Source organism: Peromyscus leucopus, chromosome 3 (assembly GCF_004664715.2).
Source record: "Peromyscus leucopus breed LL Stock chromosome 3, UCI_PerLeu_2.1, whole genome shotgun sequence".
Classification (NCBI taxonomy): Eukaryota; Metazoa; Chordata; class Mammalia; order Rodentia; family Cricetidae; genus Peromyscus; species Peromyscus leucopus.
Window position 1 is genome coordinate 144103595 of NC_051065.1, and position 142609 is coordinate 144246203.

General features: G+C 46.9%; 3 protein-coding genes, 1 long non-coding RNA gene and 1 pseudogene across 5 annotated transcripts; 2 read left to right on the top strand and 3 right to left on the bottom strand.

The window, feature by feature from the left end:
- Nucleotides 1-3261: 3261 nt before the first annotated feature.
- LOC114701471 lies at nucleotides 3262-9479 on the bottom strand (annotated as a pseudogene).
- An 18125-nt stretch (nucleotides 9480-27604) lies between these two features.
- On the top strand, nucleotides 27605-53026 carry Ccnd2 (cyclin D2). The gene is made up of 5 exons (XM_028881541.2): nucleotides 27605-28071; nucleotides 29784-29999; nucleotides 32627-32786; nucleotides 40040-40188; nucleotides 48362-53026. The coding sequence occupies exons 1-5, from the start codon at nucleotides 27880-27882 to the stop codon at nucleotides 48509-48511; spliced, it is 867 nt and encodes a 288-aa protein (XP_028737374.1). The 5' UTR covers nucleotides 27605-27879; the 3' UTR covers nucleotides 48512-53026.
- A 19461-nt stretch (nucleotides 53027-72487) lies between these two features.
- Tigar (TP53 induced glycolysis regulatory phosphatase) lies at nucleotides 72488-89817 on the top strand. 2 transcript variants are annotated; one of them, XM_037204128.1, is made up of 6 exons: nucleotides 72488-72708; nucleotides 79521-79558; nucleotides 84991-85112; nucleotides 86568-86645; nucleotides 88167-88328; nucleotides 88873-89817. In XM_037204128.1, exons 1-6 carry the CDS (start codon nucleotides 72677-72679, stop codon nucleotides 89296-89298), a joined length of 858 nt encoding a protein of 285 aa, XP_037060023.1. In that variant the 5' UTR covers nucleotides 72488-72676; the 3' UTR covers nucleotides 89299-89817. The 2 variants fall into 2 exon arrangements, with proteins under 2 accessions (XP_037060023.1, XP_028737375.1); XM_028881542.2 differs by having other exon boundaries at nucleotides 88218-88328.
- A 6997-nt stretch (nucleotides 89818-96814) lies between these two features.
- On the bottom strand, nucleotides 96815-104740 carry Fgf23 (fibroblast growth factor 23). Its single transcript, XM_028881579.2, has 3 exons — nucleotides 104423-104740; nucleotides 98907-99010; nucleotides 96815-97255 (listed from the first exon to the last, which is right to left on the bottom strand). Exons 1-3 carry the CDS (start codon nucleotides 104631-104633, stop codon nucleotides 96815-96817), a joined length of 756 nt encoding a protein of 251 aa, XP_028737412.1. The 5' UTR covers nucleotides 104634-104740.
- A 24937-nt stretch (nucleotides 104741-129677) lies between these two features.
- LOC119087560 lies at nucleotides 129678-134947 on the bottom strand. Its single transcript, XR_005091023.1, has 3 exons — nucleotides 134839-134947; nucleotides 131635-131749; nucleotides 129678-129947 (listed from the first exon to the last, which is right to left on the bottom strand). It is a non-coding gene; the product is annotated as an uncharacterized LOC119087560 (long non-coding RNA).
- Nucleotides 134948-142609: the final 7662 nt, after the last annotated feature.

Sequence of the window (142609 nt, forward strand, 5' to 3'; positions counted from 1 at the left end):
TGCAAGCCTCTTTGGAAGAGTCGGGTTCACAGACTAAACTCTGACTCTAGCTCTGTGGAAAGACAGAAGGGATTCCGCTGACCAGCTTGGGCCAGTGTGAACTGGCTCCTTCATCTATGGAGCCCTGCTCCCCTGGGCTCTGCACTCCCTCTCTTTTTTATTTGTTTTCTGTTTTGTTTTTCCAGAGTTTCTCTGTGTAGCCCTGGCTGCCCTGGAACTCACAGAGACCCTCCTGCTTCTGCCCCGCAAGTGCTGGGATCAAAAACTTGAGTCACTACCGCCCAACTCATGCTGTGTTTCTTTATATAGATTATCACATTGATCACCAAAAGCCACTGGGTGTCTTTTCTTTATGACTGAGGAAACTCTGACCCAGAGAGGTTAAGCAACTTTACTAAGCATAGCCTTATACCATTTATCCAGAGTCAGCCAAGGCATCGGTCCCAGAGAGGGTCCTGACATGCTGAGCAGACTCTGAGGGGCTTGAGCTGGTCCCTGAGCAAAGGAAGCATGAGACCAATGGGGTTCCGAGGAGGGGATCATGGTGCAGCAGAAATGACAACATTGGGAACAGACTAAGTTTTCTACGGATGGCTGTTACGGAGGTGAGGCGTTGCCCCCAAAGGCTTGATGATGATGCTATTTTGGAAGGTTCTGGAAACTTTAGGAACTGAGGAAGTCACTGGGAGGCATGGTCCCTCTTTGCTTCCTGTGTGCCCTGAGGTAGGTCAATAGCTCCCTGTTCCAAAGGCTCCCATCACCCTGACGTTCTCCTGGCCAACCATGAGCCAAAATGAACCTTCCCCTTTCAAGTTATTCCATCCATTTGTTACCACAGAAACACTAAGTCCAGAGGTGAGTTAAGACATCAGTGGAGTGAATCAGAGGCCCATGGAAGAAACAAAAGAGCAAAATGGGCTGAGGACTGGATCCTGGGGAGCAATAAAAGTTGAGCCAAATCCCAGAGAAGAAGGAAATACAAAAAAAGCAGAGCCATGGATGCTCCAAGATGACACTTTCAGGAAGGGTCCTCTGGCTCCTTTCCCTTCACAGTTCCAGAAATGAGAGAGGACTGCCACAGGCTTCCTAAGAACACAACAATAAAGACGGCTCTTCACTGTCGCCCCCTCCAACTGGATGGAACGGTGGGGCCATAAGGAGCACCTCCAGCATCACTTAGATCCCCTCACACCCTGAGCCTGGGCTCAGTCCCTTTAATGACTCCCATGGCCCTGACAGGTGTGTGCAGGCAAACAGGAGGTGGTGGAGATGCTCAACTGAAGATCTTGCCTTCATTGAAGACTTTGCCACATGCCGGAAGGTGTTTTCCCAAAAGAAGTGCTCTAGAACCAGGGTCTGGGGCTCCTTGCTGCCGGGATTCAGTTTCTGCATGTCTGAGACTCATCAGCCTGCCAGTCTGGACTCAGCTGGCAAGGAGGTGTGTGGTCAGATCCCGGCAATTGCTTCATACCTGTGCCACTTCCAGCTCAGACAAATGGCACCAGGCCCCAGGGCTCACACTGTTGTAATCAGAACTTCCTCTGTACAGTCCAGAGGTGGGCCCCATGTCCACTGATCCACCCTAAGACCCGAACCCCTTCCTTGTCCCACCCTCAAGAGATCAGGTATTTCCCCAGTTATCTTGGATCTTTCTTACTGGAAAGACAAGCCTCCTGCTTCAGAAGACTCCCAAAATGAAGCTGCTGTTATTGGTTCCAAAAGGAACACTGGCAACGGTATTATTCCCCAGTTGCTAGAACATTCTTGGGAAGAGATAAAGAGAGAATATTTAGTTTCTGGATGAGAGTGTAAATGGACATTTCATGTCCTGACTGCCTGGTCCCAAATAACTACTCAGAGGCTTAATATAAATGCACAGCCGATAGCTCAGGCTTGTTACTAGCTAACTCATACATTTAAATTAACCCCTATTTCTGTTTATGCTTTGCCATGTAGCTGTACCCTTGTTAGCATGGTACATTCATCTCCTGTTCTCTCTGCATCTAGCTGACAACTCCTGATCTTCTCCTTCCCATCATCTTTAGTTTGGGCACCCCATCTATACTTCCCACCTAGCCAATCATATTAAACCAATTTGAGTGACAAGTGTTTACAGTGTACAGGAGGATTATTCCACAGCATGGGAGTCACCCACTTGATCTCTTTCCCCCTTCCAGAACCCGTCCCTCTTCTTACCTATGATGAGGGTACCACTCATGAAGGTCTAGATGGGTAAGATTTTCAGAAAAGTGGCACTCTGCACACCCCAGGGACCAGCCATCCTTATCAAAGCGATCTCCAAATATGCAGCATCCACAGAGATGGTGTGGTGGTTTGAATAGAAAAGGCCCCTATAGACTCATGTGTTTAAATGCTTGGCCCATAGGGAGTGGCACTATTAGGAGGTGTGGCCTTGTTGAAGGAATTATGTCACTGTGGGGGTGGGCTTTGAGGTCTCTGATGCTCAAGCTAGGCCTAGTGTGGCATTCACTTCTGCTGCCTGTGGATCAAGTTGTGGAACTATCAGTTCCTTCTCTAGCATCTTGTCTAACTGTGCACTGCCATGCTCCCCACCATGACGATAATGGACTAAATGTGAACTGTAAGCCAGAGCCAATGGAATGTTTTCCTTTATAAGAGTTGCCAAGGTCATGGTGTCTCTTCACAGCAATGAAATCCTAACCAAGACAGATGACATCCCTACTGGAACACTTATGCTTAAATTCATCCAACAAGAAGGTGAAGAAGGGGTCCAGCCCTTAGGCTCAGTAGCCAGTGCCAGCTCACATTCATCCATCTCCTCCTCAGAGACTGGCACATCTGCCCCTTTCTCCTCTTTCTGCTCAGCCTGGGCTCCTGCTCTTCCTTCTAATGGAGTACCGTTTTTAGACAGGCTTGCTGCAAACTTTTTAGCATCAAGCTGCAAACTTCATGGCATTTTCTCACTGTTTTCACTTCCCCCAAGACAGCCTTATACCGGAGCTGGTTCGGATAGATGAGGAACCAGAAGTTGAAATTGGGAAACCCGAGTGAAAAAAAAAAAAGTTGTATAGGGACTGGAGCAATGGCTAAGTGGTTAAGAGTGTTGGCTGCTTTTGTTGAGGATCTGAGTTGATTCCCAGCACCTCCATCAAGGAAATTGGCAACCATTTGTAACTCCAGTTCCAGGGAACTCAGTGTCTTCTTCTGGCCTTCAGTGGCACACACATTTACATGGACACACCCAAGCACATACACATGATTAAAAAACAAAAATAAAATTTAAAAATAAGAAGGTTCCAAGACTTGTTTATAGACCTGTAACAGGGTGGAGATGGCATAGTATCAAACAGAGTCATTGTCTGCCTACCAAATAAGTCCTTGTCATCAAGCAAGCATCCACCCAGTAGCCCAAGGATTCCATTCACTTCCTCTTTTGCATTGCCAGTAGCCTGTTTGTTGTGGTCCATGATGCCCAAGATGAGGAACACCAGAGAACTGTGTCATATCAACAAAGCTTACCCACAGCATCAACTGAGCTGTGCCCATGGCTCCTCACTCCCATTCACACAATAGGCCATGGCACCACTCTCAAAGACACAAAATCCAGCATCATCCTTAAATGCTGGAACTCTGTCAACAGGGAATTTGTGGAAAACTTTAGGGGTGAAGTTGGTTTGGTCAAAGTGTAAGTGGGGTGTTGGGGAAAGCATTTAGACCCGAGCCCCACTAGACTTGAACTCAGCAGCGAGGAGGTCCTTGAAGGCCCTCTAGTTTTCAGAGTATACATCCCAGCTGCCATGGAGACTGTGCAGGGAAAGGCGTGAAGCTCCAGGGGCTCGGGAGTTAGTTTTTAGCTTGTGACCACAGTCTGGCAGAGGGACTGGTTTTGGCTTCTGACTTCAGAGGTGCCTGTTCCTCATGCTAGGCCCGGCAGAGCAGAGCAGGTGACAGGACAGTGACAGGGATGACAGGGAGAGGTCAGGGCAAGATGACCCACTTCCTCAACCAAACCTTGCTTCCTACACTCCACCACTTCCCCATAATGCCATCATTTTAGGAATCTCTGATGAAATCAGTCCATTGCTGAGGTCAGAGCCTCTAGGATCATTATCCAAAAGACCATCAGCAGGCAACCAAATGCCCAATCCATCAAACTGCTGGGAAATTTCATAGTCAAAATACACTTACATAGAGAGGTTCATAGGTAATGTATGTAGTACAATACCTCCTAGACTATAGGTGCTCAGTAGATACTATATGGCGTCATGAGTACTACTTCTCACTGTTATTGTTATTATTTGGTCCTTGGGGTGAATCTTGGACCTTTCACATGCTAGGCAAGTGCTCAATTACTGAGCTACATCCCCAAGGAGTCTTATTTTGAAGTGACTTATCCAAGAAGTTGACTACTGGTTCCAAAAGATGATCCGAACTTTCAATGTTCAACACAACTCTTCTACTACTCTTAGCTTTCCTTATTCTGTGGCAAATTTGAGATAAAGTATGCCAGTGCTAGGGCTGGAGAGATGGCTCAGCAGTTAGAAGCACCTGCTGCTCTTCCAGAAGACCTGAGCTCAGTTCCCAGCACCCATTAGTTTCCAGTATCCACGTAGGGTGGCTCACAGCTGCCTGTAACTCCAGCTCCAGGCGATCTGACATCTTCTCCTAGATCCTTGTGCACATGAACACATGTGGCATGTACTACTTACATGCACATACTCGTAAATAAAAAAAATAAATCCTAAAGAATGTCAGTGTAACTAAAATTAGCCCCCTCCTCCTCCTTTCTCCTCCTCCTAGTAAAATACACAAGAGAAAAAAATCCAGTATCTTTTTCATGGATAAAATCTGGACAAAGATAATGGCCTTCAGCTAAGCAGGAGAGTGACTCAGCTAAGTTCCACCAAGCTAAGTATGGGACCCAGCCTGCTCATCCACAAAAGCAGAGATTTGAAAAAGATCATCTCAGTTTCTATCCAGTCCTGAGATTCTGTGTCTCCTCTTCTAATCAATGCCACAGTAGTTCTCTTCACAGAAAAATGTAATTGTATCTTAGGAAAATGTCCATAGTGCCAGTGTAAAATGAAAATGGAAAGCAAGAAAAGATACAAGAGTTAGCTTCAAGCACATGAAACCGGTCTGGTCATACAGTAGTTGGATTATATAGTATAAGTTCCAGAGAGTAGAATAAAACCAAGGAATAAAAGTAACAGGCAAGATTTTTTTTTTTTTTTGCATTTTTGTGCAATACACAAAAATGTTTTTCCATCTATTTGTAGCTTTTTGTTCCTGTGCATATATGTTTACAATTGCTAGGTCTTCCAAGAGGATTTACCTTTCTATCATTGTAAATTGTTCTTTCTTTTAGGAAAGTCTATTTTGTCTGGCATGAGTATAGTTGCTCCAGCTCTGCTCTGTTTGTATGTGTATGTATTGGTGAAGTTATTAAGGCTACTCCACGTAGTTAAAAGTAAGATTTATTTAGTGGGTGACTTACAAATGAAGGAATAGGTAGATTGCAGGGGTCTGGGGAAGGTGTATCGCAGTCCAGCGGTATTCTCTGGAGCTCTGCTCAGTCAATCTCCACCGTCTAGGGTCCAGGAACAGAGAGTGCGCACCCATTCAGGTCTCGAGTCTCCAGACGCCTCCCTTGGCCCCGCCTCATAGGCGTGACAGTTGCCAGAGTCTCAATGGGGGTTGGAACTTCCAGATCCAAGCTGGAATGGCTACCCACTACATGTATGTTTTTACATCTGTTAACCTTTTTTTAAAAAATGATACTGGGAATTGATCCCACAGTCTCATGAATACATTCTAGCACTGTCAAGCTACATTCCCAGTATCCAATGTTTTATTTTACACTTAATTTTCTTTGTGTCTAAAGCATGTCATATATGGAGCATGTTTTCTTTATTTATCTGTTTTCTTTTGACTTGAGTATTTAGTCCATTTACAGTTAATGTAATTATTACTAAGGCAGGATTTATGCTTGGCTTTTGTCTTATCATTCTTACAAATATTGAGATTTTTTTCTCCCCCACCAGTGTTTTATGTTTAACAGATATTATATGGTATTTGAATTATTTTATTGTTTAATTTTGTAGATATATTTTTAATTGTTTTCTTACTGAATATTCTTGGTATTACAATGAAGATCCTTCTAGAGTATAGTGTGAAGTGATTCCAGCTTAACATCAGCATTTAAGAACTTTACACCAGTGTAACATGGTTCCTGTCTCCTCTGTGCCGTTAGTATACAAATTACATCTTTATACACTATACCATCAATGACATTTAATAAATGTTAATTTTAAATAATAAGAAAAAGTTACATAAAAGAAAAACTACATATATATTTTACTTTTCAATACCTACATAGTTACATCTTGGTACTTTTATTTATTTGTGTGGATTTGAGTGATGGTCTAGTGTCCTTCCCTTAAAGATATAAGAGTTCTCAATATTCCCCCCTTCCCCCTTCTCCCTCTCCTGTGCTAGACATTTAACACAGCACTTCCTTGCATGCCGACTCCATATGCTGTCATTGATCCACATTTCCAGCTTCCAGTCAGGATTTTATGTAGGGAGATCTGCTAGCCACAAAAAATAGAATCTGTCAGTTTTTGTTTATCTGAAAACACCTTACTGTCTCCTTTACTCTTTATTTGTTTATTTGTTTGTGTGTGGTGTGTGAGTTCAGGCACATGAGGGCACAGTTGTGTGAGCAAGTGTCTGTTTGTGTGTACGTGTGTGGAGACCAGAAATTGCTGTCCTGTGTCTTCCTTGATCTCTCCCCACCTTCTGTGCTGAGGTAGGATCTCTGACTCGGTACCCCTGCCCATCCCCTCACCTCACCCCCACACCAGGGTACTGTTGGTACTGTACATTTCCTTAATTGACTTTCCTCTACCGATTGGGTGAAGTCTAGGTTCTTGACCATCTACTCTACTCCGAAGTTTGTCTGCTTTCTTTGTGTGCAGGTAATGCTCAGACGGGCCACTCTTTAAATAGTCTGAGCCAGCGTGTCTCGCAGCTTTTGCTGAGGGACTTTATGTGTCTGTTGCAGCAGGCCTTTAGCAGTCTGGTACGCTGTTTGAGGTCCTGGCTTCACTGTCATTGTGTCCTCCACTGAAAACGTGAGTGCCTTCTCAAGCTTTTCCACGGCATATACGGAACTGGAACCGTGCCTGGTGACCTGAATTTGATCCCAGGACTCACATGACAGGAGGTGAGAACCAACTCCCACAAGTTTGCACACAATAAATGTAAAAAACTGTGTAATGAATAAGTGTAAAAACAAATAAATGTTTAATCTAAACTACAGCAGCTCATCCCACGGGTTTGCTTTTTAATAATAATAATAATAATAATAATAATAATAATAATAAAGTCTCCCTTCGCATCAGTCCTAACTGGTGTCACCTGGGCAGTTGAAATTTTAACATCAGCCAATGACTATTTTGGACAAATGCATTGGTCCAGGGCTGTTTGCAGAGAACACGAGCTGAATGAGACCAAATAACAAAAGGCCCTAGAATGGAGCTCTTCCGGAGAACTGCCAGACAAAGTCAGTGGCTTTTAAAAAAGTTTGGAGAGGGGACAGGACAAAGGCAAAGCCACACAGAGAGGCGACAGTCATGGGCAGTGGGGGAAACACCATGAAAGCAGAAGTGAGCATCGAGAAGCAGGCATGGTCCGCCAGGGAGGGTGACTCATTGGTAGAATAGATGCAGGAAGAAAGGAGAGAGATGAGAAAATTGTGGCAACACTGGTTAAATAAAGACGGCCTCCGTGAAGCCTGAACTTCCGAGTTTTCAGGAGGAGGTGGGCTGCCCTGCCTGCTCTGGTGCTGCTGGAAGGAAAGAGGGGTGAGAGCCAGGGCCAGACATCTGCTGGAGCTGGCCTCCTAAGGGCTAGTGCTTGCCTGGTTTGAATTGTTTGCACACAACCTATGTAATTCTTCTTTAAAAATGTTGCCTCTTTGCCTTACATGCTGCAAAACAGATCCCTCTCTAAAAAACGTCAAAACCATGGAAACATTAGTGAAATGTGATAGTATCATCAAAAACCATGATTTCTATGAATCATGAGTTTAATATGTTACTCCCCCAAAAAATTTCATTAAAATAAATATCATATCATTAAAATACAAAATGTTTCTCCACAAACTACTCACCTTGCTTCTGAGAACACTGGAGTGGATGTATAAGGTTCTCTGTACTTCTAGAATGGCATGGGGGCGGGGCTCCCATCCCTTCTACTGAAGATAGGGGGCATCCCTCGGTCCCTGTCAGTGAAGAGTGTGTGCTCAAGACTCTGTAAAGAACTAGTTTGAAATTAAACCATGTAGACCGTGGTCACTGGAACTCCCTCCATAGACCAGGCTGGCCTTAAACTCAAGAGATCTGCCTGCCTCTGCCTCCTGAGTGCTGGGATTAAAGGCATGCGCCATCACCGCCCAGCAGAAGTATGACCTTTATTTTAAGCTTTAAAACAAATATATATTTGTTTATATATATATATATTTGTTTTATATATATATATATATATATTTACCCAACATAATATTTTTATTAATTATTTGGGAATTTTGTACAATGCACCCCAATCTCACTTGCTTCCCATTCACCCAGGTCCACCCTCCACCCCTCTGCCCACCGCCCCCCAAAAAAACACCAAGTCCAATTTGTGGTACCCATATTCTCAGTGGAGCATGGTCAAAGAACCAGTGGTCAGCTCCTTAAAGAAAACTGAGTCCCTCCCCATCCCACCCCCACCAGAAGCCGTCGACTGTGAAGAGCTACACTTCAGCCTCTTTCTCAATTTCTAAGGACCCTCTTCAATGACTTCTGTTTGGGTTGCTTCTTTGGGGGGAGGGATGTTGTCACAGAAACCTTCAATGTCTCTTATTCTCAGTATTGTATGCAGTCATCAATCCCACTACAAAAGAAGCTTCATCACCCATAGCAGTCAGTACCAGCACTGATCACAGGCTCCCACATCAACAGGGATGGATCACAGACATCAGCATGGCCTCCAGAGGCAGCGTGGGTCACAGACATCAGTATGGACCCCGGACACCAACATGGTCTCCAGCCGCACAGCACAGACCACAGAAGTCTTTCAGGGAGACTTAATCCAGAAAATGAACCATTCCATATCTCAGACATCTTGTTGCTCAGAGTCAGAATAATCGTGCTGTTGGGCATCATGTTTGGGGGCAGGGCCTGCACGAGCTTCAGGGGGCTGCCCTCAGGTCCTGGCGCCCGGCCTGGGTATGATGACCATTTTGCTCTCAGTTCAGGTATCCCTGTGGCCCCTCCTCCCCCAAGCAGGGTGAGCAAAGAGTGGCAGTGGCAGCACTGGCTTAGTGCATGGGGACAGAGGAGGTGGGCCCAGTGGTGGCCCAGGCCTCCTGGCAGGCCAGGGACTGGTCCTACTTACCAATGACATGCTCCTTTGTCGGCCACAGCAGCACTCCCATAGCTGTGGCCCATGCTGCATCCTTCTAGCTCAGCTCTTCTCTGCCAAGCGTGCCGCTCCATCTCTTCCTCCCCCCCTCCCCGCCCAATCCCATGAACCCCCTATTTAAAAGCATCTTCCTGGGGCTGGAGAGATGGTTCAGAGGTTAAGAGCACCGACTATTCTTCCAGAGGTCCTGAGTTCAAATCCCAGCACCCACATGGTGGCTCACAACCATCTGTAATGAGATCTGGCACCCTCTTCTGTATACATAATAAATAATCTTAAAAAAAATAAATAAATAAAAGCATCTTCCTGTAAGACCTGCCTTATTTTAGTTGTTCCCCTCCTCCTCCTCCACGGCGTCTCCCTGCTAAGCCTCCATCAGAAGTATGACTCTTCACAGGACCCCAGTTCTGTTCCCTGGGGCAGCTGAACACAGATGATGGAAGACGACGCGTAGTCGAGTTTAACCCGTTTAAAATGAACAAGTAGGTGCGATCTTAGGTTTCATTTACGAAACCAGCCGGGACAAAATGGCAGAATCATTATTCTCTTCATAGTAGTGTATTCAATGGTACTGGAGGCCGAGTTGCTCAAGGAACCCAGGACCAGGGAGGCAAGGATGGCAGCTCATGTTTTCCTACCATCGTCTTCAGGGTCTGTGGGTTCCAAGCATTGTCCCAGCTTCCTCCTTTTCACCAGCTGCACATGAGGAAGGGTACACACTAAGACGACACCAGGGAAGACACAGAATGAGGAGGAGGGCAGCCTTAGTGCAAGAGGTTGATGTCCACAGAAAGAAAAGAGGAGGGCTTGAAGGGACTGCACCCACAGGGGAATGCCTTGTCCTGCCGTGTTCAGTCTGCAGAGCTCACATGGTGGAAGGAGAGGGATGACTCCCACGAGTTGTCCTTAGATCTCCACTCACGTGCCATGGCAAGTGCATGCAGACATTCACGCTCACACATGTGTAGATGTAACCAACTGTCTTATTAAAATAAGAAACACAGAGCCAATGTAAAAGAGAAAGCCAAGAGGTCAGAGCTTAGAGCTAAAATCTTACCTCCTGCAGTGCTCCTGGCTTCCCTGAGAGAGAGCTTCTTCCTGTTTGTCTGTCTTTAAATAGTCTTTCTGTTCTGCCTTCTCATTGGTTGTAAACCCAACCACATGACTGCCTCGTCACTGCCTGTAAGTACCGCCCTCCAGGTCTTAAAGGCGTATGTCTCCAATACTGGCTGTAATCCCTGAAAACACAGAAATCTACCTAGCTCTTCTAACCACCATGCTCTTGCTATGGCTCTAATAGCTCTGACCACAGGGCAACTTTATTTACTAACATACAATTAAAGTCATATTTCAGTACAAATAAAATATCACCATATTTCCCCTTTTCTATTTTAATAAAAAGAAAAAAGGCAAAAGGTTATAACTAACAAAAGAAAAACTATATACAAAAGTACAATAACTATATACAATATATACAAGTAACAAATACCTAAATGATGTCTAGTCCATTTGTATTTGACAAATCAGAGAAAATAATTCCCTTATCTATGCTATTTTAGTAAGTCCAAAATGTATCTAATTCACTTTCTATCCTAATTAATCTTCAACTATAACTAACTAACCTTCAACTCCCTCAGAGACCCAAGAAGGAAATAATATTAGCTAACAAAAATAAAATCAGGAAGTGCACGCAAGCAATTTCCAAAAATTTTGTGAGTTGACAGAAACAGCCAGCTGCCTGGACAGTCACCTGAGGTTTCTCCGCAGTGTTGGGGCATCATCTTCAGCCTATAGGCTTGTCGTATCTGACAGACTGATTTGTGAAGTAGGTTGTACACAAGGTCAACAGTTCAACCTCACATTGGGTGAGAGCAGTCCACGTACCAGAAACACCTGAATTCCACTAGTGTCATGTCATGATTCAGGATTTTAAATTCTGGAAATTGTTGATGGTTTTTGAATTCAGCTGTCCATTCTTCTTGGCTGTGTATATATGGCTTCATCTCAGCATCCCCTTCTTCTCCACATCCCTCTATTAAATGCCAGTCTACTATTGAGAGGTGTGAGTTTTCAGTTGCTGTTCCATTGCACAACAGAAGACATCAGCCCACTGCCTGTTCAGCTGCCTTTGAAGAAAAGGGCACTGTACCTTTTCTGGATTGTGAAGGCCACTTCAGGGATGGTGCCATATTGTCCTGGCCTCAGAAGATGCCTTTTGATAAAGCCATAACCACACTTGTTTTGGCAGGAATTGGTAGTCCTTTGTTTCGTGTTCTGTCTGTCCATTTTGTCCTGTTGATTCGAGGATACCTTGTTGTCCAGTGGCTAACTTTTGCCACAATGAAAATTAACTCCATATGCAGTTTCTTCAATGCCCATATTTTCTCTGAAGTAGATTGGTACTGCCAGGAGCCGACATGTCTCAAAAAAGAAAAATTTCTAAGTTATTAAAACATTTTAAATGCCATATTCGGTAGATCTCTGAAGGGTTTGAAGATGACCTGTCTAAAATATATCTGCTCAATTTTTAAAACATATCTAATATGACTGCAATTTCTATTGTAATGTCTAACTACTAACTTTCATTTCTTTATATCCTAATAGTTGGTAATAATGTAAAGTATTTAAAACTAGTAATTGTATTTTTCTTTTCTTTTCTTTCTTTCTTTTTTTAAAAACAAGAACCTTAAATCTAATCTCCTTTGCTTAGCCTTTTTCCTAACCCTTGACACCAACTTGTAACCAACCCCCTAAACAATGAAAATTATCCCAGACCCAAAACCCATTAAAAGAACCAAAAAACCACCTGCCCCACACCACCTCTTTGGGAATGTGAGCGTCATATTCTTAAAATTGCTTCCTGCTGGGTATGAGCAAAGTTATCTTTATCCTGAAAGAAAAATTTTAGGTTAATTGTCAAATTCTAGGAAAGGTAACTATATCCTTCATTATTATCCAGTCTATGTATAATGCCAAAGTTCAGGGTTTATCTCAAGTCCTTATTCAAGTAGTCTTTGAGACTGGATCATCTCAGCTAGTCATCTCAAAATTGCTCTGAGCACCTTGTAGTTCAAAGCTGATCTGTAGATGATGTTTGTCAGCTTAGTGATATTATTATTGTCCACATGGAATTGTTGTTGTTGTGGGGCCCCATCTTCTTCCTGGAGACTTCAGTTGATGTTAGGCCTGGCCGTGATTTCCTGCAGAAAACTGATAAGAGACTCGAACACAAAGACATATATATGCAGCTAATTGAAGCCTTTTTTTAAAGAATTAGTTAGTACTCTATATGACCATTCATATCTTAACAGAGTTTAAAATGTGTGTGTATATATATATATATATATATATATATATAAATCTTGTAAATTTTGATATAAAATTTATACTTTAAGAAAAGTTTAAAGAATCAGAATAGAATCAAAGAGTTGAGATTAGTAATAGAATAGTCCCTTAATTAATTTGGCTTTTCTCCTGTCCCATAGCAGAAAATGGCTCTTTATTCTGGCATGATACAGGGAGTTTGCATTTTCCTTTTAACAACATGCTTGAGTTTAAAAAAGGAGAGAGCCATTCTCCAACTCCAAAGTCAGCTTTAAATTTTAATTGAACTGGGACTATTAGAAGACCAATAGTGTTAAATCTTTAGAGAAAAGCAGAAACAAACATTTAGGAAGACATAAAATTTTTTAGATTATATATACCCATACGCCGTTTCACTCTGTTTCTTGGATAGATGATTTGTCCCTTTTCTTCAGTTGTCTCATTTGTCCTGTGTTCTTCAGATTCCTTAACCTTCATTCTCCTAAAAGACAAAAACAAAAACCTTTCCCAAGACTAATTTTGTGATGTTCCTTTTTGGCAAGTTATTATCTGATTAAATGAAAAGACATGTGTTACTGGTACAAGTTAGTTTAAATTGGATGTTCATGCTGGTTGATGAACTATCACCTCCTCTAATTAAGAGGTTTCTCTTGTTCAAATCGAACCTTTATCAATTTTGATGGTACCCACAGCTTATCTTCTCCTGTAGAAACAAAAGCAAAACCTCGTTCCCAATGTAATACATACCCTGGTTTCCATTCTGAGGTCAGCACATCCTTAAAGTATATAGGCTGATTTAATTCTGTAGTTTTTTCTATTATCCAATGTCTCTCTGCAGCTGTTGTTCCTTTCTCATTGGCATTCAGAAAATTCAAAGTTAATAGAGCATTATGCAGTCTATTTCTGGGGGTTTTTGTTACTCCTTTCTGTTTATTTAGCATATCCTTTAGAGTTCTGTTTGATCTTTCTATAACTGCTTGACCTGTAGGATTATGTGGTATGCCTGTAATATGCTTTATATTGTAATAAGCAAAAAACTGTTTCATTTTAACAGAGACATATGATGGAGCATTATCAGTTTTTGATTTGTGCAGGTATACCCATGACGGCCATAACTTCTAGCAAATCAGTGATTACAGAATCAGCTTTTTCAGAACTCAGAGCAGTTGCCCATTGAAATCCTGAATAAGTATCAATGGTGTGGTGTACATATTTCAATTGTCCAAATTCTGCAAAGTGAAACACATCCATCTGCCAGATTTCATTCCTATGAGTACCCTTTGGGTTACATCCTGCTGGTAATGGCATTTGATTATAGAAGGAACAAGTAGGACATTTCTTTACTATTTCTTTGGCTTGTTGCCAGGTTATGGAAAAATCCTTTTTTAAATCTTTACTATTGACATGATTTTTTTAATGAAATTCTGAGACCTCCAGCACATTTCCTATCAATAATTTATCAATCTCATCATTGCCTTGTGCTAAAGGGCCTGACAAACCAGTATGAGATCCTGACAAACTTGTATTCCTTTATCCCTCCGTTGTTTTTCTATGTTTTTAGCTTCATCCTTAAACCACATTAGAAATTGAAGTCTCTGGCTGGGTTCCAGAACAGCTTGTGCCAGCTCCTGCCAGTCCTGTGGTACAATCCTATTATATGTTGACCAAGAGTTTAACATTTGCTTTACATATGGGGAATGCATGCCATAAGATACTATTGCCTCCTTAAACCTTTTTAAAATCCAACAGTTCAATTGGAGCCCAAATATTTTGTGTAATCATTTGATCAGGCAACTGCTGTACGGTTACAGGATAAATTAAGGGTGACTGTGTGAAAACAGGCTTTCTTTCTGTAACCTTATGATCCAAACTTGAAACAACTTCCCTGTTAATTTCTTCTGTCTGAATTTTTACAGGTTTAACAAGTTTTTCTAAAGCTGTCATCCTGGCACTTAAATCGACTATCTTTTTAAATAGTAAAATGAGGATAAGCATGGTGATAAACTGCATAATTCCAATAATACTAATCTTCTCATATAGTTCCATTGTCAGACTGCCTAAAATTTCAAACAAAACCCAATTTTCTTCCAATGTACACATAAAACCCATTTTTTTAAATGTGGAAAAAATTTGTCTTTTAAATAGTTTCCTTTATGACTTACCAAATCTGCGTAGAACAGTAGAAATCCGAGTGAATTTCAAAACAGCCACCTAGTGTCCTGGGTGTGAATCCAGAGAGAGAGAGAGAGAGAGAGAGAGAGAGAGAGAGAGAGAGAGAGAAAGCAAAAGCCAAAGTGAAAGTGAAAGCGAAGGCGTAGCCGGCTAAAGCTTAAATCCAGCCACTTATTCCCTCTTGAGCAGAGTCAAGGCTTGGCTTTACAGGCAGGGGCCCTGTTTGGCAGGGCAGGCCTGAGTTGTTTGTAGCACTGGCTTTAAGCAAGCAGCTCACAGTTAGTCCAGCCTGAGGCCAAGCAGACCTGGGCTAGGGCTAGGGAGCCAGCTGCTCGGGCTAGGGAGCCAAATGCTCCGACTAGGGAGCCGGCCCCAAGCAGTTTTTAATGGATTCTTGTCACGTTGGGCACCAGATGTAGATGTAACCAATAGTCTTATTAAAATAAGAAACACAGAGCCAATGTAAAAGAGAAAGCCAAGAGGTCAGAGCTTAGAGCTAAAATCTTACCTCCTGCAGTGCTCCTGGCTTCCCTGAGAGAGAGCTTCTTCCTGTTTGTCTGTCTTTAAATAGTCTTTCTGTTCTGCCTTCTCATTGGTTGTAAACCCAACCACATGACTGCCTCGTCACTGCCTGTAAGTACCGCCCTCCAGGTCTTAAAGGCATTATGTCTCCAATACTGGCTGTATCCCTGAACACACAGAAATCTACCTAGCTCTTCTAACCACCACGCTCTTGCTATGGCTCTAATAGCTCTGACCACAGGGCAACTTTATTTATTAACATACAATTAAAATCATATTTCAGTTCAAATAAAATATCACCATACATGTGCACACACAAAATATATAAATAAATAAAGCCGGGTGTGGTGGTACGTCTTTAATCCCAGCGCTCGGGAAGCAGAGGCAGGCTGATCTCTGTGAGTTCGAGGCCAGCCTGGTCTACAGAGTGAGTTCCAGGATAGCCAGGGCTACACAGAGAAACCTTGTCTTGAAAAACAAAGCCAAAAATAAATAAGTAAGTGTAATTAAAGCATTTTTCTCGGCCAGGAGGAAGTGGTGCACGCCTTTACTCCCAGCACTTGGAAGGCAGTGGCAGGCAGATCTCTGTGAGATCGAGGCCAGCCTGGTCTACAGAGCGAGATCCAGGAAAGGCTCCAAAGCTACACAGAGAAACCCTGTCTCAAAAACAAAAACAAAAACAAACAAACAAAAACAAAAAAAAAAACCAAAAAAACCATTTTTCTCGATTGTCAGGAAGTTGGAGGTTTCTACCTCTGGATAGCTTGTGTGACCTTTGGTGAGTCACTCCCTCTTGGAATTCGTGGCCATTGGCCACTCCCCCAGCTACATGCGCTGGCAAAAACCATTAGTCATCCCAGGGCCTTACATCCTGCGTAACCAGTGCACTGTGTGATTGAGTATTTGTGCCCAGTGTGATCATGCAATCCATGTGCATGTGTGGCGTAGCTCCGTAAGCCCATGTGCCCATGTGCAGGGGGAATCCATAAAAAGCGGGTCACAGTCTCCTCCCCCCTTCTCCTTCTTCCTCTCTCTCTGCACATGTCTTTCAAACAGGCCTGATCACATCCTTTCCTGTCCCTCCCTCCTCCTAATAACACTCTCATAGTGGGTTCTGTTGTGCCTTGCGACTTTTCCTCTAAGGATAAACAGCGCCGCCACATGAAACCAACATTCCCCTGCCTCAGTGTCTGAATGTTACACTGTTCTTGGGAAGAGGCTACAAAGCAAGGAGCTGGGGGCTCATCATGGGGTAAGCAGATGCACACTCGCATTCTAACTCTGGCTTTGTAGGGAGTGTCACTGGGAGGCTCAGGCCACTTGGCCAGTGCCACCACCAGACCCGCTGTGGAGCCTCGGCTGCTGCTGCCATTTGCCCTGCTCACTCTGCTTAGAGGAGGAGAGCATGGGGCCATGGCACTGCCTGCATGATCGTGCCCAAGGAACTAAGAGCAGGATGGGGTACCGCAGCCTGGAGTTCGAACAGGTACTACCCCTCCCCCTGAACAGGCTTTCCAACCACATGATCAAGTTGGTCCCAAGTTGCACAGAGCTGTAGCTTGGGTGAGATCTAAGGCTCCTGAGGCTGAGGCTCCTTTATGACTGAAGTCTTTGTCCCTACATGGGTGTTACTGAGAGAATTCAGACCAGAAGGATGTTCTTAGATGATTAGGGGCACATCCTCAAGAGAGATTGTGAGGTTCATATTCATATCCTCACATTCTCCCCCTGCCCCCGACTTCCTCTATGGCAGTGTAAGCCCTTCCACACACACTAGGCTCCTGAGGCCATGTTGCCACTAGCAAAGGCAATTCCAATGGGGTTACCTAATCTGGGACTCTGAATGTCCAAAACCATGCACTGAACAGCCCCTTCTCTATGTTCAAAGCAAGCTGCCTCTAGCATTTCGTTACAGTAATGAAGACCGAATTAACTACAGTGGCAGATGGGTAATTAGCTGACCTCTCCTGAACCCCCGGGCCAACACTCTTTCCATGATTCTGTGAACTCAAAGAAATTGTATGGGGAACTGTCTAGAAACTATACCAAATGCAATGATTTATCTATCACATGCCTCTCTTTTTTAATAGCCACACTTGGAATGGGACATGGCAACACATAATTTCGTAATTCTAGGGACGGGTATCTTTTTGGCTTTCACTAGAGTGCAGAAAACCCAAACAAATGGAGTTTCCCTTGCTAATTAGAAGACATTCCTCATTTGGCATCTGGGCTATTTTAATTCATTTTCACCTGTTGTCAGCTGATGATTCAAAGAATTCAAAATGAATAAGGAAAAAATGGGAACCAGCAGTTTCCACGGCATTCTGCTAGGTACTAAGGTTTGTCAGAAAGCAAGAAGGATCTGGTCTAAAAATTGCAACTTGGGGTGGGGTAGGAGCACGAATCTGTCCATTCTTTTGTCACCAATGGACCTGATGCTACGTGAGTTCCATGCAGTTCAAAATGAGCCTCATTTAAAGAGGCTCACAAGGGTTATGAACTGCCCATCACTTCATCACCTGGAAGAGGATCGTTAATTCAGAACCCACTTCAAACCAGTGTGCTCTGACAGGTTCTGTCCGAATTAGCCAGGATTTCCTTAAACATCCTGGAGTATCATATATTCCATATATTCCCATATTCCATGTGTCTTTAAGCTTTGATTTTATTTATTCTGGTGGACAATTTATGCCATTGTCCATCATCCATCAGCTGACAACAGGTGAAAATGAATTAAAACAGCCCAGATGCCAAATGAGGAATGTCTTCTAATTAGCAAGGGAGTGAGAACCTTACTACCATTTAAAATCTTTATATAAAAGAGAGAACATACAAAAGATGTTGTGTGTGTATTAGAATCCTGTTTTGACAATGATGATAAGAAAGCCAAGGGCACTCCCAGAGATGTGGAACTGAAGAGGAACTTAGAGACCACTTATTATGGTCTGCTGACTCTGTGGATGACCGAACTCAGTCTTTTGGGATTACAGACACCAACCCTGGTCACAATTCTAGTCAAGGGCATACTATGGACAAAAATAGGAGACCTCCGGCTTCCAGGCTAGCATGGTTTCATTTGCAATGACAAGGTGCCAATGATAAGGAGTGCATTCTGGTTGCATGCAAGCTACTAAGACTATCTATAGGGCTAGGAAGATGGCTCAGTGGTTAAGAGCACTGGTTGCTCTTCCAGAGGACCCGAGTTCAATTCCCTGCACATGACAGCTTATACAACTGTCTGTAACTTTGGTTTCAGGGACTCTGACATCCTCAGACAGACATACATGCAGGCAAAACACCAAGGCATGCAGGGTGGTGGTGGTGTACGCCTTTAATTCCAGCACTCAGGAGGCAGAGCCAAGTGGATCTCTGTGGGTTTGAGGCCAGCCTGGGCTACAGAGTGAGTTCCAGGAAAGGCGCCAAAGCTACACAGAGAAACCCTGTCTCGAAAAACAAAAACAAAAAACAAAACCACCAATGTACATGAAAAAAAAATAAACTTTTAAAAAAGACTGTCTACTGTATATTTGGCTGTGTCAGGATAAACTACTTTAACTTCAAATCATGCCCCTCCCCCCAAAAAAAGAACTGACACACTGATCCCTGTTCTGTCAGCTGCCAAGAGAAGCAGATCTTCTGAGACACACAGCCACTCACAGAAACAGATGCTCACAGAACGAGGGGCCAAGGACAGAGCTCTATCTTGAACTAGTTTCAAATGATTCAGACAACCAACTAGTTTCCAGTTTCCCACTCTGGTCCTTGCTGTCCCCCTAATAGATTACAAATTAAAAGTATAGCTAAGAACAGGTTTCCAGAGTGGAATCTTTTAAAACTCTGTGTAACCCAGGCAATAGGTACTGGACCCAGTCTGAAGAGAAGACGCTACATCTCCCTGCGAAGAGCTACTCAGGTCAGCACAGTATCTCATTCTAAGCCCTCTGACCTACAGTTTCATTCTTATTTATTTGTATTTGTTTATGGTCTCATGCATCTCACACTGGCCTGAAACTCCCTATGTAGCCAGGAATAACCATGAACTCCTGGTCCTCCTTCCTATACCTCCCAAGTGCTAGGATTACAGGCATGTACCCTTATGCCTAATTCTACTGGGTGTTGGGGATCGAACTCAGGGTTCCTGTATGTCAGAAAAACACTCCAGGAAACAGCTACCTCCCACCCAGATTTTATTATTTTAGAATGCCAATCATTTATCTCACATATTAATTCTTTCCCACACTTAATCACTAGAGAATGTGCTTCTTGGGATCAGGAGCTCATGAATCAGTTCTTTTTCCTTCATATCTCCCAACACGTTTATTGAGTGTCTAGCAGCTATATGCCTGTTCTGTCACCGAGTTCGGCTTTTGGAAAGACGCAATCGTAAGCAAATAAATGAAGTGCAAAAGCCAGATGCATGGAAATCACAGCACAGTCTACTCATCCATTAAGACCACTCAAGTTTTACCTTACAAATCCAAACCATGCCCCTGACATGCCCCACTGTATCTACACATAGATGTCGATGCTATCAGTTCAGCATACACACAATCCCTCAGCATGAATAACCCTGACAGATGCTATATAGAGTTTCAACAGCAAACTCCTGAACACGGAGGCATATTTGATGACTGCCCAAAACCTCAGGAGGTCCAGCCTTAAGAAGACCTCATCTAATCTATGGTTCAGCACACTGGGTTTCTAAAACTGAGTCTTCAGCTGAGTGAAAAACACTGTCCGCAGTCTTTAGTGGCTGGAGGGGAGGTCTGACTCTGGTTTCTCAAGGTAAGTATGGTTTTCATTTCAACTGTAGCAAATTTCATGAGCGTTTCATTCCCGACTCATTCAGAGCATTTGCTAGTTGACAAAATCGCTGGTAATGACACTACAAAGAGTGATTATGTGAATGTCTCCTTACAGAAGCAAGTAAATTGGAGCCTTATTCAGTATTCTGCTAAGGAAATTTTAAATTAAAACACTAGTTTATTCTCCAAAGAAAAGAGAAGATTTTTTTTTTTCCAGAACGGCAGAGAGGATAGGAAAGCCAGTTCTTCATCCGTTTTATCACCAGACAAACAGGATCACATGCCACCCCTGCCAACTAAAGATCCCCAATCAAATGATGTCATCGAAACCCCCCCCACACACACACACACAGTGGCCTGCATATTTGAGTTCTGATGGAAGCCTCTGCCCTCAAAAAACATTGGTTTGGGTTTGTTTGGTTTTTGTTATTATTATTATTTTAAACAATGAGGTTTCACGGTCCTGAAACAATTGGTGACCATGGGATGCTACGTGTAAGACATTTCACATGAAGCCTCCTGTAAATGAACCCAAAACCTTTACTTCATCACAACATCCTTTTTGATACCAGGGTAGGGCTTGGGTCCTGATGCTGGCCTTCCCCACGGTGCTGACAGGCTGCTCTCAAGTAAATGGAAACATATATGGGCATGATGAAGGAAAAGGGGTCTGGAAACAAGGCAAATAAATTTTCTTATTCACTTTAAATTCTGTATGGCTTCTTCCTCCACCCCGCCCCCCTTTCATCTAGGTAGTGGGTGACTTAGTTTCAAAAAAAATGTGAGAACGGAATGGTTTTAATGTTATGTCCCTGAATGAAAACCTAATCATCTGACAATGATTTTGAAAAGAAGAAAGTGAGGACTCTCAATGCAATACTGAGACTCACTACTGTCCCTCATCCCCATGACAGGAGTGCCACACATGGAGGCTTGGAGAACACCTCAGCAAATTACCAAGAGTCATTTGATTGGCAGCTGAGGGGACTACCATGAAGAGTGTGATCTGAGACAGCTGAGAGCAGAAACAACTTTGATTTTTTTTTCCCTTTAATTTCATCCTCCATATAAACTCCTCTGCTCCAGAGTTCTTTGTACAGCACACAGACACTCACTGTGTCAAGGGCATGCAAAAGCAGATTCTCAGACTTTATGCTGAGCAAAGAGGACATACATTCCTCATAGGGGTCCAAGCTAGTGTGGGCTGTTTAGCACCCTGACACAAACTGTAGTCCTCCAGGACTGTTCTAAAGCACAGTGTCTCCTCTAAAGGTGCACATTTTGAAGAATGTAAAACTTGGAAAACAACCAGTTTCACAATGCCAAACTCATTCTTTTTCTTTTCTTTTTTGCCAGCAAAACCTTATCAAGAAAATAATTTTAGAAATAAATTTCATCCTGCTTCTAGAAAAAAGGAGGAAAAAGTTAAGAACTAAAGAAAAAAATCATTTCTCCATTTTAAAAAAATGAATTAATTGTGGAAAAGTTGGAGAGTGAATCTGGTATGCTGTGGGATTGTGCATAAATTGTGCTAACAAATGCTAACAGTCCTTATGTTTAATGACTGAAAAAAAAGATAGAAAATATAGAATATTGATGAGAATGTTTTATAAGGCTGCAACTTGGCTGATGCATGACTCACCAAAGCAATCAAATCAAAAGTTTTCAACCACATTCAGAAAGTGGGTGTTTTTTAGAGGAGAAAAAAAAATGTTTGAATTTGAACAAAAGTAAAATGTTTTGAAAACAAATACAATTGACTTCTGCTTTAAAAAAAAATTCTGGTAGGGGCAGTGTTAAACCTGTACAGAGAATGCCCACAATTTAAAGTGTCAAATGAAGGTGAAGTAAAATGTAAAGGATATTTGTCTTTGAGGTTCTTAAAACACTTCCTTCAGCTCTTTTCTTTAAAAATTGTTTAATAATTTATTGCTTTCCTACCTTGTACATACAAGGCAAATGTTCATCACATCAGTCATCTAAAAGAAGCCATTCTTCAATAAAGGTCCCTCACACTGAGCCTCAAAAGCAATTATTAACATGTTTATTAATTATAATTCCACCCCCTCCCCAGAAGAAACAAAACGAAGCTGTTTGGGTCAGACTAGTAATCATTAAACGAAAAAGAACTAAATAATGAGTTAAAAATAGACAGAATGTGTTCAAACGGAGCAAGAAAGCATTGCTCATAACCACTCTGTCGTCTTCAAAATAGAAACCTTTCCAAGCTTCGCCTCTGATTCAAGCTGAAAACTCCCCTACTTTTGAAACAAATAATTCCACATCAAGTCCATTTCAAAGAGGTCCCTGGCTCCTCCCTCAAGCCCCTTTACCTCAGTAAAGTTGAAAAAAAAAAAGTCAGAGCCAGGTGGTATTTTTCTCCCCAACACCCCCACTATAGCTCCTTGAATGTGAGCATCAATTTATCCTAATTACTGTGGGTTCAAAAGATAATGACACATTTTAGCTCTCGTGTCTCTGAACTGAAAGATTAGAAAGATTTTGCCTAAATTCAGGGGAAATGAAGGCGCGTGGGCTCACCCTGCAGCTTTCAACCCCTGCAGGTCTCTCTAGAAGGTTCTCCACAAGTACGGATGCCATGTGGGTCTCCAGTGAGTGGGCGGGGAGTGGCCCTGCACTTTCGCTCGTCTCTCTGTGCTTCTCACGGGCGTGTTTATAGATAGGTTAGCTGTGGGTGCAGCAAAACCCGTGGGTGAATGTTTCCACGCTTCCGTGTGCCACCGTCCACACTAACCGATTCAAAGGATGTTTAAATGGAATGTGGAGTGAGGCAGAGAGGAATCGGTCGCGCGTGGAAAAATCCCGCGTGTGAAAGCAAACACAGAGCTCTGTTCCCAAAGAGTAGAAAGACACAAGTTCGTCTTCCCGGGTGGAGACAGCCTTAGGAAGCCCCGGGCTGGCAGCTGCCAGCAGCAATCGCGATACTCGGTCGGATCTCAGGGACTAGAAGAACTGGACCGCAAACCAAAGAAACTAGCTTTTTCTGGAGCAAAGATCGGATCTCGATTTCAAAGTAAAAAAATAAAAATAAAAATAAAAATAAGGGTGGAAGGCGGTGGGGAGAGTCTTTGGGAATGGAGGATGGCTGGGAGCAGGGAGCCACCCAAGCTTTGCGGCCAGGGTGCAACTCTGACCGCCGCACCCAGCGAGTGCTTAAGGACCTGGGACCCTGTCCGCGGCTGGGCGGCCACCGGGCTACGGGCCGCGCCGCCCCCCTCCCCCGCCGTTTCCTCTCGCTCTCCCAGCCCCTTCCCCCACATGTGGGTGACGTCAAAATTCCGCGAAAAAGCCGCGTGGTGGCTCCCCAACCAGAGGCGTGGTTCCGTCTCCCCGCTGTCCCCTCCCGGGGGCGCCCGGGGAGGAACCAGGACCCCCGACGCCGCCGACCCGACGCGCTCCCCCCTTCCCCCCTAGATCTTACTAGCAAATTCACTTTTAAAAAGCAAATGCGTTTCCAGGGCTATTTTCGGCCGGGTGAGGCGTGTCCTGAAGCTGAATCAGACAGGAAGACGGGGAAGTTTGGGTATTTAATTTTTTTTTTTTCCTTCCAAAGGAGAGGTGCGAGGTGGGTGAGCCAACTGCAGGCTGGCTTCTGAACCCACTCTCAGCTCGTGTACCGCCACAAGGATCCTACCCAGGTCCACGCAGAAACCCACCCGAGGGTCGCTGGAGTGCGCAGGACTGGTGACAGTGCTCATCAGGTCTGCTGTCGGGGAGGGTCGGGGTCTGCTTTCACACCTCGAGCCTCTTGGTCTCGGTGTGCGAGCCTCCAGTCTTGGGTCCGTGCACCCTCTTTCCCGGGCTCTCCACTTCCCAACTTTTCCTTCTCACATTTTAAACCTGTGTTGTTTTTTAATGTCTCCCCCACTCCTCTTACTGAGCCTTTTCCTCGCCTAGTTCTACATGAAGCAACCATCGAGTGATGGAGTTTTGATTGGCTGACCACCCATTTGTCTGTGGAGTAACCCAAACATAGCTCTCTCTACTCCTTGGGGGAGTCGGGGAGGAGACGATGACCCCTCCATTCCTGGACCAGAATGTCGAGGTAGCAGGATTCGAACCAAGGACTCCCCAGCTTGTGGCCGACCGCAGGATCACCTGGCTGGCTGGCACCCGCCAGGTGAGCTTCATTAGAATGTGTGCCTAGGTGGCAGGTTCCTGCAGAAATATGCCTATAAACACCCAACACCCTGCTGCACCTTACACCTACAGGCTTTGTACACTTTCCAACCGAAACTGCTACATGCAAGAGGGAGGGGTTGGGGGGGCACGTCCTGGAGGGACTAAAAAGTCCAGTAAAACTCGCGTTTGGTTCAAGTTTATCACGGATCCTACCCAGCAAGGGATCTCTCCACCGTCAGGGGTTAAGGAGAGGGAGGAGGAGACCTCTTATTCTTACTGCACCCCCTCCCAGCAGAGCACACTCGTGCTTCTTCTGCACACCCAAGTCCACATTCAAGAAAAATGGGTACATTTGCCCCTTCGGCGGTATACCCTTTCCCGCGTGTTAGCTGGAGCACTTTTTATACAAACAAACAAACAAAGCCCGCAAAAACAAGGAATTAAGATTTTTTTTTTTAGCACGTGGTCAGAGTGGCGACCGAAAGAGAGAAGGCAGTTTCCAGTCCCAACCTCTCAGAGACACGCTGCCAACCTCCGCACCCTCTCACGCCGCACCCCACGTGCTGGGGACGGATTTGGTGCGAGGTTCACCTTCGGGAACCCTCCGTAGTCGGAGGGGGAGGTGGATGGGGCGCTGAAGGAGAGAGCCTCTCAGGCGGGAAGCACTCTAACTTTCCAGTCTCCAGACGTTGGGGCCTCTGTTCCGAGACCCTCTCCTCCCCTCCTCCGCGCCCTCCCCGCCGCAGGCCACCTCTCCCACCCCAGGATCCCCTCCCCGCTGGAATTTCACTGCAAAGCCAAGTGTGGGGGAGGGAAGAGGCGAGGGGCCCTCCGCTGGCTCTGGAGACGGGAGGACCCGCCACCCAGACTTTGTCCTCTGGGTGGGCGAGCCCCCGAAGACGACCACCCGCCTCTTCTCCACCCCCGAGCTCCGGATGCCGTCTTCACTGGAGGGGCAGAGGAGACCCTGCAGGGCTGGCCTTCGAGGGATGTGGAGAGACTGGATGTCCTCCAAGTCCTCCAACCGGGTAGATGGATACCTCAGTACACCTATGTCGCCCCATACTTGGCTCCCCTGCCCAGGAGCTCTGTCAGATCCGTTCCTCCGAGGTGGCCCCGGGGAAGTTTTTAGTCATTGCTTTGTGAGGTCTTAAATCGTAAATTCACGTATCTGTCCGGGGTGTCACCATAAACTTTCTACTCGGGAAGCCTGTGATTTAAATCAACAGGTGATGGACAGTGCACACTAGCCAAGTGTCATCTTGGGCGCGGGACCGTTTCATTTTGAGTTTGGGTTTGTCAATGAGTTTTTTTTTTTTTTTTCTTCCCGACAGCTAATGGCTTCCACTGCAATTAGACATTTTCCTTGCCCGCCCCTTCCCTCCCCTTTCTTTACACACAGTAGATTGGATACTAATTCCCGCTGCCATTGATAAGGTCCGAGGCACCCGGGCCCCTCCGCAGCCCCAGCCCGCCCGGGTCCCGGCTCTCTCCGCCCTCCTCGGGCTTCCTTTTGATGTAGCGGGGAAGGCGTCCTACTTAAAAAAAAAAAAAAAAAAAAAAGTAATCTGCCCGGTAACAATCAGCGCGCAGTAGCAGGAGCCCCAGAGCTATTGGCTATGCAAATAGAGGGAGGGGAGACGGCGCCCCAAACTCTTACTCACCCTTTTAAAGTGATATCCCCCTCCCCCCGCCCACCCCTTCCGCCCCACCCTCGTTTAAAGGGGCTGGCCGGGCCGGAGTTAATCGCTTGCACCTCGGCTTTATTGCCCCCTCCCCTCTTGCGTTCTCCCTTTCACCTCCCTTCCCCGGCCTTTCTGGGAGCCCACGGGTGCAGCTCCCCCAGCGCGCCACCCCCCCAGCCTCCGCTAGCTGTAGGCGCCCCTGCTCGGGCCCCCGTTCTCAGGGTAGGAGGGACTCAGTGGCTCTCGTTGTGCCCAGAGAGCCGCAACCCACGCCATGCTATCTGCACGTGCCAGCGTGGCCGCCCTGCCGGGGGCCCTGAGTCCTTGCCCCTTCCTCCCCTAGAGGAATAAGCTGAAAAGCATGGTGGGAGGAGGAAGGAGGCGAGGAAGCGCCCCCCGTGTCCCCTCTACAAACAGCCTTGACCACAGGATGCGCCAGAGCACATGTCAGAGGCGACCCAAAGGCCGGGCTGACGAGTGAGGCGCGAGCCCCCGCGGGGTCTGAGATTGAGGGGTGCAGGACCCAGGATCCCCCGGGGGAAGGAAGGGTGGCCTCGCTGCGCACGGGGAGCCAAACCTAAACCCTCCCTCTTCCCCTCCCTGGCCCCTCCCGAGCCATTTCCTAGAAAGCTGTATCAGTGTGGCCACGCTAGGCGCAGACACCTAGGGCTGGCTCGTCAGCCCCTGCAGGGGCGAGGAAGCGGGTTTTTCCTGCGTGGCCGAGGGCCGTGGAGAACCAGCTGCTAGCCCTGCCCCCGGCCTGCGGCGGGCCCGAGCGGCTAGCCGCGTCGCCCAATGGCGCCCCCAAGAACACGAGGATTCCGCACGAGGGTCACAGTCTAACCAGGCCTGAGAAGCAGCCCCCTCCTTCCAGCATCCACCCTTTCCTCCTCTTCCTCTCCACAGACGTGGCTCTGGGCCGGGAAACAGCTCGAAAGTTATCAGGAGCCTAAGTTCAGGGGCGTTATAACATTTATCCCTGGGTATGCAAAGTTGCAATTTTCTCAAATCCGCCTTCTCTGATTCTCCAGTTAGGGGATCTACTTCTAAGTTGTCTGAGCTCATCCACATGTTCCCTCGGTCTACCTTCTACCGCTGGGTCGTGAATAGTGGGCAGTATTCCGATCACATTGCAAGCCGCCAAAGTTAGAGGGCAAACCCCCTCCCCATGGTATGGCCACAGAATGTAAGAAAGGATAGAGAATCAATAGGAATCGGTGGGTTTTGTGGGTTCCCCTATCCGGGGCCCCTAGCAGCGGGGCTGGATTGAGGGAGAGGGCCTTGGAGAACTGGGGGGGGGGGGCGCGGGGGCGGGGGAGCGTGTTTGAAGTTTGGTCGGGCCAGCTGCTGTGCGCCTTAATAACAAGAGGGAAGGGGGGGGTAGGAAAGGGAAAGAGGGAGGGAGAGATTGAAAAGAGGGGAGGGACGCCAGGGGAGAGGAGGAAAGGGGAGGAGGAACCGGAGAGGGGGAGGAGATCTAACTGCCCTGCCAGCTTGCGTCACTGCCTCGCCTCAGAGAGAGGGAGGAGAGCGAGCTGGGGAGAGCGAGGCAGTTCCGAAGGAAGGACCGGTGCGAGTCAGACCGCCCTTGAGGCTCTCTGCTCGCCCACCTTCCACTCTGCCTCCCCCCGCCTTCTCTTTCTCTCTCTCTTTCCCACTTTTTCCCTCTGAAATCTCGAATTTAGCCAAAGGAAGGAGGTAAGGGGAGCGCCCCCTCCCTCCAAAATCTAATAAAACTTTCACAGTTGGGACCGAGTAGTCGCCGGCTGGCCATGGAGCTGCTTTGCTGCGAGGTGGACCCGGTCCGCAGGGCTGTGCCGGACCGCAACCTGCTGGAAGACCGCGTCCTGCAGAACCTGCTGACCATCGAGGAGCGCTACCTCCCGCAGTGCTCCTATTTCAAGTGCGTGCAGAAGGACATCCAGCCGTACATGCGCAGGATGGTGGCCACCTGGATGCTAGAGGTAGGTGTGCTGGCGACGCTCTCAGAGAGAGGCAGTCCTACCAGCTTCACCGTCCCCCCCCCCCCCCGCACCCCTCAGCACACAGGGATCTTAAAACTGAGAGAGGACTACCCCTGCGCTGGCCTCCCTGCGCTCGTGCGCGAGGTGGCCCCGCACCCTTGGACGAGACGCAATTCTGCCCCTTGCTAGATTAACTGGGGGGGGGGGAAACGTGGGTGAGGCAACGATCGGGGGGGGGCATCCCGCTAACGTGTGTCTGCATGTGGCTTCCTCGTCCTCCCATCCCCATCCTGACCTGCTTTGTGGGACCGGTGCCTTCAGTAAGGCCCCTCAAGGGTGTAGGGACCTGAAAATCCACACCAACAGTGGAAGACAGACGCCCCCCCCCCTCACCCCGAGGCTGGGGCAATGCCACCCTGGCCTCGGGTCCCTTGCTGTGTGGTCGGGACTCCGCGTTGGCAGTTTGGAGGGGGAGTAGGGAGGAGAGAATCAGGGAGTTCAGGAGAGCCCCGGAAGTCACACTGGGAAAACGTGCGTTTTGGGGGACTCGGAAAGAACCGCTGCTTTAGTCTCGCTCGCAATCTTTGCGGAGAGAGGAGGGTGCCCACGTATGCACAGCTCTGGACCTGCCGCGCTTTCGCCATGTTGCTTTGCAAACTCCAATTGCAAGGACTGGGAACATTCGCTGGCTCCCCCAAGCACCCCATGATCGTGGTCACCCTCTTTCTGGCCGTGCCCTCTCTCCCAGCCCCCAGATCACCAAGGTTACTTACAGTTTGACTGCTTCTTCAGTGCGCAGATTTGGGTGGGGTAGGAAGCGAGGGAGGAGGTGTGTGTAGAGCGGGCTAGGGGACACCCCCAGATGAGAGATCAGAGTCCCGCGTGCCTCCTGGAGAGGGGTTCCCCGATTCCCTCTCCCCCAGCTCCCAGCTGAGTACAGCCTTCTTAGCTACTGCCCTTGTGGGCCGCACACTCCGCAAGTTTCCGCACGGGGATCCAGAGCCCCTGGGGTGGAGATAACGACCTTAATGACACCCGAAACCTCTATTCCGGGGAGCCTGGAGCCTCTCTGGGGTTTTCAGGCCCAAAGGAAGTTTCTAGGCTTTCCCCTCGATTTTTAATAATTTTTTTTCGAAGCGGTCCCCCCTGCTCCGGCTCCAGCTGCGGCGGCTGCGGCGCGCTTCCTCCTCCTCCCTCCCCCTCTCTCCTCCACCCTCCCCCCCAACAGCGGCCCCTGGGCGGCCGAGACCACCCTGGACAATTTTTTCAATTGTCGGGAATGATAGAATAGGGTCTGGGGATCCGAATGAGACCAAGAAGTAGACCCTTGGAGCTTCCAGAATATTTTTATTGATTTTTTGAAAAGATGACGAAATCCAAAAAAGAGAGTGAGTGAGTTAGAGTGCGGAGAAGTGAGGAGGCGAGCGTCAGGCGGCGGCCGCTCTGGGCTTCGCCTGGGGGTTTGGGGGGACTTTAGTTAACCACTTTTTTCAGCTCTGGGGGAATATCCGAGCCCCAAAGGCTCTTCGGATTTACCCCAGTGTTCTCACCTCGGTTCTAATTGCCCTTTCTATTCCCCTCCCCCTCTCCACAAAAAAATTTAAAAAAAAAATTTTTTTTTTTTGGTTGCCACGGGTTATACTTTTCTTTTCCTCTGTGTCTGATGCTACTTTTTCACTGTCGTCTCGGACCCTTTCCCACTCCGGTTGTAGGTCTGTGAGGAACAGAAGTGTGAAGAGGAAGTCTTTCCTTTGGCCATGAATTATCTGGACCGCTTCTTGGCCGGAGTCCCGACTCCTAAGACCCATCTTCAGCTCCTGGGCGCAGTGTGCATGTTCCTGGCCTCTAAGCTCAAAGAGACCATCCCGCTGACGGCGGAGAAGCTGTGCATTTACACCGACAACTCCGTGAAGCCCCAGGAGCTGCTGGTAATGCTGCTCTCCCTGCTCCTGACTCTGCCCTCCCCCACCCCCATCCACCAACCCCAGGTCCATCTTGGGATTCAGAATTGCCCAGGACAACTGGATCCTTTACACTAACCAGGTGACTCAGTCGGAGATAGCTAGTCTTCTCATGTCAGGGAGTGAACGAAGCTCAAGACCTCATGGAAATTTGTGAGGATGAAATTCAGTTGAGAATTTGAGTGAGTCTTGCGGGTGGGGGTGGGGAGGGGAGGTACAGACTATTTTAGTTAATGATTTTAATTAAGGTCTATATTTCCACTGAACCTTGAGAACACAGTCCGATTTCTCACATGCTACCTGTGTTGTGTCTCCTAAGAGCCTGGAGGTGTCGCAGGTAATGTCTTACAGATCAATAAAATCTCACGATATCAACATACACACAGTAGCTGATCACTAAGTATCGATATATCAACTTTGACGCAAAGTCGTGGCCTTCTATTGGCGGGCTCTAAAGCATGAGTTCTTAGCTCCCGAAGGGACTGTGACTGATACAGTTCCCAGAGGGTCCTGTCTTGGCTCGGATTTTCTGCCAAAAAGGCTTTCCCTACCACCTATCTTTTTTTTTTTTTTTTTTTTTTTTATCCTCCTGCCCCTTCCCTTCACATTGCAGCCCACACACCGAAGGTTCTGCGGCTCTGTTCTGCAGTTTCTGGGGCCCACCTTCAGTGGTTTGCACACCTTTCTCTTGCACTGGTAGAAGAGGACCACCCCCTCTGCCTACTACCCCTTTGCTGGCATGGCCTGGGCCTGCACAAAGTCTCCAAGGCTAAGAATGGCTTCTTGAACTGAGCCCTTTGTGAGGAGCCCTCCTTTCTGGGCTTGTGCTGCCACCTAGTGGCAGACATGTGCAAGGCGGGGGGAGGAATTGCCGAGAATGCAGAGGGGCATGAATGACTTCACCTTTGAACCACTGCCAGATTTCAGCTGCTTCTGGTTTGAGCTGAGAGGCCCCTAAAGGTGCTTTCTTCTGGAAGATCTGCTGCTTTTAATAATGATGCCAGAGGACGAGTTTATGTTCACATTGCCCTAGAAGAAGGAAGGGCTGGGATTCAAGCCATCTCTGGTTTTTTCGTAGTTAAGCGGGTTTTTAATCCCAACTTTCTGCAAAAAGCCAGGGCAGACTTGAAAGCTTATGAATTAAAAAAAAAAAAAAAAAGATTAGAATTGGAGACCAGCTTGTTTTTCTCCCAAAACACATGAAAAAGAACCTTCCTTGTGGCTGATGTACTGGAAGATTTGAGGTGTTTTTCAAGACATCCTAATATTTCTAGGACCAGTGATGCTAACTTTAAGTCTTTCCAAATAAATAAAGCATGCCAGCTTCCCACCTCCTAGCCAGAAGTCACAGGGTCTGGACGAGCCTTCCTATGTCATGGATGAAGAGAGCTTGCTCCAGGACACACCATAGCTAGTTGGTTCTTTGTAGCCTGACCCTGAGCTTTGCAGATGGAGCCGGGTGAGCTGAAGAGTCAGGTCATGGCCAGGCAATAGCTGCCTCTTGTGTTTCTGAAGAGGACTGGTTGGCAGGGACAGTTTCCTTTTGAATGAACCCCACGTTTGGGGGGACACGGAAAAAGCAAAACAAAAACAAAAGAAACAAGGTCTTACATAATTCAAGCTCACCTGAAACCTCCATTCTGCTTCAGAGAGGTAGAATCCCAGGCACACACCCCTCAGGTGCCCATTTTCTTGTGGTTTTATTTTATTTAGTCCAGTTCATTTGAACAGGATTTCCCCTATTTATTTCACAAAAGGAGAGACACAAGCCTGTTTACTAGTGGGACTGCAGGGAGAGGCCCATAAAAGAGACGCTGCAGTGTCCCAGTTGTGCGGGCTGAAGGGGTTTTAGGACCCTGTTTCAGCACCCCCACCTTGCCGCAAATCACTGTCGGCCACATGGGGTTGCAAGTGACCACCTTGGGCCTCTTAGTCATGAAGACAAAGGCCAGTGAAGCCGTAGGAGAAAGCGCCAAGTGTCATATCCCCAAGACTTCTCCATGCTGTGTCAAAGGGGAAAATGTTAGCAGCAGAGAGAAAAATACTTCCTCTCACAAGTAAAGGCCAGCTAATTGGCTGCCAATGAGTTGGGCCAAGGAAGCTTATTTTGTTCCTAATCTGCAAGTAACATTTTTTTTTTTCACGAGAACTAAAGAGACTATTAGTCCTATGATAGAGACACATCCAATAAATTATTGCCACAGTGACACCGTGACCCTGACTAGATCTTGCTATCGGTCCAACTTTTTGGGTGGGCAAGCATCAGCATTTGTGGACATCAGGGTCCTGTGAGTAGGGTTGGGAAGAAAACTGAAGAAAGTCGGGTCTTGGCAATGGTTACCTGGCCTCTCATTATCTTCAGTGGAGCCTGACATTTTCATCACAAGAAGAGCCTGTCAGCGACTGCAAAGCATTGAAGGGCATGGTGACAAATGAGTCGTCCCCCCCCCCCACCCCCCCCCCCAGGATCGTGATCCGACAGCTGAGCCTTAATGAGCATCATTAAAGCTGGTCTGGAACGCAGCCCCTAGCCCAGACCTGGAGTCAGCCTATGGATGTTTAGTACTCTGCCCTCTTCCTCCCGCCCTTTGCAGGAGTGGGAACTGGTGGTGTTGGGCAAGCTGAAGTGGAACCTGGCTGCAGTCACCCCTCACGACTTCATTGAGCACATCCTGCGCAAGCTCCCCCAGCAGAAGGAGAAGCTGTCTCTGATCCGCAAGCATGCGCAGACCTTCATCGCTCTGTGTGCTACCGGTGAGAGGGAGTTCAGGGGCTCACACTAGGGGCGGCAGGAAGTCCTCCAACTCCTGCCACTTTGGGTGTCCTGGGCAAGTGGGCCCGAGTTAGCCAGTCTGGGCTTTCAGTTCTGGCTGGATCCCTCTTTATCAGAACTCGAATATTTTCTCTCCCTGCTTCACTCATAAATGCTTTATGGGGACAGGTGTGGTCAGGGGAAAGAAAGTAGTGCCTGCTAAAATATTGTTTATGATGTCTAAAGTGCTCTTTGAAGATTATATATACTGCTCACTGGTTGTGTTCAGATCTTTAATCTTTTGAGGAAAAGGACAGCTTGGAGATAAGCCCGAGAGGGATCGTAAGGAAGGTGGGGCAAATATAGGTTAAAGGAACTCGACAAGATGAAGCCGCGGCCGCCCTGATATGAGGGAAAGAATTCCTTTTCACTAATTCACTTATTGCCTTCTGGTTGCTCCCTTGGCTGATGAGGGAGTAAACCTTTTGAGCAAAGATTGGTTTTCCAAGCTCTGGAAAAGATTTTGGTACATAGCTGTTACTGGCCCACACCTGGGTAGAAGCCACTAGAAGTGTGGTTCTCAATCTGTGGGTCTCAGCCCCCACAGGGGTCACTTCTCAGGTGCCCTGCATGTCAGACATTTGCATTACGATTCATAACAGTAGCCAAATTGCAGTTATGAAGTAGCAACAAAGTGGTTTTAAGGTTGGGGGGTCACCACAACATGAGGAGCTGTCTTAAAGGGCCGCAGCATTAGGAAGGTTGAGAACCCTGCTCTAGGAGCTTGGGAGTCCAGGGGAGATGTGTCAGGAGTTGTCTCCTCAGGGTCAGAAGGTAAAGAATAACCATGAGTGGGGTGCAGCTCAGTTCACCCGGGGTTCCTGAACTGTGGAGGTGTGATAGGGAGTCGGGGTGGAGTGTAACATTTTAATCCTTGTAATGGCTTAATGTTTGCTAGCTGGTTGTGTACTGAACAATAGGACAAGTGCTTTGTTCGAAGTTAAAAGGTCAGACAGACTTCGTTACTTATCACTGAGTGACCTTGCACAGGCCCTTTCACCTCTCTGGAGTTCAACTCCATCTGCAAAACAAGCTTTTGGATACATCATTTCTCTAGCCTCTGCAGAGTGCATAGGAAAACTAAAACCCACAGCGAGACATGCCCCGTGCTTTATAAGGCGCATGCACGGTACGAATTGTGAAAGTACTCCAACAATAGTGAGCCCCTGTCTGAGACTTGAACTTCGTCACTTAAGGGTGGATACGGCTTTTCCTGCTACTAGACATGGGCTCCGACTGGCTTGTGTGTGGGATTCCACCTCCCACTTTGAGGTGTGTGTGTGTGTGTGTGTGTGTGTGTGCGTGCGCGCGCGTGCGTGCATGTTTCCTGCTGCTGGTTTAGTCCAGCCCTTGGGGACCTGCATCAGCCCTTATGGCACATGTGTCCCAGCTTTTTTGAGTTGGGGATTGGGGGAGTGCACACAGAAGCCTCGTCTTGGCTCGCCTTTGGACCACAGTCCTCCTCTGCTCCCTGCTCTTCTCCTGCCGACTGGCCTGGGCTCTAGAGGTCAGCCTCACATTGACTGGCTCTTTTGTCACCCAGGAACTCAGTCCCTTTCCTCTCTTGCGATGATTCAGTGTGTGTGTGTGTGTGTGTGTGTGTGTGTGTGTGTGTGTGTACCTCTTCTCTCTGGCCCTAGGACAGCTGACCCCCCCCCCCTAAATTCTCCCCACTCACCCAGCTGCCAATGGCCACAGTCCTACTTTGACCTTGACTAACAGGTCTTTGGGGCAGAGAGTGTCCACCACTTCTTTCTCCCTGATCTTGCTCTGGGGTGAGGGGGTGATAGGTGGGATTACCCAGGCTCCGATAGATTCTCCCAATCCTGTATAGACCACAGGCCCATTCTCTATTCTTGGGGATCCCATCCCCCCACTCTTGGCTGTCTTGTCCAGATCCTTGGGGCAGCTGCCAACTTTGGGGCCAAAATGAGGAGCCTGGGATTCAGGGACTGAGGACAGAGGTCCACTGGGAGGTGGAGGCAGTCAGGAAGACTGCCTTTTGGGGGCCTCAGCCTGGCCTCGGGTTTAGCCAAGAAGTGGGAAGGAAAGGGGAGAGTGTACCTCCAGTCAGGTCAGAGCTGTGTTCCAAGTACCAAGCCTGAGGCGCAGACCTGGTGAAAGTGAAGAAGAGAACCACAAGCCTCCTGGGTGTGGAGAGGGTAGGCCTGACCACAGGGTCCTCCTCTCTCCCCTGGTCTGCACTTGGACCCCTGCTGGTGATGGCGGGGTGGGGGGTGGGGGTGGAGGGCAGCAAGCAGGCCGGCAGTCAGCTGGACAGCCTAAACACCAAAGCCTGCTGCTCTTGAGTGACAGAGCTTCGGGGAGCCACGATCTAGTGCACCCAAGAAATGGCAGGACCCTCAAATAGCAGACGCCGAGTGACTCAAGGACCAAAGACAGGAGGCGCCTGCCCCCTCAGCCACAGCTCCCGCGTGCACAGCCCAGTACCTCACAGCCTCACTCTAGCTCCAGTCCTGCAGCCAAGGGTCTTGGGGGTTCACCGTGGCACAGGAAGGGGGCAGTCCTGAGGAGATGGTAGGTAGCCAGCCTGGGGCGATGTTGCTAGTGTATGGGAAAAGCCAGTTGTGAAACAGCTTCTGGCAGTTGCTCTAAGGGATGGCCTAAGCGTATGTGTGTGTGAAAGGGGAAGAGAGCGTGGGCAGTCCAGGGGCCGAGGGAGGGAAGAGTGACCGGCCAGCAGCAGTCTGCCTTGATGGGGCTCTGGGTTAAGGCTGGTGGCAAGGCAGAGAGGTGCCTTCCTCCCCTGTTCAGCGTACAGTGGCCTCTGGGAGAGAGGCGGCCCGAGACTACCTGGTTGTTGCTCTCCCAGCCGGTCTTGGTGGAGGAGCCTGAGGTGTGAGAGGTTTTCATAACTCCAGCTCCTGCCCAGAACCTGTGGCTTCAGGGAAGGCAGAAGTGGCCTCCGAAGCAGGGGCAAGAAGGCCCCCCTGAAAATGACCAGGATCTCTCTTGGACACCAGCAACCTTAACATGCTTAGCATGTAACATCGGTGGTGTTGAGTTTAAACTTGGTACAGGTGCCCCAGATTCCCTGCAGCCGCTTCTTTTGGCGCTGGGAGCCCACCTGTGGCTGCTGTATCCAACTGCCTGTGCCAACCCCACCTCCACCCCAGGGCTTTCGCCCAGGCTTCACCCAGTCTTCTCTTAAAGGCGTCTATTGGTTTCCAGCCCCAAGTTGTAGACAGACTGTGGTGGCCCTGAAAAGTCTGGGGACTTGACTCTTGTTCTAGAATGCAATCCAAACCTCTCTGGTAGCCAGGAAGGAAGAGTGAAAACCACGTATCCACCCGGGAGGCCTCTGAACTGCCCCCAGAGGGCAGTCATGGGGCCAAAAGGAGGAAGTAGCGTGTTGAACTGGAGTTCTGTGAGTGATACTGGTTATCTCACATCCCATCTGGCCGTGAGATGAATGGGTGCTTTTCTCCTCCCACCCAAGCTAACCAACCCCTCAGTAGCTAACAGTTACTGCCCTTGGGCCGTAAGGACAGGTTGTATTGAATCCTTTCTGGGGGTGGCAGATGAGCGTGTGCCGAATGACATCACGGGTGTCGCTTACTGGCCAATGAGCACCCTGGGTCTGAACTTGCACCACCCTCGCTACAGGTTAAGGAAGAGGAAGAAGCAGAGAAAACGGACAGTTTTTCTGGGTTTCCTCCGCCTCAAAAATCAACGTCGCTCCCCCTAGTGGTGAGTGAGAGTAGAGCAGCCCCTGGGAGGCTTTGTTAGTCAGCACTGCTCAGGCTCCTACTTTGACTCAGCGTCAAGCTCTGAGCAGGACCACACACAGCCTCCCAGATTCAGACTCCATTAGCGTAGAACAGTCTGGCCAGTGAAATCTCATCAAAAAGTGCAGATTCCACGTTGCTGGAAACGGAGAACTTCTCCGGGTCCTTGCTCAGATTCGGGAGCCACTCCAGACCCCCAGCCGCTTCTGCGGCATCCTTGGGATCTGGTGCCACAGTCTCCGGCTGACACTGCGGAGGGGGAGGGGGGGGACGTGGAGTTGGGCTTCTGATGAAGAGCCCTGCTTTTGTGTTTCCCTTCACTGTGTGGGAGGTAACTCTGGGGGTTGTTCGAAACCCAGACTGGATCGGAGTACAAAGGCGTCCCAAGTCAAAGGTCCAACACACCTAGTGAGTGACACTGAACGAATCACCTGACACCTTAAGATTTCCATTCACCTGGTATGTGTCCTTGGCCTGCACCTACCAGGAGGGAGTGAGGAGGCCTTGCTCCTGGGCTCTAGGTGAACCACATCAGAATAAATGTGGACTGCATGGCAGAGATAATTACTGACTCAGCAGCTGACTAGGCAGTCCCGGGGGGAGAGCAGTGGAGGGTGAGGATTAGGATCGAGAGTGACTGACATCTGTCATTTGTGGTTTACCGGGAGCCAGGTTCCATGCCTGGGTTAACAGTATAGGCTATTATCATCAGTCCTCAGAATAGCACTGTGAAGAAGCTAAATTCGCACTTAAACTTTCTTTCTCTTTTTCAAGACAGGGTTTCTCTGAGTAACAGCCCTGGCTGTTCTGGAACTGGCTCTGTAGACCAGACAGGCTTTGAACTCAGAATTCTACCTGCTTCTGCCTCCCGAGTGCTGGGATGAAAGGTGTGTGCCAGCACTTTGCCAAGCAAATCACTAACCCTTCTTAGGTCAGAAAAGTTTCTCTTGAAGATATCCGTGTAGTGTATGTGAAGCCAAGCGTAAGATACCGTAATACTGGTGCCGGGCGGTGGTGGCGCACGCCTTTAATCCCAGCACTTGGGAGGCAGAGCCAGACAGATCTCTGTGAGTTCCAGGCCAGCCTGATCTACAGAGTGAGATCCAGGACAGGCTCCAAAACTACTCAGAGAAACCCTGTCTCACCCTCCCCCCCCAAAGAAAAAGAAGAGGAAAAGAAAAGAAAAAGAAAGACACCATACTGGGATGTATTGCTGTGTAATAAATTGGCTACCTGCCATACGAAACTGCTGCTTCTTGGGAACACCTGTTTTACCACAGTGTGGGGTATGGGGGTGACTAGTCATGCATGTTAGAGCACGGCATAAAGAGTCAGTCAGACTCTGCCCAAGGAGGACTCCCCTCAGTACTTTATTAGGGAAAGGGAAAAGGTAGAACCTTCCCTCATAAAGGTCTTGTACCTGTACCCCAGGTAAGGTCATATATCCCTCCGGCTCCACGTGCTAACCTTGAATTGGTTTTGTTAGCGGTGTGGCTGCGAAGTCTACGGGGATGATGCACATGCCTCCTGATCTGGAGCCTGGGCACAAGAAAAGGAACGTTGGGGACAATTCCCTGCCCTGTCACTGCCAGGTGCTCTCACCCAGGGCCTCTATGGGCCCAGGGCCATGGGCTGACTGCCTCTTCTGTACTATGAATGTCACAGAGGGGAGCTAACAAGGTTATTGGACAGAGAAACAGTCTCCTGTGGCCCATACGGGAGAGACCTACAGCAGAGCAAGAGGCAAGGAGGTTGGCTTCGTCACATCCGCTAGGCAGATAGAGAAGACACAGGCAGGACTTGGCGGCCAGCGGGAATTGGGTGAAACCCCATAATATATGGAGGAGAGAAACAGACAGACGGCCAGGCCTACCCAGTGTTCCTGGGATTGAGCCCAGGTGGGAGGGGACGCGTGCACGGTTCGCTGATTCGTAGAGTGCCTAAGAACAGTGGGGATTCAATGCCGAGGCACCGTGTTCTCTGTTGAAAAAGCCTCCCAGTGCCACGCTGCTGCAGGAGGGCATTGCATTGGGAGAAGGGAAGCGCCTAGGTTGCTCTGAGCATTCATGTTCAGCCCAGTAGTCCCCTATGATCTGAAGTGGGACTCATCTGTCCCTCTGTGCTCTGCCTTCTGTCCCCACTGGATGTATTGGTATCCTTGCTACAACTGGTGATCATACACTGGGAAGTGGGCCCCATTTCACAAATGCTACTAGACTGAGTGCTGACACTGTTACCTCTTTAGTTTGTGAGCCCAAGGCAGGGGCAAGGACAAGTTACAATTCCCAGGTGTCCTTCCACCCACAAGGTCATCTTCCATGGTCGATATGCATGTTAAACAGACATCACGTTCATGTTCAATGCATGCATGTTAGCAGTTGGCAGGTCCAGCAGTCGATGGATCATAGTCAGGAAGCCCCTTAGAGAATCACTCAGTAGGAACTAAGTTTAGGGTCCCAAGCTGCCACTCCTACTTAAGGTGAATAACAGTATGATTGGAACGCAAATGTTAGTCTTTGGTATTTGAGTAAAGCTCTGTCCTCTATCCTAATGCTCTGAAGATCCTTAACATATGGTTAGAAGTTGATTGAGAATTAAGGGAATTTGGGCCAGATCACCTCATCTCCTACATTACTGCTTCTGTATTTAGTTTACATGCACACACATGTGAGCATGCACTCATACACACATGCACACACACGCGCGCGCGCACACACACACACACACACACACACACACACACTTAGAAGTGTTTTGCCTGCATGTATGTATGTGTACTATGCACATGCCTGGGGCCTGTGGAAGTCAGAAGAGGACATCAGATCCCTTGGGACTGGAGATGCAGACAGTTCGTGTCGATGCTGAAATCGAACTTGGGTCTTCTGCGGGAGCATATAAGCTGAGTCAACTCTCCAGCCCCTCTGTAGTATTTTTTTACACTTAGCCAGAGACTAGGGCAAGGTCCTGTTGGGAATATCATTCTTCACAAAAGTCCTCATGATTGCCCATCTCCTTGTGCTTTGCCCTCCCTCCTTCAAACCTGTATATGCCTCCTTGACTCTGTTCCACCACCTTCCGGGGAAGATGCCACATTTTATTCACCTCACTGGCCAGGCCAGAGCAAAGAACATGGTACCTGGCATGTATTGACTTCTTGAACGATTGTGGGGGCATAGACTCCCCAGGACGTAGAGCCTTTGGTGACTTGCTGTGTGCACTCAGATAAGTGACCTGCTCTCTTGCCTTGGTGTCCCTTTTAAGATTGAGAAGACCCGTAGTTGGCAAAAGAGCTTCCTGTGGCAGGGGTCAAGGGAGAGAGTGGCCGTGAAGCCAGGGATTCTAGGGCAGTGGCCTCACGCCCTTCTGATTTGCGAGCATCTGCAGGCTGGCAAGCTCAGGCCCCATTTGGCTTCTGTGATTAACTTTCAGCCTCTCGTTCTTTCCAGACTTCAAGTTTGCCATGTACCCACCATCGATGATCGCAACCGGAAGTGTGGGAGCAGCCATCTGTGGGCTTCAGCAGGATGAAGAAGCAAACACACTCACGTGTGATGCACTGACCGAACTGCTGGCCAAGATCACCCACACTGATGTGGTAGGTACCCACCACCTTGCCTGAAACCCGATGTCTCACCTCAAGTCCCCCGGGAAAGATGGTTGGTTTATGATGGTGGGTCAAAGGTTTTGTGTGTGTTTTTTTTTTTTTTTTCTTCTTGGTGTTTGTCTTTGAAGATCAGCGTTTAAGGCGGCGTAAGCTCTAGCAGAGTGACGCCTCCCCATCAAGGTGTGTGTGTGACTGAGGACTGGGCTGTGGGCATGCCAGGCCACCACTCTACCACTGAGTCACATCATCATCTCTTCTCTAACTTTCATTGAGAGACAGTCTCACCAAGTTGCCCAGGCTGGCCTTGAACTTGTGATCCTCCTCCCTCCGCCTCCCTGGTCGCCCGCAATTGCAGGTGTGCCCCACTGACTACCTCCTGCTTCCTCTTGTGGGTGTGAAAGCCTGTGTGTGCCTTAAAATACAGGAGGACCTCAGCAGACGGATGGGAGGGGGAGGGCCGTTGACTGGTTTTCCTCCGTGGGATGGGGTTCATGTCCATTTATGTACACGTTGTCGGGCCTCTGCTCTGCCGTGGAGAGCCTCCAGTTCGGCTACTCCCCTCTGAGGAGGTGAAGCTCAAAGAGGACAGCTAAAGCCGGGCCGTGGCCGCAGAGGAGAGAGCGCATTCAAGATGTGGCCCCCTGTGCTTGCTGTCAAGCCTTCCACCATCCTGTCTCTGCCTTTGCTCTTGATCAAAGCGGTGATGGATGACCAGGCACACAAAGATCAAGTACGACACAAATTCAGGGAACTATTATTAGCTTTAGACTTTTTCCATTCTCTGTGGACGGCCCCAAGTCTGCTGCTGGCTGCCAGAATTCAGAGCTCTTAAACAGGAGAGGTTTTGAGATGGACCAGGATTCCATAAGGTCCTGGTTTCAGTGCCTAGGACATAACAGTTGGAGAGGGTTCCGTCTGGGATGGCTCGCAGAGCCCAGATAGACAGTCCCCTGCGTTTGCCCCAGGCAGCCGAGAGGGTAAAGGAGGCAACCTGGAGGTAAGACAGGTAGTCGTGGAGCTGGGCCCTCACGCCTCTGAGCTCTGACTCCACCCTGGAGACTGTTCACCGCTGGGGCTCCCGGGAACTTGGTATTTGCAAAAGGCATTTGGTCGAAAGGCCGAGCAGAGAGAAGAGTATTGTTGGCTCTCAGGTCCTGGCGCTTCACCATGGAGAGGCTCAGGAATTAGAGTGCCCTGTGAAGGAATTTGCTGGGTTCAAGGGTCGTGTCATGTGATACACAGGCCTGTGGCTGGTGTCTCCCCACGGTATGCTGAGCAGTGGCTGTTTAAACACAGGGAGCTCAAGGCCATCCATCAACTTACCTGTATTGGGCCTTGACCACTAGCTCAGAGAGGTGGCAGCCTTGAAGAGCTTGATAGAACTAAGCCTAGGCTCTTCTCTGAACCAGCTTTCAGATGGGCTATGTTAAATGTCGGTGCCAAAATGTCTGCTTTTCAGGAAGGGTTCCAAAATATAGATTGCAAAGCTCTCTGTCTCTGACCCCAGCACAGTGTGAAGAATACCTTTCTAATTCTCCAAGAGAAGTGTGTGTGTGTGTGTGTGTGTGTGTGTGTGTGTGTGTGTGTGTGTGTGTGTGTAAAACACATGCCACAACTCACATGTGGAGGCCAAAGAACAACCTGCTTTGGTAGTTGACTCTTCTTCTACCATGTGGGTCCTGGGCATTGAACTTGGGGTCACCAAGCTTGGTGATAAGCACCTTTACCCACTGAGCCATCTCGTTGACCCTGGCACTTTGTTTCTGCAAGGGACCTATGTTTTGTCTTAGTTTGGGGGTACAGGTCCATGCTTGATGCTCACAGTAGGCCCAAGAACAGACCTTGCAGTATTCAAATCCAAGCGTGGACATAGGAACTAACGAGATCCACCTCACCTGTCCAGGTAAATGGCTGGTGCCTCAGTAAGTTCCATGTGTACCACTGACCCCTGAAGCTCACTCATCTGCTTCCCAGAAGTGTTTTCAGTGGAAAGGTTGGTGTGTCCGCAGCTTCCCAGGTGCTGAATGCCCTTCCTCCCATCAGCACGTGCTCTCTGAAGAGCTGAATTCCAGAGTGAAGGTCGATAAGACTGCCATTTGGAATGCACTGGTGTTTGGAGGGAGAATTCTGCTTTCATGACCTCTGTTCACCATTTTGTGAATGAAGAAGTGGTGTGCTTGGATCACTCCTCCCCATTCATTTCTGGAAGCACTTAGAAATGCCCAGTTGTTGCAGACTGCTGCATTAGAAAGTAGAAATGGGCAAGGCCTGGTCCCTAGGCACCATGCTAGAAGCTGGAACAGGCAGATGGAGCATAGAAAATCACTTGGCGATTAACAAGAAATGTAAAGTAAGGGCTGGAGATGATTCAGTCGTTAAGAGCACTGGCTGCTCTTCCAGAGCACCAGGATTTGATTCCCAGCTCCCACGTGACAGCTCACAACAGTCCGTAACTCACACATGTGGTGCACAGACACATAAGCAGGCAAAACTCCGATCCACATAAAATAGATGAATTCAGTTTAAAAGAAGGAAAGTAAACCATGGAGGATCCTCACAAGATCTTGGATTAACAAATGCTAGCATGTTCCAAACCTTAAATGAGGCAGGGCACTTCTTTGAATGACGGAACTCATGAGGCCGATTGTAATTTGAGCTGAATAACGTTTGTAAAACATGTCCTTGGACTAGAGAAGCAAAATGTCATATGGCCATGTGATAGGATATTGTGGATCCCTTCAAAAGAAACATCAGCCTGGGTTTAAGCTTAAAAACACTGTGCTAAGTAAAACAAGCCAGACACAGGTCGTATGTGAAGAAGCTGGAGAGGTCAAATTGACAGAAACAAAAAGAGTAACTGAGGTTCCCAGGACCTGGGACGAGGAAAGAAAGGGGAGTCAAGGTAAATGATATAGAGCTTCAGATTGGAGATGCAACATCCTGGGCATCACACACAGTATGGATGTGTATAGCACTAAAATACACTAGAAGTGATTGATTTTATGTCATAATACTTTATCCAGACATATGGATATATATGGGTATATATATACATATGTGAATATAAACACATATAAATTATATATACATATATGGACACACACACATGCACGCGCACATTATGTGTACAAATACATATGAAACATCCGGGACTACCCCTGTGAAATGCCAGCAGGTGTATTGGACTGTCCCATGGATAAGTTAAACCAACACCCAGGACCACATTTACCCCTTGTGACAGATAGCTGACCAGAGTTCCTGAGTCCACCTTGTTCTTTACAGTCTGTTCAGACCTACCATGTTCTGCTCTCACTGTAAGTGGCAACTCACGGACGGTCTGAGGTCAAGGTTGAAAGTAGGTCCTCTTGACTCACCCGCCACCTCTGGACTACATTCCACAGCTCTCTGGCAGCAGATCGCTGGGATTGCAGGGACCCACTCAGCTCTGAGAAAATGGGTCTTTGTTTTTCCATCTTGTTGCCAAAATAAACCGGACCACTCCATTCCTAAGAGAGATCTGAGTGAGAAGCCTGACAGACAATTTTACAGGGAGAGACGTCTCAGAGGGTGGTGTATTTTCGGTACTTTTTACTTCCAGCTACAAGTTAAGAGTTGCTAAAAACAGACCCTAGCCAGGGGGGCAGGCTCGCTCTCAGGGAACTTCTACCTACCCAGGCTTCCGTTGCCAAGGGTGAGTCTGAGAACAGTCCCTGGAGAATCGGGTTCCTTTTCCGTCCCCTCCACAGTGTGATCATGCTTTGGTCCAGCGTTTACCTCACTGTTCAGTTAACTCTGAGGTCTCTTGAATACGACCCAACTAGACTTGGCTTTTTATCCCAAGCCTCTGGCAGTCATGGGGTAGTGAGGCTGGGGAAAGGGAGGGAAGGAAGGAGGAAGGAAAGAAGGACAAAGGACAAGCAGATGGATTTCAAGTGTCTCTCATTCATTCAGGACTTTTGGAAAGATTTACCATCTATCTAGATCTACCTATCTGTATGTATGTGTGTAATTAAACGTTAGTTAACATGTCGGAAGATTTATCTTAGCGCAAGCCATTTAATCTTCACTCTCCGTCACACACTTAACGAAGTATAGAGTGGAATTTAGGGCTGGTGTGAGGCGCAGTGGTAGGATGCTTGCCTAACATGGGCAAGGCTCTGGGTTCAATCTCCAACATTTCCAGAAAGGAAAAAAAAATTGAATTCAGGCTTCCATGTTCGAAAGATATGAGGAAGTTTCTAGAAGATATTTAATAGAACAAATACAGGTTCTAGTCGCACAGCCAGCTCTACCTGGGTTACATCAGAACTCCTTGGCATGTTTTCAAGAACTGCCCAGAGTAAATTCTAGAATTTAGGGTTGTCTTGGCATTTTATGATACTGCTTGTAATTGTAAAACAAATAACTTCCGTGCAAACGGATCGTTTGGGGCCCCAGGTTTTCTGTGGGGTCCCTGGCATCTCTTCTGTTCCCCCTTAGCTCGAAACTTGGTGTTTTCTCAAGCCGTCTCTGTGACCCATGTCCCTCTTCAGTGGGCTTCATAGGGTCAGGAATTCTGGGAAGCATGGTTGGAAGGCGGGCTGGGGGCGGGGGAGGTGGGCTAGAGCTGGGGGCAGCCTGCCTCCCCCCCTCCTCGTTTCTTGTCAGCCTCATTTGGTATGCAAGGAAACGGGCCAAACAGCCTGCGAAGAAAGGAAGAATGAGATAGTTTCCTAAGTTGTCTCTGCCTGAGTTGGCCGCGGGTCTGGGACTCATTCAGCCCTTTGTCCCCCTGTTGAGTGCAGTGCGTGTGTAGTGACAATGGATTGATGCAGTAACACTGAGGGCTAATGGTTGGAGTTCCGTGGGCCCATTCATGGAGGCGGTGGAGGGTGCAGGGCAGGGAGCTCGAGCCAGCAAGTGGAGGAAGTCGGAGGCCGAGTAACGAGCTGGAGATCACAGCCGCTGCTGTCAGGGCTGTGAAGATGGGGGGCCGGGGCAGAGCAGGGAGGGGGCCGTCATCAGAGGAGTTGGAGGGGTGCCCGACCTCCAGCGCAGTGGAGTGCCACCTGTCCGGCTGACAGACTAGCATTATAGCTTTCCTTTTAATCAGCTTAATTTGGGGCATCTTAACACAATGCCTGCTGCTTTGGGAGGCTGCCGCAAAGCCGAGGTCCTGGAGTTCCCGCTTGTCACAGGGATGTAGCATCTTTTCATCAGGGGCCTTGTTGTCATCACCCCTACACACGCGCGCACACACACACTCGGCCTGGGTCTTCCTTTCTGGAGACTCTCTGTCCATTATGCCCTTCCTTGCATCCCAAAAGAAGCAGGGCCATTGGAAAGAGAGAGTTCTCAAATTGGCAACTTGTGTGGATTTTCTGCCGTCATTCAGGGACAAGCCACAGACACCATTCCCCAGCTCCAGTTCCCAGTTTGGTCTCTGTAGGCCTCTTACAGCTCCACATTTGTTGATACTCTGATTATGTATTAAGATATCATTTGTGAGTCCTGTCTCTTTGGAATTGCCCTGAACTCCACACTTCTCTCCTGCGGCCTCCTGGCACAAGCTGTGTGGCTGGGTTGGAGGCGGGGCTCCTCTGTCTTTCTAAGTCACCCCCTACCCGACCCCTGCAGCTAATAATCTGCTTATTGTAGATCCTGACTCCCCTGCAATGGTGTCCTCTTTGCTTCCCGCCAGCTCATAGGAAGTTCACTTGCCCTGTGAGGCCCAAAAAGGGCTCCTACAAAGAAGCAGAGGGATGATCTCCTATACTAGGACTGTTGACGTTGGAAGGGCACAGTGCAGATTTCTCCACCTGCAGGAAGTGGTGCGTCCTCCATGGTTTCTGCAGGGCAGGCTCTTGCCCTTGAGATTTTCACCTGCCTGAGCCAGGACTGAGGGATCCTAGTTAAAAGTAGAAATGATAGCGGACAACTTGGGGGGAAGTGGAAACTGATGGCTAGTCGAGCAGAGACCTCAGATGGGGGGAGCGGTCTACTGTGTGAGCAGCAGGTGGAGTTCCAGCTGTCCTTCCTAGGTTAACCACATTAGTCCTTGTTCTCTTCTCCAAGTGAGAGGGACCAAAGGTCAGGGGTCACCTAGTCGGTAATGATTTGGTTTTCAATTAACATTGGAAAGGAGAGTGTACATTTTGTATGAAAATCTTTAGATCTTCATCCATTGCTTAGAATAGCCTGTGAACCTGCCCTTGGCTGAAAGGTGTGTCACATCACACTGGAAATCATTTTGAGCCATTGGCTCTGAAAGTCCTGTAGAAGTGACTGCCAGATGTCCTGTCTTCCCTGTAGGGGTTTCTCTACAGGGTTTTAAAGGGTTGTCCCTTTAAAGTCTCGGGCAGCTAGAAGGCAAGGCTTAGTAGGAAGAGTCGGGAAACTGCCCATCCTAAAGCCAAGTCCTTAAGCTCTCTGCAGGCTGATCTCCGCGGAGGACCATCTGGTGTGATTCAGACACTGGTACCATGGAGATGTACATTGGTCATAATGATAGGGTAGATGTGCCAACCCAGATGATCTTGCCCACAGATCAGGATGATCCTCGGCATATGAGTTCCTCATTTGGCATTGTTGAAATTGGCTTGGTGACTCCTGGTGCTGGGCCACACTCTCTCTAGGACCAGACCTGTGGCACATCCTTGTCTTAAATAATTGCTGATCCATACCTTCCTTTAAAGAAATCTAAGATGGGCATGTTTGTGTGCCTGCAGTCCCAGCTCCTCAAAAGGCTGAGGTAGGAGGACCTCTTGATTATAGCCAGCCTGAGAAACATCCAATCTCAAAGTCCAAAGGATTCTTTCAGATTCCAGGACAGATAGAGCCATTACCACACACACATAGTAAACAGTGATTATTTATTGATCTGCTGCTTAGGAGTTCATTTTTACAGATGGAGAAACAGAGATTGGGGTTGACTAACAGAGCGATGCCCTGCCAGTATGGAGTGAGCAGCAAACTCCACCCTCCTTTTTCCCATCATGCTCAGGTTCCGGGGACATTTCACCTCTGACCTTTGCTCTTAGTCTGCTGTCGCTCCTCATCTTCAAGCTATAGTTTGAAATGTGGAGCAGATGAGAGATAGGAAAGAAAAAAATGGATGGAGGTGGGAGGGAATGGAAACTTCGCTCCTTGCTAGCTAATGCCAACTTTATTTTAGGTCTTTGGAAAATAAAGATAATGCCTTTGTGCTTGGAAAAATAGCAGCCTCTAGGTGGTGAGATTTGCACAGTGAAATAAACAGAGGGGAAGTGTGTATTAATATGTGGGCAGGCAGGGGGAGCCTCTGGTTAGCACAGTTTCTTGACGCATAGACTGCTTCGTAGCGCAGGGAGGCAGAGCCAAGAGGCTAAGGGGGAAAAGTCCCTACTAGGAGCAGTTTTCTTAGCTTGTCCCCCGCTCCCCCAAGCTTCTAGCTTGAGCCATAGTCCCATCCCAGTGACAGCATGACTTGCCCTCACATTCCATGTCTCCCAGCTAATAGAAGCTTCTGCCTGGGGCAGCTCGCTCTGGACTTTCCCTACCAAATATAGACTAATAAAGGCAACAGTGCAAATTCTTGCTTATTCCCAAATTGGACAAGCTCAAGCGTCCTGAGGTTTGTAAACATTCTGCATTGTGTTTTTGTGAAAAGAGTTCAAGGGTGGTAAATGAGCAGAAAATACAGAGATTTTTAGTTTCTGAACACTTTAAACGGTTAGGCATCCCCCTTGTTACCTATTCATTGGTTGTTGGCTTGGTTAACAGTGTGGCACCTTGTAGGAACCAAGTCCTTCTGTGCCACCTCCAACCTTTCCGGACAGAAAACCTCATGGCCCCTTGATGTCCAGGCAAGGGCTTTTTTTTTCTTTTTCTTAAAGCTGGATCACTTTCTGGTCCATATGTTTTAGAATAAGAATGCCTGGGTTTCAGTTGAAATGTCAGCTCCTATTGGCTCAATCTGGGATGGACTTCTAGCTCGTTGCCAGATGGTGCTGATGCTGCTGGCTCATGTACCCCACTTCATGTACTGAGCTTCCATGGCATTTGAGAACATCTCTCCTCTCCTTCATATTTACTCCTACAGAAAGATGAGTACAGGGTGATGTGAGTTGGGTTGTGTCTGTCTCTGGGAGACGTTTTGTTGCAAGTGCTTATGCTAATAGCTTCCGTCTGGACCGCCCTCCTCCAGGATTGTCTCAGAGCCTGCCAGGAGCAAATCGAGGCTGTGCTGCTCAGCAGCCTGCAGCAGTTCCGTCAAGAGCAGCACAATGGATCCAAGTCTGTGGAAGATCTGGACCAAGCCACCACGCCTACAGATGTTCGGGATGTTGACCTGTGAGGATGCCGTGCGGGGCCTGCAAGAGAGAGGCGTGTGTTGTCATCTGCTCGCTCCTTCTCTCTCTAGTTACATTTTGTTCTTTGTGTTTTAGGATGAAACTTAAAAAAAAAAAAAAATTCTGCCCCCACCTAGATCATATTTAAAGATCTTTTAGAAGTGAGAGGAAAAGGCCCTATAATTGAAATGCATGTGGTGCCTGCTCAAAGTACAGCGAAGTACCCTTGTATATGCAAACAGCTATTGTTTGATGATGTAAAAGTCATAGTCAGATGCTTACAGGAAAACTCGCAGACTAGCTCGAGATTATGTACACCTGCAATATGGGAACAAATTAGAGGAGACTGTCTTTTGTGCTTGTGAACTAGTGCATATGCCCCTTTTCGTAGAATTGCAAGGAGTTGTGGATGCCAAAAAGGCATGATTAGATTGCAATGCAGTGAACCCAAGAAGGAATCAGAAGCAAGCAGGGACATGCTGGAGAGGTTGTACAGAACTTCCTGTCCACATGACTGAACCATTTTGGATGTAAGAAGCGCCTTGACGCCTCACCACGTGTTACCAAGACTTAGCATGGCGAGGTCTCTACGTTGCATATTCTCACTGTATACAGTAGCTGCTATCTAAGGGATATGTCTTTTGCCAGTTGGACACAGGCGATTGGTTCCTAAGTCTCATATCTGGTGAGTTTGTGCTTCTTCCTCCAAACATGGTTCACTATCGATGTATCCTACTGTTACCTAATGGAGGGAATTAGCTATGGGCCATGACCAGAATTCATCTAAATGGGGGCAGATGGAGACCACAAGCAGAATCCGAAACTAAGCTTTCCTATGTAACAGAAGAGGCCGAGGTGATCTTTAATCCCTTATTAGGAAAAAAAAAACGACAACTTAGCTTCTGGTGCTGACTGGCATGTCTGGTCCACAGTTTGATGCTGTTATAAACCATTCCATTAGAAAAGCACTTTGAAAAATTGTTCCGGGGTGGGGTGGGGTGGGGGTGGGGTAGATGGGATGGTTTATGCAATGTTGAATACTCCTTCCTTCTTTGCCCCTCCCCTTCCGGTCCCCTTCCGGTTACTGTTCATTTCTGGAGTCTGATGTTCTGGTACCTAGCTCTGGTGTCCCTACCAGGACTAAGAGATCCTTCTGCTGACATTCCCATCCCAGCCTAAAAACAAAGGTCTAAACCATTCTGATGGCATAGAAGGATTGATCCCCGTCTGTATTTTTCTACTTTGAACATGGAAAAACGTCAGGGTGTGGCATTTTATTCCCTTTTCCATTTTTCTGTTTGTTTGTTATTTTTACCGCCAAGTTATAGTATTCATTGTACTTGAATTTTTCCTCTCCCACTTCTTTGAGGCAGTCAGTAAACAGAAGTTGGAGCCACAGCCGTTGATTGACAGGTAATGAAGCTATTTGTTAGAATACTTGTCTTTTTTTTTTTTTTTTTTTTTTTTTTTTTTTGAGAAAAGATCAGAACAGGGCTGCTTTGGAGAGTTAAGTTCATACACAGGTTCCGCCTTGTTTCATAGTATGAGGGTTGAAGATGGGGAAACATCTAAGGGTCTCTTATCTTTTGTTTTTCTTTTGTTCTGTTTATTATTATTTTTCGCTGCTAAGCTGAGGTCGTTCATTCTCTATTCACATTAACAGTACCTAGCTGTAATGTTTCACGGTGTGCTGCTATTTTAGAAACATTGTTATAATATATTATTTTACTGCTTAAATTTCAAGTCCTGAAGTAGATGGTTGAGATGAGTTCTTTGTACTGGAAAAGCTTTTCCTCGGTTCGTTTCCTTCCGGTAGCGTATTGAGTTCTATTTCATTTTGTTTGGTTCCTTTCTATCATGGTTCTTCTTTTTTTTCCCCCCACCTCCTCTGATCACATTCTTCAAAGTATTCTTTACCTCAGGTTTACTGGACAAAATCAATAATGATAACCATGTTCATTTTTGTTTTCATAATACCTCACAGCTATACAGTTTCTGTTGGGATGGCCGCCAGCAGGAGGCACAGGGTGGAGGTGGGGAGGGCATGCAGAAGCTGGGCAGCCTCGTAGATAGAAGGCGGAAGGGGTCTGACCCCAGGGTCTCAAGCACAGGGATCTTTTCTGTCTCGAAGGTCACCAGGCTCCCCCTTGACCCAGGCTCCCTCCTTGTGATAAAAGAGCACATAAGGGCTCCTCCACACAAGGCAGACACTTGGCAGACACAGGCAGTGGACTGGGTAAGCCTGATTTGCATGCAGTCACCAGGATCAGTAATCAAGAATTCTGGCAGACAGGAGACACCCCCACCCGCATCTTGTAGCCCATTCAGAAACAGGACATTCTTCTTCATAGGGTCCCTTCATCATGAAAGTTGACCAGTTTACTTCTCCTTGGCACTGACACCCCAACTTAGGATGGTCTTCAAAGTCTTCCTAGGACTGAGTCTTGGGCGCTGAGTCTGCAGCCTACATTTTCCCTCGTGTCCTCCACAGTGGCAGGCAAGTGCTGTGCAGGGCCAGGGTGTCTGTTGGTGGCATTGAATGGCTTCGGGCTTTAAATCCCATTGAGTGGGCCAGATAGGAAGCACAGGTTGAATGAGTTTGGGACGCATGTTGAAAGGGAGTGAGAGGCTGTTCCTCTGGCCTCGAGTGTATTTAGGAAGGATCAGGACTCGGTGAGTTAGCAGGACCCTAAAATTCTAGGGAGTTTGTGGGGGGGCCGGTGGGTGATGACTTGGCAAGTATGGGAGGGGAAAGGAGCAGCCTGCAGCTAGCCCGTGTTTATCCAGCGCTCACACTGCACAGCACACTCTTCTGGTCTTTAAGAGCCTGACAGACACAGTCCCTTGAGTTCTTGGGCAACTGGGGTGCCTAATGAGTTACACAAGGCACACACGACCTTGGAGTTTAACAGAAACACAGAAGGAAGGCAGCGGACGCACCAGGGAAGAAGCAGGCTACTGACTGCCTCTCTAGTCTCTTATCTCGGATGGAGAAGACACTTCCTGTCTGCCCTCCTCGGAGCCTGTGTGAGGAGGTGTGCACAGTGGCTCTTCTGCCCGCTCTTTGCTCACACAAGGAAAGGGAGCCTGGATCCCTTGGTGACCAATACCCTCTGCTTAGATCTGAGTCTCCTTGGTAGTATTTTTGTCCCAGAGGGGTATAAATCACCCCGTGGATTCCAGCTTGCTCCCCCTGTCCCCTTCACATCCTACAAAAGGGATTGCAGACTCTGGTCTTTTTCTGCCTTGTTAATGAACTTTTCTTTGTTTTGTTTTTTGTTTTTTGTTTTTTTCTTTGTCATCATTGTTGTTTGTGCTTTCTCCACCTGTGGGGGCTAAGTTGTTCCCCCAGCTTGCCAAATTTTGATCCTTCCCTGTTTTGACCAAATCCTAGCGGGGAGGAAACCCTAGTATGCCAAAAATAATATGCTAAGCATTAGATTCAGAACAGTTCCTAATAGCCAGGCAGCCTGCGAGAGGATAAAGGCTGACCATCTGCCAGTGCTGAGTAGCGAGCTCCTTCTAGAAGGGACAGCTTTTAGAGGTTGCTTTGGTTTGAACTGTCCCCAGGATGCCATCGAAGAGCAGGGCACATCTTGGAGGCAGCCAGCTTTGAGGTGTGTGCCCATCAAGACAGACTCCTCTCTAGCAGCTAGCCAGGTTGGGGGTATATGTAGCTGCCTTGGATCCCATCCTGTTACTAGTAAGATAAGCAACCCCTCAGAGGGAGCGTAATAGTTTTCTTATAGTCTAGCTCTTTGGGGACCTACCAATCTGTGCCTTGAGAGCTGTAGTACCAACAGACTAAGATTGGATGGCTTTCACAAAGAGGGCAGATGAGCTTTCTCTGCATGGGCTATGGGGACAGGACTGGGAAGATCACGCTTGTACTTTATGTCCTGTAAATACCGATTGTCTAGTTCAAGAGGGTATACTGGTGGTGTGGAAACTGGAGGTAGCAATAAGAAGTCTAAGTAAGACAGCTGACTTCGAAGCCCAAAGGATTCCTCTTTGCTTATCTTAGACAGTCCAACCTTGGGAATAGCTTTAAAAGGGAAATTAATACCGAGACAGCGAAGTCCCCTTGAGACAACAAGCCCCTCCATAGGTACACATTGCACACAGGCTTTTATCGGTGCAGACTCCGGGGGTGTGGGGGTTGTGAACAGCTGCAGCACACTCATTCATTTGTACTAAATTGGGTAGGAAGATCCAGGAGGTGTGACTTCCTTACCCCATGTGGCCTTTGACGATGCTAGCACAGAAGAGGCGCTTGGAGCCGGAACCTGTGCCCCTCTGCTTTTAAACTTGGCTGGGCTATCAGACCCATTCTTGGCTCTAGTTTTAAGATGCCAACAACAAATACACACACTTGATGGAGCTGCAGATCCATCACTTTGCCTGCAGCCCACTTGTGGGGGAGAAGTGCCTTACTGACCATAGCCGTGACGGTAGCCACTCGATTTTAACAGGTGCCTATCTTTGCAAAAAAAAAAAAAAAAAAGAGAGAGAGAGAGAGAGAGAAACACATTAAAAGGGTCTCTTAATTTTCATTGGCTGTCATTTTTTTCCTGAGACAGAGTTTCTTTATGTAGCTTTGGAGCCTGCCCTGGAACTCACTCTGTAGACCAGGCTGGCCTCAAACTCACAGAGATCCACCTGCCTCTGCCTCCCGAGTGCTGGGATCAAAGGCATGCGCCGCCGCTGCCGCCGCCGCCACCCGGCTGGCTGTCATTCTTATGCTGATCATCTTGTATGTCCCCAGCAAGTCACCAGGCCGTCGAATTGTCTCCATTATGTTTATTATCCTTCTGCCGTGTACCTCAGATCTATCAGTTATGATCTCTTGTCTTGGATTATTTTTTTTCTTTTTTCTTTTTTAATTTGCTTTAAGAGTGTGATGCCATATCAAATCAATGTTATTCTCTCACAGTGTACTCTATAACAGGTGTGGGTGGTTTTTATGGTTGGGATACTAGAAAATGCTAAAGTAGCATGATCAGTGTGAACAAAAAAAAAAAGGTCTGTAGGAAATTTGGGGGAAACATGTTGTAATGACTATGATGGTGGTGACATGGTCAGCTGTTAAGTTTTAAGTGATTTTTAAAAAAAAAATAACTTGTTCTTCTGACTAGTTTGAAGTTGGATTTGAGGATGGAGTTGTAAGTGGTTTTGAATGCAATTAGGTTATGCTATTTGGACAATAAACTCACCTTGACCTAAAATGTCTGGCCATTGTTGACTTATTTCCAGACTGGTGGTCCTGAGCCTGGAATACACCTGCCCTGACTCAGAACTCTGCTGGCAACAGTTGTTAACGATATAAAATACAAATCATAAGCCAGAAGTGAAACCACATCCATGTCTTTGCAATGGGGAATTGTTGACCCCCGCCCTTCTTTGGACCACAAATATAACCGGATACAAGTAGAAATATCCCAGTCTCTTCATGAGGTGCCTGAGTCACTCCTGTTAAGATTGGGTTTCCATGACAGCCCCTGGCTTTTGCTAAATACTCTCTCTTGGCTATGAGTGAGTCTTATGGTGTGGGTGCCAGAAGCCCACAGTGCCATCTCCAATTTTTGGGGTGTCTTCATGGATCACCACCCTCAGCCAGGTGACTTTCGCCTCATGTTCCTAGAAGTTCCCATACAAAACCTGACGCTCTCTGCATCTCATGCGAGTCCTAGTCCTCAAATGCCCCAGTGAAGGCTGGTGAGGTAAGGGCCTGGCAGATGGCATAGCCAGTTATCACCTTAACACATGATTTCTAGGTCCTGGTCCTCACCACTCTTGGGTGTCACGGTACTCTCCAAGCCAGCTAGGCATGTAGAACACAAAGCCTTAACAACTATTTTGATGTTACCATAGGAATTCATTTTCCCTGTCATCGCCGCCTCTTTCAAAGGAAGACTATTTCCCAGTTTCTTTCTGACCTGAGTTGTAAACAGTAAGATTAAAACTGGTCATTGGACAAGTCCTGGTTCAGATGTTCCTTACTGATGTCTAGAACTTACATTTACATGTGGTCTAGCCCAGATCCCACTGCTATAACAAAAGACTTGAGTCTGGGTTCTGAAGAAGAGAAAACGGACATCTGTGAGTATGTGCTCACCACTGGCTGAGGGCTGCCTTTGCTGTCGGGTACCACATGGTAAGACAGCAAGCAGTCTAGTTCGGGCCTCCTGAAGAGCCCTCACTCAGGACTTAATTAGATTCCAAAATTTCCTCATGGCCCACATCTCCAAATAGCACAAATGTATCAATTTGGGAATTTAAGTTTTTGACCCAGGAATTTTGTGGAGACACATTAAACTCACAACAGTGTGGTGGCTGCAAGGATGCTCCAAGTTCTTTTCTGTCCCATTTCCCTTGACACGTACTCTTTTCTAGAGATATGCAGGGATAATGGTCTTAGGTCTGTTGACATCTGGGGGTTTCTACAGTCTATGTTAGCACTAATAACCATCCTTGGAATTCACTTCCGCATGACCCATGGTGAGGTGAGTTCCCCTCTCGCCTCTCCCGTCTGCTGCTCAGAGGTCCTGGTGCTGTGTCTGCCAATGGCTCTCTATTCCATGGGCCATCCAGTAGCGTAGTTGGCTTTCTTTCAGAACAACAGGTGTCTAGAGAGAGACAAGAGCCAACAAAACAAGTGCGACACTCTGCATAGCTCTTGGGAAACCACCCACGGCCACAAACACTCCACACAGCTGCTGGGGAAGCCACCCACGGCCACGAACACTCCACACAGCTGCTGGGGAAGCCTCCCACGGCCACGAACACTCCACACAGCTGCTGGGGAAGCCACCCACGGTCACAGCTGCTGGGGAAGCCACCCACGGCCACGAACACTCCACACAGCTGCTGGGGAAGCCACCCACGGCCACGAACACTCCACACAGCTGCTGGGGAAGCCACCCACGCCACGAACACTCACACAGCTGCTGGGGAAGCCACCCACGGCCACGAACACTCCACACAGCTGCTGGGGAAGCCACCCACGGCCACGAACACTCCACACAGCTGCTGGGGAAGCCACCCACGGCCACGAACACTCCACACAGCTGCTGGGGAAGCCTCCCACTGCTCCAAACAAGTTTGTTGCAGCTTAACGACTGGAAAACCTCAGGCTTAGGACCAAGGTGAAGACTAGAATCTCCCAGTCTTACCAGCAAGTGTTGTTGCATTCTTCCTTTTAAAAGAAAATTGCCAGGAGGTGGTGGCACATGCTTTTAATCCCAGTGCTTGGGAGGCAGAGCCAGGTGAATCTCTGCGAGTTCAAGGCCAGCCTGGTCTACAGAGCGAGATCCAGGACAGGCACCAAAACTACACGGAGAAACCCTGTCTTGAAAAACAAAAACAAAAAACAAACAAAAAAATTTATATTAATGTATATGGGGTTTTGTCTGCACCACATACATGCAGTGCCTACAGAGGCCAGAAGAGGGCCCTGGAATTGGAGTTGCAGACGGTTGTGAGCCACCATGTGTGAGCTGAGAACCTAACCCAGGTCCTCTGGAAGAGAAACCAGTGCGATCAACCACTGAGCCATCTCTTCAGTCCCACACTTTTGTATTTCTTTTTCTTTCTTTCTTTTTTTTTTTTTTTTTTTTTTTTTTTTTTTTTTTTTTTTTTTTTTGTGTGTGTGTGTGTGTGTGTGTGTGTGTGTTTGAATCAGGACCTTTATTATGTATCCCTGACTGTCCTGGAACTCACAATGTAGACCAGGTTGGCTTCAAACTCACAGTTTTGCCTGCCTCTGCCTCTGCCTCCTGGTACCGTGATGAAAGGTGAGTGCTACTACACAAGGACTTGCTTTTGTATTTCAAAAACCTTTCTAGAGACCTGAAACTTTCGTGAGTACGGAGGGGTGGCAGCAAAATAAGAACTGCAGTCCGCTTAGCAGTGGTCTTCCCAACATCCTTTCACGAAGCAGGGGTCCCAAAGCTTCATATTAGGCCATGTATTTTCCTTCTGGGGCTGTGGGGTGGACAATGGCAAAAAATGCTGCTGAGGGTGCTGGAGAGATGGCTCAGCAGTTAAGAGCGCTTGCTGCTCCCATGAAGAAGGATCAGGTTCAGTCATTTGCACCCAAATTGGGAGGCTCACAACTGTTCTGGGGATACAACGCCCTCTTCTGGCCTCTGCAGGCACTGCACACATGGTGCTCATTCATACATACATACATACATGCAGACACATATACACACAAATAAAGATAAGTATAATAATAATAATAATAATAATAATAATAATAATAAATAAGCCAAGCAGTGGTGGCGCACACCTTTAATCCCAGCACTCGGAAGGCAGAGGTGGGTGAATCTCTGAGTTTGAGGCCAGCCTGGTCTGTAAAGTAAGTTCCAGGACAGCCAGGGCTACATAGAAAAACCCTGTCTCAAAAAACAAACAAACAAACAAAAACAACCAGCAGGTATATATCTTTGCAGTGGATATGAGGGTCCAAAGCACCAGCGCGAGTCGAGTGTCCCTGGTCAGCACAGGTGTGAGGCCTGCACCCGGCCTTCAGGAAGCCCCGTGAAGCCCTCCCGGGCTGTGTGACTTAAAGTTCTCTTCGGAGACAAAGCACACAGGCCTGCATGCGACTAGGAGGTGGGTCAGCAACCGGGCTCAACTGTGGCACCGACCGGTGCTGACGGGAGCCGGGCCGAGACCTGAGGGGTTTTCTCAGAGCATGGGAATAATAGAAGAAAACACTCGTTGGAATGTCTGTGACGCTTTGGAAACTGTGGAAATGGACCTTGACTTTTTCCAAAAATAAAGGGATGGGAAGTGATTTTTTTTTTCTTTTCAGCGAAGGAGGAGATACTCAAACAGGCAGCTTTCAGAGCACACAGCACAACGGACTTTAATAAACCCAGAAATGAGCTGTGGCCCTGGAAAGTGGGATAAGTTCAGCCACAAACACTGACTGAACAACCACCTGCCTGATTTCTCAGGAGGCCTGAAGGCCTAGGGTTGGAAGTTTCCAGATAAAAGACTGGCCGCTCATGCACTGTGGAATTTGAGGGCCTTTCTGGAGGTGGTAACCATAGGCTTGAGCCACCAGAATTGACTGTCAGAGAGAAGAGTGTGACAAAGCCCACCTTACCTCCCTTCCCCCTCTACCTCATTATTGCCACCTTGTTGTCCCTTCAAGGCTTTGCTCACTAACGACACCGCTTCTGTTTCACTAGGAATGGCAAGTTACCTGCTGCTCCCATCACTTGGTAGATTTGCAGGTATCAATTGTATTTAAGTATGAGGCCCTTCCCATATTGTCCACAAGGGGGTGCTGGTGTCACAGATAGAACCAATTTACAAAGCCACCCAGCATGGGGTCTATATAGAGACTGGGCTTTTAGCTCCTGGCCCAGGAGAAGGCAGCCTGCAGAGACCAACCTCAGGCCTGTTCCACACACACAGGGCCTCACAGGCCCATGGACCAGTCTCTCCCTTTGGCCCAGCTGGGACCCAGATTCGTCATGCTCTTCAGTGCCTAGGTCAGAGGTGGCAACCTGCCACACCAAATCCGGCCTGCACATACAGTGAGACCCGACTCCCGCAGTCACTAAAATAAGATGAAAGAGCTCTCTGGTGAAAGGCGAGGTCTTAGCTACTCATTGGAAATCTAGGTCTTGGAGACCACAGGCCTGCGAGGCAAGCAGGGCCGTAGTGGGGAGTCTGCTCAGCCCCTTCTCCTCCTTCTTAACCTCCCACCCCCCACACACACCTGAGAAACCGTTTCTCTGTAGCCCAGGCTCTGCCCTTCCCATGGATGTGCAGCAGCATGGCCCAAGGTCTGATGAAGTGTTCTGAAGCCTTCTCGGAACATACATACTTCTAGTACCTCCGCACATCGAGCACCAGTTCTCTCCTTCCCAGAAGACAGGAGGCCCCTGGATGGAGCTTGGTCACCTCCTTTCTGCCTTTGGATCTTAGTCATCATATAACCCAGGAGCAGGGCCAGAGTTTAGAAATTCTTTACAGACACCATGACGAGAGCAGGGCAATCCAAGTCAATGTGCATTAAGCATGAGCTTTTCCCATTTTGATTTGGTGGTGGTGGTGGGGGAGTCATTTTAATTTTATGTGCATGAGGGCTTTGTCTGCATGTATGTATGTATGTGCACCACATGTGTGCCTGGTGCCCGAGGAGGTAAGAAGAAGCCATCAGATCTCCTGGGACTGGAGTTACAGATGGTTGTGAGCCACCAAGTAGGTGCTGGGAATTGAACTCAGGTCCTCTGCAAGAGCAACAAGTGTTCTTAACCTCTGAACCAACTCTCCAGGGCCTTGAAGGTCATTTCTTTTTATGTATAAGGTTTTTAGCTTTTGTTTGTTTCTTTGTTTGTTTTGTTTTGACTGCAAATCTGCTGGGTATGGTAGCTTATGGAGGCAGAAGCAGGCCGATCCCTGTGAGTTAGAGGCCAACCTGGTCTTCATAGGGAGCTCTAGGCTAGCCAGGGCTGAATAGTGAGACTCTGACTAAAAGTAAGTAAGTAAGTAAGTAGTAAATAATAATAATAATAATAATAATAATAATAATAAGAAGAAGAAGAAGAAGAAGAAGAAGAAGAAGAAGAAGAAGAAGGAGAGAGAAGAAGAAGGCTGTTTGGCCATTGACATGGTTCAGCATCAAAATCACAACTCTCCAAGCCCCTTCACAGAGGTCTTTCTTGGTACTGCTGGTCCACTGCACAGATGAGGGCTGGTTACAGTAAGGGATGGCAGGGTACCCCTCCATCAACAAGTGCGTGATTGGTGGCTCCTTTGCCAGGGACCAGGTCCCTGTATACATTGATCTTTGTGGCTAGTGGCAGAGCCAGATGGGGAGTCCCAGTCCAACTGTGTTGGTAGAGAACACATAGGCTCCAGTGTGCTGCCTGCCCTGAAATCCCTGCCAGCCCTCCACTAGCCAGGGAACCATGGGGACAGTTGTGTGGTAATTTGCAGTAAACTTAGCTCATTTTTTTTTTCACCTGTGAAACCAAGCTCCGTAATAACAGTGCCTTCCTTGAAGAGTGCGGTCGGAATGGGGTTGACTCAATGTAAAGCTTAGAGCCTGCTCAGCCAGCATGTCAGCCATGTTTGCTATCACCCTAAGCTAGAACAGCATGCAAAACAAGCCAACTAATGCAGTCTTTTTAACAAAGATCATTTTGGGACTGACCTAGGCGCTCTGTGTATGTTACAGCTATGTAGCTTGGTCCTCTTGGGCAACTGCTAACAGTGGGAGCAGGGTGTAAAAGGTCTTATAATAAAAAATAACCCAGAGCCACATATTGGAATGAAAGTGCTGTGGGATGTTCTGTATGGCAAATGTGTCGCTCTGATTGGTCAATAAATAAAACACTGATTGGCCCGTGGCTAGGCAGGAAGTACAGGCAGGACTAACAGAAAGGAGAAAAGAAAGAACAGGAGTCACTGCCAGCTGCCAGGACAAGCAGCATGTGAAGCCACGAGCTGTGTGGCAGGGTATAGATTTGTGGAAATGGATTAATTTAAGCTATAAGAACAGTTAGCGCCAGGCGTTGGTGGCGCACGCCTTTAATCCCAGCACTCGAGAGGCAGAGCCAGGCGGATCTCTATGAGTTCAAGGCTTGCCTGGGCTACCAAGTGAGTTCCAGGAAAGGTGCAAAGCTACACAGAGAAACCCTGTCTCGAAAAACCAAAAAAAAAAAAAAAAAAAAAAAAAAAAAAACCAGTTAGCAAGAAGCCTGCCATGGCCATACAGTTTGTAAGCAATATAAGTCTCTGTGTTTACTTGGTTGGATCTGAGTGGCTGTGGGACTGGTGGGTGACAAAGATTTGTCCTGACTGTGGGCAAGGCAGGAAAACTCTAGCTACATAAAAGCTAAAAGATCAGAGAGCAAGCCACAGCCAACCTCACCTCGCCAACTCCTCAGCTGATCCTGTTTCCACAAATCCTCAGACTGAAAGCCTCTGAGTCCTCACCCCCCAGGGTCTCAGTTGAATTGCTGCTTGGTTCCTGTCTCTTCATGCTGTATATACCATTCTCCACCCAACTATGTCACTTCCTGGGATTAAAGGAATGTGTGCTTCCCAAGCAAAGACATGAGCTCTCAAGTGCTGGGATCAAAGTGGTGTGTGTCACCACTGCCTGTCTTTCTTCCCAGTGTGACCTTGAACTCACAGAGATCCAGATGGATTCCTGCTTCCCGATTGATAGGATTAAAGGTGTGAGTGCCACCACTGTCTGGCCTCTATATCTAATCTAGTGGCTGGCTCTGTCCTCTGATCCCCAGATAAGTTTATTAGGGTACACAATATATTGGAGTACACAATATATCACCATAGCAGGGGTTATCTCCAACTCTTTTACTGGCTTTTGGGATCCTACTCCTCATACTAGGTCACCTTGCCCAGCCTTAATACATGGGGAGGTGCTCAGTCTTACTACAACTTGACATGCCATGATTTGTTGATATCCATGGGAGACCTGCGCCTTTCCTGAACAGAAATGGAGGAGGAGTGGGTTGGGGTTGGGTATGATGGGGGCAGGGGACTGGGAGGAGAGGAAGGAGTCAAAACTTTGGCTGGGATGTAAAATAGATGAATAAATAGAAAAAGAAGATCATTTCACAGGCAGGTACTTATGTTTCCAACACATGTCACTGAGATAAAGGACTTTGAGACAATCACCAGCTGAGTGTCTTCAGGACCTGAAGGAACTTTCACAAGTGGAAAGTGCAGCACAGTGGTAGAGCACATGCCTGGTGTACACAAGGCTCCGGGTTCCAGCCCCACCACTTAACAGGGAAGGTTGGGCATGGTGGCACCTTTAATCCCCAGACTTTGAAGTCAGAGGCAGGTGAATTTGAATTTGAATTCAAGTCTCTGTGAATTCAAGGCCAGCTTGGTCTACATAGTGAGTTCCAGGCCAGCCATGGCTACACAGAAAAACCCTATCTCAGAAACAAAGAAGGAGGAATTACCCTGTTCACGGCCTAAGATTCTTTTGGTGAATTCGATTTCGTTTTGGAGCTAAATTAAGAGCCATATTGCTCACTCACCTAGATATAATGGAGCCCCTACCAGTTACTATCCTTGTCACGCCATGGAGGAGGGATTTATTGGGGCTTGTGGTGAGGGCGCCATCAGGACCAGGAGGAACCTGCAGAATATGGGTGGTTTATATATAGCTTGGTGAAGCAGGGAACTCCTTCAAGGCCCATCCCCGACAACCCCCTTCTGCTAGCTAGGGCACATTTCCCAAAGGTTCCCTAACTGCCCAAAGAGCATCACCAGCTGGGGACCCAGTCTTCAGACACATGAACCTGTAGGGGACATTTTAAATTTAGCTAAGATAGTCTCTGCTTGGAGTCAGAAAAACAGATGTGGCCAACTTAAAATATCACACACGCTGCACTGTACAGGCTACTTGATTTAGATTTTGCCTGAGGATTGAGAGGAGTGAGAATTTTAGTGTAGTGGATTGAATAGGATAACATCCCCTGCTGAAGTCTTTGGTAGATAGAATGTCACCATTCACAAGAATGACACCTAAGAACAAAGAAAGAACCTTCCAGTTGAAAACACCTTCATAGGAGATTCTTGAGAAGCAGTGGCCTTTCCCAGAAGGTGTGCCTTGTATCCCAGTTCATTATCACAGTGACTCTGTCTGGGTTCCTCCAGGATATATGGTTTGCAAATGTGTGGCCACCATGCTCCCAAATTTCTTAACTTGGATTAGCTTTGCAATAATCTATTATTTTCTTCAAACATTAACTGTTGGCCTCGGGAAGCTGCCTTTCTGGTCATTCAATTCTAGCCTCCTTTGCCAGTTCAGGCTTGCTCAGCTCTGGCAACCTGGGTGGGGACGATGGCCCAGGGTGGGAATGGAGGCCATAGGATTCCACTTGGTGCCTACAAAATCCCTAATGGATCAAAGACATTTACATACCTTATTGGCATAAGAAAGTTCTTTAATTCTTTTGGCTGATATTTGTAGCCACTAGAGATATTAACATGTGGGCTGGAGAGATAACTCCGCTGTTAAAGGCTAGGCTCACAACCCCAAATATAAGAGATGTTAACACCGATGGATTTTGGCCACTCTTCTCCAGCTTGGGCATCAGCTTACTTAAAAAGCAAGCCTTAAACTAATGTCTGCAGCACACCTATGGAGACACAGCAGAGCCTAAGCACTCTGTGTGATCTGTCTGGGAGCCTGGGATGTTGAATGCTCTGCATCCAGTACCACCTTGCAAAAAAGTTCTCCTCTTTCAGACAGATGTTCCCAGGCAACACTGTCTTCCTGCCACAGTAAGCAACAGCCATCCAGAAGCTGATCCTGTGGCCATGTATGGCAAAGAAGGTTTAGACTCATCAGCAGGACTAAAACACAAGCCCACAGACTCAGCCCAAGTGACACAGGCCACAGTCTGTTCACCTTCTTCATTCTGGTCTCTCAAAAGTGAGACTTGTTCCAAAGCCGCCAAGTGAGACAACCTACCCACCTTTCAATGAGGCCAGTCACTGTCCTCAAGAAAACTCTGATTTTCAGATATTTAAGATACAAGTTAATAAGCAGGGCATAGTGGTGCACGCCTTTAATCCCAGCACTCAGGAGGCAAAGGCAGGCAGACCTCTGAGTTTGAGGCCAGCCTCGTTTACAGAGTGAGTTCTGGGACAACCAGGGCTACACAGAGAAATTACCTCAAAAAACAAAAACAAAAGAAAACAAAGGTAACAGTTAATAAAGCATTAATTACTGACCAAGATACAGCTGACATTGTATGGACTGTAGCCTCGAGTTGAAAATCAGTTGACTATTGGAGACAGTGCATCTTCTTGTTCTTTTGCTCTCAGATAGGCTACTGCTGTGTAGCCCAGGATAGCCTGGAACTATGTAGCCCAGGCTAGCCTTGAGTTCATGATTGTCTTGCCTCAGCCTCTCAAGTGGGATTACAGGCACACACCACAACCATGCCTGGCTTCCTAGACGTGCACTTGGGGATGGACTATGTCGTGTCCCCTTTCCAAAATTCTTTGCATTTAGTGTAAGGCCTTTGAATGGTAGTTGGGTTAAGAGGGTAGCAGCCTCATGAATGGGATCAGGTCCTTCTTTAGGTGACCCCAGAGAGTCCTTCTGTTGTGGGATATTTGTACACTGTGTGAAGATGTATTATTGTGATTGGTGTAATAAAAAGCTGAACTGTCAATAGCTAGGCAGGGGAGTCTAGGTGGGACTTCTGGACAGAGAGAGAACTCTGGGAAGAAGAAAGGTGGAGTTGTCAGTCAGACGAGGAGGAAGCAGAATGGGCGGTACAGAGATGAGGTCACGGACCTCATGGAAGAACATAGGTTAAAAAATATGGGTTAATGTAAGTTATAAGAACCAGTTAGAAACAAGCCTAAGCCAAGGCCAAGCTTGTATAATTAATAATAAGTCTCCATGTCATTATTTGCAAGCTGGTGGTCCCGATGAGAAAGTACTGATACATCCTTCCTGCCCCTTTCCATCCATGTGAGAGCACAGGCAGAAGCTGTCCTGCCTAGAACCCCACCAGTGCCCACTCCTTATTCTCAGACATGCACCCTCCTGAATTGTGAGAAATGAATGTGGATTGTGGAAGCCACCCACCTAGCTGATAACCAGAGCTGATCAAGACTCACTGCTTGTGGAATCTGTACGCTAATTTATCGCTATCTATATCATATGCACACTGATGCTGAACATGGTAAAAAATGCTTCAGGGAAAACTACAGACCTTGGGACTGCAGCTCTCTCTGTGACGCTGTTGCTACTCTTGAATGCAAAAGAAACATTCCGACACCCCCAGCACTACCCGGGAGCTAGGGATCAAACTGCCACCCCAAGCCCCAAGTATCCCACACTGTCGCACATCTCTAGAATCTTGCTGACTCCCAGGGCTCTGCCTGGGGAAAGGCAATGGCTATTGCTTTACTCCCAAACATCCAAATTCTGTTACCTTTAAAATGTCACATCTTGGGGTTAGAGAGATGGTTCCGGGGTTCTGCTCCTTCAGAGGACCCACGTTCAATCCCAAGCATCCACATGACAGTTCTCAACTGTCTCAAACTCTAGCGCCAGGGGATCCAATGTCCCCTTCTGGTTTCTTCTGGCCACTACACATGTGTAAACATGTAGAAAATGAGTATGGTGGCAAACACCTTTAATCTTAGCGCTCAGAGACAAAGGCAGGTAGATCTCTCTGAGTTTCCTGCCAGCCAGGGCTTCATAGTGAGACTCATAGTGAGGTTATAAATAAAAATCAATCAATCAATTAATTATTTAAAAAAAAAACCCTCACATCTCTGAGCTGAAAAGATGCCTCAGTTAGTAAAGTGTTTGCCCCCCAACCATAAGGACCTGAGTTTGATCCATGGATCCCACGTTTAAAAAAAAAAAAAAAAAAAAAAAAAAAAAAGCTGGGCATAGTGGTACACATTTGTAATCCACATGTTGCGGAGGCAGAGGCTTTAGAGTCACTGGTCAGCCAACTAGTCTAGTTGATGAGCTCCAGGCCAGGGACACGCCCTCTCTCAGAAACAAACAAGCGTCTGGAGAGATGGCTCAGTGGCTAAGAGCACTGGCTGCTAACTCTGAGACGATCTGTAACTCCAGTCCAGGGCTTCTGACACCCTCTTCTGTCCCCTTCAGGCACCAGGTACAAAAATGATGCGAAGACGTATCTACAGGCAAACAAATACGTAAAATAATGATTTCTTTAAACAGGCAGAAGGCTCCTGGGGAATGACACTCAGGGTTGACCTGGCCACCACATGCATGCTCACACATGTTCACATACACACACCTGCCCATACACAGCAAGTCACACTCCCCACTCTGTCCCTGTTCCTCAGTGACCCACCAACGTACATGCTTTTTTCCTCTTTCCTCCAGCATTCTCTTCCTCCCTCACTTAGCCTGGGACTCTCACAGACTCCTCACTGAGTCTCTAGACCCAGAGACCCAGATTCTGTCACACACACACACCCTTTTTTTTTTTTTTTTTAGACAGGGTCTCTCTACATAGCTCTGACTGTCCTGGAACTCATTCTGCAGACAAGGCTGGCCTCGAAGTCAGAGATCCATCTTCCTCTGCTTCCCAAGAGCTGGGATCAAGGGCATGCACCACCACTGCCAAGCTAGGATTCCTTCTTATTCCAGGCAGCAGAAAGACCATTCTTTTCCTGAATCTTTTGTGCTCTCTTCCCTGACTGCAAATAAAACTTGGAGATGAAGGTCCCCCAGATGTCAGAAACATCACCTTCTCTAATGGACACACCGGGGAAGGACTGGTGATGGTGACTGTGTTACAACCACCCAGCAATGTAGGCAGAACTAAGAAGTGAGCTCTGACTCTACACACATTTCCATTTGTTGTCAGGCACTGTAAGGAGACCAGGGTTATGCTTAAGCTATAAGAGCCGGGTTGGGCCCCACAGCTAACACACACTGTTTGAACTTTGAATTTCTTCTTGTGCCTTTTAAGGTAGGAGAACTTGCTGGATTATCAGGAGGATTAAAGGAGGTAGTCTTTCTAAAGTTGGTGACATTAAAAACTTCCCCAGGAATCCAGATATGCTATCACATGCATTTAATTCCACTACTCAGGAGGCAGAGGTAGGCAGATCTCTGAGTGTTCAAGGCCAGCCTGGTCTACATAAGAAAGAGTTCTAGGACAGCCAGAGCTGTTACACAGAGAAACCCTGTCTCAGGGAAAAAAAATAAATGAATAAAAATAATAAATAAAAAAAAAGGACTCAGCTAATATTGAACATAAATAAACCCATGAAGCACGGGCTTACTTTTCTTCAACAGTGTCATAAACACAAATGTTATTTCCCCAAAGATGAGGCCAGGCAGGGAGTGAAGAAGATGTTTCTGAGGCCCTTTGGCAGAAACTCCTGATAACGTCAGCCATGCCCCTCAGCACTATGACTTTCATAATATCCTTTGATGCGACTGCCATTCTTCCAGACAGCAGTGAACTTGGCTTCAGAGAGAGTTCTTTCCCCCATGAAGCGGCAGGCTAAACGGCAAGGCATGAAAAGGGATTACCGGATGCGTGTCTTCAAATAATAGTGAGGTCCCCAGAAGCATGTCAGGCTGAGAAGGCGTCCTTCGAGTGGCGGGCGGTGAAAAGGCTGGCAGTTAGGAGCATCACTGGGAGCTCCTGGTGACAGATGTCAGGTGTTGGCAGACCAACTGCCAAAACCAATCTTCCTCCACCCCCAGATATCAAGCTGATGGAGAGCTGGGCACAGTGGGCCTGGCAGGCCCCTCATGCTTGGATCATCGGTGGCATTATTATTTCTCAATGGCTGGATAAAACAGATGGTTTACCGTGTTGTCCTGCTTCTCCGTTGGTTTCAGGATCTTATTCTTCCCTCAGGGTCCGGCATGCAATCAGTTATGACAGTGATGGAGCAAGAAGGTTCCTGCCAGTAAACCCCAGCATCCCTGTTTATTATGCTGGAATAAACCACTGCAACCTCCAACTTCAAAACCCTGAAAAGATCTAGCAGCGCAACACAGTTGAAGATGCTTGTCCTATCACAGAACTGCAGTTCTCTGGGCCAAACTCCCTACTCCCTATTTGAATGTCAATTCATTTTGCTTTTTGTTTTGGAGAGTGTCTTCCAAGCTACCCCAGGCCTGGAACTCTGAACTCACGTGTGTGCCCCGGGTTGGTCTCCCATCTGAGATTCCCCACCTCAGACTCTGGAGCACTAGGATTATCTGCAGGGGTCACTGTGCCCAGCCTGGTCTTCTTCAGTCATAGTCTTACAATCCTGCTTGTACTTGGATGAGTCCTTTAATGTAGCGGATTGCTTTATAATTGGTATATAAAAACGGCACAGAATGCCAGGTGTGGTGGCGCATCGCCTTTAATCCCAACACTTGGGAGGCAGAGGCAGGTGGATCTCTGTGAGTTTGAGGCCAGCCTAGTCTACAGAGTGAGTTCCAGTACAGCTAGTGCTGTTACATAGAGATACCTTGTCTCAAAAAATTAAAAACAAAACCACTCCCCCAAAACAACAACAAAAACCTGCACATATTTATGGGGTAATAGTTCTGTCTTCATTCTGTGTAAGGTCAGATCATGATAATTAGCCTGAAATTTGTATTTCTATCATCAATTACTTTAGATTCTACATGTTTCAGTGAATCTTCAGTAAGTCTTTGTTTAGATTCATAAAATGACTTCATTTAAAAGCTGTGAAGTGCTTGCCATACAAGCATGAGTACCCGAGTTTGGTCCCTAGGACCTATGTGAAAAGCCACTGAAGCGTGTGAATCCCAGGACTGGGGAGTGTGGGTGGAGACAGGAGGATCCTGGGGCCTGTGGTCAGCCAGTTAGATGAACCAGGGAGTTTCAAGTTCACTGAGAAATATTCATTGTAGTATTAAGGCCACTCCACGTAGTTAAAAGGGAGGTTTATTTTGTGGGGTAACTCACAAGTAAAGGGATAGTTTACAGGGTCTGGGAAAGGTGTGGTGCAGTCCGGCAGTGTTCTCTGGAGAACTCTGCTTCATCTACTTCCAGCATCCAGGATCCAGGAACCAAGAGAGCTGGCACATCCGGATCTTGGGTCTTAAGGGTTCCTGTCTCAGCCCCACCTTGTAGGCATGACAGTTACCAAAGCCTCAGTGGGGGTAATTCTTCCAGGTCAAAGCTGGAACAGCTACCCACTACAGAGAAACAAATAAACAAAGTGGAGGGGCAGGTATGGTAGCTTATGCTTTATTCCAGTACTCCAGAGGCAGAGGCACGCGGATTTCTAAGTTTGAGGCCAGCCTGGTCTACAGAGCGAGTTCCAGGACAGGGCTACACAGAGAAGCCCTGTCTCAAAACAAACAAACAAACAAAAATCTAAAAATAAGTAAAATGGAGGGTCATGAAAGAAACTTGTTGGGAAGAAAAAGGGTTTCAAGCAGCTAGCTCTCCGGACCCCAAATAACGAGATATTACAAACACTAGTGCCTTGAGCTTTCCTTCACAGGTTTAGCCACATTTAGTTTCCTGGAGCCCAGCCTGGCATTGGAAAGGCCTCAGGGGGATCCACTGGGAATGAAGTTTAAAGGTCTGAACTAGTCCTGTAATGACTAGCTCTATGAGCCTAGACAAACCACCTAAGCTCCTTGTGAGACCGCATTTCTATCTCTGTACTGAAGATCAGGAAGCCTACCTGTCCTGGCTTCCTCCCAGTTGCTACAAGGTCAAAGGCAATGATACACGGGGTGCAGTTTTGAATCAGTTTCATACATTTCTTATCTAAAATATAATTGGGGAATCACCCCAACACTTGGACTGTCAAATTCAAGGATTTAGCTAAGAATGCAAGAAGACAACACAATCCAACATTAACACTGACCTGTGACATGTTTGAGCCCATAGTTAACCAGCCTGCCTGGCAAAAGCAGGTAGATTATTATTGCTGCGGGCTGCAGGGAATATCATAAGAATCTTCAGCTGGTTATGGCAAAGTCACTATCTGGAGGAATCAGGGAATTCCTCCAGAAGAAGCCAAATCTCAAGGAGTTTTTGGTGTTACTTGGCTTGTTATATATCAGCCGTATTCTGTTATGAAAATCATGTGTGCCTTCATAGTTTTCCCAATTGACTTTTCCCTAAGAAGGGCTAACAATGTGGACTGATCACTCTCTAGACATACACATTCCAGGCATTTGGAGAACAGCCTCAGAAAGGCTTTCTCTGGATTCAGATATCTCCCCTAGCCACTTTCAAGGACTAAAGGAGACATCACCCAGGTGGTCACCCAATTTCCGAGGATTAACAGTGATAACAACCCACAGGCGAGTCTCCTGACTTAAGGTAAATTCCACAAGGGGACACCGCCTAGGTCAGGTAGACATTAAGTAATAGCTTTACACAATTTAGCTCAGACCCTCCTTTCTTACAGCCTTACTAACTTTATAGACCTCTAACTACTTACCTAACCACTTCTAGGAATATTTAGATAACCTTCTTCACTGACAGCTATGCTCAGCCAGAACTCCCAGTTCAAGCCTCCCCGTAATTATCATTATTGGTAGCATCTGGCCAGGTCCATCACCGGATGGAGGAAAGTACCTTATCAGAGATACCTCTGTACTCTCTAAGAACAGACTTAAGCATCTAGGCTACCTGTTTGAGAAGGCCTGGTGGATGTGCTAATTAAGCTTAACTTCCTCCTTTCCAAACCTTACCTCCAGTTCCAGATCTCCCTTTAACTATCACCAGAGGCATCTAGCTGTACACAGGTTGCCTAGCGACTGAGCACACTTTCCCCCACCCTGCAGAAAAAACGGCAGACAGCTTGGACAGATAGGACCACAGGAAGAAAGAAGACAGTTTTATTTTCTCCCATTGACCTAGCAACTTATAGATTTTTAACATCCTTTACCAAACACTTTAAGGTTATAGTTGTGCACGTAAGATCCCTCTTCTTAGATATTACCCATATTTAGCCTTTAGTTAATTCATTAGTCACTTCCCTTTGGGTCACAAATGGTAATTAACAACTAGTGCCCCTCTTTGTAATTCTTATCAACCCTCCATTTGATCCTGATAGGGGACAATCACTGCCTGAGGAAGTTCAGGCTGAGTGTCTGGTGGAGGGAGGATTGTGATTTTGGGAGATATATAACAGTAAAGCAGAGGACAGAAAGGGGAGAGAGAAGAGAATGGAAGAACGAGATGGGTAAGAACTTGAGAGGAACAAACTGAGATGGGGAAGAAGTAGATTGAAGGGCTACAGGAGAGTACTAGAGGAACGAGATGGAAGATGAGGAAGAGCCAGATGAGAGAGAAGGAGACGGAGAGGAGATGATATGGGAAGGAACAAGATGGTGAAAACCTAGAGGGACAGTAGATAAATATAGAGAGAAATCAGGCAAGAAAGGAGCTAGACATGAGAACAGAACTGAAGCTGTGTATAAAGGATGTTATGCAGAGGAATTAAAGCAAGTGGACTATAGAACTCGGTGTGCTGAGATTATATTTCCTGATAATAGTCTCGCCGTTAGTAGTTCTCTCTCCTGAGCCTAGATGTATAATATTAAGGCTGGTCCTCTAATATTATACAAGATATTATTACTATTTTAGTCTCAGTTAGGGTTCCTGTCGCTGTGATGAAACACCATGACAAAAGCAAATTGAGGAGGAAAGGGTTTTATTTGCTTTCACTTCCACATCTTAGTCATCATTGAAGGAAGTCAGAGCAGGAACTCAAACAGGAAGGAACCTGAAGGCAGGAGCTGAGGCAGAGGCCATGAGGAGTGTGCTTACAGGCTTGCTCATCATGGCTTGCTCAGCCAAGGTAGCACCGCCTCTAATAGGCTGGGCCCTCCTCCATCAACCACTAATTAAGAAAATGCCATAAAGCCAAATCTTATGGAGGCATTTTCTTAGCTGATGTACCCTCCTTTCAGATAACAATAACTTGTGTCAAGTTGACATAAAACTACCCATTACATTATTATTATTATCCATTATTATTTATTATTATTACTTTGAGGCAGGGGATAATTGTGGAGCCCCAGTGTAGACCAGGCTGGTCTCAAACTCAAAAGATTCTCCTGCCTCTGCTTCCTGAGTGCTGGGGTTAATGTTGTGTGCTTCCACACTTGGCAAGAATGAATATATTCTAAAGAGACTCTGTGCCCTTCTCTTTGGTTATGAGATGGTTGAAACAATAGATCCCAAGAAAATCAGAATCTTCTCAGGAATCCCCTGCTGGAGGAAAAGAAGGCAGTCTGGGGAGGAACTTTCTCTGGGAGGAAAATTACTTATTAGAGACACTCAGAGCTGAGACAATTCTCGGGGGGTGACTGGTCTTGGCTGTATGGCTTGGTTGTGCTTATCTCTTAACTTCCATTTATAGGGAAATTTTAGGATCCCACGGATGGACTGAGGTGAGGAAGGCGGCTACACTGACTATCTCATTTTCCTGCCTTTGTATTTATTTGGCTCTTTCAATTGGCAAATGAAGGATAGGTGGCCAAACCTGGCTGTCTGGGGCACAGACTCTAACCCTCAACTCCGGTCACACCGTTATCCCCATTTTCCTATCACCTGGCTGAAGACTATAGGCTTCAGCCTCAGGGTTTTGAAAACTTTTGTTTTTTTCGATTTATTTTTTATTTTATGTGTATAGGTGTTTTGCCTGCATGTATGTCTGTACAAAACATGAGCAGGAGGCCAGGAGAGGGAGCCAGACACCCTGGAACTGGAGTTGCAGCTGCTCGGTAGCCTCCAAGTGGATACTGGGAATCGAACCTGGATGCTCTAGATGAGCAATCAGTGCTCTTAACCGGCTGAGTGATGTCTCCAGCCGCTCTTGGAGGTTTTTATACAGAATCTAGGTAGCTGCATTTGTTTGCAAGGAAAGGACCTTATTCTAGTCACTGCAATAGAGACCACAGTTCATCACAATAGGGACTATCTTAAGGAGCGGTTGAATTCAACTCTTATTACAACGGATATCAGTGGTAACTTCTGGAGGACTGGATGGAAGAGTGACTTGATTATGAATGGTAGCAGCATTAGCGATTAACTGGTAAGATCAGACTCAGCAAAGCAGAAGGCAAGAAAGGGGCGTGAGTAAAGTTTTGGGTTAAGAAGTTGAGAGCGGAACCTGGGTTGCCGGGTTGGTCTAGATCTATACACCCAACCTGATCTTACTTGCCAGGTAAAGGATTACAGCTAACCCTCACAGGATGCAACCCCTGGCTCTGTACACCGTGAGAGAGTCATCGCTTTGGCACGCTATAATCCCTATACACCTTGCACGCCTTCCTCAAATCAGTTGTAGGAAAAAAAAAATCAAAGCGTCCTTATCTGCCCCTGGCGCAGGCGGCGGTCTGGAGCTGGCAGGACTCCCAGGGCGTTATCCTAGGGCGGGGCCCCGCGCACCTGCCAGGCGCCAATCACAGGCAGGCTTACAGGGGCGCAAGCGCCACTGGCCTGGGCGGGGTCTCTTCGGGTTCCAATCTCCGCTCCTATTGGTGGACTTGCGATGACGTTAGTGACTGCTTCGACCAATGGCTACGGAGCCGGTCCGCAGGGCAGACGGAAGTAGTGCCGGCAAGGCGGCCCCGCAGTGCCGGCGCAGAGTGGTGCAGGCGAGCGGGGTCGTGGCTCCTGCGCCTTGGGTTCCCAGCCAAGATGCCGCGCTTCGCCTTGACCATCATCCGCCAGTGAGTATCGCAGTCCCCAGGAGCTTCTTGGCCCGGGTCTCTTCTGGTCCCTGAGTGCTCCAAGCCCAGGAGGGTGGGCTTCCCATGTACTTTTCCTAGCGTCCGCTCAGGTCCACTTCCCTTCCTTTTCTCCGCACCACCCTGAGTGAGGAAGGCAGGTCTTAAATGTCAGCAGCCCTGCGTTTCCCCGGGAAAACTCGTGTGGAGAAGAAGCACACGATCAAGGTTCCCAGCCACTGAGTGAGGACAGGACCCCCACCCCCCCACACCCCCCGTCTACCGACTTCTCGGCATGACCTTTCTGCTCCCTAATAGGTCTCAGGGTTTGCAGAATTGCTGGGCCACGCCTCATCTTTCCGATGCTGGTGGCCCTCTTCTCCACCTCACCCCTGTTTCTCTTCGCATCGGGGATACCTTTGAAATTTACTTCCCTTCGAAGGTTACAGTTCTGAGAGAGAAGAGAGGGCCCCAGCCCTCATCTCTGTCGACGGCACCACCCTGAACAAACGATTTTTGTTTTTCGTTTTTTTATCTTGACAGATTACATGGAACAGAATCTGGCTTTAGGTCACTTTACCGTTTTTCCTTCTCCGCACGTGTTTGCCCCGTGAAGATGGGAGTTGCATTCGGGGTGGATAACGGGAGGGAATTTTCAGGGCAAAGAGACGTTGGTTGGGATTGGGGCTGGGGCTCCAGCTAGGAGCAGCCTCGAGCCTAGGCATCTGAGGACAGATTTAATCTTTCTGACCTGTGTCAGGATAAGCAGATTGGTGACTGCAGTCTTTCTAATCTCGCTGGGTTACCGCGAGAATTAAATGGAGAAGATGGCGCGCATGGCAACAGAGGAAGAAATATACCTGAGAATTAATAACTTGTTCTTCTGTAAGCAAAGCCCAGCTAAAATGCAGTTGATTCTCACCTGCGTAGGCCAGGCTTGTCAGAACCGTCTTCTGGGTGAGCTCTGTGTTTGTCAAGGGACTGGGTTACCCTTTGCCTTCATAGGACTCATAGGAGCGCGCCCACAGCATCAGAACCTCGTCAGACGCCTACCTTTCCTTCAGTGATGCCTTATCTGCCCAGTTCCTCCTTTATAGGGAAATAATCTCGGGCATCATGTGGAGCCGGACTTTAGGATTCAGGGATTTTAATGACCAAGTTAGAAATCTTCTTCCTCCATCTCTTCTTCATCACCATCTGTTTTCTAGAATGTTCTGGGAGGGTTCTTAACTTTCTTAGGGTAAAACAGCTTTATTGGGAGCACTGTAGGAACTTCAGACCCCATTGCCCTCTCTTCAGCCTGAGGAAGCCCCTTTGAAGTCATAGGAAGTCTGGGCTGGAGAAACCCCTCAGAAAGTAAGGTGACCCCTATTTAAAACTCTTACTGGGCAGTATCTGTGTGAATAGGGAGCTTCTTATTTTGACATCTGTGATTCACAAGGGGAGTAAGGGGGAGTCAGACTTCAAGTAATTTGCTTAAAGTCACATGGCAAATTGGCTAGGTGAGATTTGAACCAGAGCAAATTAAACTGCTGTTCTCTGCCTCTCAATTACATTAAAGCCTGGTGTTTGATCATCATTTGAGTATCACCAGCTTCGGGGCTATTTTTTATCCTCCTGATATGATTTTAAGGGGTGGTAAGAGTAGTTTTATTTGAGAGCCGTGGTGGTACATGCCTGTAATCCCAGCAGTCAGGAGGCGGAGGCGTTCAAGGCCAACCTTATCTACAGATAAGATAGCAGGCCAACCAGAGGTACATAGTGAGATCCTGTCTCAAAAAAAGAAAAAAAATTATTCTCCTTTAGACACAGGAAGATGGACATGTCAAAATAAAGACAGGGCTGTGATTAGCTGCTTTCCTGTCATGGCCATCCCACCTGTCCTCTCTCTGGTATAGTTGTGACAGCTAGAAGCCTCGTTGTTCAGGAACAGACATGCTTTCAAATTTGACTGCCAGTCGCCAGAGAGCTGCCTAACTATATTGAACTGTACTATAATGCAAGAGAAATTTAAAACAATTTCCTTGTGACTAATCAAACCCTTCATGAAATTTTATGTTTATCTAAATTTGTTATGTTTTTAATTTTTTTATTAATTAATTTATCTTATGTGTATAGGTGTTTTGTCTACGTGTAAGTCTGTGTAGCATGTGTGCACTTGGAGCCCACAGAGGCCAGAAGACAGCATCAGATCTCCTGGAATTGCAATTATGGACCATTGTTAGTTAGCCCTGCCGTGGGGATGCCCAGAATTGAACCTGGGTCCTCTGGAAGAGCAGACAGTGCTCTTAGGCCCCGAGTCATCTCACCAGCTTCCAAGTTTCTTCATATTTAGAAATGGAGGTGTGTTGTTTTGGGACTAGAACACCCTGGGTTCCCAACTTCACATCTCTCATTTGTATTGAACTGTAATTTCTCAGGACAGTTAGAGCATTGTACCCCAGCACGAGGAGGCTGCTGTCATCATCCTTCCTACACCATGGCCTCAGAGCTGACTCCCTTCAGCAGCGTTTGTGTTGACAGTCACATGCACAACCATTTCACTTCGTTTTGAGCCAGCTCTTACAACTTTTAATATTTTTTTCAAACTGAATTTAATTTGCTTCTTGTATTTTTTCCTCTCAAGCTAGCCTTTCAAATCTGTATTTGCAAATGAATTAATTGGTAAAAGGGAGTTAGGATCGAGTCACATTCGTGACTGAGCATCAGGTGAGGCTTTATTTACCTTTTCATACACTTGGGAGTAAACGTGTTGTGAAAACTCTGTATGTGTGCTAATTTCCCGCAATGACTGGCTTCTCTTGTGGCCAGCTGGCAGCTGTCTGTTGAGTCGGAATCCTTTATAAGGATCTAATAAGGGATTAAGCATGCAAACCTGCACTAAGGAACTCATTTTTTAATAAGAGCAAGTGGTACAGCCTAAGTGGGGCCTGCCCTGTGTCTTGTGTGGCGCCCATCAACACCCCCGCCCGCCCACAGAGCCTATAAATGGCTGGTCATGAGACTACAGTTCTTGGCATAAGTGTCTAGACTCCTGTGGAGCCGGGTGTTCTGTTTTAGAAATGGATCACCCTGCAGAAGTTGAAAATGAGTGCTGTACTCCTGACTCCTTCCAAATACGTGCCTCTGACCTTTCCGCAGCCTCTGCCTTCTCTGTCACAAGCCAAAGTCTGGGTCAGGGAAGTGAATCCCTAGCAAAGGGCTTGCTTAGCCTTGCCTACCCCATACACTAACTTTAAACACCTGTCTCAAGGATTTATAGAAACCCTTTAAAGCTGCTAAAAGCTATAATACTAAATATTTACACAGGTTTTGGGGAGGCAGTTCTATTTTGGGATACCTGGTCTTTGAATATTTATAAAGTGGCTTGAGTACAAAACTGCTGTCTAGCAACTAAAAGGAACCTGTGTGTGTGTGTGTGTGTGTGTGTGTGTGTGTGTGTCTGTCTGTCTGTCTGTCTGTCTGTCGGGGCATATGCACATTTGGAGGTGGGACACTAAAAGAGACTTCAGTAACTGAACCTGGAGCTAAGCTGGCAGCCAGCAAACTCCGGGAATCCTCCTGTCTCTCCTCCACCCCCCAGCACTTGGGTTTCCGGCACACACTCTGCCATTTATGTGAGTGCTAGGACCTAAAAATCAGTTCTTTCTGCTTACAAAGCTCACACTCTTTCCTACTGAGCATCTCTCTCCAGCCCCAGCAGAGATCTTGATCAACCTACAGCTAAAGGAAGTGGTTCACTATATCACAGCTGTATGTTTTTCTTTTTACTGGAAAAAAAAAAAAACCTCACTAGATGAGGGGCAGTGCCCTTGCAAAACTATCGAGTCACTGGGAGTGTTTTTAGTGAGTGTTCAAAAGAACGGCCACTGCCACTGACTTTAGAAAGATCTCAGACTCTCAGTGCCACCCGCAAGATTTTGGAGTGGCAAAACTAGCAAATCTCTCTCTCTCTCTCTTCTCTCTCTCTCTCTCTCTCTCTCTCTCTCTCTCTCTCTCTCTCTCTCTCTCTCTCTCTGCGTTTGTGTGTGTGATCACTCTCCATCTTTTTAAAAAAAACAAGAATTTTTATTTCATGTGTTCTGCCTGCTGAATGTCTGTGCACCATGTGCATGCAGTTCCCACAGAGGCCAGAAGAGGGCAGCAGACCCTCCCCAGAACTGGAGTTACAGATGGTTATGAGTCATTGTAGGTCTTCTGGAAAAGCAGCCAGTGCTCTTAACCACTGAGCCACTTCTCTGCCCCGCCCCCCACCTAATTTTTTAAGACAGGGTCTTTCATTGATCCTGGAGTTTTTCTGATTGTGTTATATTGGCTGGCCAGGGAGCCCCAGGAATCCCCGTCTCCAGCTCCCCAGTGCTGGGATTGTGGGCCACCCAGTTTTTTACAGGTATGGAGCTTAGGTGCTCATGGTTGTATGCGGAGCAGTTTACCTATCATCTGAGTCATCTCCCTTGCCCCATCCTTGATTTTAAATGTATACAGTGAGGGTGCTTCTTTGGCTCTTTCTGGGAGTAATTGGGAAGATGGTACTTCAATTTTATAGCAGTTCTGTTTTATTTCTTTAGTTTTTTTGAGACAGGTCTTCTGTAGCCCAGGCTGGCCTCAGAGGAAATGAGTAACTTTGGATGACTTCAAACCCTGACCCTCCAATTACAGGCTTGTGTCACCGAAACCAGCTTTTGGTTCTTTGAGTTTTGCTTTGTATCCTGAGATAGCCTGGAACTCAATATTTAGCCCAGGCTGGCCTTGAACTCAAGCAGTCTTCTTTCCATACCCTCTCAAGTGCTGGAATTAAAGACATGAGTCACTAGGAGGCAGTTTCCTTGACCTCAGAAGATTATTAGTCTGAGAGAGAAGTGAGCCCAGGCCACAGTTCCTGTTTCTAGATTAGGAACGACAGTGTGCCCAGCCTTGCCTCTGTGTTCCTGAACTGTCAGCGTGTTAGAGGGTAACGTCCTTTTCTGTGGCCGTTTCTTAAGATGCTGCAAAGAACTTGGACTCCAGGAAGTCCTCTATTAATAGGAGTCCATCAATAGTGGCAAACCAAGACCTAAATAGTTCTATGCACAGTCATTTCATTTAGGTAATCGTGCATTTCTTTTTATGTCTACATGTTTAGGAACCAAACCAGTTCTCTGTTCTTATTCCTCCACCCACATGAGACCACACTGATTTACCTATTTATATCGTAGTTATTTATTAATTTTGCAGTTCTGGGTGTTGAACCCGAGACTTTGCATGGTAAGCAAGTATTCTACCACTGAGGTACATCCCTTACACTTTTCTTTTTGCTTAAAAAGCAAAACAAAACTTGATTTTTTTAGACAGATACTCACTGTGTAGCCCTGGCTGGAACTCACTATGTAGTCCAGGCTGGCCTTGAACTCACAAAGTTCCTCTTGCCTCTGCCTCCTGAGTGCTGGAATTAAAGGCGTGTGCCACCGTGCCTGGATGTATTAGTTTTTTAATGTATTCTTTCAGTGTTTATGTGAATCCAGGTATTTCCCATTTCTTTCATTTCTGAGAAGTTGACACTTTACTATTATTTTAGCCCTGCCCTCTAGTCCTTTACTGTGGGGGTTCTCTTCCCACACAAGTTTTGTGTTTTTTTTTTTTTTTTTTTTTTTTTTTAATGTATGTGAGTGTTTTGCCTGTATATATGTATGTATCACATGTGTGCCTGATAACTGTTGAGGTCAGAAGAGAGGGAATTGGATCCTCTGGGACTGAGTTTGAGAGCCACCATGTGGGTGCTGGGGATGGAACCCTGGTCCTCTGCAAGAACGTCAACTCCTTTTATCCAGAGTCATCTCTCTAGTCCCTCTTGAAGTCTTTTAGACAGAATCTATGTTCTGTGTTTGTTTGTAAGGAGTGAACTTTGCTCAAGGTCACTGTGTGATGTGGAGGCCAGAGGTGGACATTAGGTGTCTTTGACTGTTGCTCTCCACCTTAAGTTTTGAGGCAGGGTCTCTGGCCGACTTGGCCAGCGAGCCCCCTGGATCCCTGTCTCCACTCTCCAGTACGCATGTCGCCATGCCCAACTTTTTCCGTAGTGCAAGGACCCCACCTCAGTCCATATGCTTGTGTGGTAATTAATCACTTTGCCAGCCTCACTTGGTGACTTTTGTAGTAAGTCTACCTTGCCATCTAGGCTTGCCCTGTGGCTCCCTCTCACCTCCCTCTTCCAGCCTCAGTTTACCCAGTTATTTCCTGGAAATAGTTCCATCCCTATTGGTCTTCTGATTTCTTTCAGATTGGGATTGTTTTGAGTTTTTAATTCTTAAAAGTGTAGCCGTGCCTCAGTCGGGTACACCGTCCATACGCAAGGTGGCTCTAGCTCCCTCACAATGTGACTGCCTCAGCTCGAGAGCCTGAGTCAATTCTGTGTATGTGACAAGGGTTCTAGAATTTCTTTCTCTTCCCATTGTCACACCCAGTCATGTCCTCCTTCAGGGCAGGAACCCACAGACTGGCATCCTGGTGGCAGTCAGTCATGCTGTCCTAAAGTAGTCTTGATCAATCAATATACTTACTTTCATCAAGGATACCTTCTAAAACTAATGTGTACATACCTGCCCTTTAAATAGCTTTTTCTTCCAGCAGTTCATTTAACACTGGTCTCCTGATCCATGTACATTTGCTTTAAGGGATGTCTTGACTTGGAATTCCTGAGTTGGGATAGATGATTAGAAAGAAAATATTTAGATTTGAAAGTTTAAGATTTGTTATGAACATCATTACAAAATTTGTTGTTCTCTTTCCTCTTTTCAAAAATAATTTGGTAATGGTATTTTCTTTCTTTTTTATTTTAGTGGCGAAACAAGATTTAATAAGGAGAAAATCATTCAAGGTTAGTCTAATCAGATTGTTGCCTACATAGCTGTCCTTCAGTGTTAATGTGATGTATGAACTAATCAGACTTGGTAGGGGAGGACCGGGCAGGGGTTAAACTGAACTGGGGTTAGCGGTGAGGGTACCATGGTAACCACAGACTTGGACCAAAACAGTAGGTCACCAGGAGGAACAGAAGTCTCTGAAGTGGACATGGTATGCAGGGGCTTCTCCAGTAGTCTATGCAGACCTCCACGGGGCCCAGTCACTGACTGAAAAGTCGTGTTGAAATACCACAGTTGAGATTTAACATGCGTAAAGCCAGGTGACGAGTGCCAGTAATCCCTGCAGGTAGGTGCCTGAAGCAGGAGGATCTCTGTGAGTTTGAGGCCAGTGTCTGGACTACATAAGGAGTTCAAGACTGGTTTCGGCTGTAAAAAATTATTTCATATTAGGAAATGACATTTACAAGCTGGTATTAACAGTTTCTAAACAGTTCACTGATTTCTGTACTAACAGTGAAGTTCACTATGTTCTGCGGTGGGTCCTTGTCTTCTTATTGCATGCTGGGCTCTTGTATTCCGTGCTAAGATCCGCTAGTCTGGCCTTTTAAGGAGCATCTTGGCGAACTTCTAGGCAGATGCTGTTTCTATGCCATGGTTGATTATAAAAGCTTTTGGGTTTAGTTTTGGGGTAGGAACTTCTGGGCTGTGCAGAAGTTGGTTTTCCTTCTCGGTGTGTCTGGCTCCCCTTCTGGAGATGAACTAACTGTGTGTCTTTGCTTCTGAGTTCAGTGTGTGCCCACCTGAGTTGTCCTGGGGTCTGGGTCCCTTACCACCCTGACCCTCACCACCCTGGCTGCTCATTTGCTCCAAGCTGAGCCCTCTGGAACATGAATAACCATGATTGCATTCATATTCACTTTCAGGCTATCTGTCTCCTCCTGACTTTGTGAGTTGGATGCTCAGTTTTCCTCCCTCCTCCCCCTTTTAAAAATAAACAAAGCCCCACACAGTCCCCCCACATGGGACTGGTGAGATAGCTTAGTGGTTGAGAATGGGTATTGCTTTTTTCAGAGAACTCCAATATGGTTCCCAGCACCCATACTGGGTGACTTACAACCACCTTTAACTCTAGCTCCGGGGGATCTGACACCCTCTTCTGGCCTCTATGGGCACTGCAGTCACATGCACATACCCACACAGACCCACATCATTTACAAAAATAGTAAAAAGAAATCTTTAGTCTTTCTCTGGTAGCAGTCTGTGAACCTTTACCCTGCTTCCTGGTTTGTTTAGACTTTTTATTGTTTTTCCTTTTGCTCCTGCTTCCCCCTCTTTTTCTAGTCTGTCTTCCTCTTTGCTTTGCTTTTTCTTCTTCTTGACTGCATGTGTTCGTCCCTAGCCTCCTCCTACCCTTAAGCTGTGTATCTGCTCATGCAGACCTTTGAATTTTTTGTGCTTCTGACCTCTGTGTTCAGCCTAGGCTTCTATAACAGGTTACCATACACCGGGTGACTCAAAACACATTCTCTCTCTCTCTCTCTCTCTCTCTGTCTCTCCACACACTTCTGAAGGTCACAAGTCCAGTCTGAGATCAGGGTGCCTGTGCCAGTTTGTAGTTGGCCAATGTGACATAAACCAGAGTCATCTGGGAAGAGACACCCTCAGTCAAGATCGCCACCCTCAGGTTGACCTGTGGGCATGTCTGTGGGGGCATTTTCTTGATTAATGATTGATGTGGAGGGCTCAGCCCACTATGGGTGGTGCCTTCATGGAGCAGGTGGGCCTGAGTGGTCTAAGAAAGCAGGCTGAGCAAGGCGGGAAGCAGCATTCTTTTTGTGGCCTCTGATTCAGTTCCCCGCCTCCAGGTTTCTGCTTCCAGGTCCCGCCCTGACTTTCCTCAGTGATAGAGTGTAACCTGGGGGCTATAAGAGGAAATAAACTCTTCCCCCCACCCAAGTTGCTTTTGGTCAGTATTTTTGTCTCAGCAATAGAAACCTAACTAAGACAGTACCTCCGTCCTGTCTGGAATAGCCTGCCTCCCACTTTGCAGACTGTGGCCCTCTGGGTGTATTGTCCAGTGGAGAGAGAGTAGAACCTTGTCTCTTCTCATAATCACTGGGACCATATCACAGGGCCCACCCCAACATCCTGCCATCATCACTTTGGAGGTTAGGATTTCAACAGACCATCTTTAGAGGGACAAAAACATCCCTTCTAACATCTAGTGGCATAGTAACATCTCCTCCATCTTGGAAAAATATATTGCATTTAGGGTGATCTGGTAACTTAGTCCTCAATTTTTTTTTTACATTATTGTATTTATTTGTTTCCGTTTACATGCGTGTTTAGTTTCTTTGGTGCTCATTCCTTTTGCACTTTCAGACTTGTCAGACTTTCCTTCATTCTGTGAGGCATATTCTCTAAGAGGTCCTGTAATGTGCGTCGGTGGCTGATGGATGGAAAAGACGGTCTCAGTCAGCGCACACTTGGACTGACAGTTCCCTCAGCGCCCAGAGAATATCCTCTCTCGGCTTTGTCTTGTTGAGCTGAGCTTGTACCTTGGGGGCAAGGCTCTTGGGCTGGCAGGTGCCGGAGCCTGGTCTCATTCCCAGCACTGGAGGATTGGCTAAAGGGGTTTTTCATCGCTTGTGACTGTTAACATGGATTATCATCCTGACAGGATCTAAAATTGTGGAACTGACCGCCAGGGAACCCCTGATTGCCTGGAAGGGATTATCTGGTTGGGAAGACCCATCCAGAAAGTGGGCAGCTCCATTCCATATCCCCTGATGACAGACGGGAGCAATCACCCCTGAACTTCCATACTTCCTCCGTCCTTCCGCATGGCTCCCCTACTGTTGTGGACTATCCTCTTGAACTCTGAGCCAGAATAACCCCCCTTTATTGTTTTATTTTATGTGTGGGAGTGGCTTGCCTACACATAAGTCTATTAACCACATGTTTTTAGTGCCCTTGGAGACCAGAAGAGAGGGCATTGGATTCTCTGGAGTTAGAGTTACAGATGGTTGCCTGGAAGAGCGGCGGATGCTCTTACCTGCTTAGCCATCTCTCCAGCCCCTCCCTCCCTTCCCTTAAATTGCTTTGTTAGAGCCTTGAGGTAAGTGGCCAACATCTCCCATCTCATGCTAGGCTGCTGTTTAAATCTTCTCATTGATTCTGGTGTCCTTCATTTCCCCTCAGTGGATCTAGAAGGATTTTTTAAAGATTTATTTGTTTTTGTTTATATGTATACATAAGCGGTTTGCCTACATGTATGTATGTGCACCACATTCAGTGCCCCAGAAGGCCAGAAGGAGGAGTCGGGACCTGTAAAGCAGGTAGATGTTGGCCACCAGGCACTGCTAACCACTGGGTGATCTCTCAGCCCAGGAGTCTCCCCTTATCATTTATCCTGCTTCATGTCCGCTGTGTTTTCCTCGTCTCTAGATTTGCCCCTCCCCCCAGTTTCAGAAAGCAATCTGTTGCTGTCTCTTCATGTTTACCCCCCGCCACATACACACTTTTCTCTACTCATCCTCTGGAATTCCAGTTGCATGTATGCTGTAGGCTAATGCTTGTGTCCCTCCAAATCCCTGTGTTGAAATTCTGACCGCCAGGGTCTTTGGGAGGTGGTTAGGTCACAAGGGACATCTCTCACAAAGGAGTGACACCCCAGAGAGTTCTCCTGTTCTCCTTCTGTAATTGGAACTTTACCCTGGCAGAAGACATCCCTAGAAAGAACCCCAGCTGGCATCTTGACACGGAACCAGCCTCCAGAGCAAAGAGAAATAGGTATCTTCGGTTTATGAGCCGTCTTTTCCGAGGAGCTTTGTCATAGTAGCTTAAACTAGGAGATGCATGTCGGGAATTCTCTTTTCCTTTCTATCCACACCACGCCTGTGGAATGGTCCGGCTCCACCCAGGGCCCGTGTTACCTTCTGAATCGCGTCTTCAGCTCTGTGTTTGTGTCCTCAACCCCCCTCCAACCAAATTGCTGCCCAGGGAGGGATTTTCCTCATTTAAAAAAAAGAAAGGATTTGATTCTTTAGAAGACTGTCACATTATTTTTGTTCATCAGTTATTCTGAATCTGTCTTTCTTTCTAATCTCTACTGCTGATTTTAACATCTGAAGTCTTAGTGGTTCTAAATCCCTTAGAGGGTGTTCCCCCTAGCCTTCATTCATGAGGTGTGTGTGTGTGTGTGTGTGTGTGTGTGTGTGTGTGTGTGAGAGAGAGAGAGAGAGAGAGAGAGAGAGAGAGAGAGAGAGAGAGAGAGAGAGAGAGAGCGCATGTTGAATCTTTGTGTTGACCTTTTGTTTGCTTTAAGTGAGTGAGAGCTTGTTACCCCTTATTGAGAGTGACTTTCTTTGAAGGGATGTTTGTGTTTGATTTTTCTCCTGACCTGAGACTCCGCTAGCCTCCTCCCAGGGTCTGTTTGGTTTTCCAGCTCTCTGTTGCACACGGCAGCTCCCATCCCCTGCCTGCCAGCATGTGCTGATAACATCGTGCCTCCATCTTCTCCTCAGAGGTTTAGCTCGGAGGCTTGCTTCACCTCCTGGAGGCCAGCAACGGACAACACATGCCGTGTGGTTCCCCGTAGGACGACCATCCTCCACCACCTGCTTTGCTGCCCCGGCCTCGTAGGGTTTCAATTTAAAAATCGGTTAAATTCTATTTTAGCTTTTCTTTTTTTTTTTTTTTTCTCGAGACAGGGTTTCTCTGTGTAGCTTTGCGCCTCTCCTGGAACTCGCTTTGGAGACCAGGCTGGCCTCGAACTCACAAAGATCCGCCTGGCTCTGCCTCCCAAGTGCTGGGATTAAAGTCGTGTACCACCACCGCCCAGCGAGCTTTTTTTTTTTGAGGCAGCACTACCCTGTAGTCCAGGCTGGCCTGCAGCTCACTGTGTAGGCCAGGAAGGCCTCTAATTCACTGCAATCCTCCTGCTTCAGCCTCATAAGTGCTGACGTAGTAGGTGTGAGGCATCCTGTCTGGTTTTCCACCATTCCCCCCCCACCCAGGGGTGAGAAAGAAAGAAAGAAAAGGAGGGAGGAAGAGAAGTAACATCCATCAGTGCCGACCCTTTAGACGACACCGTCACCTGACGCAGCCCGCAGGAGCACAGCCTGCTGGGGTGCAGCACATCCGGTGGAGAAATGGACAGGCATAAAAGAGGGAGGAGCCCAGATGGCTCAGTACCCCAGATGGCTCAGTACCCCAGATGGCTCAGTACCCCAACGGAATTCCCCTGAGACCAGCAGCCTTAGGGAAACATCTGAGTAGGCGCGTCTTTGTTGAGTTATGGTCATAGTGTTTAGAATCAGCTTTCTAAGAAGTCAGGTGGTCTGGTACCCAAGGAAATGACATAATGTCACAGTAATCACCATAGCTTCTGTCTCTTCCCTGTGACTTCACTTAGTTATGTTTCTGTGGTTCTGTCCCACCACAGGCCAAGGAGTAGACGAGCCCCTTTCCGAGACTGGGTTTAGGCAAGCAGCCACCACTGGTCGGTTTCTGAACAACGTGCAGTTTACACACGCTTTCTCCAGTGATCTCACGAGGACTAAGCAGGTGAGTTCAGGCTGTGTCTAGGCCACAAGCTCAGCGACAGTGAGCTTGAAAAACCTGCTTCCAAAGCCCGGTGAGAGGGCTCAGTGGGAACAGGTGCCGGCTACCAAGCCTGTGACTCAAGTTCAGTTCCGGGGACCCACGTGAGGGAAGGCACAAACTGACTCTTTCAAGTTGTGCTCTGACCTCCACATGCATGCCACAATGCACACATGTCATACACACTCACACAAAACGAATGAAATACCAAAACCACAAGGCATATGGAGGGGGGTAGGGGGTCTTAAACGATTTCTGGTATCTCATGTCCATCAAAACCAGTTAGACATAAAAAAAGGAAATGAACAAAATCGAGCAAAATAACACAGCACAGCCAGCCTCGGGAGTTAGCAGATGCAGACTTCATTATTTTTATGTTTTGAAACAGTTTATTGTTGTGTGGCCCAGGCTGGCCTTGAACTTGCCATTCCCCTGCCTCGGCTTCCTAAGTGCTCAGATATCAAGCCTGGGTTACCATGTCCATCATCAGCTATAGGACGCCAGATGTTCCCTTATACCTTGGGGAAAGAGAATCGAGAGACAGAGCAGAGAACCCAACGCAGATAGACAGGAATGGGTGCAAATAGGCGAGACTGAAGCTTAAAGGAACCCGTGACAGCTTCCCGGAGAGTTAGAGCCGGGGTGGGGAGTGAGAAGATGGCTCAGTGGGTCAAGGGCTTGCCAGATAAAAGATGGGTATGTGCAGCAGCCAGCAGCAATCCCAGCAACTGGGAGACGGGGAGAACCATGGAGCAGGCTGGCTAACTAGGTCAGTGAGAACTGGTGAACTCTGGGGCTAGCAAGAGACTGACTCTAAGTGAAGTGGAGAGTGATCCAGGAGCATACTCCAGGTCAACTCAGGGCCTCCAGGAGCACACTAGCCCAAATGTGCACCCTCCGGGTCAACTCAGGGCCTCCAGGAGCACACTAGCCCAAATGTGCATACACACATGCATCTCTCTCTCTCTCTCACACACACACACACACAGAGCCACGAGGAAGGTTGGCATATCTTTTCTGTAAGGAGCCGGATAATGGTGGTGTCTGTGACAGCTCTTTATTTCTGTTCAGACTGATATGATATGAATGCAGTTGCACAGGAAATGGTCGTGTGGTTGGGTTCTAATAAATCTTTATTTATAAAAACAGGTAATAGTCTAAATTGGCCCTGTGGACTAGATGTACATAGCAGTAAACACCAGAGTCAGATGTGAAGAGAAGCCACGAACCCCGGGTGTCAGTGTGTGTTGGGCAGGTGCTCTGGGCAGCCAGAGAAACAGTTTTTGCACAAGAAAACTAACTATAGCTAGTAATTTATAAACACTAAGTGGCATGCTTTTGAAACTTAATGGTAAGTTTCTTATTAATTCTTATTAAAAGGAAGAAGAAAGAAAGAAACATTTTTCTTTTGGTTTTCAGACCATACATGGCATTTTGGAGCAAAGCAGATTTTGCAAGGACATGACTGTGAAGTATGACTCCAGACTCCGAGAAAGGGTAACTTGTTTCACCTTCTGCAGATTTCAGTGAGCTACAGCACGGATGCTGTCCTCTTGGGAAGTTATTTTTAGTTGATATATTTTATGTCTGGATGTTTTACCTGCACATATATCTGTGTACACAGACATGTCTGGTTTTCAAGGAGACTAGAAAAGGATGTTGGATCTCCTGGGACTAGAGTTGGGAGCCACCATGTGGGTGCTGGGAATTGAAGCAGGGTCCTCTGGCAGAGCAGAGTGTTCTTCACCTCTGAGCTACCTCTCTAGCTCTTTCCTGGGAATTTAGAATCAACTAGTGTATGTTAAGGATCTGTGTAGCTAGGCATGGTAACACATATCTGTAATCCCATCACTTGGAAAGTGAAGGCAGGAGGATGATGCACTTGAGGCCAGCCTGAGCTACATAGACCCTATCTCAAAAAAAAAAGGGGGGGGCTGGAGAGATGGCTCAGCGGTTCAGAGCACTGGCTGTTCTTCCAAAGGTCCTGAGTTCAATTCCCAGCAACCACATGGTGGCTCACAATCATCTGTAATGAGATCTAGTGCCCTCTTCTGGCCTGCAGGCATACATACAGACAGAACACTGTACACATAATAAATAAATAAATCTAAAAAAAAAGCCAAGATCTAGAGATGATAGTTCAGTGGTAGAGTACTTGGCAGGAATGTTTGAGGCCCTGGGTTTAATTCTCAGACGGGGGGTGGGGGGGGCAGCCGGGGGGGACGAGGAGAAGGTGGGGGGTAGGGGGTCTGCTCAGCTGTCATGTCATGCTGCGTATTACGTAGAGCACCTTATGAACTGTGTGAGGTGAGTGTCCTGAGTTACAGAAGAAAATCACACTGGGGAAGTTTAAGGGCAAAGTGTTCCCCCTCCCCCTCCTACCCAGTGTGTATACCAGAAACGAGTCTTCGTAAAGCTGAGGTTTAAATTTAGGGCAAGGCACATGGAGATTTCCAATCTGAGATCCGAACCCAGGTCTCGTGGAGTGTTGATATTTTTTTTTATGCTCTACAATACTGACTCCAAGTTCAGTAACATCCCTCTTAGCTCTGGGTCCTTCTGATCCTGGGTAGAAACGGAACAGGATGGTGAGAGCATTCCAAAAGACCTAACCTCTCTCAGCTTGCGTGCATTCCCTGTGGTTCAAGATCCATACCAAGTTCTGCCAGAAGGAAGTTCCTGCTCTGTGCCTGAGAACTGGTGCTGAAACCGTGGTCAGGCGTGACTCTGGTGGGTAGGCAGAGGGGTCGGGGTGGGTAGCCCTGCACACATTTTTCTCCATTCTCAGAATTGAGCAAATCTCCCATTTGTCTGGTCAAGCCCCACCATCTGCTTGGGCTAGCCTTGAGACGTTCTTCCCACAGCCGCTTGGGCAGAGTACCCCAGCTTGAGGATTCTACTGTGTTCTAGGGCATGGGCCTCTGCTAGAGTCAGTCCTACTAGCAAGTCAGAGGAGATGGGGTAATAAATAAGTAAAGGAACTGAGCTTCTTCCCGGACAGTTTTAAAATTTCCACAGACCTTTACTGTTATGTGTAAGCAGCACCTTTCTCTACCTGGACTATTGCAGAAGTATGGGGTCGTGGAGGGCAAGCCGCTAAGCGAGATGCGGGCCATGGCCAAAGCCGCTGGCGAAGAGTGTCCCATGTTTACTCCACCCGGAGGAGAGACATTAGAGCAGGTATGTAGCCCGCATCTGGGTTGCCACATTGCTGGCACATCCGTGAACTTGCCAGTGAATTCTGACAGAGTTTGTCCCCTAGCTGTTTGTGACTGACGGCCAAGTGGTTTGCAAGCTTTGAAGACAACTGTTTTTCTCCCCACTCCCCCTTTTCCGAGTTACCCTGTCTATCTGAGCCACTGTGAGCCAGCAGCCATCACTGGTGATAGAGGCAGCCTCTTAAATGATACTAAGAAAAACTTAACAGGAGGTGATGGTGTAGGCAGTGTTGGCACAGACAGGCGGGGCACCAGTGAATCAAGCTCTGCCTCTGGACCCCGAGTTCTGGTCTCCATTCTGCGTTGCCCGCTGAGTCGTTTCCCCAGCCCTCCTCTTCCCTTTCTCTTAATGTCTTCAGCAACTAGTGGTTTTTTTTTTGTTTTTGTTTTTTTTTTTTCAATTCCCATAGAAACCTTAGGATTTTAGTGCAAGCTGTATTTCAGGCTTCTGTGTTAAGGATGCCGTTAACTTCGCTTTATTTCCTCTTTTACGTCTTCCCTTGTAGGTGAAAATGCGTGCAAAGGATTTCTTTGATTTTATTTGTCAGCTAATCCTGGGCGAGACAGGCCCGAGAGAAGGCTGCTTCCCCGGAGCTCCAGGCAGCCGTCTGGAGAGCTGTTTGGTGGAGGCCTTCCCCGTAGGAAAACGTGGCAGTTTGGAGCTGTGTCCTGATGGTGGCACCCCTGGCCTAGTAGCCAGCATCTTAGTTGTGAGCCACGGAGCTTACATGAGAAGCCTCTTTGGATACCTTCTGAGTGACCTCAAATGCTCATTGCCAGCAACACTCGGCAAATTGGAACTCTCGTCAGTCACTCCCAATACTGGGATTAGTGTCTTTTTCATAGACTGTGAGGAAGGATGTGAACCAGCAATTCAGTGTATTTGCATGAACTTCCATGAGCATCTAAACGGAGTGACCGAAAAGCGTTAACCTACACTCTGAAGCCTCTGCAGGGAGTGCCTTGGACTGTTGCAATGTGTCCTCTGCTCCTGCTGTTTTAGAAGCAGTTAAGAATCCTTGTGATAAAGACCGACTGGGGCCCTGGCTGTATCAGATGGTACCACTACCCAAACCCACCAAAATCAACCTGGTTTTTTCTGAGTGCACTCGCCATTTTCTACAGCAATTTCACCACTCTGTTCCATTATGTTTCTTAATTATTAACGTATGGGGACATCCAGCACTGCACATTAGGGGATTGGTGGCCTTCTTCCCACAGTCTGTAGTTCATCGATCTTTTTGATGTCTAGATGACGGCGTTGACTTTGGAAGATAACTGTATGCTTGTTCAGTAGCGTATCAAGTGCTGGCAGGAAAGAATGGTTTGTATAATTCACTGTATTTGCAGTGACTTTGTTGGAGTCCAGAGGCCTTTAAACTGAAACTTATGTCTTCAGTGTGTGTAACATGACATGACAAAACACTAAAGCATCTTTCATAGAAATCAGATCTTGGTTTTTGTTTTGTTTTTTGTTTTTTATTTTTCATTTTAAAGGCCCAAAATAAAGAGATGAAGGACTGGAGGGGCGGACCAGTGGTTAAGAGTATTTCCTGTTCTCCCAGAGGACCCCAGTTCAGATCTCATTCCTCGTATTGGGCAGCTCACAATTGCCTGTAACTCCAGCACCAGGAGGTCAATGCCCCATCCTGGCCTCTGTGAGCACCAGCACACACACACACACACACACACACACACAAATAAAGACAAAAACACACCACTTGATTGAGACACATTAGGGAGCCTCTGGGCAGAAGACAAAAGCAACTTTCCAGGCAAACCAGGAAAAAAAAAATAGCTTAGATTATCCCTTGCTTCGCGTCCACTCTGCATGTGCAGACTTTCCAGTTGAGGGGTGATCTCAAGAAAGTAAACCCAGACTAGTATCAAGAAGAGGTGCTGAAAAATGGTGTCCAGAAGGAACAGATGAAGTGGCCTCCTTTCCCCCAGATGGCGCTATAGGAAAAGGATTTTGCTTGCTCTTCAGGAGTCCTTATCTTGAGGAAATGATTAGCTGCTGAAAATTCGAGGCTCAAGTCATAATATTAGGGAGAGGAATTAGGTGGGGAAATGTAATTATAATTCTGGACCCTGCTCTAGAGGATTCTGACCAGAAACAGCTAGTGGGATTGAGTGCTTAATGAACAGTAGGTATCAAACATGGGATGCTTAGGAAAAACAAAGTTCCCCTGCCAAGGAACGCACGAGGCTCGCCACAACCTGATTGTGAAGCACTAAATCCTTCCCCTGTCTGGACACTTTGTAGAGCTGGTGCCAACACTATAGATACTGGTGACCAAAAACTGAGGGTTTATTTGGGACTCCAAATGCGTGTGTACCCAGAACAAAAGCATTCCTAACATCATGAGTCCAGAGTGTGGCCCTGTTCCAAGAAACTCAAGGAGTAATTAAGGAGGGCGCAGAAAAGCCCTATTGGTGACAAAGGACTTCAGCTTAAAAGTCACCTTAGAATTTGGGGCAAGAATTGCCTCAAGAGACTTCAGTCAAGCCCAAGGCTGTGGGGCTTGGTTCTATACCCACTCCTGGAGAGGTTTTGTTTGTTTGTTTGTTTTTGTTTTGGCCTCGAGCCTCCAGTGTCGGGTATGTGGTTCAGGGAACAGTTCTGACAGCAAGTGTGGTGGGCTGGGCTCATCTGCAGTTTTACACAAGACTGACCTGAGTCCCTGATGCTCCCCCAACAGTTACAGAAATAACTTCCTCTTACCAGGCTGTATTTTCCCACCCCTAAGTCTAGACGATAACGTGTTACATCTTGAACATGCTAAAAGGAATAATAATGAAAAAAAAAAACTATAAAAATTGACAGAAAAAAATGCACAATGGATAAGCTACCCCAAAGCAGTATCAAAATGTTAATTTGATCTGAAATCAGATGAGAAGACACCGAGAACCTCAGTATTAGCCAAAAAACAGGATAATTTTCAAAGGTCATCCCTACCACCACCACCACGCCCAGATGAGTTACACATCTTGATACTTGCTGAGCTGTGTCCTAGCCACCTCCGGTGCCTTGAGACCTAGTCCTATTCAGCTATATAGTTTTGTTACAAGGATTCTTTTTTTTTTTTTTAGCCATTTCAGTTTATGGAAAAAATCAGGCAAAAAGTAGGAAGTTCACCTACACATCCTCCGTCCAGTTTATTACCAAAGTCTTACCATAGTGTGTGTAAAGAAGTCTGTGTCTGAAGGAAGTGTTCTGCACGTCAGTGTTGGGTTACCAGGTCGATGGCTGCGTGGCTCTCACGTCACAGGAGAAGTGCTGAGTGTCCAACGGAGGCTGCCTTCCCATTCCCTTTGTCCATCATCTGCCTTGCAATCAAGTTCAGTGTTCACACGATGCTGGGTGTGCCCAGCACTGCCCGAGTTTTCTGCCCGTGGTGGGCCTGGCGTGAATTTGAGAACTAGAGGAAAATGTTATAAAAACCTGGGGATTCGGAAGTGTCGTGTGGGCCTAGGTTCCATCCTCAGCCCTGGGAAAAGAAGAACACACAGGTGGGTGGGACCCTGCCTTTTAAGAAAGAGAAGCCCAATGTCATCGAGTAGAGACCCCCTAGCCTACTCCAGTGCTGCCCAGGCACAGGGTACCGCATTAAGTTCTCTGGTTCTTTACCCGGTGTGTATGAGGTAGCAATATTGTCCTGACACCTTTCAACTGTACATAAAATACCCAACTGTCTGTATTCTCCATTTGACCCATATTGTTTGGGACACTATTTATTTGGGAATGTCCAGATCTATTTAATTGTAACCACTATTCTATTGAATAAATAAAGCACCTTTTGTTTATCATGGGTGTCTAGGTCTGTTCTGTATTCTGTAGGCACAGTGTCACAGGGAAGTCTTGCAGGGGGATGGTGAGACAGTCTCATGATGTATGTCAGGTTGGTCTCAAATTAAGCATGTTCCTGTCTTACCTTCCCCAATGCTGGGATTACAGGTGTGCACCTCCGCACTACCCAGGAAGTCTCACTTGATCATTCTTGTGCAGGGTCTTGGGGTTCCAGATCCTGTCTGACCCCAATGGCACCCTGAACCCATGTTACCCGCCCATCCCACTGCCAGTGTCCAAGGCACTTGATTTACAGTTTGATGCCAACAGTTGATGCTGTCCCCCTTAGTTTTAGTAATCCGACAACTGAAAGCCGGGGTGGTGTGCTAAGAAATTCCTCCAGCTGCTGAGAAGCCCACACGCTTTGTTTTTTCCTCACACATGTATGGACAATTCCCCTCAACGGTGACCCTCTGCTTTATAGTCTCTGCTTGGTTTTCTCGGCTGTCCCAATGAGTTACAGAAGTAACCTGACGACCCTGTAAAGACACACAAATCTTCCAGTTGCTTGTGCATTTTTTCTTTAAAAAAAAAAAAAAAAGATTGTTTTTTTTGTTATGTGAGTGTTTTGCCTTCATGTGTGTATGCGCACCATGGGCATGTCTGGTGTCCCTGGAGGCTGGAAGATGTTCTCTGGAACTGGAGTTAAGGACAACTGTGAATCACCTTGTGGGTGCTGGGAGCCAAACCTGGGTCCTCTACAAGAGCAGCGCATGGCTCTTAACTGCTCTGCCGTCTTCTACCCCCTCTTCCGTTTGTTCAAAGATTTATGTGTATGAGTGATTGCCTGCGTGCATGTATATGTACTGTGTGTGTTCCTAGTTCTCACAGAGGCCAGAAGGGGGCTCCAGATCCACCCCCTCCCCCCCAGGAACTGGAGTTAAGGATGGTTGTTAGTCACCTTGTGGGTGCTGGAAATGAAACCCAGCACAGTTAAGAACAAGCTCTCTTAGCTGCTGGGCCATCTCTCCAGGCCCCTGTGCATGTTTTAATATAAGTGTAATTTTCAAGTTAGTCCCAAATGTCTCCCAAATGTTTGGTCTTTGTTTTAGAAGAGACTAATATATTTTGTATTGCATACATTTGCATATATGCACATTTACATGTACACATGATGAAATCTGTAAGTTAAATGCCTCTGTTGTGTCTCTCCACTCTGTTAATGTAAGTCATAGCTTAAGGGAAGGGTCTTCCTAGGTGAGTGTCCCCAGGTTTAATGATGGAGCTAGCTACATGAGGACAGATGGGACACTCACCAGTCTGAAAAATGGATAGGACTCTGCTGGTTTTGCGTTAATGTGACAGAATACCTGAACCAATCAACTTAGAAAGAAAAAAAGCTTCCTTTTGGCTTATCCGTTTAATCCATGGCCAGGCAGCCCTATGGTTTGGGGCTGTAGTGAAGCAACAGTTCATGGCAGGGAATGGGCAGAGTGGAACTTCCGTTCTCAAGCTGAGAAGTCAAACATGGAAGCAAGGCCCTGGCGTCCACCATCCCTTCAAAGACACCACTCCAGTGACCTAAAACCTCCTAAAGTCTTGCCACCTCCTACTAGGGGCTCTAGAGATGTTAAAATCTCAACTATAGCGGACTCCAGCAACCTTTCCTGTTTCATGCAAGGATTGCATAAAAATAACCCATCACTGTAAGGATGGCACTTGGATAAAGTGCAGTTTACGAGGTGCCACATCCTCTGTCTTCATAAAGGATCTCCAAGCAGGTCACTAACAAGTCCCCAGGCTTAAAAAACCAGAGCAGCTGAGCTGCCCGGAAGAGGCGCTCTCCAATCTGATGAGCTGCCCGGAAGAGGCGCTCTCCAATCCGATGAGTGGCCTGCAGGCTGTGCAGTGAGCTCCAGGTCCCCAGCTTTCCTGAGTCCTCACTCATGCTGGCTTTGGTGACAGACTGTCTAAGCCATTTCTGCTCCTGTAAGGAACCCCAATAAACTCATCGGTTCACCAAGCTGGACTTTGAACTGCTGTCTACTCCCTTGCCCTCTCTGGAGTGGATAGACATTTGTTCACGTCTCCCCAGGAGAAGTGTCACCCAGCAGTCTCACTGTCACACCTCACAGGACAGCAACTGTCTGTGTTAAGAACGTGTGTATACTCTTGGCTTATTTTATAGTTTAAACGTAACCCCCCTTCCCATGCGTTGAAGGCCTGGTCAGTGGTGCTAGTGGAAGGTGGCGCCATTTAAGGGGCAGGGCTTGATGAGATGTCCTCAGGTAATTGGGGATGTGCAGACTAGTCAGGTCTCAGCCTCTTTCCCCTTACCAGCCTGAAAGTAAGTGGTTTTGCCCTGCCACGGGCTCCCACCACACTGTGCTGACTTGTCTACCGTAAAAACAGTGGTTCTCTGGGTTGTGAACTAGAACTTCCAAAGTATGGTTCCAACCTTTTATCTTCGTAAATAATCATGCTACGTATTTGCTAATAGTGATGGAAAACTCATATGATATAGTATCTGGTTAATGGGATTTCAGTGTGGTTATGCCAGTGTGTCCTTTTCAAAATGAAAATCTACCAAGGAATCACTTGCCTCATCAGAAACCCAATATTGATATATTGATACAATTTCATCATTTTTGATCCATTAAAATTGTTGAATATGCTTATAAATGGAAGAAATTTTGACTCTGAAAATCTTTTTCCTTTCCCTGTTCTGTTCTCTCCAGATTTTCCAAATGCCTCCCCTTTATTCTCCCATCTCAACACACAAGGGCGCAGCCATACAGAGAGGGATTCAGAAACGGAAGCTGAAAGGAATTTTATTTTTATTTAAAACAGAAGGAAAGAAGTGGGCGTTACATTTTATAAATAACTATAAATATAGAGTGATAGGCAAAAAAAATCTTCCAAATAAATAAATAAATACTGCCACATGCGAAGGGGCCTCAGAAATTACAAGGCCACCTTGGCTCTGTGAAAAAGAAAGCCCCCTGGTGCTTGCTGCTGAGCTTGTGCGCTCAAGACCCGTTTGCTACCCAAGTTCTTCCAGGGTTTTTCCACAGAATTGCCTCAGTGGGAGGGCCTCTGGTGGCGACTGTACAGACCAATATTCCCAACAGGAAATGAGAGCCAGTGGAGAAGAGGTTTGGGGCACAAGGCATCTGCCGCTATGGACGGCGGTTTTAGTATTTCAGAGTGGGAGCTGGTCCTTCACATTGCCTGACGTTCCTCTGACAAGCAAAAAACAATGGATTCATTTGTAAGTCTGTGTACATGAAGACAGTGGAAACCACGAAGTTGTGTGGATGGGCTTTGCCAGGATTCTACTCTTCGGGTGCTCATTTAAATAGAGGGAGGAAGGGGCGCCCTTTGTTGGAGTCTATCACCAGTTAAGGCTCGGAAGAGAGCAGAGCCTCAAAGCCTGCTTTCTTGATGTTCATGGTGAGGCTATGCTGCCCCAGGACAGCCCTGGGGTTTCTGGGATGACTGAAAAGTGTCTTCATTTAATGCCCCAAGAGTTCCCAAGAGTAGCCTCCATTTCTGGGTTAGCCCCTGCTCAGAGACCTCTCCTGCTAGTTAGACCCATTGGATCCCATTTCATTTAGAAGAAAAAAAAAAAAGGACACCCCCTATTCCCTCTCCCCCAGTCCACAGAAAACCTAACTAGAGCAGCCCCACGTCTCAAGGAGTCTTCCTTTCCGGGCATGTTTTCACAATTCACCTAGAATACATCACAACGTAGCCTGCTGGTGGAGGCTTTCACTAAAATGCATCTTCAGAAAGAGTTCGTGCATCTGCATTTTGCAAACCTCCCTAGCAAGGTGGACTTTGCTAAGCCAGGGCTATCTGTGTCCTATCACAGAGAGCTGGGAACAGAGCAGGGTCAGCACTAGTTCTGCGAATCTGGCAAAGAGTGTTCAATCTGCAGGGAGACTGAGCTTTGCCGGACATGTTTCAGTTCACCGCGTGTTTGGATCTGTTTGTCAGCCTCCTGTCAATCTTTTTTGAAGGCTCTTCCAGAAAGAAGAAATCAGTGTTTTTTTCAACTTGCCCAGAGAAGCCATTAAGGCGCTCAAACTCAAAAAACCATGTGGGTCCCAGAATAATAACAAAAAGCTATAGAGATAGCCTCTTCCCTGGGTTCAAGGTGTGGACTCTGAACCACTGTTTCTTAACGCTAATTGATCGACGAGAATGCTAGGCAAGAGACAGGCTAATAAAAGCCAAGTGTCTAGTATACCTGTTAGTTTAAAAAAAAAAAATTAAAAGCCAGGTGTCCAGTTTACTGTTAGGCTCTTTAAAACAGATTAACATTATAAATTATGTGTATGTGTATGTGGGTATGTGCATGTGAGTGCAGGTGCCAAACAGGCTAGACGCATCAGATTCCCCTGGAGCTAGAATTACAGGTAGTTGTGGGTGCTGGAGAACTGTCCTCTGCGTGAGCAGCACAAGCTCTTAACCTCTGAGCCATTATCCCACCTCCCACTGTTGGGTCTCATTCCAAACCGTGGTGCCCGGCTGCGACGTCGCAGATGACTCTCAGGCCCAAAGGGAAGGCAGAGAAGCAGACACCCCAGCCTTCCAACCTTGCACGTGGCCTGAGCCGATTGGAGGATGGAGGCTGAGGCCGCGGGGCTGGTGGCCTAGGCGAACCTGGGAAAGGGGCGGCAGCGGTCCGCGCCCCCGACGCCCCCGCGCGCGTCCCCGCGGCCTCTGCGCAGTACGCCCAGTGGGTCACTGGCCGCGGGGCCACCTTCCTCGGCGCTCGGCAGCTCCCGGGAGCAGGATACGGGCACGGGCGTGGCACGGGGCCGCGGCTTGAGCACGTTCAGCGGGTCGCGCTCGGGAGGGTCCTCGGCGCTGCGCGTGTGGCGCCGTGGCCGCGCGGTGTGGAAGCGCAGCAGCGGGACCTCGTTCCTGCGCGCCAGGAACTGCGAGAAGGGCGGCGGGTTGGTGCCGGGCTGGAAGGGGCCCTTGGCGCGGCCCAGGCTCACCAGGTAGTGATGCTGCGGCGACAGGTAGACATCATAGCCGTTCTCCAGAGTCCTCTGGCGGAACCTGCAGTTCTCCGGGCTGAAATGATGCTGGAAGGGAAGGGGAGCACGAAAGGGTGAGGGCCACCGCCCGGTTAAGGGCCAGTCCCTCACCTCCCTCTTAAGAAAGGCTGAGTGCTGAACTTGGCTCCAGGTTTAGGAGAGTGGCTTACAGCAGTAAGGACCCTGGAGGGCACTGTCTAGAGGACCTTGGTCTGGAGTCCAGCTTGCGGGAGCAGGGCCCAGAAAGAGCTGGTGACACTCCTCTTGTTCAGGGTCTGCTAGGAGAACTAAACATCACGTTCTCATTCATACTAGTATTCATTCATTCTTTCTGTTTATGTCCCTGTCTCTCTTTACTGTCTGCAGGGGGACTAGGCTAACATTCATAGTCTCCTGCCCATCTATCTCCCTTAGCCCCCTCTCTCTCCATTCCCGGGAATGAACTAGTGTTTCGTACATAGCAGGCAAGGGCTTTACGTAAACACTGAACGACAGGCCCAACCCCTTTTCTATTTTCTCGTTTTGAGGCAGAGTCTCATTGAGCTACCCAGGCTGGCCTGAACTCTGCAGTGTACCCCAGGGAGACCTTGAACTTTCGATCTTCCTGCCTCAGCCAACGGAGTAGCTTTGCTTGATGCTTGTGCTACTGGGCCTGGATTGTATAGTTTTTAAAGCTCTGCTGGCTGCGAGGAGGTTGTGGTTTGTCTCGTTGCCTAGAGACTGGAACTGAGACAGACTTTGACTGGGGTCAAATGTAAGTTGAGCGTCCTGACCCCAAGACATAATGTAGATTGAAGATCAGGAACATGGACTTGCTAACAGGTATTCTGGGTTTGGACTTCATTCTCCCAATTGCACTGAGTTTTATTGAGTGCCTACCTGGACCTTCACATGTTTCCCAAATTTACAAGGAATTGTAGAGATGAGGGCTTCCTGTGTGCATAGGTATCTATCTGCTCTGGACAGATGGTATTGTAGGTTCCAGGACGTGCGCAGCAGTAACTAAACAGAAAGCTTTTTCTTCATGAACTTTGTACCACACATTGATAAGGGACTCCTGAGTCAATCGGCCCTTCTTCATTTCCACCTCAAAATGATTGGGACTATGCTTTAGCCTTTAGTTTAGAAAAACCTTGATTTACAATCTGAAGGACCTGCCATCACCCCGAGGGCACAGGTAATCATTTGGAGGTCATTAGTAGGAGGGGCAGTTCAGGTCACATGATCCATTCCACTTCACTTTTTCTAAGGGAAGAGACCGAAGTTGGGAGGATTGAGAGAACTTCCCCAAGGCCACAGTTGGTAAGAGAACTGTGAAGACACCAAGGGTCGCTCACCCTTTCTAGTGTATAAATTAAAAGCACAAATTGACGTGGCTTTAGAACTTACAGCGTAACAGGGACTGCGTGCCTTGCAGGAATGGGGACCAGGGGACAGTGCAGACTGGAGGTCTAGAGGCTCGTTCCAAACCCCAGCTGCGGAAACCTGAGCATTTCCCACGGAGACTGAGGGAAGTACTTAGTGACAGCAGGTAGCGACCAAGGGACACTCTAAAGTTGGAAATACCACAGCCCTGACGAGAAATACAGTAAAGGCTGAGTTCAGTCCCCCCCACACAGACACAGGATTTTGAAAATCCAATCTTAGAAGAAGAGATAAAGTCATTATAAAGTGGTGGCCAACACAAAAGGAAACTCACTGATCCGAAAATGTTGCCTCTGAGATCCATACAAAGGAACCTTCTAGTCATGGCTCCTGTTATGACCACGAGGCCAGCATCCTCTGATCTAATCATCAAGGCACCTGCAAGAAAAACTCTCAGGTCAAAATATGCAATTACCCCTTCCTTGAAACATTTTCTGAAAATCACCCCCAAGACACCTCTCTGTTGGGGATGGCATCACACAACTCTCCATGTTTAATTGTTCCTCCTCACTTCCCGTGACTCCCAACTCCGACATCCACACTCATGTGCCTCCTGCTTTATTCCCCTTCATGCATGGGGATTTCCAACAGGCCCACATCTGTGCAGCACACCAATTTCCCTCCATCTGGAGGCTGCTTCTCTCTTTGCCTGGCTACTATCTTTTAGTGTTTGGGGCAGCGGTCCTGTCCTTCTAAGATGGCTGCTTCTATGATTTTAAAATCTATGTTGAAATGTCATTCAGTGACCCAGCTTGTGTAGAGCCTGGTTCTCCCTCACTGCAGGTTCCCAACCTGTATGCTCAGAGTTGACACTCGTCCCTGCCTGGTAAGTCGCTTCCCCTTCAAGGCCAGCTGTAGGCATCTCTGTGCCTTCTTACCTCCCTAGTCAGAACTGACTCCTCTTCCGAACAGTGCCCCTGCTGTTACTACAGGTGTCCCTCACCTGACTCTACCATATTTGCGTGTCTGAAATCTTTCCCAGAGAAGCCGAGAGCTCCACCCCAGACGTTTAATAGACCCCAGGGATGGCCAGAATTTGCCTCTTGGACCCGGTCTTTTGTGCTTTTCTCACTTGGAGATGTTTTTTATAGATGCTGAACTTGGACCACTTTCAATAGCCTCACTTAAAAACTTTGACTAAGGTCTGAAGCATGCGTATATCATCCACACCTTAAACAGTGGGCCCATACCTTTAAATGGCATTCTGTAATAAAGATAAGATTAAGCCACACTGAGCCGGGCGGTGGTGGTGCACGCCTTTAATCCCAGCACTCGGGAGGCAGAGCCAGGCGGATCTCTGTGAGTTCGAGGCCAACCTGGGCTACTAACTGAGTTCCAGGAAAGACGCAAAGCCACACAGAGAAACCCTGTCTCGAAAAACAAAACAAAAAACCAAAACAAAACAAACAAACAAAAAAAAGATTAAGCCACACTGTATTGTAAAATGAATGGTGATTCAGCAAGACTTGGCCTTTGCTGTTGAAAGTAATTTCCTTAGATCTTTGAGGACACTTTCAACTGCCTGCTGCAGAACGTCACCTCAAGGCCCCAAGGAGGCTGCTCAGACGGGACTTCTAATCCCTCTTCAGAAAGGTCTGTGCCTAGTGTGTGGTAGAACATCATGGGAAGATTTGAAGCTTGAGGCCTCTTTCCTACCCTACATAGGCTCAGAACAAAGACCTTCAAGGGGAGGGAACAGGCAAAGGTCAGGTATCCCCTAACGCCAAAGCCTGGCACACGCTGAAGCGGGGACGATGTGGTCAGAGCCTGGTACATGCTGAAGTGGGGACGATGTGGACAGAGCCTGGTACATGCTGAAGTGGGGACGATGTGGACAGAGCCTGGTACATGCTGAAGTGGGAATGATGTGGATAGAGGGAATGTAAGTAGACCTGAGCCCAGGAAGGTGACAGCAGAAGAGGACAATTCATTTGTTTCAAGTGTCTCAAAGTTTGGCTGCAGGTTAGCTTTCAGGAAAACTGCCAAGAGGGGAGAGGTACCACACGTGTTCTTCAAAAACAGTGTCTGATTATGTGTCTCAAGTATATAGCTGATTTCATGCATACTCAGACTTACATAAGAAATACAGAAGAATTTCTGTCCTGAGGGCTTTTTGGTCCAAATCAAGGGGGGGCGAGGTGAAGGATTAGTGAGTGTTTCCCCCCCTTCCTTCCTCCCTTCCTCCCTCCCTTCCTTCCTTCCTTCCTTCCTTCTCTCTCTTTCTCTCTCTCTCTCTCTCTCTCTCTCTCTCTCTCTCTCTCTCTCTCTCTTCTTTCTGAGTGGGTACCCTCCTAAGCACTCTATATATTTTGAATTCTCAAAACAACTATTATATTGTTAAAATAAACACCGTTATCATATTAGTAGTTGCTGGAGCATCTTGAAGAGACAAAGCAGGATTTGAACTCAGGTCCATGACATCTTCCTGCCCTGCAGCTGTAGCCTCCGACAGAAAAAGTGATAAAATGCCACTAGGACATCGAATTTCTGTGCCCATGAGGGAGGCTGGTCCCAGTCTGGCTCCTTAAGAAACTCGTAGCCATGGGAATTCTGCTGCTGCAGCCCCAGTCTCAGAAGCAGTCTGTGAAGTGGGCACAGCGTGGCGGTTCCTGCCTGCTTTCTAGGGTTACCACCAATCAAACGGGATAATGGCTGCAAAAATGACTTGACAGCTGACCACTTCCTCACCCTGACGTCTTGCCAGCCTGTCTGATGATTGCAGGCAGTGAGCACAGTATACATGCCTTCACTCTAGGGCCAGTGCTAATAGAAAACACCCTGCAGAGTAACTGAGTGGCTACCAGGGATAGGCACCTTTGAATGGGGCTTTTTTTTTTTTTTTTTTTTTTTTTTTTTTGAGACAGGGTTTCTCTGTGTAGTTTTGGTGCCTGTCCTGATCTTGCTCTGTAGACCAGGCTGGCCTTGAACTCACAGAGATCTACCTTGGCTCTGCCTCCCAAGTGCTGGGATCAAAGGTGTGCGCCACTGCCACCTGGCTTTAATGAGCTTTTGAATAAAACCAACAGAAGCCAGCAGAAAAGTTCACTTGGCCAAGTACATGCTAAGCCACACACCAAAAGAAAAGAATGGACTATTAAGCAAGGGTGATAATATTTTCTGCCATTTCCAAAAGTGAGCACAATGGGGAGTGGGAAGCTGGCCTTGTTCATATTAGAAAAAGCTTACCAACCCTGGAGAGGCCCCAAGAGCCTTCTGAGTTCAGGGGAGCTTGGGCATCTTGGGGGGGGGCAGAGCATTCCATCTTGTTAAGACCAATGACCTGAACAGGAATTGGACACTCCACTCTTAACCAAGAACTTAAAGCAAAACTTTAACATGAGAACTTCTGCCTCATTTTGTCATCGTGAAGATGTAATGAGATGTTCTGACCTCCAGCGGCACCGCATGCATGTGGTGTACAGACATACATGCAAACAAGGCTGTGTACATAGGAAATAAAATAGACAAATGAGATCATAATAGAACCAAGCTCTGCTGTGAATATGTAATCGGGGGAAGATTACACTAATAATATGTAAAGATAAGAACAAGATAAGGAAATGCACTGTTAACTGAGTAGTGCTTTGGCTTCAATGTTACTCCCCTCCCCCACAGGCAAAGCTTACACAAGATAAAAATCACACACAAAAACTAAAGTCAGGTCAGTTCACTTTACCGTTCCTCAGCCACATTCATTACATCCTCCAGCCCTGTGTCTGTCAGCACCCAGCGAAAAAGGCCTGCCATTCAGACTTTCAAAGCAGGCTGACCTCATACATCCTCCCCACACCTGGCCCAGACTGTTCCAGACTGACTTCTTGGTCTCTGCAGAGAGGCTGCCTTTCAGCAAAGGGATTCTATGATTCTAGGAATGTTCCATATGTGTTCTCTAATTATAAGCAAATTTCCAATCTCTAAAACCAAAATACTTTCCCCTTATCCACTGTCCAGCATTTGAAATTACATGTGGTCTTGCAGCGGAGGTCAGGCAGTCTTCCATGGGAGGAATACAATGGCGTTTCCTACAAGATTGATAATGTGCTGGGAGATAAGAGGTCTATGAAGAACTGTGTCACTTTTCCAGGACAGAGGGGTGTGTGGTGTCAGGCACCTTGTCCCATTCCACAGAACACAAGCAGGGCTGGGGACCCATGAAGTGTACCCAGATTTATTTCAGATTCTCCCCATCTGGCCTAACCCTCACTTCCAAGAGGTAACTCCAGCATCCTACTTTCTCCCCTTGAGTTCTGGAGGATGCTTGGTATTTGGAGAGAGCCTCTCTCCTCCTCACATCTCCGGTCAGTGTAGCCCTTGGACAGGTGTAAGCTGCTGGCTTTGTACGTGACCGTATGTGGTTTAAGGTCATAGCAGAGAGAATGTCATGCATGCAGCAAGGGCCACATCCAGAAAACTGGGTTCACCTGTTACAACAGCAGAGAAATCGGAATCCCCATAGACAGCTCTTTAGTGAAATGAAAATGCAGATGCTCTACATGGCACTGAACCCAGTTGCCTCTTCTGCACACTCTTCCAGTAACTTTGTAGATTTGGGTTTTTACTTCATGTGTATGGCTGTCTTGTCTGCATGGATGTCTGTGCACCACATTTGTGCAATGCCATCGGAGGTCAGAAGAGGGCATTGGATCTCCTGGAACTGGAGCTATGGACCACTGGAAGCCACTGCTTGGTGCTGGACTGAACTTGGGTCCTCTGCGAGAGCAGCAAGTGCTCTTAGCTGCTGAGCCACCACTCCAGTCCTACTTAGAATACCTCTTACACACCCACTAAAATAGAAACTGTGTTTTCCACTACCCACCTCTCTCATCTCCATTTTCTATGTATTATCCCTTATGCTGGAAAGGGCTCTCATTTGAATACATTTAATTGATTGGCAGTTATGGCTTGCTATCCAATTTTCCATAGAATCCAACTGTAAGAATATTCCAGGTGTCTCACAGCACCAGGGAGTTCACAACCAGTTCAGTTTGTTAGCCAACTAAACACATTTCAGCTTCTCAGAGAGCCACCAACTCCTCCAGGGAGCCTCAGAAGCACACCCAGCATACCTGGTGGGTAGATGCATTCAGTCGGACTTGCCAAGACAACACATCCTGGTAGCCTGGTGGTCTGTCTTTAACACATGTCTCTTGAGAAGGTTTTGTTCTGTTTTGAGACCGAGTCTCACTGCGTAGCCCTGACTAGCGAGCGTGGAGCTCGCTATGTATACCAGGCTGGCCTTGTATTGTATTAAGGGTGTGCCCGGCTCTTGATAATTTTTACAAAGCCAGAATACTAGGAATCTGGAGAAAAGAACCCCTTATTTCATTTATTCTAAATCTTGGGATCCGAGAATCTCCCCCACTGTTTCCCCCAATTAAATTTCATCATCTGTGGTTTGGTCTGGGTTATTCTCCTCTTTGAGTCTGTCTTTCTGTCCATTTTCCCTCCAATTCTTGGACAGAAGGAAAGAAAATTGTCTCTTGTTATTGGAAATGGCTTATGGCAATGATTATTCAGGTTGAGAAAAACCTGTAGGTCCAATTAAGGAGGAGGAAAAAAATCTTCCTCTTAGGTTCATCTCTCTTTCTCTTTCTCTCTCTCCGAGAGAGAGAAGAGAGAGAGAGAGAGAGAGAGAGAGAGAGAGAGAGAGAGAGAGAGAGAGAGAGAGAGCCAAGCACACAAGAGGCTGGAAATTTAGGTTCTCCCTCTTATCTAGCCCAAGCCTCCTCAGCACCCCTGGAGGTCAACAACAGGGCATATCCCCTCTCCCAACCTGGAGCCAGTACTCACTGTAGATGGTCTGATGGGGTGTGCCATCTACATGGCCATCCTTGTGGATCTGGAGGTGATAACTGTTCCTGGCTGTAGCCGTATACAGATGGGTCAGGCTGCCCCAGCTGGAGCCAAGCAGTGGGGAGGTGTCCAGGTAGGCTCTAACAGTGTCCCAGCTGCTGGCGCTCCACAGAGCACCCACCAGGAGTCTGAGGCAGGTCCCCAGCATGGCACTGCTCTCTGAGTGGCTAATGCTGAGCTTGAAATCTGATACTCCCAGACAGGCCGGGACCTTGCTGGCCTTCCTCTCTTCCTAGGAAGAAACTGAGAACTGAGGTGGGGAGCCAGGGCTAAATTCCCTCCTTTTTGCCCTGGGACTTTTAAAGGGTAGTGGTATGACATCAAACAGGAAAAACAATGCTGCCACATCCTCTGTGTTGTAATCACCCATTCGAAGAAAAAGCCCAGACTTCTTAGGCTTGCGGAAGGCACGTCGGTTCCAGGCACACACATACACACATACACGCACGCACACACCCCTCAGTTTCAAGCCAGTGCTCCCAAAAGTGAATAAAGCGTGGGCAAAAGTTATCTATGACCGTGGGTCATCCGTTGACCTGTCCCACTTCCATCAGGAAATGTGAAGGCAGCCAACAGCCTTTAAAAAAAAATAGCAACACATCAGTCACCCGCCTCCTCAGCCCTCCTCTCCCTTCAGCGTTCGTGTTTTGGTTTGCTCGGGCCTTTTACCTCCAAGTGCCCAGAGCTACTCCTGGCTGCTGCATTAGGCAGGTGTCCTGAGATACAGAGATATATGACGCCACCAGAAAAACGAGACCCTCCACACACACACACACACACCTCAGGAAGGGCATGTGAGGTAGAGGCAAAGCTCAGCACCCCCCACCCCACCCCCCATTCCCATTTGCAAAGACTTCAAGACAAGAAGAAAGGAAACAAGGTCTTGAGGTCAGCAAAAATGGCAAGGTCTGGCTTCTCAGTTTCCCTCGTCTGGGTGATGCAGGGAACCCAACTGGCAATTATGGCTTTGCCGATAGGAAGGAGACTCATTCGGAGGATTTGAACGACACCGCTGGCTGAGCAGAGGGGTCAGAGGGCAGGAAGCATCCAGGAGCTGCAGGACAGGGCATCTCCACAGCCGGTGTCTGCACACTGGGACCTTGTTGTGTGAGTGGATGGATGCCTCAGTGCAGAAACTGCTCTCCGCACACCCTCTGTGGAGGTGCATCTGATGGGGGGCGGGGGGGGGGTTGTTAGGACTAACACATACAGTCCATTGGAGGGCAGGCTGCTGTAACACACACCAGGAAGACATGACCACAAGGGGGGGGCTGCTCACTCAGTGTCTCAGTTTACTGAGTCCCTACCATGGATAGGTATACCACAAGCCATCAAAGTTGATGTAAGAGAGAGCCAGCTGGGACCAGTCCGGCTGGGGAAGCAGGTAAAGGCAGGTAGCCATTGTGTGAAGCTCTGGTTGAGGTGAGCGGAGATGCCGATCCCACCTCTAGTTGGGTCCAGGCTTGAGTAGTTTACAGAGCATTTTCTCATTGGCTAGGTCTCTGAACTTCACTGCAACTCTGTAAGACACGCACACCAGGCTATTAGTATTTTTTATATATGCATTTATTATTAATTTCTTTATTTACCAAGACAGAGTCTCAGTACATAGTGCTGGCTGGCCGCCTCAAACTCACAGAGATCTACCTGATTCTATCTTCTGATTGCTGGGATTAAAGACATGTTCACCATAGCTGGCCCTCATTTTTTTTTTTAAATGTGTAAGTGGGTGTGTTGTCGTGTGTGTGTGTGTGTGTGTGTGTGTGTGTGTGTGTGTGTGTGCAGCAGCACCCTCAGAGGTATTTCTTAGGAGCTGGCTACCTGATTGTTTTGAGACAGGGTCTCTGATGGGGACCTAGTATTTGCCAACTACGCTAAGCTGGTTGGCCAGCAAGGCCCCCGGACCCTCCTGCTTCTCCTCCCCCAGCAGTGAGATTACAAGCCTATAAGTGGGTCCTGGGCATCAAATGAAGGTCCTCATGCTTTTGTGGCAAGTGCTTTGCCAACGGCGCTATCTTCCCAGCTTCAGTATTTTAATGTTATACATGAATAAACCAAGAGCTGGAATGTGTCTTTCCGAAGTCACAAAGCAATACCTGGTAGAGCTAGAACAAGGTTTACCAGTGCCCCAGATGCTTCTCCAGGAAGAACCATAGCCACAACTTATGCTCACTGAGAGACCACCAGCCCACTTAATCTCCTGCTTGCTTTTCGTTGTACTGGCTCATCTAGTAACCCTGCAAGGAGGCAGCCATTAACTTTATATACATAAGGAAACCGTGTATGCGAAGGCTCTAAGTAACGTGACCAAATACAAATGGCCAATGCACAAAAAGAGCAGTGATGAGCAGACTGGACTCTGGGTCTCCTAAGCCCTTTGGACGATGCATAAACTCGCACAGCCCATAGAGCCAGAGTTCTGGAACCTACCCTTGGTGAGAAAGAACAGGTTCGAAGAGATCACTTTTTCTCTGGTAAACCAAGCTTCCTCCCAGGACACATCTTTAGGGAAAATGTGCTTGTCGCTCCAAGGTTGGTAGACGTTGCCTAACATTTATGTCTGAGTCTTATTTAATAATGATCACAAGGGGAGTGGTGCACACACCCGTGTTCCCAGTGTTTTGGAAATACAGGCAGGAGGACCAGGAGTTGAAGGTCATTATCAGCGATGTAGAAGTTGGAGGCCAGCCTGGGCTACACGAGATCCTGTCTCAAAAGCCTAATAAATGCCTCCAGCTCCTGACGCTATCAGACTTGGGTTGTTCTCGGAGTTGGTTAGAGACGCTTCACTCTGCAGTGGGCAGCAGCTGGTGCAGAGACTCACAACTGGTCGATGTGCTGAGAACAAGAGACTGGGTGCTCAGCCCTACACTGGACATCTACATGAACACCCACATCCATGAAGGCACAGAGAACATCACAGAAGAGAAGGCGGGGAGAATCCAAGAGCTGGAGGACAGGGGAGGAGTACTGTGAAATGCTGTCTTCTAGACCAGACACAGCTATGGCTCTCACAAGCTCATAGCAACTGTGGCTGCCTGTCCAAGATCAAACCAGCCAAACCCCAGCAGAGAAGGGCTAGATTTCCAGGCCTCACCTCTTACTGAGGAGCTGTTGGCAGGAAACTGTTGCTGGGGGAAGGACAGTTCTTCTTCTTCTTCTTCTTCTTCTTCTTCTTCTTCTTCTTCTTCTTCTTCTTCTTCTTCTTCTTCTTCTTCTTCTTCTTCTTTTTTTTTTTGCAGGTGTGGTCACTGGTAGGTTTTCCATGTCCAGTGGATGGTCCTACATCCATCCACACACATAAGGGCAACACTAACTGCACTTGATGAGTTATCAAGGGAAGAGATAGGATATTAACTTGAGAGGTGCTAAGAGAGATAAGGGGGGCTTGAGGGGGATGATGGGGTAGATATGATCATAACTCAATACATATGTGCATCAGATCATTAAAAATAAAGAAAAACTTAAAAAGAAAACTTCAATAAAAATAATAGTAGTAGCCACAAAAATAGTTCATAAATATAGTAGACCGCCTTAGCTAACTGAAGGAATAGTTCTCTTTCAGAACAGAAATGCCAATTTCTCAGAAACATTTGCTGTTTGGAAATCCCACGTTTCCTTTTCCGGTTAAGAATGGTAAAGGTCTGGGAAGTTCCTGTGAGCCAGTTCATGGCTACTGAGAGTCTTCTCTGAGAAGAGAGGTGAGAGGAGGGAGTTTCAGGAATAAAGAACAGAACAAATATTCTTTAGGGCTTCCGATACCACTGAGAAAGGCTTTGCTCACTCCCAGACTCTGCAGGAGTGCCAAATTAGCAAGATGTGGAAGAAATGCTAAGGGCATTCACACAAGCAAGGCCATCAGAGGAATGATGCAGTGGTCTAGCTCAGAAGGAAGGGGAGAGTTGAATAAACTTTGCAGGAGTGACAGAAAAGGCTGTCACCCGCCATCGCTGACTGGGTTCCTGGAGAGACTATGGGAGCAGAGCTCCTGATTTTTTCACTTGTCTTATGAGGAAGTGGTGTCCACAGATTTTCCTTCAGAGAGAGGCTCTGGACACTTAGCAGCGGGATCTGAAGGCAGGAGCCTTGTTTCTGCAGGGTGTGAGAGACACGTTCCTCACTTGACAAGAGTTATGAAAGATGCAAGGCTCTCCAAATAGTTCTTTGCATTTTGCAGTGTGGAAATGTTGAGAACGCAGATGAAGTTTTGTTCATTGCAACAGGGTGGAGGCAACATTTCCAGCTCCTGGGTGCACTTCCAGCTGGAGGACCCTGTGGAGTTCCCAGAAGAACTTCAAAACCCAAACATCCTAGGATTGATCTCATTTTACCTCTGATGAACCAGAAGGGGTCAGGATGGGAAGATCCACCATCTGTGCTTTGTTCAAAAGAACTTGGAATATTCTGATATTCAAGTGTTTATCAACAAATGGGCTGTGAGCTGAGCCCTGGCATGCATTGGATTTAGCACATAGAAACCAAGACTCCCCTTACAGGCTTGCTCCACATCCCACTGCCTTCTAGAATGCCTCACTGAACTGCAGATTCAGATGCATCTGGCTGGTGTCAGTGTGCAGGCACACAGCCTTTCCCTGGAGCCTGGAGGGTGGTCTCTAAGGCTCCAGAGGGTGAGCCTTGGGAGCAGCCCTTCAGGCATGCTGGTTTTGAGTCCTTGCATCTAGAGGGCACTACACTGTCACAGTTGAGAATCTGAGAACTGGTGTGAGCTCCTGAGCTCAAAGTGAAGCACAGACACCAGATGTGAGCAGGAACCTCAGTTTGTGTTTTTTAGGATGTACCAGATGTTGATTTCCAGTGGATGTCTGGATGTGGCAGAAGGGCTGGTCCCATCTCTATCCTGCCCTGGAGCCTTTGTTGGGGAGCTGTGTGGAGGCCTTTGGTGAAGTCTCTACCATTATACTCATAGATCCAGGCTTCAAGTATGGATAGAGACAATGAGGATCTCCTTAATTGTTTTAATCAATCATGCTTATTTGAAGTATTTTTAACATTAAACTTTAAAAAAGGTTTGTTTTTATTGTATATGTGGTATAAATACCTGGGTGAAGTGAATATGTACCATGTACATGCAAGTGTCTGTGGAGGCCAAACGAGGGTGTCAAACCCCTGGATTTCAAGTTACAGGCAGTTGTGGGCTGCCTGATGTGGACACTGAGAACTGAACCTGCGTCCTTTGCAAGAGCAGCAAGTATTCTGAACTGCTGAGCCACCGCTCCAGCCTGACATGAAACATTTTTAAATGAGAATGAAAATTAGTAAACGAACAATTCACTCCTGCTGTTCTAGCCACATCAGCTCTAATGACGCAGATTTTGGCAGCAAACAGAGAAAAAAAGCCGTCGCAGCCCCAAGAACAGTAGAAAACTGCCAGCCACAACTAAACTGCCATGGTAATTCAGTACAGTGTGGCTCTAACTGACTTCATATGAGCCCAGGTAATCCAAATGACAAAGAGTTAGAAATAACTTATGAAAAAAAAAAAACCCTATCAAAACAATTTAAAATATGTAAATGCAGAAATCTCAAGTTTTCCTGCCAGATCAGAAACTATCACACCCAAAATCCATTGTCATAGTCACAAACAAAATGAGTGGGATGTTTACTTGACACAAGTTCTAGTGATTTGGGAAGAAGAACTTCAGTTGAGAAGATGCCTCCATCAGATTGCCTGTAGGCGAGTCACTGAATGACTGATGGGGGAGAGTCCAGCCGACAGGTGGGTGATGGTCCTGGGCAGGTGGTCCTGGGTTGTGTAGGAAAGTAGACTCAGCAAGTCCTGAGGAACAGGGCAGCTCCTCCCCGGCCTCAGCTTCAGTTCCCGCCTCCAGATGCCTTGCTTGTGTTGCTGCTCTGACTTCACTTGATGATGGACTGTGATGTGACAGTGTAGGACGAAAGCTCTTTCCTCCCCAAGTCACAGGTTTTTATCACAGCAATAGGAACCCTAACTAAGACGTCTCTGATAAGTCTTTTGCACCCTGAAGGCCTCTGTGCTGATGCAGTAAATCAGACCGAATCAGGAAAAGCCTAGGTTTAATGGGTAAAGTGTTCCCCGGTGATTTCCCAGCCCCTCAGATGGGGCCTCTTGGCAGGAAGAACCACGTGTCTGTTCTCTGGGATGCAGCTTTTATACCCTGTGGGAGTGGTCTTGAGCCTCTCTGGGGGCGGGGCTGTGTTTGGAGGACTTTAAAAGGGTTTTAGGGAAAGAGATAGGGGAGGGGAGTTGAGGCGGATCTTCCACCAGACTCCTTCCAAACAGTCTCCTATGATGGGACTCCCTTTTGGTCCTCTCCTCCCTTCCCCTTTCACTTGTTTTTCTCAGATGGGGGCCCCTTTTCTCAATGTAAAGACTTTATAACAATTTAAAAGATGACAGCGTTGGCTTGACCACCAGTAGGCTGTGACAGAAGATGCTGGAAGAATCAGGATGAAGTAAAATCCTGAGAGATAGAGGAGGTGGTCCACAGTGGCTCTCAGCCTTCTTTTCAGTTTTAAAAGGTCCCGTCCACTGGTGATAGGACTTGACAGCTCCCTGTGTGTCATGTGGTTGTTTTCCATCAGAGGCCTCATGGTGTCTCACTGCTCCAGTGGTACACACAGTCCCTGAATCCAGGCAGATGGACAATCACACCATCCTGGACAAATGCTTGTTCTTTGGGTCCTTGAAGTTCTCAAGGGAGAGGCCATGACCTTCCTGAAGAGGCCATTCATGTGTCTAGTCCACTTGACAGTCAATTCATGCTTCTTGTGCCAGGGAGCAGCTCAGTAGCAGAGCACATGCTTGCATGTGTGAGAGCCGGAGTCTCATCTCCAATTCCACAAAACACTAACCAGCTAAACCAACCCAAGACATGGCTCTTTCTAACCAAACGGATCTGCTCTTAATGTGTCCGTCAACACTTTCAGAGAGGCCTGCAAATGAAGGGCACAGTCTGGAGCACCAAGGCGCCTGCAGTTCACCAGCTGGAATACATTGTGCATTTTCCAATGCTTCTCACTGACAATGTCTAGTTATTGATCATCTGTTTATGTCCAGTACAGCCCTGTGAGCTGGGCTGGGGAGTGTTTGTGGGGACTTTCCCAGCAGCTTCCTGGCTCCAGATACATGTATTCTCTATTGTAGAGATCTAAAGGAAATGAAAAAAAAATGCACCATTTTCAGTCAGGATTTATTAAAAAGCAAACCAATGAAGAAACTCTGAAATAGAAGGTGGAAATTCTCCCATAGTTTCTGGAGATGTTATTAAAAGTAAATGGGGACCTAGAGGACAATGACATATATCTATATATAATTACACATATCATGTGTTATAAATAAATATATATTCATCCATACACATTTAAAAGCCAACATTAAGTATGTACTATATTTGGCATAAGCACACTTTGTCCACACTAAAGTGTGTTTTGACCGTCATTCCAGGTAAATATGAATTTCTCCTCCTCCTTCTCCTTCTCTTTCTCTTCTTCCTCTTTCCCCCAAAGTCTTGTTGGTAAGAGCTTGGCTTTGAACTCACCATGTCTAGCTCTGTCTAGCTTTAAATACACAACCCTCTTGCCTCAGCCTACTTAGTGCTGGGACTCCATGTACCACCAAGCCCAAATGCATCTTCTTTTTAACAGTTACAACCGCATATATTCGCGATGTACCTCGCATTTCTTTAATATAAGACATGAATAAATCACTCACCAAACCCTGTCATGTGTGTTGGCTTTCCAGTCAGTATTGGCCTCATTTCCCTTAAACACGGAGTGTAATCCTACACAGATCACTTCTGGTCTCTGCACTCGCTTCCCCATGGGTCAGCATGGGAAGGGTGGTGGATGGAACCCTTCCCAAGGCTTCACCCACTCCAGCGCTCTGGGAATTTATCCTGTCTCCCATCCCTTCTGTTGCCCCGTTCATCTATTGGTGGCATCCACTTCCTAGCTTACTTCTCTGTTGCTGTAATAAACACCATGGCCCAAAGCAACTTGGGGAGGAGAGGGTTTACTCATGTGTCTCCAGCGCTGAAGCCACCAGGGCCACTCCACGCATGCAGATGACAATGACAGGAGAGGCAGGGAGATTCAATGCACTGGGAACAAGGTCTCTTTGGGTGAACTTTGGATGCCTTTTTCAGGGGGAGGAAGGGGCGAAGGCTGGAGCCCTGGGTGACCAGTCCTCCAGGACGCTGCCAGACTGCATTCTCCTCCTGCATTTCCCCTCTGTTCCCTTGTCCAAAACCAGGAAAGACACACATACATCCAAGACTGGGAACTGTGTCGGGAGGCAACAAAAGAAGCTTGGGACTGCAGAGGAACCGTGTGTGTGTGTGTGTGTGTGTGTGTGTGTGTGTGTGTGTGTGTGTGTTGTGCTCACACCAGCTATCTCATCAGATTAGTGCTCAGAGGCCACCCACGGGACCCAGCCTCCCCCCTTCAGGATGCCTGGGCCTGTCACGAAGTCCACGTAGGGGAGCAGATATCCTGGTTCCCACTCACCTCTTTGGAACCGGTGACCTGAGTTAGCCTACCCATGTTCAGGACGCTACATATCCGGACTCATGTTATCTTGGGGTCCTGGGACTCCTCGCCTCCTCTCCACCCTGTGGACACGTAGCCACTGCACACTTCTCGGAGGGCTATTTCTAGCCCAGAGGCCGGTAATTCCTCCCCAGCCTGTCAGCTCAGGCTGTGCGTGTTTCGCCTGGGACAGGCTGCCGAATGGGTTGGGGGTTTAGCAGAATGCAGGATGTTGGGGCTTCCGGAGGAGGCATCCCTTCAGCCTGCTAGAGGTCAGGACTACTGAGATGTGGGGGTAGGGGACAGGACGCTCCTGCTCTGTGGCTGGAAAGTCCAAAACTCTCACTGCTATGACAGCCCCTTCCCTGGTCAGACTAGTTTTGTCCTTAGCAGAGCAGAAAGTTAACACTACCCTGTGGCTGAATGCAGACTCTGGGGTTAGACAGTCTTGGTCTGAAATGAAATTCTTCCTGCACCAGGCAAACCGAGTTACTAAAGTCTCCACTCTGGGCTGGAGAGATGGGATGCTCAGTGGTTATCTTAACTTACTTTTGGTACTAGCTTACTGGAAACTGCTCTTCCAAGTGGGATAGAGTTTGAGTCCTTAGCATCCATGTTTGGACTGATCACAACTGTCCATAGCTCCAGTCCAGAGATTCAACACTTTCTTGTTGCCCTCTGCTGCACTTAGGTGCATAAACACACGTATACATAATTAAAACTAAAGATAAAAATCTTCAAAAACCAGTATCCACTAAGTAAAAGGATGAGTTCTTCTCCTTTAGTTTGAGACTGAAGAAAGAACATTGAATTTAAAGTGAAAACCAATGGACAAACCTGGGCTCCCACTCTAGCTGCGCTGGTGGGCCTCTGCTGCACTGTGTCCAAGTGAGCTTTCTGTGGGAGCCTGTTTTCGGGTTCCTCGTGGCTTTACCCAGCAGGTCCGCATAGAGGATGATCAGGACCACAGTCCTGAGTGCAGGTGTCTGAGATGGCCTGCACTTGGCTGTGCTGGGGGAGGAGGTCTTTTGCTCCATCCTTTGGCGTCTCTATAAATACCCTGGGGCAGAGACAGTCGGGGCCTGTTGGAATAGGTTCCAGGCCCTCTCGAGGTTATCCTTTATTTTCTATGTTTATCTCTGCAAGATTCTCCGCAATAAATCCTTTTATCTAATATTTCCTGCAGCTCACACTCAAGAAAACTCTGGGGAGCTGTGGGGTTGGTAGGTAAACGCCCCACAGCTTTTCTTGTGTCTTGCAGTGTCCTAGCTGCATCTCTTGTTGCTGCAATAAAACACCCAAGAGAAGCAACTCAAGAGAGGGAGGATTTACTTCAGCTCACTGTTGCAGGGAATGTAGAGCTGCCCGAGAGTGTGGTGTGTGGCGTTGGCTCACATCTGAGTGGATCAGGAGGCAGAGGGAGTCTGGAACTAGACTCCAGCATACGCTATAACTCTCTTATCCAGCACCCACCCCAACCCCAGAAGTCCCTCCTGTTATAACCCACCTCCTAAAGTTTAGATAGCCTTTTCTAAGGAGCACCATCACCTGGGGACTAAGTGTTCAATCACATGAGCTTGCGGGGACATTTCCCATTCGAATCATAGCATGGTAGTGTCAACCTCTGTCAAGTAAGGCTGGGTGCCCTGTCCAGCTTCATCTCAGGTTCATGAAGACGAAGGGGCATGGGTGGAACACTTCTTGGACTCTGAGCAGCTGCACGCTTGAAGGCAGTTTAGTCTTTGTCTCCAGTGACTTTACATTTCAGGGCTCTCCATTTCTTCCCCATTACCTTGTTTTTAGCAAGAACCAAGACTGTGCCTTAGCCATGCCATGGCTTCTTCCTCCCATTTTCTCCCACAAAACACAGGGCTCTGTTTACCAAACTGAGCCAATTCACCACATAAAGTGAGATGTCTCCTAATAGCATTACCTAGCCTCACATCCCTCAACCAAGGCAATGGTAACACATATTCTTCTCCATTGCTTGCACCCCATTTCTGAAGAATGCAGCCATCCTCCGTAACTTCATGGCAACTGTATGGCCCCCTTTCATGCCTTGATACTGTCCAGATCAAAGTCACCTGATTGCACCCGACTTCCCAACAGCTCTGTGTAAGAGCCATTTCTTTTATTTTGTTACTTTTTTTTTTAATGCATGAGAACACAGAGACCTAAAACAAGCTCTCATGGTCAATGAGTTGTGCCTAGTTCTCCAGTGTTCTGTGCATTATAGCTGTGGAATCCTGAAGGAGAAGGGTAAGTCAGTTTATCCTGTGAGATCGTGTGATGTGAGTTTTTGGCTCCATATTTGATCTGTCTGAGGGTTTCCAACTCAACTTGCCTTCTCCCTGGGTCAGGTCAAATTTCTTTGTCATTTCAGATTAGGCCGTGTGTCTGTAAAATAAGAATATGATATCTCTTCTAAAAATTATGACAAGACACTCATAAAGGTGAGGCAAAGCCCCAAACCTTCCCCATTCAGCAGTCCTGATAGCTTAAAGGGACACCATTTAATATCCATCTGTGGAGGAGGGGAGTACTGAAGACCTTACTTTATTCCTTCACTGTCATTGGAGAACATGCAAGGTGGGAGATGGAAGCCTGGGTCTCTTTCCTGGCTTTCAAGACTGTGGCTGGAGTGAAATGACCCATGTGCATGTTTATTTTGTGCATATTTCTTGGAAGTAACTGATTCATCTACATGGAAATTTTTCTCAGATTAAATCCAGGTCCTTACCCCACCCCAGAAAAAAGAAAGAAAGAAAAGAAAGAATATGATATCTACAACACATGTCAAGTATCTGGCTCATGGTAGCTCTCCAGCACATCTATTCTTTATATCCATTCTTTATATTTCCTAAAAAACATCTTTCTAGTTTGCTTTCTGTTGTGTGATAAACCACTCCACCCAAAGACAAAGTGCGTGGGAGTAATATTTGACTTACCCTTCCAGGCCACTACCCATCAGTGAAGGAAGTCAGGGCAGGAACTCCAGCAGTAGCAGAGGCAGGAACTATGGAAGAACTCTGCACTGGCTTCCACCAGGCTCGTGTTCTGCAGGCTCACCTGCCTAGGGATGGAACCTCCCACACTGGGCCGGACCCTCCAACATCAATTAGCAATCAAGACAAGGCCCCACAGATGTGCTCACAGACTGATGTGCTAGCGACAATTCTTCAGCGGAGGTTCCCTGCTCTACCAAGACTAGCCATCACAGATCCAACTGTGCCTGAAAAATGTATGCACATTCACACTATGTCCACCCCCAGTCCACAGAAATCTTTCAGGCCAAAAGAAACTGAACATCCAATTACCTAATACACACACACACACACACACACACACACACACACACACACACACACACAATTTCTAATATAATCTGGACCAGTGATTTTCAACCTTCCTAATGCTGTGACCCTTTAATACAGTTCCTCATGTTGTGGTAACTCCCAAACATAAAATTATTTCAATGTGCTAGCGGCGGCGGCGGCGGCGGCGCACACCTTTAATCTCAGCACTCGGGAGGCAGAGCCAGGCAGATCTCAGTGAGTTCGAGGCCAGCCTGGTCTACAGAGCAAGATCTAAGGCAGGCATCAAAACTACACAGAGAAAAAATTCTTTCATTGCTACTTCATTGCTGTAATTCTGTTCCTGTTCTGTTATGAATTATAATGTAAATAACTGATATGCAGGTTATCTGATATAGGACCCTGTGGTAGTTTGAATGTAGTTGGCCCCCATAAGCTCATAGGGAGTAGAACTATTAGGAGGTGTGGCTTTGTTAGAGTAGATGTGGCCTTGTTGGAGGAAGTGTGTCACTGTGGGGGTGGGTGCAGATACTGCCCAGTGACAGTCCTTCCTGTTGTCTTCTGATCAAGATGTAGTCAGCACCATCTCTGCCTGCACACCGCCATGCTCCCCACCATGATGATAATGGACTGAATCTTCAAAACTGTAAGCTGCCACCTCAATTAAATATTTTCCTTTATAAGAGTTGCTGTGGTCATGGTGTCTCTTCACAGCAATAGAAGCCCTAACTAAGACAGACACTCAATAGGGTCATGACCCAAAATCTGAGAACTGCTCTTATAGACACTACTAGATTCAGGGACACTTGGGTAAAATAACACTGTACTTGACTTCAGGGAACTTATGGCATAGCTGGGAAAGCCTCTAGTGAAACTACTCTAAGAACAGTTGTGTATAACAGAGGTATGCTCAAAGAACTCTGGGATTCTGGCAATAAGGGTCTCCATACTACCCAGGAGCAGTGAGATTGTGTTTAATGATGACACAGCTTCAGTACTGCTGGATACATACCAAAGGACTCTAATTCCTACTACAGAGACACATAGCCACCCATATTCACAGCTGCTCTATTCACAATAGTTAGGACATGGAAACAGCTCAGATGTCCATTAACTGGCGAATGGCTAATGAAAATGTGGTGTATATACACAGTAGAACTTTATACAACTGTGAATACAAATGAAGCCATGAGATTTGCAGCTAAGTAGATGGAGCTGGAAACTCCATTATACTGAGTGAGGGAACTCAGCTCCAGAAAGACAGATATCACATTTAGGTTCCTATATGGATCTCCACATTGAATCTTTAGATTTGTGTGTTTGTCTTGGAGTACCATAGGATCTAGGAGACTAGAAAGGGTCCATTGTTCAGGAGGGAATAAAGAGTTTCAGGGGAAGGTAGGAGAGGACACTGATGATAGGAAAAGGAAATGGAATTTTGGTTGGGGGAGGGAAAAACAATAAGGTTAAAATATATTTTATGAGAAATTTTTAATAAAAGGAATGCATTTGGCTGGGTATGGTGACATATGACTTTAATCCCAGAGCTAGAAAGGCAGAGGCAGGCTGATCTCTGTGAGTTAGAGCATAACCTAGTCTACATTGTGAGACTCTACCTAAAGAAAAAAATCAACAACAAAAAAGAGTTTTGATTTAAAATTTATTTCCTCTTTAATTATGTACCTTGCAGCCTGATAAATCTGGAAACACCAGGGGATTCAGTTTAGAAAACAGATGACAATTACTGTGTATGGCTGTAGGGTGTGTTCAGTGAAATAACTTCATTTAGAAAAAGATTTATTTACTTTTATTTTATGCGGATAGATGTTATACTAGCATGTATATCTGTGTACCATGTGTGTGTACGGCTCCCAGCAGCTGGAAGAAGGCATTGGATCCCCTGGAACTGGAGTTACAGATGATTGTGAACCACCATGTGGGAACTGGGACTCAAACACCAGTCCTCCAGAAGAGCAGCCAGTGCTCTTAACCACTGAACCATCTTTCCACATGTCAGTGTGTCAACTTCAGCCTGTGTATTAATCTAATGTTGGGAAGAACTGCTTCATGATACATTATCATTAAGAAAAAGACATGATATCTGCTCTCAAAGTGTTAGGGGAAAAAAGACAATTCTATCAGTCCATTAACGTGTGGTCATGGGGTAAGGTCAAGATGGTGTGAATACAGATACAGAAAAAAGTGCCACAAACTGTCCCTTCTAGGGTGTTCAATGAAAGACCAGGAGGACACAATTAACTGACTTCCAAAAGATGAGTAGCTCTGGAAAATGCAGAAAAGCAGAGAGTTAAAAAGAATTAACATTCTCTGCAAAAAATAAACTTATTACAGCTCATTGCCTTTGGGGGTCTCTTTTTCTTTCTTAGAACATTTTTATGTGAAAATTATACTCAAAAACACACTAGAAAAGGTAAATTAACCAAATAAACAAAAATCCTTAACTCAACACTTCAAAGTATTCACTTTTTTTTTTTTTTTTTTTTTTTTTTGGTTTCATTTTGTTTTTTTGAGACAGGGTTTGTCTGCGTAGCTTTGAAGCCTTTCTTGGAACTCACTCTGTAGCCCAGGCTGGCCTGGAACTCAGAGATCCGCCTGCCTCTGTCTCCCGATTGCTGGGATTAGAGGCATGAGCCACCACCACCCATCTCTAAGTATTCAATTTTGAGTGAGCATTATTCTAGACACAGCTATGTGTGTATTTATGCATAGAAGAAACTGTTGGCATATTTAACATACATATTTTTCTAACAATGAGGCCACATGACACTGTGCTATTTTTTTTTTTTTTTTTAGACAAAAGTGTTTAGCTATCACTAGGATTCAACATAAGAAAAAGAAGTGGAAATCAGGCTGCAGGCATTGGCAGATGCTCAGTGTGGTTGCACAGGAGGCTGTTTCCATAGAACCGGCCTCATCTTAGACAACAGATTACGAAAATATTACAAAGGCATTATGAGGTTGGATTGTTGCATGGCTACCTTACAGACAGTAAGGTTACTTGTGGCTGGGAAAATGCTAGAGAAAGTCAGGCAAGCAGTGCCTCCTCCTCATGTCCTGTGTTTGCTAATAGTGATGTTGTCTGGTGCTTAGAGAGAAGATAAGCCAAGGCCAAACACAGTCAGTGCTGAGCAAGGACCCAAGCTTAGGCCTATTTGAGTCTGTGTCCAGTGTCTTTTATAGCAATAACCAGGCCATGGATGGTCCTGACCATGGAACCTCCGGTGTCTGGCTACGGGTGTTGAAACAGATTAAGTGGTTAATTAAGACCATGAACAGCTCCGTCTTACCTGGCACCTTTCCCTGGATTGCTCTGTGAGAACCTGTGCCTGCTGTAAGTTTTCCTGCCCACGCTTCGCTTTCCTGCATTGTGAAGGCCCCCAAGAATGCATCTGGAGAGGGCACATAGTTTAGCAAGCAAGGAGAAGTTCCCTGCCTTCCTCTGCAGGGTAGATGGATGACTCCAGAGCCAAAGGCAGGGGACAGCAACTTTCTGAGGCTCCATCAGTCTGGGTTCACTTTCTGGTATTAAAAAGAATGCATTTGAAATATAATTTAAGCCCTAAACATAAGGCAAGCTTCCATTGATGACCTCCCACCCCCGACACATAAAGCAATTGTGCTGTGAGAATTGGCAGAGGCGATTTGTGAGCAAGTCCCAGGAGCCCACTGTGGTATCCTAGGGATTCAGAATGGCCATTTAGATTCTGTATGGGTGAATCTTCAGGAGCTTGGCTTGCCAGTCTTCTTTCCAAATAGGGATGGTCACTTGCTCAACCTCATACTCTCAATAGAAGGGTGTGGCTGAGCAGCCAGCATGCATAGCTTTCCAGTGTGTCCAGAGCTGTCCTCCTACTTTCTGCTCCAGAACCAGGGTTTGAGGCCTGCGTTCTCTTATGTACTACCCTGTGAATTTCCTTTCCAAAGAGCTTGGTCCACCTCTCTCCTCAGTGTATCCATGTTGTCCTCAAGGCTGACGGACACTCTCTTCATCCAGATGCCATGAAGAGAGTTGTTGCTGGGGCAGTGACCTCTGCTGGGGGCTGCCAATGATGGGGACTGGACCTGGGTCCTCTGCAAGAGCAAGTCCTCCCTTGCTGAGCTGTCTCTTCTTCTGAGTGTTCTTTTGCATGCTTCTGTTTGTACCCTGGCATGCTAATCATAATCCAAAGTTTCGGGAAAAGACTCACCCTACAAGTACAGTATTTTAAGGACACCCATCACTAATCACTTCTGAACATTTGGCTAAGAAAATTCTAAGCCCAGCCTGGTGGTTCATTCCTATAATTACAGAACTCTGGAGGATTGGGGCTTTGGGTTCAGGGTCAGCCTAGGCTATGACAAGAGAAAAAAAAAAAAAAAAGAAAAGGAAAACACCTTAGCCATTTTTCACATAATGTGGAAACAGGCCCAGAGAATATATTTCTGTCTATTGTCCTTGGATATGGCTGTGAAGATGGTGGCTGGAGCCTGGGATGACATCATTTTCACAGAGGCCATCCAGGAGTCGGGAAGAAGGCTGTGGAGTTGTCCCAGCTTTTGAGGCTCCTGTGTGACAGTCTCCAGTGAGATGTGGCCTTGAGGCTAAGGGACAGGGCCCACAAACTCGACATTAGGGAGTTTAGCTGCTGAGGCCGTTTCACTGAGGGTCACTTCATTAATTCTGTATTAGTATTTAGGCTTGTGTGTGTGTGTGTGTGTGTGTGTGTGTGTGTGTGTGTGTGTTCATAGGTAAGCACGTGTACCCACGGTGTGTTGTGCACATGAGTCTTGAAGCTAGAGGTTGACATTTGGTGTCTGCCTCCACTCTTCTCCAGCTTATTATTTATATATTCATATTTTATTAGTTTATATGTATGAGTATTTTGCCTGCATTGTCTGTGTACCACGTGCATGTCTGGTGCCTGCGGTCGAAAGAGGGCATTGGATCCCCTGGAATTGGAATGATGGATGGTTGCGAGCCACCATACAGGGTGCTGGGAATCAGACTCTGGTCCTCTGCAAGTGCTCTGAACCCCTGAGCCCTCTCCCCAGCCCCGTTCTCTTCAGGTCTCTCACTGATCCTGGAGCTAGACTGGCTGGCCTGTGACCTGCTGGATTCCCCCCTACCCCCCTACACCCCCGTCACAGGCCCTGCCTGCCCACTCCCACAGTGCTGGAGTTACAGGTGCATGCAGCCACACCTGGTCCATCATGGTGAGGAAGGCATGGTGAAGCAACTCCCATCATGGGGGAAGGGAGAGAAGAAGCAGAGGAAGAGAACATGGTAGCTAGAGTTTTCCTGCCTTGCCCACAGTCAGGACAAATCTCTGTCACCCGCCAGTCCCACAGCCACTCAGACCCAACCAAGTAAACACAGAGACTTATATTGCTTACAAACTGTATGGCCATGGCAGGCTTCTTGCTAACTGTTCTTATAGCTTAAATTAATCCATTTCCATAAATCTATACCTTGCCACGTGACTTGTGGCTTACCGGCATCTTCACATGCTACTTGTCCTGGCGGCGGCGGCTGGCAGTGTCTCTGACTCAACCTTCCACTTCCCAGAATTCTTCTCCTCCTTGTCCCACCTATACTTCCTCCTGCCTGACTACTGACCAATCAGTGTTTTATTTACTAACCAATCAGAGCAACACATTTGCCATACAGAACATTCCACAGCAGACTTTCTTCTCACTGTCTTTCTCCCCCATCATTCCATTTGGGCCCCCAGCCCATGGGATGGTGCCACCCCACATTCAGGGTAGGTCTTTCCTCCTTACCTTCTCTAAGTGACTTTAAAGCCAGTCAGCTTGACAGTGAATGCTAATCATCACAGCAAGCCAGTAGATCTTTTTCAGTCATAATTATTGTTTCTCTTGACCATTTTTCTGATTAGCAGAGGGATACATTCTTGTGGTAAGACACTCATGCTTGGTACATGAATATTCCCTACATTCCCCCTTCAAAGGAAAGCCACAGTCAGGATTCAGAACTGTGTCTGATTCTGTGTAACTAGGCTCATGTCATTGGGTGACGAGGCTGTTTCCAATCTTTCATTATTAAAGATAACCTTTGGACGATCCTCCTCCTCCTTCGCAGACTCTTCTCACATGCATAATTACGTCCTTCGTGTAGATTCCTAGGAATGGAATTTCCGGGCTAACATGTGTGACATTTTCAAAGTTTCATACTGCCAAAGTGTTTTCTGGAAGGACTGTATCAGTTATCCTTTGGCCGGCATTGATGAGCATGTTTGACTTTCACCAGGATTTCTCAATTTCTTTCAGCTCTTTTACAGGGAAGTGATGCAGCGTTGCAGAAAGTACTGGAAGCCTGACTCAGTCGTCGAGGACAAGAGGGCCAGATTTCAAGCTCTGACTCCACAAAATCTGGTGTGTGAACTTGCTAAATCACCTCATTTCTCAGTCAAGTTAAAAAGCTATCACACACTGCAGTGAGTACTGCTAACTTCACACTCAAGATTATTCCTCCCCCTCTTCCATTTGAGACAGGCTCGCATTGTGTAGCCCTGACTGGCTTGGAACTTGCTGTGTAGACCAGGCTGGCCTTAAATTCATGGAGATCTACCTGCCTCTGCCTCTGCCTCTTGAGTGCTGGAATTAAAGGCTCACACCACCATGCCCAGCTCTCTCTATGATCTCCTAACAGAACCTCATCAGAGATTTAAAGTTTTAGCACTTCAGGGGATTCAGCCCTCAGCCCAGTGGGTGGACACTATGATGTGAGCCATAGTCCTCAAACCTTGCAATCTCAGGACCCCTTTACACTGTTGGAAATTCCTAGGAACCCAAAGAACTCCTGCACATATGGATTCGATCATATTTTCTGTATTTGCCTCTAAATCTGAGAAAAGTCTTAAAACTGTTTATTAATTAATTTAAATATGAACAAGCCTATGAATACACTTTTACCAAAGCAAAAAATAAATAAGTTCTGTGGTAAGGAAAAAAGATACTGTTTTTCAATCTCTTTATTGTCTGACTTAGTAGAAGACACCTGGGCTCACTCATCTGCCTTGCACTCAGTAGGGGAGTGGCTGTCCATCATGTCCACAGTCCACGCATCACAGTCTCTGTAAAACTCCCCTGGGAGACAAAAAGGCAACAATTGTCTGCAAACCACTTTCACCTTCCAGAACTCTAAAAAGATGGCCACAGCTCCAGGGCACTGCAAAGCCCAAATGGAAGCCTGCTGTGGTGACCTCATTGTCCTAGCCAGTGACTGGCCCCAGGGGCAGCCTGTGACCCAGGATTGCCCAGTGAGGCACTGGGAGAGACTGCTGGGAACTCTGGAAAAATGTTTGCTCCCACTGAGAAATGTAAGAAAGATGGCATCATGTGTGGACATAAGGTCGGGAAATAATACAGCCAAGGCTCAAGCCAGGGACTATGAGCAGGCAATGCTGGTGTCTCACAGGCCACGTTCAGGGTCTGGCTTCATGTGAGGTGGTCAGGCATGTAGTATGAGGAAAAGAAGGCATCTCAGTGCCCTATCCTGAAATAAGGAACCCATGGGCTGAGGGGTGGGGTCACTGGCAGAGAGAATTAGGTCCCTGCTGGGAGTCTAGGCTGGGAAGTTGGTGGTAGTGTTATGTGGCTGAAAGTTAACTGACTCAGCCAGCCTCACTTTATCTAGGAAACAGTGAGTTCCCATTGGAAGCACAGCAGTAGAAGGGGGTGCTAGACGATTCCAGATGTTGGGGTATATTGGGCATTCTTGGGTGGTTCTTAGTAAAGGCCTACGGGAAAGACAAGTACATACCAGACATCAGCTTCCTTTGAGCTTCTGCACTTGGAACACTGGGCAGGCTGTGATCGAATTCAGCTTTGGGGTGGTGATGCCCTGCTTGAGAATTGACTCGGATTACCTCTGGATAGGGGTCTTTAAGTGAGGTGAGGGAGATGGACAGAGTGCAGAGGAAGACCCAAATCCCTTATCCAGATTAAGTCCATGACCCATGCTTAATAAGCAGTGGAACTAACTGAAAGAAAATTCATGAACGCCCACTGATTTTTCAAGACTGGATTACCAGGCTCGGCCAGGAGGAGCCATGATATTAGACCCATACAGCAGTCCCCATTCTGTGAACTTACATTGTTCAAGCCATGCCCCTTCTCCAGCAGCCATCTGCCAAACATTCTTTTTTTGATTCCAATGTTTTAGGGGGCTGGGAAAGCTGTAACACATCATCACAGACTGGGTGGTGTGGCTTAACCAGCAGGCATTTGTTTCACACAGCATTGTGACTGGGAAGCCTAAGGTCAGGACGCCACTAATGTGGTTCCGGGACGGGGAGGTGTGAGTGGGAGGGCTGGCTTCCGCATCTGAGGAAGGTTGTCCTTGTGCCGTGTAGCAGGGAGTAGAGAGTGAGGGTAAGTTCTCATGCCTCTTAGAAGGGTGCTAATCCCATTCACAAAGACCGAGCCCTCACCAAAGATTCTTCCTCCTAATGTCACGTCAGCACAGCAGAAATTAGGACTGCAACACAGAGTTAGAGACAGGGAGAGCAATTCACTCCACATCACCAAGGAATTATCTCCAACAGAACCCAGGGAAAATGCAAATATTTCCTAAGATGTAACAAGAGAAAATAATAGGGACTTTCTGTGCACCAGGCATCTACACACATGATCACTGCCCTAGTTTCCTGTGATAAAAATACCATGACTAAAAGCGAGGTGTGTTTGGTTTACACTTTCATGCCACAGTTCATCAAGGGAACTCTGGACAGGAACTTAAGCAGGAAGCTGGAGGTAGGTACTGAAGCAGAGGCCATGGGGGATTGATACTAGCTTGTTCTCCCTGGCTTTCTTATACAACCAGGACCACTTGCCCAAGGATGATAGGCATGCTCACATTAATCATTAATCTAGAAAACACCCCACAGATTTACCTACAAACCAATCTGATGGAGGCAATTCTCCAGCTGAGGTTCCTTCTTTCCAAATGCCCCCTGTTTGCGTCAAGTTGACAAAAACTAACTAGCAAAGTCACATTTCACAATAGCCCTGAAAATTGATGCCAGGGTTCCTGTTGTGTAGGGGGTGAGTTTAGACAGCGTATGAATCTGCTGGGTTTTCTTTAGAACCTAGATGCTGCTTTCTCCAGCTGCTGCTGCCTCATGTGTGCTGTGTGCGAGAGTGGCCTCCTGTATGTGAGGCCAGCCAAGGATACATAGAGAGACCCTATTCCCTGTCTAAACAACAACAACAACTAAACAAGAAGTAAATCAATTGCAGCACTTAGCAACACAAAATAATGATTTCTATCTGCTGAAACTCAAGTGAAGTGTTGTAGCATGAATCTTAAAAGTTCTTATTAATAAAATGAAACCTGAGGCCAGTTATTGGGGTGTATACTGGAAGATCAGAGAAACAGAACAAGCCACAGCTACCTCACCTCCCCAGTTCCTCAGCTGATTCTGTTTCCTCAGACTGGAAGCCTCTGAGGCCTTATCCAAATGAATCTCAGCTGAACTCTTGCTGCTCAAAGCCTGAATGCTTAACCAGCCAAATGCTTCTAGTTTCTGGTCTTCACGCCTTTTATACCTTTCTGCTTTCTGCCGTCACTTCCTGGGATTAAAGGCTCACTTTCTGGGATTAAAGACGTGAGTCACCATGCCTGGCTGTTTCCAATGTGGCCTTGAACTCACAGAGATCCAGAGGAATTTCTGCCTCTGGAATGCTAGGATTAAAGGTGTGAGTGCCACCATTTTCTAGCCTCAGTATCTAGTGGCTGTTCTGTCTCTGACCCCAGATAAGTTTATTAAGGTGCACAATATTTTGGGGAACACAATACCACCACATTTCCCCCTTTTTTTGTCTAAAATTTTTAAAAAGCTTATAACTAATACAAGAAAAATTATCCAATAACTATATACAATATATACAGTCAAGAATTACATTAACAATGTCTAGTCCATTAACATTTGACAGATTCAGACAAAAAACTCCATTATATATATTAACAATGTCCAGTCCAGTAACATTGGGTAAATTCAGACAAAAAAAATTCATTACTTATCCTATTTAAAGCAAGTAGTTCCTTTTTAAAAGTAGATTTAATAATTGGCCTTTTTATCTTATCATATCCATAAAGTGTCTCACCTCAGAACAAGCCCACAGGTGAAAGGAACACTTGTCAGGGAGGCTGTCAGGAGGGATGATTAGGCAGGTGGGAGGGATCTCCTCCATTCTGACCACCACACATCACTTCATATAGGTTTCTGACTCTGCTGGCTGTCCCTGGGTGAGGGCCATTCTAACTGTTTCCAGCCAGCATCCCGAAGACTATGGGGAATGTAGTGTTGGTCCTGACTTCCATCCTGAGGCTCAGGTAAGGTTCACCTCCAAGACACCCTCCTGATGGACATGGGCCCCTCTGGGTCTTGGTGGATTTCACACCCCACGGTGCTTGTACAAGAAAGAAACCGTTGAAGGGAATTGGAAACCCTAGTTCAGACAAGGAACACTCTCTAAGGAGTGATGCACTGAGGTTTCTTTTCAGAGCCCCAGAGTTACCCTGTGACATCTGTCCCTTGTAATCTGTTTCTCCCAGCAGCCCCAGAAGATGCTTTCTTAGACTGGTCAAGGATGAAGGGATTGGGAACTTTCCAGGCCATCCCTTCACTCTACAGATGAAGTATCTGTGGCTCAGAGAGGGCAAGTGACATGTCTGAGGCTTCACAGCAGAGGAGTAAAGAAGCGGAGTCAGGACAGAGTAAGCTGGATGAGGACACACCCCTCTCTTGGCTGTCAGCCTCCTGTGCCCACCGACCCCAAACATCTCCGTTCTGACGTCTCCCTCACTGACTTATTAAAATGTTTTCTTAGATTCATTTGCATCATTAGTAATTATTAACTCTATAACTTTACCACATATGTTAAATTTGATAGTACTTTGCATTTACTTTTAGCTTTTCTAGAACTTTTTGAAGGGTCCATAGCGGGACTTAAAAGTGTAACTGTTTAAGATTTGTTTTATTTTTGGAGAGTTCAAGGGGCAGGGGTGCTTCGATCTTCCCGGGAAGGGGAAATAGAAGAGATTTCATGAGTGGACTGTGGGCAGGTGGGGATAGGAACATGAATGATCAGGCTGGGGGTGGAGAGGGAAGTACTGAAAGAGACTACTACAAAGGAGGGGTCATTCCCTTGCCCAGCCTTAATACGTGGGGAAGTACTAGGTCTTACTGCAACTTGAGTCTTGTTTTGTTGATATTCACGGGAGGCCTGCCCTTTCCTGAACAGAAACAGAGGAGGAGTAGGGACAGAGAGGGGTGAAGGAGGGACCGGGAGGGGGAAATGATATATAAATTTGTTACTTTTTGCTCTTGCAGAAGGCTTGATGGCCACTCACAACCCTCTCTAACTTCAGTTCCAGAGGATCTGATTCCCTGTTCTGGCCTCTCTGAGCACTGCACACACGGTATACAGACATACATGCAGTCAAAACTACCCATATGCATAAATGAAAATAGATTAATCATATTTTGAAAAGAAAGGTTTATTTTTTAATTATGTGTATGAGTATAGGTATGTGATTGTGAGTGCAGGTGCTCCTGAAGGCCAGATGAGGGTGTTGGATCCTCTGGAGCTAGGCAGTTGTGAACCACCCAACATGGATGCTGGGAACTAAACTCTGCAAGAGTGGTATGTGTTCTTAACTGCTGAGCCATGTCTCCAGCCCACATTTTAATATTTTGAGATTTTCTATATAAAGCCAAAATTTATCCAAATTTTACTTAGTTTTAGACCCTGGCTTTTTAGGACTTGACACAACCTTCTATAGTATTGAAGGCAACTTCCTCATAGACTTTAAAAGAATAATTTACTTAGTATGTTTATAATGCAATTTTTAAATGCACTAAATTTGCTTTTGGATGTAGTTTTCATGAAGATCGTGTATGAGATGATATTTTTCAGAGCTGGAGAGATGGCTCAGTAGTTACAGAGCAGTTGCAAAGGACCTATTTGTGTCCCAGTACTGACATGGAAGCTCACAACCTTCTGTAACTCCAGTTTCAGAGGATCAGACGCCCTCTTCTGGCCGCTGAGGGCACTGTACACATGTGGTGTACAGACATACATGCGGGCAAAACATCCATGCACACGCATTTAAAACGTCCTTTAAAAAATATTACTCTTCACTGAGTAGATTCCTGGAAGCATCATCTTATTGGTCCTCAAATTCTCCCCATATATGTTGTCTTTCTCGAATGAATGACCCTTGCACTAAAGGGCAAGTGTTTAGCCTAAGTGGTGGCAACCATAACCCCCTCTGTAGTACCAATTTTGACACGAATACGCAAAAGGCATCATAAGCAATGGACTGGGCAACGGACTAAGAAGTGAGTGCATCCCACTGAGGGTGATGGGTAAAGAGGAGTGAGGCCGGAGTGACATGCTGATTCCGGCAAGAGCAGCAAGGATGCCATTCCCGTAAAGAGAAGAGAAAGCTGCTTCCGGCCAGCATCTGCCAAAGTTGGTCCAGGAAAGAGGACGGGGATACTGATCATTTCTCAGAAAATGTTTCTGTTCAGGCACAGATTCAGTTGGCCTGGGAAACAAAACCATGCAAGGGAGCAGGAATGGAATGGGGTCTTTCTGGCTGCTCTCCTCTTCTCTCTCTCTCCCCTGCTCTCTCTCTCCCCTTCTCTCTCTCTCTCTCTCTCTCTCTCTCTCTCTCTCTCTCTCTCTCTCTCTCTCTCTCTCCCCTCTCCTCTCCTCTCCCTCTCCATCTCCCCCCACTGCTTTGTTAGCAGTGAACTCCAGGTTCAGATTCTAAGAACTGCTGTGACTCAGGAAGGGCCTGAATTATGAGGAAAGAGAGGCCTTGAGTGTCACATAGTGAAGCATGACTGATTATAAACTTTTGGTTTTTTTGTTAGTGAAAAGAGACAAATATGGCTCATATGGACAGGAAGAAACCAGAAACCACATGGACAAAACTCTGGGAGCATTTAAACATCACTAGAAGTTGTTTTTTGGAGCACATTGGCTGAGGGCTCTCTACCAGAGAGAACTAGTGAGTCACTGCAGTGAGGCCTGATAAAGAAAGTCACTTGGTTCACGGTGTGTCACCACGATCGCTAGCTCTGATTTTGATTGTTCAATAAGCTATCTTGCCTTGGGTGTGTAAGTTCTCTTCTGTGTATTTGACCACTTCTGAGGGACTCTGTCATCTTGGTCATTCTAAAGAGTTCAGTCAAGCTTAAAAATCATGTAATGATCTGCTCTACTTTTAATGAAAAACTCAAGCACTTGATTAAGTTAGTAAAGACATACTTGCCAAAACCTTTGTCTCTGAGATGTAAGTTAAGGTAGGAAATATAGAGTGCTTCAATTTTTATTTTTGGGGGGATCTATAAAATAATGACAAGTATAATTCTTTTTTCTCTTCCATGTGCAGAGGGTTGAACAAAATCAAGATGACTTGAGAGGAAATAGAAGGGAAAATAGTGGAATGCCAGGAGCATTCCAGCCCTCTCTTGAGCCCAAAGGGAAAGTTGAAACTCATTATGATGTAATTACAGGAAAATCGAGGGCTGTTCCAATGCATCCTTGAAGTTCACATGTGGGGACCAGATGGACTTCCTGCAAGCCTGGAAGACAGCATTGACCCTCACAGTTAGAAGTCATGTCAAGTGGTGGCCCTCCCCCCACACACATAGGACCTCAATTTTCTTGCATACAGAATGAGGCAATTGGCAAAGATTATCTGCTCTCTACCCAGGCTGTAGATTATGTCCCTGGGCAGCTGCAATGCCTAACAGAACTCAAGACCAGCATTTAGAAAACATCCCTGCTATAGTTTGCACCTTGAATGTCTCTAAAGATCCACATGTTAGTGGCTTGATCTCCAGAGAATGGTAGAACTTTTAAGAGGTAAGACCTTGTGAGCCCCACTAGTGACATGCCCTTGAAGGGGACTGTGGGACTCCAGCCTCTTCTTCTTCCCTTTAGGAGCTCAACAGTGAGATGACTTTGCTCCACCATACAATCAATCCCCATCATGCTACACTGCCTCACCACAGGTCCCAGAGCACTGGGATGACCAATTACTGGCTGAAACCTCTAAATCCATGAGCCAAATAAACCTTTTCTATGTATAAACTGGTTTCCCAGATTTTGTTACAGGGATGGAAAACTGACTAAGACACCCCCACAGGTGATTCTAACACACAGTTGGGGCTGACACAGTAGCCTCTTCTACAGTCTCATGTACCAGTAACATGCTATCCCCGTGGCTTGACGGATGGATGAGTGGCAGGGCAAGCATGGCATCCTTTCTCTCCAGTCTGTAAGAGACTGCGGAAGGCTACTTAAGGGAATGTCCTTATTTTGTAATTGGTGATTGTCAGTTGCATGTGTGCTGTGGGATGGTCTGTATGACAAATGCTCTGATTGGTCAATAAATAAAACATTGATTGGCCAGTGGTCTGGCAGGAAGTATAGGCGGGACTAATAGAGAGGACTTTCCTGATCTTTGATGAGTTCCCTATTTTTCAGTGAGGAGGGCACAGGTTCACCTTTGACCCACACAAGCATTTCTGCCTATACAACATCAGAACAGCAACAGCTAATGCTCAGACTTGCTCAGTGTGTGCTTTAGTTAGGGTTACTATTGCTGTGATGAAACACTATGAGGAAAAGCATGGTGGTGGGGAGAAAGGGTTTATTTGGTTTACACCTCCGCATCGTAGTCCAACACTGAAGGAAGTCAGGGTAGGAACTCAAACAGGGTAGGAACCTGAAGGCAGGAACTGATGCAGAGGTCATGGAGGCATGTTGCTTACTGACTTGCTCTACCTGCTTTCTCATAGAACCCAGGACCACCAACCAAGGGGTGGCACCATCTACAATGGACTGGGCCCTCCCCCATCAGTCACTAATTAGGAAATGCCCTACAATTTTGCATAAAGTTCAATCTTACGGAGGAATTTTCTCAGCTGAGTCTCCCTTCTCCCTGATGACTATCTTGTGTCAAGTTAACATAAAACTAGCCAGCTCAGTGTGCATCCGTGTTGTGCTGCTCATGGCTGCCTCTGTGTCTTCCCAACCACGCCAGCAAACAGCCTTGGTTACTGTTGTCACTTGTAACCCCACCTCCAAATCCATATATTAACTTGATATCCCATGTGATGGGCATCTGAAGATTGGGTTTGGCGAAGGAGATTAGAGATTAGGAGATTAGGCATTACAAGGGATGAAGGCTTTCATAAAAGGAAGAGAAGACTCAAACTCTCTCTGAAGACACAACCAAGAAGAAATCCCTTGCCAAGAACTCACCATGGTGGCATCTCCATCCATCTCTCCAGCCTTCAGATCTCTGAAAAACAGAGTTCCATTCTGCAAGCCATCAGTCCATGACATTAGACTTGAGATGGCCAAGATGGATATTCTCCTTAGAGGTGAGAAAAACCAGTGCTCAGAGATGTTAACTTGTCAAAGCCAGACTTCTGTTTCCCTCCTGCACTATACACTCAACACAGCTGAACTGTTTTGAACCCTCTCATCAGCAACATTACGTTTACATGTTGCTGATGACTGATGCTCTGTGTCATGGCTTGTTTCCATCCTTGTATTGTAAGCCCCTTGAGCATTGCCCCTTTGCTTTCTGTCATCATCCTTTATACCCAGGTGAAGACACAGTGCCTACTTTATGATTGACAACACATGAACAAATATTCTAGCTCCTGACTCCAGAGAAAGTATCAAAACACCAGACATTCCCTTGACTTTCATTAATTTGACCTCATATAATGTGCATTATGTTGGTAAGCTGCCATGTGCTGCTTGAGCTCACTGAGAAGCTATTTCTGGAAATGGGGCTGCCCCTCCCACTTCATACCCCTTATGTTTATGTCAAGTGTCCTCCAAGTCCCCTTATCCAGGCAACGGTCTCTAACTCAGTGACAGAGAGGGAAGAAAATAGAGAAACAGCTCAAGGGCAAAGACACGTGCCTTTGAGAATGCAAACCATCTCCATCAGATGGGACTGTTGCTGTGGGATGGTCTGTATGTCAAATTGCTCTGGTCGGTCAATAAATAAAACACTGATTGGCCAGTGGCCAGAGAGGAAGTATAGGCGGGACTAACAAAGAGAAGAATTAAGGGAACAGGAAGGGAAAGGGAGTCACTGCCAGCCGCCGCCATGACAAGCAGCATGTAAAGATGCCGGTAAGCCACGAGCCACGTGGCAAGGCATAGATTTATAGAAATAGATTAATTTAAGCTATAAGAACAGTTAACAAGAAGTCTGCCACGGCCATATAGTTTGTAAGCAATATAAGTCTCTGTGTTTACTTGGTTGGGTCTGAGCGGCTATGGGACTGGTGGGTGACAAAAATTTGTCCTGACAGTGGGCAAGGCAGGAAAATTCTAGCTACAGACTGTTTTTTACCCTGTGGTATAACAGGGCTACAGTGAGAATGATAAGCCACAAGTTCAGCTGAGAAGAGAAGGTTCAATCAGGAATTTCAGCTAGCTGCCTCAACTTCCCTGGTTGGTATATGATGATTTTTAGGCGTGCCCAATTTGCTGATCTCATCTTCCTACTACTGTTTGTTCTTTTCTTTGGTAAGGCTCACCTGAGGGGACATTGTTTCACTGGGGCATCTGGGTTGGGAACTCCAGCTGGCTGCCTTACAGGGGCTTCCCCAGCTGATTTCTGCTGGATGTTCAAAGACAGGGTTTTATATTTTGCATGCTCTCTCCCATCTCCATCCTTGAGCACAGTCCAGTGTCACTTGACACTAAAATATGGCAAAAATAAACACTCTCAAAAGATTCTAAGTATTGTCATCTTTACCAATTGTTTTTTTCTTTTAATTAATAAAGTCCATTTTTTTTGTATATGGGTGCTTTACCTCCATGTATGTCTGTGTACCACATGTAAGCAGTGCCCCCTGAGGCCAGAAAAGAGTTGGATCCCCTGGAACTGGAGTTACAGACAGTTGTGAGTCACCATGTTGGTGCTGGGAATCGAACCTGGGTCCTCTGGAAGAGCAGTCCATGCTCTTACCTGCTGAGCCATCTCTCCAGCTCTATTCACCACTTATTTTTATGTGCCCCCAAAATGTATCTTTCCACCTTATAAAAGTATAGGAGCAATAAAATGCAGACCCATTTCCTGAACTCTGTGGTTTCTGTCAGAAATAAGCTTTAGTAAGTTTGTTTAGACACATAAAGACTGAGATCCAAGGAAGTGACCGAAATTGCCCAGAGTTCCACAGTCAATACCTGTTAAGTGGTCAAGACTATAATTTGGGCCTCCTAACAAAGCTGAAGCCTTTTAAACCCACATAATTAAGACATAAATATCTCTGCAGAGCATGGTCTTTACTGTTTGGGGGTCTGCATTATTTTAGTGTCTCCCGAGGCCCTATGGTACAGATAGTAATTCACCCCAAGTTTCTACCCCCACCAACAAAAGAGCAAGAAAAAAAAAACATTTTTCACAGGGTGAATTTTTTTCAGTGTTAGGGATGAACACAGGACACTCCCCAACCCGACCTTTTGAGCAAGGCAAGTGCTCTACCATTGAGCTACATCCCTAGCTCCCTAATTGGATGCCTAATTGAGTCTTTTCTGCTGTGGATACGAGCACTCCTATGTGAGTGGTCCTTTTTGTACGCATTCTGACAGTGTAGGGAAGCAGACATTATGAGGGAGAACAAGGAGTCCAACTACCTAATCCCAACTTCTGCTGTTAGTAAGATGTGGATGAGGGAGAAAGCCTCTCTGCAAGGGAATGGATGCATATTAGGTTCCAAACTTACCCTCAGCTTGAAACAGTCTTTATGGCTTATTTTTTTTTATATGAGTTAGGAGTGAAAAATTATTCTGTAATGTAGGATACACATCGTGCCACTGGAGTTATTGATGACCGGTTTGTACTTATTTGAATTCGATAAAGGGCTGTGATTCCAAGAAGGCTGACCTGAATTGATTGTTGCTGATGGGCCAGGATCTGTTCTAAGCCATTTGGTTTTCATTCACAGGACAGCTCTATGAGGAAGCTCCTTAATGATCACATCCAGCTTACAGATAGGGAAACTGAGTATCCGAAGTCACTCGTCCAACAGCATATATCTAAGAAGGGATAGAGCCAGGGCTTGGACCCCAATGGTCTTTGCTTGGTACCTGTGCCCTGTTCTCTGTGTTTGGTCCCTGCTGGGGCTGTGTGTGCCTATTCTCTGCCTCCTCCCTCATCACGGGGAGACAACAAAGGAGCCGGCTTGAACTGAATAGGAAAAGGTGCCGTCTTTGAGGGAACTCCTTTGCTTAGAAACTTCCAGAACAGATGCTCTGTTCAAGGCAACTCTGAGCAGCAGCCTAAAGACATCTCGGACTGCAGTGATGTTCGGGGTGGGTTCAGCCTGAAGGGAACATTTCAGCCCGCCAGCATCTGTCGGTTTTTTCCCAGCCCTAAGGATTAAGTGTTCCCCCTGGTTCCTAGAACTGTTTGTTGGCCAAAAGAGAAATGCTTACCATAAACCACAGCAGAGGACCAAAGGTGACAGGAACCGGGCGTTATCTCGTGGCCCAGCCATCAACAGGCACCTATCCACTGGGTTCCCACAGCTGCGCAGGGCTTCGCTGTCAGCTTCCGGTCCTCTTACTCACAGCTACTGTAAGCAGGGGGCGGGGCATGTGGGGAAGGGATCTGTCTGTCTCGGGAGTGTCGCTGTGGCAGAAAGCCAAAGGGGTCTTAGGACCGCTGAGCCTTGCTGCCTGGACAAGAAAACTTGGCACTCCACAGAGGCGGCTCAGAACCCGGAGCTGACTTAGCGGTAATCATTCATGCACCTCATTCACCACTTGATTCAACGGATGAAAGGGGCTCTTTCATGCCCTGATTAGGAGCACTCGTTCTCCAAGCATTTTCTAGCTAAAGCTGTGTGCTCTCAGTGTATCTGCCTATTCATGTATTCCTCCCATTCAGGTTTTTTAGTGAGCACCTATCAGATGGGTCCGTGGAGTGAGGGTGTAATAAGACCGAGAACTCCTGGCCTCAAAAGGCAAATGGTGGGAAGTGTGGGCAGAGGAAAATCAATATGGCTTGTCATCTTGATTTAAAACTTAGGTGTTTTTCATTATGCATTTAGATTTTTTTTTTTAGAATATCACACTGAAATGTATTTATAATGATTATGGCAGTTTTGGACAGCCTCCTTAAGTTTTGCCCTCTGAGATAAACTTTCTCTGTCTTCATGTCCATCCGGATCTTGACTTCACAGCACAGGGCTGGACAAGCATGACCTTGCAGCCTGGGAAAAGGCGCAGATGCGAGGCCAGCAGCAGAGATCAGGGGCAGGCCATTCCTCTCAAGACCCTATGACAGACCCTTGCATGTATGTTTGCTAGAGTCCCTTCCCCTGGGGGGAGGCAAGTGTAGGCCCCACTGATGAGCTTGGGGCTTGAACCAGCACTCTGGGGTCTAGACATCTCCCAGAACACCTGCCCTTCCCGTGGGGAAGAGCTCAGCAGAGATGCCAAGAGTCCCATCTTAGAGATGCTTCCAGCAAGCAACCTAGCATCAGGGTAATGATGTAAGTCTCCTATAATGCCTCCCTCTGCCAGGAACCTAAATGAGCTGGGTAGGAGGAGGCTTCACGATGGGGCAGGGTAACAAAGAAAAATGCCTGAGGTGCTTCTCTGAGTCCTGCCTGGCTCTCAAACTGGAATCCCATGACTCAAAATTTGGTACTTAGCCAGGTAGGGTGCATTTCAATGGTGTGTGAGAAAATCCTCAGACCTCCTTCCTAGCTGCCCCTCGCAATGAAGCTGCGGGACTAGATGGTCCACCACCAGCTGTGTATGGAGCTGAGATTCTCACTGACAGCTGCCTACCCTCACAGGTACATAAGGCTGAAATAGGTAAAGCAAGCAGAGGGCAGGGGACTGACGACGGCATGAAGGGGCATCAGGGGCGGGGCTCTTAGGGAAGACTCAAGGCATATTAGTGTTCTGGATAAAGAGTGAATAATTTCAGGCCATCTAGATGACTCAGCCAATAAGGACATGTGCCACCAAGCTTGACAGTCTGAGTTTGATCCCTGGGCCCCACGTGGTAGAAGGAGAGAACCGACTCCTGCAAGTTGTCCTCTGACCTCCACACGTGCCCTGTGGCATGTATATATTCACACCAGTATCCACACCTGCATAAACAAACAAATAAGTGCAGTGAAATTTCTAAAAAGAACAATTAATTTTATTATTATTAGTAGTAATACATAATAGTAATTGTTATTGTTGTCGTAAGTGACATGGTCTTATGTAGCCCAGGCTAGCTTTAGTACATGGGAACAAGCTTACACTAAACACTGTATGCTGTTGGCCTGAAGGATCCACTGAGTTCCTCCTGCTCTTTTCTGCTCCTGACAAGCTGACGTGAGGAATAGGAAAGGCTGCACAGTAGGTGAGACCAGGGATCCTGGAGACAAATTTGGTGACAGTCTAAGTATGGAATCAAGCTATCTGCATCCCACTTCACCAGCATCCTCTACAAGCAAGGAAGCTAACAGCCCCGTGTGGGGTGCTTTTGTTGGATTTGAGAAGAGGGCTTTGGATCCAGTCTGCAGCTACAATGGTGGATGAGCCTTGAAGTTATATTGTAAATGGAAAAAAGTCAGACAAGGAAAGATTTGGTAGGGATCCTTTCTCCAGGAGTCACTTCAAATAGGCAGACAGTTCACAGACAGGAAATGGAACAGTGGTGACCAGGAGTTGAGATGAGAGGAGGAATTGGGAGTCAGTGGTTTACAAGGCACAGAGTTTAGTGTGTGAGTCACGAAGAAGAACGGTGATGCTGGTTACACATGGTAAGTGTCCTCCCAATGCCACCACCTTGTTGCATCTATCAGCCTCGCATGACTGCAACAGAATACCTGAAGCAGCTAACTTCCACAGATAAAACATTTTTGTAGCTCACTGTTTTGAGTTTCAAAGTGCAAGACTGGACATGGTTGGATGTGGTGGTATTGTATTACCCAAAATATTGTGCGCTCTAATAAACTTATCTGGGGTCAGAGAACAGAACAGCCACAATATTAAACATAGAGGTTAGGCAGTGGTAGCACACGCCTTTAATCCTATCACTTGGGAGGCAGAGAGCCATCCAGATCTCTGTGAGTTTAAAGCCACACTGGAAACAGCCAGGCATGGTGACTCATGCCTTTAATCCCATGAAGTGAGCCTTTAATCCCAGGAAGTGATGGCAGAAAGCAGAAAGGTATATAAGGTGTGAGGACCAGGAACTAAGCTGGTTAAGCTTTCAGGCCTTTGAGAAGCAGTTCAGCTGAGATCCATTCAGATGAGGACTCAAGAGGTTTCCAGTCCGAGGAAACAGAATCAGCTGAAGAATTGGCAAGGTGAGGTAGTGTGGCCTGTTCTGTCTCTCTGATATTCCAGCATTCACCCCAATACCTGGCTCCAGGTTTGTTTTTATTAATAAGAACTTTGAAGATTCCTGCTACAGTTGGAGTCTCTGTTGGTTCGGCCTCCGGTAAGGACAATGGATTATGATGAAAACCTATAGGAACATGTGGGCTACATGTCAAACAAGAGATCAGAGAAGGAGGATGGGTAGGACTTGATTCTTTCAGAATCATCCTCTACCAATATGGTCTACCTTAGGACTTCCTGGGACTCCACCTCCCAAAGGTTCTACTATCATGACACATCACCATGCAGACCAAGGCTTCAGTGGTAATGAATCCTTGGCAGACACTCACCAAACCATAGTTACATTTCAGCCAGACCTGGTGGAGGCATCTAAACTCCCAGCAACATCCAGGAGCTCAGGGATAGCTAGTTAACACAGAATGCTCCTATTTCTCTTTTAAAAAGCAAATCCTATATTGTACGCATTTATACAGAGCAATATAGAGAGCTCCAGATGGGGCGGTGCCAGCTTGCAGCAGGTCACAGTGGCCATGAGAAATAGAATCATAGGTGAGAAATGGAACTACAGAAGCAGCAGATTCTTCCTCGGAGCTGCTTATGCCTGTTGTGGGCTAAGATCTCAGTGCCAGCCAGGAAAAGAGGGGCTGATGAGACTCCTCGGAGGTCACTCTGGAGACAGAGGCTCAGGGAGTCTCTGGCCTCCACACTAGCTTGTTCTTCTGCCTTACAGGGATAGGGGCACCAGCCTCTGACTCTACCACTCCCCTCTACCCCTGTTGCCATGAGCTAATCTCCAAAAAGAGCCTTCAGGCTTCTCAGAAAGATGGTCTATAAATACAGCATCTTCTTGCAAACCAGAACTCCAAGGTGATGGGCAGATCACCAAAGGGATCCAGATGGGGTAGGAAGGGTCCCAGTAAGCTTAAATTTAGTCCTGGCTATTTAGCTCAGGTCACTGCCTGTCTTGGCCTGATAAAGGAGACCAGTGTACAGGAGAAATCTGTACACTGTCTGTGACTCAGGGATCCATGCTCGGTCTTTGTCAGAAGCCTCATGGGTTAATGTCGGATATGTTTGGATAAACTTTTATCATCACTGTTGGTACATTCTCCGAGTCCTTACTTTGGGCACCAGTCTCTGCTAAATCCAGACCAGACACAGTTATCTGTTGAGACAAAACCTTACAAGACAGCATCAGGGTCAGCCCAGGAAGGGTGGTGAATCGCTTGGTGATGGGTCTCTGTCTTCTCTAGTGACAAGAGCTAATTCATCACCCCTCTCTGCTGCTACTCCAACAGCACTTTTAATAACAAAAAATTCCTAATGCCACTTTACTGTGTGCAATAAAACCTTTGTTTGATACAGTGCACCTATACATATCATTTTTTAAAAGCTTCAACTGCAGAAGAAAGAAGAAGCAAGTCATTTAACACACTCTGGAGTCTGATGTCTTAAACACTTGGACACAGCTACATTACAGGTATTAGAAGCTGTGTGTGCTGGCACACGCCTATAATTCCAGTCTAGAGACTGGGGCCTCAAGGCTTGGAGTTCCAGGACAGCAAGGGCCACAGGAGAAGGCTCTGTCCCAACCAACAGGGAAAAGAAGACTTGGCTTTCTCAGATGCCACATGGAGTTACAATGGATGCATCTGGAGTTAGGAGGAACAAGAAAATTTCTGCTGAAAATTATCTACATTTTCTGACATTTGAAATAAGGTTTAGTAAAAGTGTGTGTGTGTGTGTGTGTGTGTGTGTGTGTGTGTGTTGTGTGTGTGTGGTGTGTAAGAGAGAGCACCTCTATGAATGTGATGCTGTGGTTATATTAATAAAAATTTTCCAAAGTAGTAAACAACTCAAGAGTTTCAAGTAAGACAAACTATCATTTTCTCCTCCATTCATACTCTAGTTAGAAAATTCAGTGCACTGTGACTTGATTGTGCCTCCTGTGAGGCAGGCTGACTCTGGCTCAGATTCATAAGCAGGTGTTTCAGCCATGTGACACTCTGAAGGCTGAGCAGAGTAATTCTTCGCCATGGGGACTGGACTATCCTACAAAGAGACAGTTGTTTTCAGTGTCTGTCACTGACCATCACTGTCCCCAGTCACCATGACAACCAAACACCTTCCCCAAAGTGCCTGAGGGATCTTTTGAGAACTCTTGGTGTAACCTGTCTGCCAGCACCCAGCACTCACAGAGTGATCTCCTCTCCCTGACCTCATTTGGATTTCTTTGCTTTGGAGCAATGAAAGGAGGCAGAAGCATTCTCTCTTGCTGTGTTGAATGGGCTGAGCCAGCCAGACGAGTCCCCTGTGAGGCGAGTTTAGATCGTCACACCATGAACCCACTCTCATTCTTGCTCCCACAGTGACTGAAGCTTCTGGAAACCTTTTTATGGCATGTGGTCTCATCAGATGCACCTACTGATTCTGCAAGGCAGTCGGGTAGGATCCTAGCCATACTGGAGACATGACACCCAGGGAGTGCATGTGAGCTCCGTCTACCTGACAGCCTCCCATGATGTGTAATCGTGTTGTAGTGTGAGGTGGAGCAATGGATGTGTCTACTTTACAGTGAGGTGGAGCAATGGGTGTGTCTACTTTGTCAGAACAGAGGTTTCCAGAACACACGCTCTTGCTGCCCCCCCCCCGTCTTTCTTCTTTCTTTATAAGCACTCTGCCATGATTTTAAATGAGTAGGAGGAAAGATAAATATTTACTAAATGAATTAGCACTTTCTGGTCTTTTATCCCCTTCACGGGGTTCTCTTCAGTTCATGTTGCTTGGTGGAAAATACCCACAGCAGCTCACCACTATCTAAAAGGTGATTTGGGGCTGCTTAGGTTGGTCTTCAAACTCTGTCTTCAACTCACACTTCTCTGTACATTCATCCACATCTGTTATCCATTCTCTAAGACAGGGTTTCCTAAAACTCATCTCATGACCCATCCATCATAGAGTCACATAACTGAATGGGAGTTCTGAAAAATTTAGCAACAGTAAATTGTATCTCAACACACACTAGCTAAAAAGATAGTTCACAATTAAACACAATGAATCTGAAGTGTGTCTGGCAATGTTTACCTATGGTGAATCATGAAGCTTCACTGCAGCCTTGCTATCAAAACACATACTATACATATTTTGCACTATGAATGCCAGTAAATGCTACCTGAACCCCCGGCTTAGATTACAGATAGCTGTATATTATAGGCTGCTTTTTTCAGTACATACAGCTTCCTACTTCATAGAAACGTAAATGTTTAATTATGGAAAATAGACCTGTAATTTTTCACTGTCAGCCCTCAGCATGTATCAGTGCCTTGGGGTTGGACTGAACAAGACAGACAAGTACAGCCATCTCATTAGTATGCAAATTAGCTCTCATCATCAGCGTATGATAAAGTCATATCTATGCCTGTGCTAGTTTGATTTCTGTTGCTGTGATTAAAAACCACTCCAACCAAAAGCAACTTAGGGGGGAAGAAAGGGTTTATTCGACTCACACTTGCAGGTCACAGTCCATCACTGAGAGAAGCTGGGCAGAACTTAAGCAGGCGCTTGAGGCAGAGACTGTGGAAGAACAATGATGCTGCCTTGTGCATCCACAAGCTCAGACTTCGCTAGCTTTTCTATACAGCCCAGGACCACCTAGGGAATGGGGCTTCCCATCATGGGCTGGGTCCTCCTGCATCAAACTCAGTAACTAAGGCAAATCCCCATTGACATACTCACAGACTGATTTGAGCAAGATAGTTCCTCAGTGGACGTTTTTTCTCTCAGAGAATTCTAGGCTGTGTCAAGCTAGAATTTTTAAGTTTTTAGTTTAAGCTAACTAGGACAATACCAATGGCTTATTTTTAAAATAAATGTTCTTATACTTCATTAGCAGCGAACGTTTTATTGGAACACCTATTTTATCTACCTTTCTCAGACATGCCCTGTGCCACTTGCCACCAATGGCTACCTTTACTCATTATAAGGCCAAGTAAAGTGCAGAGTTCTCAACAGTTAATCTTCACGTGGACTTATGAGGCAGACACTATTATCATCCCCATTTTTGTGAAAGAGGAAACTGAAGCTTGCGTAGCTTACCCAGGACCAGGTATCTCTAGAACGGCACCCCCACGTCTCTGTCTCCTGCTGCCCACTCCTTAGGTCTACACTGTCATGCTGTAGGCCTGAGCTGTGCTGGGGCTGGGGTACAGGCTGGAGTCCTGCAGTCTAGAAGGTTCCTTTCGCTCCCAGCTCAGTGCCCTCCCTCTACAAGTCTTGTTGCTCTCTCTTCACAGTGAGCCACCTTCTCTCCAGCAAGTTCAAGTGGATTCTTACCTGAAGCATCACTGCTATCTTTCTGGGCAAGGAAGGGCAGATCTGTTTATTCCTAAACTCAGCATCCCAGTCCCTGTTCACAAGTCCACAGGCTCTAGTAATGAGTATTAGTTAGGAGACAACCACAAGGGGGCGGAACTAACAGCTCTGGAGATGAATTGCCCTGGGGGGGGGGGGCAAAGGAAGTAAGGTTTGAACAACCGAAACGTGTTTCCTCAGAAAGACAAGCAGTGCCGTGAAGCATGTGAGGATGACAGAAAGACGCTTTGGGAAAACACAATTTGGGGGAAGTTTTTGGAGTTTTTAAAATGTTTGGAAAGCATGGGGGAAGCTAGCATATTCTGATGGACAGCTTAAAAGGTTCACATTTTTAGTTCCTCAAATAAGATTTTATCAACCAACCAAGAAACTCACAAGCCAGTTGGTATGCTTACAGAAAGCACACATTATATCTCCAAGGACGGTTAAAAACAATGAACTCGCCGGGCGATGTTGGCGCACACCTTTAATCCCAGCACTCGGG

Coding starts and splice junctions, on each gene's coding strand:
- Ccnd2 (XM_028881541.2), top strand. CDS start 27,880: ATGGAGCTGCTTTGCTGCGAGGTGGACCCGGTCCGCAGGGCTGTGCCG. Junction 30,000..32,626: donor TGAAGCCCCAGGAGCTGCTG/GTAATGCTGCTC, acceptor CGCCCTTTGCAG/GAGTGGGAACTGGTGGTGTT. Junction 40,189..48,361: donor AGATCACCCACACTGATGTG/GTAGGTACCCAC, acceptor GCCCTCCTCCAG/GATTGTCTCAGAGCCTGCCA.
- Tigar (XM_037204128.1), top strand. CDS start 72,677: ATGCCGCGCTTCGCCTTGACCATCATCCGCCA. Junction 79,559..84,990: donor TAAGGAGAAAATCATTCAAG/GTTAGTCTAATC, acceptor GTCCCACCACAG/GCCAAGGAGTAGACGAGCCC. Junction 85,113..86,567: donor ATCTCACGAGGACTAAGCAG/GTGAGTTCAGGC, acceptor TTTGGTTTTCAG/ACCATACATGGCATTTTGGA.
- Fgf23 (XM_028881579.2), bottom strand. CDS start 104,633: ATGCTGGGGACCTGCCTCAGACTCCTGGTGGGTGCTCTGTGGAGCGCC. Junction 99,011..104,422: donor ACCCCATCAGACCATCTACA/GTGAGTACTGGC, acceptor TTTTTCTTGCAG/GTGCCTTGATGATTAGATCA. Junction 97,256..98,906: donor GAGGCAACATTTTCGGATCA/GTGAGTTTCCTT, acceptor CTTCCCTTCCAG/CATCATTTCAGCCCGGAGAA.